The 144,179-nt window shown below is 44.7% G+C and overlaps 1 protein-coding gene across 2 annotated transcripts; it reads right to left on the bottom strand.

Moving 5' to 3' along the window:
* Positions 1-817: 817 nt before the first annotated feature.
* LOC138304020 (protein-glutamine gamma-glutamyltransferase E-like) lies at positions 818-101,731 on the bottom strand. Of its 2 annotated transcripts, none has more exons than XM_069243670.1 (13): positions 101,599-101,731; positions 69,287-69,460; positions 67,580-67,822; positions 63,241-63,353; positions 61,504-61,632; positions 48,843-49,017; positions 39,655-39,787; positions 34,844-34,947; positions 29,591-29,833; positions 26,403-26,726; positions 24,489-24,646; positions 23,065-23,198; positions 818-1,099 (listed from the first exon to the last, which is right to left on the bottom strand). In XM_069243670.1, the coding sequence occupies exons 1-13, from the start codon at positions 101,603-101,605 to the stop codon at positions 949-951; spliced, it is 2,088 nt and encodes a 695-aa protein (XP_069099771.1). In that variant the 5' UTR covers positions 101,606-101,731; the 3' UTR covers positions 818-948. The 2 variants fall into 2 exon arrangements, with proteins under 2 accessions (XP_069099771.1, XP_069099770.1); XM_069243669.1 differs by having other exon boundaries at positions 24,432-24,646.
* Between the last annotated feature and the right edge of the window lie 42,448 nt (positions 101,732-144,179).

Consider the following 144,179-nt stretch of genomic DNA (forward strand, 5'->3'; position numbering starts at 1 on the left):
TTTGACGCAAAAGCGGCGCAAACTTGCAAAATACAATTGTATTTTGTAAGTTTGCACTGTTTTTGCGTCAAGAAGTGGCGCAAATGCGGCGCTAAAAAAGTATAAATATGGGCCTTATTTTTTCCTGAAGCCTGGGGGAGGGCAGTTTTGGCTGTGTGCGTGTTTCGCTGCTGAGCTCTGAGCCAAGGGGTGGGGTAGATGTTATTCCAGTATTCCGTTACCTTACATCCCCAGTCTCTGAGCTGCGCCTTTTTCAATAAGAGGAGATGGGTAGTTGTGGGTGTGGCCCATGTTATCAATGTTGGTTCTTTATTCTGCATATCTAGTCTTGGTAAGAATTGTACAGACTCTATTTCCTGGGATCTAATGTGTTCTAGGTCTGGAATGTTGCAAGGTTAGGATGTTTCTTCAATTTAGAATGTCTTGGGGACCTTTGGGTTTGTATTCTGGGTAAAGCACGATTTGTGTACTACGGTTCTTTGGCTGTTTGGAGGCTGAGTGAGGTGTTTCTTCAGTGTCACCATCAGGTTTTTTGTTCTATTGGTGTGGCAGGTTTTGAGTACCAGGTGCTGGCAGACTTAGAGGAGCAGATTGCTGGATTATATACTATTAAAGTACATAAGTGACCATTTATTCCGCATTCCGCATTCCGCATGGGAATCATGTTTTAATTTCCATCCAGTGCCTATGCAGCAGGATGTGCCTGGAACAAATGAAAAGCCTTCTGGAATTTAAAATGACTGCTGCTATTAGCTATTGATATGGGAAATATATGTCAACCATTGCCCCAAAGGCATAACCATTGCAAAGAGTCGCATTTGAATGTATAAAATGTGTTTTATTATGATACCCTTTCTAACAGAATCAATAGCACTCGCCAGGTATTTACATAAAGGGTAATATTTTACATTCTTAACGTCTAATCAACGCCAAAACAGTGAGAAAAACTTAAGCCTCAGCTACTGTGATGTTCTGTGATCCTTTTACATCATTGAATTTGTCTGAAGAAAAGTCAACCAGCAACTTCTTGGCCCCACTCTTATAGGGAACAATTTCAAACATGACTCGAGATCTTTGATTCTGCTTCAGAGGCTTCAAGCTGCAAAACAAGAAGACAGCATTGTTACTTCGTGTCGTTTGACTTTTACTAAATATCAATATTCTGTTTCAACCTGGAAATGCAGATGATTTCTACCTTTGTAAGAAAGTAAGCAAAAGTATTCTTAATTAAATCTGTGATTATTTGCATGTTGTCCTCAGGATCAGTTAACATGTGAAACAGAGTCCTGGCCTCTGGTTTAGGTGCTGTTTGAAGCACAAATTAATTTGAGTTTGCCCATATTTATTAAATATGTTGTTACAAACGATATATAAAAAATATATTGTTTCATTATTATTTGAGAAGAAATCTTAAATGTTATATTCCTCTACCACACCCAACAAATTATATACAAAGAGGACTATCAAACAGAAACGCTCAATTTAACGAAGAAACACACCGCCATCGGAGACAATATCACTCACACAAGACCCTGTAAAAGTCTGTTTTATTCATCTATGTTGTTTGTCAAAGAAATGGCTGTCATTCTTTTGGTAGAGAGATACAAGGGAACAAAATGTTTGACAGAGGTGTCCCACGGTGAACCATGATTGCTGGGCCCATGCCAGATTTCAAGGATACCCTTATGTTATGATAAATCTATGTACAAAATATGAATGGGATTCTATTTACACATTCAATGTCAAGACTGAAAATTCGACAACATTCCAGCCTTTATGGGCCTTTACTGGACTTCATCATCAAATTCCCCTAATCTATGAGGTCAGCATCCTCCTCTATCTCCTTACAAAAAATCATTTTTCTTTTGTGATTGGCTCGAAGGGATGAAGCCAATGACTAATAAACAAGCAAAGCAACAAGGGAGTAAATAAGCACCATGTCGTGTTCCTCTATTAAACAGAATTCGATCTGTTTGCAAGTTATTCAAGCACCTAAATGCAGTGTTCCCATAAACGATGTTGGGAGATTTCATAGATGCCTTACGCTTCAGAGGTATCTCCCCACCAACAACATTTTTGCATCCACCTGAATCGTGAGATTGCCATGGGTAGATGGGAATTAATTAGCTGAAGCAAACTCAATGTCTGCTACGAAATCCCAATCACCCAGTTGTTGTCTTGTCTTGCCAGAAGACACTGCTGACTGGTGTGTATTAAAGCCAGCAAGATTTTTGAACATATTTTCCCTGTGTGTGTTTAGACGAATTATAGGTCTATATGATTTGCATGAGTGGGGTTTTTCCCGTTTCAAGCAAATACAGCAATTGCTATGTTTTGCCATAAACATGGCTCCTCACGACTTCCATTATTTTCAAACAGGCTTCCTTAAATGGGTTTCACCTCAGTCCCATAAGCGGCAGGTGGTTTTCCATTTTTTGCCCCGTCAATCATATCTGGAACTTCTTCCTTCATTAAGGGTGTGACTAAGTCCTCCTCCTCAAAAGCAGTAAAATTGGAATGAGTGGCAACATTTCAGCACTTTACCGAGGGGCTCTTAATAGAGCAAATAATAGTTTTTCAATGCATTTTTCTACTCTCCTTAAGCTTATATGTGTTCTGTCTTTTTGTAATTAGATACATGTATTAAAGATTTTGCTTACTGCAGGACTGACAAGTAAATTACCTGGTTTCTTAATGAACACAAACATTTCCTCCTGAAGTTTGTAACTCAATTGATTAATATAAGTCATTTCATAAAATTTCATGTAATCCTTTTACCGTCCTTTTTCTGTGTCTTTTCGACATCTCTCTAATTGTGCCTTGTGGTTTTACGTCGGCAGGTGTTCAATATGCAGATCTCTTTATTAGGGTCGAGCCTGCGTTGCATGCGCTCGCGCATGCGTATCGTAGCAAGACTCTTTTGTATTTAGAAAAGGGCTCGGAGCCCTGTCAACTTTGCGTCAGTGTTTTTTATTGGTTCGTGGGCTTCTCTAATAAAATCTGCTTGCTTTCATTAGTCGAAGGCACCCATATGTCATGCCTTTTCCGGTGGCAAGCCCTCCTCGAGCGCAGCGACCAAGTACAGAAAACATGCGAGGCTCGCTGTTTTCCATCGGGCTCGTGGACTTTTTTTCTCTAATTTACAAGCGCGATCTCGCTTGGCAGAAGTCGAGCGCTTTACATACTTGATTTCACTTTTTCGGGTTATGTACATAAATGCACTTTTGCCCGATAGGTGAAAAGTCGGGTTAAGAGTTTACAACGCGATCAGCTCTAACATGAGCAAACGCGAGACCGGTTGCATTGTAAATGCTTGTTTTTATAAGCAGTAGCTATGCTGTCACACAGGTGACAAGTATCTTTAAAAGATTTGCTCAGTTCACGGGGTACAAATTATTGTTTCAAAAACAGAAAACAAATGACTCAGAATCTTCCTGTTCCACCAGAATTTAACAGTTTCTGAGAAAGATCAGTATTACGGATTATTGTACCTCTCAATTCAGACGTCTGTGCTTTTAATTTTAAGGAAAATGGGCAGACATCACGAAATTACTACACCAAAACCATATCTCTCATCGCTTATGGTAACAATGGCCTTCGTTCAGCCCTCCCTGTGTTCTCCTTTACAAAACTTAAATTGAGAATTGATACTCTCTTCTGGCCAAAAAAATATCTACAATTTCAAGGAGCAAACTGATTAGATTGATTGAGGAAGCAAGTCTCTCTTGCTTTTAAATACTACTATTGGGCAGAACGAATGCTTACTATGTAATTTCTACTATCACTAAATAGACGTGTAAATAAATGTTATACCTAGTTGTATGCTTTGTGTTAGAAATGGGGTTTTTGGTTGGCAGTCAGGTTGCCCTCTGTCCAAGCAAGAACCCTCACTCTAGCCAGGGTAAGTCACACACAATCCAAAATCAGCCTGTGCTCACCCTCCGGTAGCTTGGCACGAGCAGTCAGGCTTAACTTAGAAGGCAATGTGTAAAGCATTTGTGCAATAAATCATACAACACCATAGCATAACACCACAAAAATACACCACACAGTGTTTAGAAAAATATAGAATATTTATCTGGGTAATTGTAGGTCAAAACGATCAAAGTTGCAATACGAATTTGTAAAGATATCACTGAAAAGTGATATTAAGTGTCTTTAAGTCTTTAAAAAGCAATAAAGTGTCTTTCAAGCACAGAGTACCTGGTTTCTGGTGGGAAATCTCCTCAGAGGACCACAGGAGAAGAGATGCGTGGAAAAAGGGGTGTGTGCGTCGATTTCCTCTCAGCACACACAGACTTGCGTCGTTCTTTTCCACGCGGGGAAGTCGGGCGTCGTTTTCCGGCGCGCAGACAGTCTCTTTTTGTGGATCGCGGGGATTACCAGATATCCCGGGTCTGTGCGTGGATTCTCCTGCTTATTTTCCGGCTGCGCGTCGTTCTGCGGGGCTGCGCGTCGAAGTTTCGATCTCACGGTAGGCGTCGCGTCGATTTCTCCTTGGAAGTCGGGCGGCGTTGTCCTTGCGAGGCCGTGCGTTGAAATTTTGGTCTCACGGCAGGTGTCGCGTCGATTTCTCCTTGGAAGTCGGGCGGCGTTGTCCTTGCGAGGCCGTGCGTCAAAGTTTCGCACTCACAGTAGGCGTCGCGTCGATTTCTCCTGGAAAGTCAGGCGGCTTTGTCCTTGCGAGGTTGTGCGTCGAAGTCTCGATCGTCCCGAGGGCGTCGCGTCGATCAGCGTCGGTGTGCGGCGTTTTTCTCGCCGCGAAACAAGCTGTGCGTCGAAATTTTCGGCGCACGTAGCGTCCAAGTGAAAGGAAGAAGTCTTTTTGGTCCTGAGACTTCAAGGAACAGGAGGCAAGCTCTATCCAAGCCCTTGGAGAGCACTTTCACAGCCAGACAAGAGTTCAGCAAGGCAGCAGGGCAACAGCAAGACAGCAGTCCTTTGTAGAAAGCAGACAGGTGAGTCCTTTGAGCAGCCAGGCAGTTCTTCTTGGCAGGATGTAGTTTCTGGTTCAGGTTTCTTCTCCAGCAAGTGTCTGATGAGGTAGGGCAGAGGCCCTGTTTTATACTAAGTTGTGCCTTTGAAGTGGGGGTGACTTCAAAGAGTGTCTAAGAAATGCACCAAGCCCCCTTTCAGTTCAATCCTGTCTGCCAGAGTCCCAGTAGGGGGTGTGGCAGTCCTTTGTGTGAGGGCAGGCCCTCCACCCTCCCAGCCCAGGAAGACCCATTCAAAATGCAGATGTATGCAAGTGAGGCTGAGTACCCTGTGTTTGGGGTGTGTCTGAGTGAATGCACAAGGAGCTGTCAACTAAACCTAGCCAGACGTGGATTGAAGGGCACAACAAGTTTTTAGTGCAAAGAAATGCTCACTTTCTAAAAGTGGCATTTCTAGAATAGTAATATTAAATCCGACTTCACCAGTCAGCAGGATTTTATATTACCATTCTGGCCATACTAAATATGACCTTCCTGCTCCTTTCAGATCAGCAGCTGCCACTTCAACAGTGTATGAGGGCAGCCCCAATGTTAGCCTATGAAGGGAGCAGGCCTCACAGTAGTGTAAAAACGAATTTAGGAGTTTTACACTACCAGGACATATAACTACACAGGTACATGTCCTGCCTTTTACCTACACAGCACCCTGCTCTAGGGGTTACCTAGGGCACACATTAGGGATGACTTATATGTAGAAAAAGGGGAGTTCTAGGCTTGGCAAGTACTTTTAAATGCCAAGTCGAAGTGGCAGTGAAACTGCACACACAGGCCTTGCAATGGCAGGCCTGAGACAAGGTTAAGGGGCTACTGAGGTGGGTGGCACAACCAGTGCTGCAGGCCCACTAGTAGCATTTAATCTACATGCCCTAGGCACATGTAGTGCACTCTACTAGGGACTTACAGGTAAATTAAATAGTCAATCATGGATAAACCAATCAATAGTACAATTTACACAGAGAGCATATGCACTTTAGCACTGGTTAGCAGTGGTAAAGTGCTCAGAGGTCAAAAGCCAACAACAACAGGTCAGAAAAAATAGGAGGAAGGAGGCACAAAGTTTGGGGATGTCCCTGTCAAAAAGCCAGGTCCAACATGACCCCCTACCAGCCTAAAGCCAGGGGAGAACAATCACTATCCTGATGTACTTCCCTGTTTGAGGCGACAGAACAAGGACCCAGGCCCACAACAGCAGGGGCATGCTCCAGTTCTTCGCCTTCCTGACTCCAATTGGATCCCTCTGTCCATACTCTCAGGGCCCACTAAGCCAACCCATGGGGAACCTTTCTCCTTACCTGCGGATCCCATCTGTGCAGCACCTAACCTTACTTTGCTCACAGATGTATCCCAGGAGCAGGATAGTACCACCATGACCAACACAGTGGTGTTGCCCACTCTACCCCTGGGGTGTGACACTTGTCCCCTCCCCAGGGATAACTCTGTCCACCCGGACAGCAAGCCACAGTGATTACTGACAGCTGCCAGGGATGAGAGCCAGGCCCCAGGCCTCTCAAAGCTCTCCAACCACTGTGGCTGTGGAGAGTGGGGGCGGTAGCCCCAGGTGCTGGGCACCCTTTAACCACTCTCCCTTCCACCAGGTCAGGGATGACAGCCTGAACCTGGTCCTCCCCTCTGGGGCTTTGTACCCTCCCTCCTGGAGCGGTACCCCCAGAGTCCAACATGGTCAGGGTGCTTACAGAAGTCACCCTGTACCATTCCTCCACCAGTGCAGGGCTGTTAACCTGCAACTGGCCCTCCAACCTGGGGCCTGTACCTTCAGGTTGGACTAGGGCCCGGGGTGAGGCTTCCCTCCCCCTGCCCTCCCTTCTGGGGTCCAGCACCCTCCAACTAGGAGTGGCCTCCTCAGAAGACAACATGGTAGGGGCACTGTTATCAGTAGCCCCTCCCTCCAGGTCCGGGGGGACACCCTGAACCTGGTCTTCCAGCCCAGGGTCTGTACCCTCAGACTGGATCACTGCCTGGCAAACCAGGACTTCCTGGGAGGCCCACCTACCCCCCACCAGGTCAGAGTTTAACCTCTGCACCTGCCCATTCAACTCAGAGTCACCACCCTGAAGTTGAACAATTGCCTGGCACGCCAGGACTTCCTGGAGGGCACACTGACCCTCCACCAGGTCAGAGTTTAACCTCTGCACCTGACCATTCAACTCAGAGTCACCACCCTGAAGTTGAACAATTGCCTGGCACACCAGGACTTCCTGGAGGGCACACTGACCCTCCACCAGGTCAGAGTTTAACCTCTGAACTGGGCCATTCAACTCAGATTCACCACCCTGAAGTTGAACAATTGCCTGGCGCACCAGGACTTTCTGGGAGGCACACCTACCTCCCACCAGGTCAGAGTTTAACCTCTGAGCCTGGTTCCCCAACCCAGGGTCACCACCCTGAGGTTGGGCAATTGCCTGGCACGCCAGGACTTTCTGGGGGGCACACCTACCCCCCACCAGGTCAGAGTTTAACCTCTGAACCTGGTCATCCAACCCAGAGTCAACACCCTAAGGTTGGACAATTGCCTGGCACAGCAGGGCTTCTTGGGAGGCACACCTACCTCCCACCAGGTCAGAGTTTAACCTCTGAACCTGGGTATCCACCCCAGAGTCACCACCCTGAGGTTGAACAAGTGCCTGGCACGCCAGGACTTTCTGGGGGGCACACCTACCCCCCACCAGGTCAGAGTTTAACCTCTGAACCCGGTTATCCAACCCAGAGTCAGCACTCTGAGGTTGAACAATTGCCTGGCACGCCAGGACTTTCTGGAGGGCACACTGACCCTCCACCGGGTCAGAGTTTAACCTCTGAACCTGGTTCTCCAACCTAGGGTCACCATCCTGAGGTTGGACAACTGCCTGGTACACCAGGGCTTTCTGGGGGGCACACCTACCCCCCACCAGGTCAGAGGTTAACCTCTGAACCTGGATATCCAACCCAGAGTCACCACCCTGAGGTTGAACCATTGCCTGGCAGGCCAGGACTTTCAGGGAGGCACACCTACCTCCCACCAGGTCAGAGTTTAACCTCTGAGCCTGGTTCTCCAACCCAGGGTCACCACCCTGAGGTTGAACCATTGCCTGGTATACCAGGACTTTCTGGGGGGCACACCTACCCCCCACCAGGTCAGAGTTTGACCTCTGAACCTGGTTAGGCAACCCAGAGTCACCACCCTGAGGTTGGGCAATTGCCTGGCACCCCAGGACTTTCTGGGAGGCCCCCCTCCTCCCACCAGGTCAGAGTTTAACCTCTGAACCTGGCCATCCAACCCAGAGTCGCCACCCTGAGGTTGAACCATTGCCTGGCATTCCAGGACTTTCTGGGGGGCACATCTACCCCCCACCAGGTCAAAGTTTAACCTCTGAACCCGGTTATCCAACCCAGAGTCACCACCCTGAGGTTGAATCTTTGCCTGGCATGCCAGGACTTCCTGGGGGGCACTCTCACCCCCCACAAGGGACACGCCGTCCCCAAGGGCCACACAAGAGTCTGGTTGGCGCAGGTCTCCCGACCTCTGCCCATCCGGCAGAGTCTGGGTTTCACCCAAACCAGAAACGGTCTCACCTGGGTCATTCCTGGGGGGCTCTGCTCTCAGAGCTGACCCCTGACTTTCAAGATCCTCCACTGGGGTCTGCCACCCCTCTCAACCCTATGTCTGGACTTCTGCACCCCCTCACTAGGAGTGGTACTGCCAGACACCAGAACTGTTGGGATGCTGTCTACAGTCATCCCCCCAAGTTCTTCTGACACTGCGGGGCTTCCCTCAAAAGGTGGCCCTACGGTACAGGTTAGGCTCTGAGACCTACCTGGGACACTACAATCCTCTCCCACCTCACTTGGTCGGGAACCACCTAGACCACTCCCTTCAGGAGCACCCCCAAATGCCTCTTCAGACTCTCTGGTACTCACCCAAAAGTCTGCCTCCACTGTAAGTTCCCTGGGGTCAGAGAACTCACACTCCACCTGGTGTTGGCGTAGCTCTGGAAAATAAGGACCAGACATATGCTCTCCAGCAATTACATCACTCTGCCCTTCACATGTATTAACCACAGTACCCTTCACCCAACCACCCAGTAACTCAGCCTTGGAAAAGCACTCTATGTCACCCTCTTGAGACTGGTGAGACAGTATCTGCCTGTCCCTGACACTCAACCCATACTCTTCTGGGATGTCTCTACACTCTATATCCAGGACGTCCACCAGGGGGGAACCCTTTTCTCTGTCACTCTCTGCTAGAGTCAGTAAAGTGTCCCTCCCCCCAGTAGGAATATGACTCCCTGTGCCAGTTCCCCAATCCTTCTCAGGGACCCTGTGCATAACGGGAACTACCTCATACTCTTGAACCACCTGGGGTGTGTCAACTCCCTTCTTCAAGTTGGGCACCACATCTCTGGGCTTGTGCCCTTCTTCAGCAGTACTGGATGCAAGATTTTTGCTGCCACCATCTGAACTGGACTCAGCCCTTCCGGCCTCCAGTTTCAGCTCTTTACAGCTCAGCTCCTGAGCTGCAATCTTTTCTTCTTCCCGGGCTAAGAGACTTGTTGCCTCAGCCCTTTCAAGAAACTCATCTAGTTCTTCCACCCACCGCTCTCGAGCTCGGAGCCATTCTGCTCTCACTGGATCTCTTTCCTCATCTGAGTCGTCATCCTCCTCATTTGAGTAGTCCCCCTCCTCATCTGAGGGGTATTTAGTCATTTGTTTTTTTTCTGCCTCTCTCTCTGCCCAGACTACGTAGGCATGTAGCATTTCCATCTTAGTAGATTTCCTTGATACAGGAAGGCCCCATTTTCTGCAAAGCCTCCTTAAGTCAGCCTTAGTGAGGTGGTCAGTAGGCACAAAGAGTGAGTAGGTAAGCAATCTCATTGCTGACAAGGTCTTACCGGCAAAAACCAAAATCCAAAGTCCAAAATATCAATAGTATATCCAGGAGGACATCAGAGAACCAAAAGCAAAAAAAAAAGATGAAAGATCAAGTTGACCTTCAACTGTGGGTAGGTAGTGAAATACTTAGCTACTGTATGTCACTGCACAAACACAAGTCCTATCCTCACCGCTGATCACCAATGTTAGAAATGGTTTTTTTGGTTGGCAGTCAGGTTGCCCTCTGTCCAAGCAAGAACCCTCACTCTAGCCAGGGTAAGTCACACACAATCCAAAATCAGCCTGTGCTCACCCTCCGGTAGCTTGGCACGAGCAGTCAGGCTTAACTTAGAAGGCAATGTGTAAAGCATTTGTGCAATAAATCATACAACACCATAGCATAACACCACAAAAATACACCACACAGTGTTTAGAAAAATATAGAATATTTATCTGGGTAATTGTAGGTCAAAACGATCAAAGTTGCAATACGAATTTGTAAAGATATCACTGAAAAGTGATATTAAGTGTCTTTAAGTCTTTAAAAAGCAATAAAGTGTCTTTCAAGCACAGAGTACCTGGTTTCTGGTGGGAAATCTCCTCAGAGGACCACAGGAGAAGAGATGCGTGGAAAAAGGGGTGTGTGCGTCGATTTCCTCTCAGCACACACAGACTTGCGTCGTTCTTTTCCACGCGGGGAAGTCGGGCGTCGTTTTCCGGCGCGCAGACAGTCTCTTTTTGTGGATCGCGGGGATTACCAGATGTCCCGGGTCTGTGCGTGGATTCTCCTGCTTATTTTCCGGCTGCGCGTCGTTCTGCGGGGCTGCGCGTCGAAGTTTCGATCTCACGGTAGGCGTCGCGTCGATTTCTCCTTGGAAGTCGGGCGGCGTTGTCCTTGCGAGGCCGTGCGTCGAAATTTTGGTCTCACAGCAGGCGTCGCGTCGATTTCTCCTTGGAAGTCGGGCGGCGTTGTCCTTGCGAGGCCGTGCGTCAAAGTTTCGCACTCTAGGTAGGCGTCGCGTCGATTTCTCCTGGAAAGTCGGGCGGCTTTGTCCTTGCGAGGTTGTGCGTCGAAGTCTCGATCGTCCCGAGGGCGTCGCGTCGATCAGCGTCGGTGTGCGGCGTTTTTCTCGCCGCGAAACAAGCTGTGCGTCAAAATTTTCGGCGCACGGAGCGTCCAAGTGAAAGGAAGAAGTCTTTTTGGTCCTGAGACTTCAAGGAACAGGAGGCAAGCTCTATCCAAGCCCTTGGAGAGCACTTTCACAGCCAGACAAGAGTTCAGCAAGGCAGCAGGGCAACAGCAAGACAGCAGTCCTTTGTAGAAAGCAGACAGGTGAGTCCTTTGAGCAGCCAGGCAGTTCTTCTTGGCAGGATGTAGTTTCTGGTTCAGGTTTCTTCTCCAGCAAGTGTCTGATGAGGTAGGGCAGAGGCCCTGTTTTATACTAAGTTGTGCCTTTGAAGTGGGGGTGACTTCAAAGAGTGTCTAAGAAATGCACCAAGCCCCCTTTCAGTTCAATCCTGTCTGCCAGAGTCCCAGTAGGGGGTGTGGCAGTCCTTTGTGTGAGGGCAGGCCCTCCACCCTCCCAGCCCAGGAAGACCCATTCAAAATGCAGATGTATGCAAGTGAGGCTGAGTACCCTGTGTTTGGGGTGTGTCTGAGTGAATGCACAAGGAGCTGTCAACTAAACCTAGCCAGACGTGGATTGAAGGGCACAACAAGTTTTTAGTGCAAAGAAATGCTCACTTTCTAAAAGTGGCATTTCTAGAATAGTAATATTAAATCCGACTTCACCAGTCAGCAGGATTTTATATTACCATTCTGGCCATACTAAATATGACCTTCCTGCTCCTTTCAGATCAGCAGCTGCCACTTCAACAGTGTATGAGGGCAGCCCCAATGTTAGCCTATGAAGGGAGCAGGCCTCACAGTAGTGTAAAAACGAATTTAGGAGTTTTACACTACCAGGACATATAACTACACAGGTACATGTCCTGCCTTTTACCTACACAGCACCCTGCTCTAGGGGTTACCTAGGGCACACATTAGGGATGACTTATATGTAGAAAAAGGGGAGTTCTAGGCTTGGCAAGTACTTTTAAATGCCAAGTCGAAGTGGCAGTGAAACTGCACACACAGGCCTTGCAATGGCAGGCCTGAGACAAGGTTAAGGGGCTACTGAGGTGGGTGGCACAACCAGTGCTGCAGGCCCACTAGTAGCATTTAATCTACATGCCCTAGGCACATGTAGTGCACTCTACTAGGGACTTACAGGTAAATTAAATAGTCAATCATGGATAAACCAATCAATAGTACAATTTACACAGAGAGCATATGCACTTTAGCACTGGTTAGCAGTGGTAAAGTGCTCAGAGGTCAAAAGCCAACAACAACAGGTCAGAAAAAATAGGAGGAAGGAGGCAAAAAGTTTGGGGATGTCCCTGTCAAAAAGCCAGGTCCAACACTTTGGTTGCTCCAATAAAGCCCTAATGGATAACTTACTGTAGTGTCGATATATATTTTAAGACACTGCTGATAGATTTTATAGTGAGTTTATTCGAATAACAAAGAGCTCACGTCCTGCACTCTTGTCTCCATGAATTCCAATCTGCAACTGATCCAAGTAATAGTTGGAAACCATGGAGAAAATCACTGAGCTGGAGATCATATTAAATAGCAACAACCCTTGAGGCATTACCTCGAGCATATATTAACTACAATTTATTGAAAGTAAAGGGGGACATAACATTGTTATATTAAACTTACCAAAAACATAAGCCTAAATGCTCTAAAAAGATAGAGCTAAAAATGATTTGGGATACTGCAGTGGTCTGCTGCAGCAATAGATGGCTGCATTATCCATAGCTTACTCTATTCTGTACACTATGGGAGAAGCTAATGTCCTCACAGTTTAAATTGATAAAAATGTCTCTAGATGCTCCTTTATTAGATGTATCAGAGATGGTTCAATTAAATGTGACCGTAGAAACACATATTAGTGTGGCAGAGACATTGTAAGTGCTTGTGAATACCCACAATGTTACGATTTTAATAGGTGTTAACTGTAAAAGCGTTTTCTCCTTAGTTCCCCAAACCTTCGATGTTAATTACTTCTGATAAAAACCTATTCCTCTTGCAGACGCTTGACAATCATGAGTGATAACTGCTGTAAATAAAAAGCTGCACATCCTGACTTTGTGAGCCAGTGTTTAGATTTCAAGTGGCCATTGTCCTGTTGCCATTTTCCATGCCAAATTTTGATGAATGATCCATCTTCGCTCACCCCTGATTATCCATCCACTAAAATGGTTTATGCTCCTTTCTGCCACCATATTTTCTCTCAAAATTATAAGTGCTTTCTTACCCACCCACATTCAATCTTGTCTCTCACGCTCATATGTGTCTTGTAGAACATGCTGGCCATGTCCATCATTTACAAGGGTATGTTCGCACAAGACCTAGGTATGGCCAGCGAGTTTGTTGCAAGGGTATAGACAGAGGGTGGTATTACACTAGTGGTCACAATGCCTCTTTCACTTGAATTGGAAATTTGCCTCTACTACACACCTTGTCCACCTGTGATGGTAATTTTTCTTAACGCTTAACACATCCACTGCCTAAACATCCCAGAAACATTTTATCCAGTATCAGTGAATAGCAGACACCTAAACACTTCTTATGAGACCATCTCTCTAAAAAGTGTGGTGACATAGTCCCTACATTTCTGTCTGTGGTGAAACCAAATAAACATTGACCACACACATTGGTTGCATCCAGATTAAAGCCCACTGCAATGGAAAAGATACATTTGTGGTATGGGCTTTCTCTCACAATAGAGGAAAGTAACAGGACTCCGACACAATATGCTTTTAGTGCCCTCATTAAAAAATTTAAAATGTTAGTGTCCCTGACCACATTCCTAAGACACTGATTGTTGTAGGATGAGGGTGTTGTCCATTCACATTGGGAACTGAGATTGACCAGCAGTCAGCAGAGTGAGGAGACTGAACCATGGTAGTCTCAACAACATAGCATATCTTGCACCAAGCATCCTGTTTTGAACTACTCATCAGTTATTTCAGGGGGAAGGTAGAGCCTGTTTGAGAGAAGTTGCATTATTGGGACTGCTGATCTTCTAAGTATTATGGTCCACTTTAATATTCTTTCAGTTGGTTGCAGTCCCCTTGCCTGGATTTTTTCATGTCTTTTATTTTATATGCTGTTCCGGAGGGCCACAATTAAATGGACTTTTTGAATAAGGGCAGACTGTCTGGAAGGGTCGAGGTGTAGCCACACTCCAGTGAAATCATGTAAGTACCACTCACCTCTCCCAACCCTGCCAACTCTTTTGTAATCATAGGACTCAGCATACAGCACTTCCACAAAAATGGTATCTCCCAGCAAGCCATGCAGAGTAGGTCAGGTAATACTTCTCATCACTATGCTCACCACTCTTCATCATATCAAACCACTTTCTCATCCCCAGGAACTTTTTGGCTTCTGGCTTGGATGTGAGACTATCCCCTTGTCAAAGCAATTTCGTGCTCTCTGCAACAGTCTAACATAAAAGTCATGCCCGCAAGGCCCTCACACATGAAAGGTCATCTCCAGCATCATTCCCCATAGCCTATAGATCAGCAACATTTCTGCAACCTGGTTATTAAGACTGATCACAAAACCCTACCATTCACCCTAGCTGCCCCTTCCCAAGAAACACCAAACAATGAAAAGAACATTCAAAACCTACATCTTCTGCTCATGAAAAAGGCCCCAAACACATTCAGGTCAAGTATAGAAAACAACCTCCCCAATACCAACATGACAGCCCAACCCAAATCTCTCCTCGAGACTCTCACATATGAAATATGTCAGGCAGTGGTTAAACGTACATTCCCACAATAGAGCAAGCAGCATTCATTGTCTGACAAACCCACAGACGACTCAAAAAAGAGTGCTGGCAAAAATTATATGAGTGCTTCAAATGCCCCAACCCTTGAAACATGCTTGTACTGGATCCTTCAAAGCCATCTATGAAGCTAAAAAAGACCTTCACTGAAGTGGTCACACATGCAAGAAATAATGCTGACAGTCCTCTGTGGCTGTAAAAAAACTCATCTTCTCTCTTATGAGCTGAAGTCTTCTCCTCCACCTCACATATCTTTTCTATGCAGAAATGTCTGCCAAAGTGGTGCTGATCCCCACACATGTAAACATACGTTTTTGGAGTAAAAATGTGAGAGAGTGAAGAAGCGTGGGTTGAGAATGGGGAATACTTACTATAAAAAAGGAGGGGTTTAGGGAATGGCCAAGATAGGTTTAGGAAAGAACAAGATAATACACACACCCACCCACAAAAGAGTAAGCTCATTGTAGTTCAGAAAACTACAATTCAGAAGTCACTTCAGCCCAAACAGCCAAAAATGAGTCATACACATAATGCAGCCCAGCCTTGGAGTAAGTTAAGTACCCCACACAGATAGATCTCCACCCCAGTGAGGATCAATGCTTGTGTGTTAAACGTTACTAGTAGTAGTCATCAAATATATCTTCAATGTCTTCACTCCCACTGCAGTGGGTGGAGAAATGTAATTCTGCATAGGCGTAAATCTACACCCAGTAATTGTTAGCAGCACAAAAGTATATATTTAAACCTAAGTGAAAGAACACATTTACATGTCGGCCAATCTACATGTGTAAATTTACCTTTGTGAATAGCATTCCTAAGCACAAGAGTAAATGTACATGCCAGTGACTCTACAAGTGGAAATATACATTTGTTGATAAGGCCACAAATCTATACATCCCACTCGGTCCCACACAATCATAAGAAGAGTCCTTAGGCAACAACATTAACATTAACATTACCCTCCCCCCCCTTCATCTCACCATATATTTAACCACTGTAGCATTTGAAACCAGCCTCTCTGGCCATGCTGTAGTATTGATGTAACGCCTGCGTAGTATGTCACCAGCCTTTCAGGCTAAGTCTTTATCTTCTGTATTTATGCTTTTCTCTGTAACCCTCAGTATGTGCAGATAATGTACTTGAAGTCAAACCCATGTTACTGGTAGAGCTGTAACAACTGTCCATAACTGCTACACAGTTAATCACCGCAAGGCCTGCATGAGTCAGTGCAGCCACAATGCCCTAGGCTCTGCAGGGATCTCGCTCAAGCCCCTCGAAAGAATTAGGTTATTCAGTGTGTGCTATACAAACCAATAAATATAGTCCTAGCTTTATTATTTTTTACAGACCTTTTTATTGAGAACTCATTTTTTCTAGAACTGAAAGCCTATTTTTACAAGAAAACCATGGCAAACAGTTTTGAAAGCATTAGGGTAAGTGACCTGCTAGTAAAAGTAAGTTGAATAAAAGCATCTGGCCCACCTCAACCTCCAATGGACTTAAAACTAAAAAACATTAATGAGGCAGAACAGATAGTGTGGGCAACAGTCTCACGCATAATGTCAGGATGTGAGGTACCCACAACTTGTTTGTAGTCTCACAGCACGTGAGCGTGTTTTTGGGACTCTACATTTATATCGGGACTGGGAGCCCGGACAAATAATCAAGGAGAATTAGAGGAGGAAATCAAGATCAGATGGGAAATCCACAGCAACTGATTTAAAGGGGTGTTGCTAAGAACTGGATAAATAAGAAAGAGAAGAAGGTGGGACAATTTCTAAAGTCAGACAAGATGTGTTTGCCATCGGTATTGGAAAGTATTGTCTACCTGAAGAGTTGTCTCAGCAGAGAAGAGAGGAACAGAAGAGGCACTGTCAAGTCATTGAACAAGCAGGACCCACCCACCTTGGCAAACTCTTCTGGTATAATGCTCCACTGGTTGTGCTTGTGAAGGGTAGCAGGGGCCAGACCCCTTAAAAGGTTGTGCTGGGTAATTGCCCACTCTGACCATGTTTTAAAATAGTTTTGCAGTGGAGCCAAGGCCAAACTAGTGATCTGGCTCATCCCTCAGAACCAAAGTACAAGTAGAATCTTCAAAATATTTTGTATGTAAAATAAACAAACAAAATGCAAGAAAATGGTAAAGATTTTAAAATGTAAGAAGTGTTTCCTTAACATATGGTAGTGGTGTCCCCTTTATATACAGAATGAACTGGAAATCAGTTACCTTGTGATACCCAGGTATCTACCATTCCATCACTGATTTGCAGGATGGAAATCTGGGGAGAGAAACATTGTTTCTCTGATCCTAGTTTGCTATTTGGTCTTCTCTTCCACTTTCAGCAATGGGTTGCGTGGCACTATTGAAGATGTTGATGATACCCCGGTTACTGTATTATTTTAAAAATCTTTCCCTGCTCATCCCTCATTTCTTCTTCAGACATGTCGCACGTCTCATCTGGAGACTGGGGTGCTGCCGGGTCTCTCTGAAGCTACTCGTGACTCTGGGTGGATTAGCCCGTCTGGACTTGGAATGCTATTATTTAGTTGCACAGCTCCAGTGGGTGGCTCGCTGGCTGTCTGAGGCCCCCTTGCATGAGATGTACTTTAACCATAAAGACTTTATGGAGGGCTTACTGCACTACTCATTGTTTCCTACTGACCATTCTAATGAACTTCACCCGGGGGTGTTCCGCACAGCTTTCTCTTGCCTTGCTAGAACCTGTAAACTCACTAACATGAAGAAACCCCTATGCTCCTGCTCTACCCTGCTAGGCCTTCCCATTCGCACAGGATGGCTATGCTCAGGGCAATTTCATCAGTGGCATGCTCAGGCCCTTAAAAATTAGGGGATTGTATTTGTTGACGATGAGCTACTAGATTTCCAAACCCTCATGCCAGACTACAGTCTTTACCCAGGTCAACTCCTTAATTACGAACAACTTAAACAAGCATTCTTTCAAGTCCCCCATCTGGCACGGACCATACATGAGGTGATCTAGATACTCTACACCGTAGGGACTTGCAGCAAAATTTTAAGATGGGTGTACAGAGCTTTCCTCAACATGGAGATCACACCAGGATTTCTCTCCATACTACCTTGGAGACTGACATGGCCAAACATCTGCTGTATAAGGACTGAGTTAAAATAATAGACTATCCCCACAAGGTATACTGTGGCTGCCATTTTAACTATATTCAGTTTAGTATTCTGACTGAGCCTACCTTACAAATGCTAGAAATAAAAAAATACACCTGGGGTTGGCAGCTGCATCTCCTTGCTGTATGCAATTAATGCAATCTGCTTCCTGTGCTTTGGTCGTAACACACACTCCCTTCATACTGTCAGAGTTCTCTCAGTTCGCCACCCCACCACTTTTAGAGTACACCAGCCACCACTAGAATAGAATGTCATAGAGTTGGGGTGGAATAGGGCGGAGTTGATTGGAGTAGTTTGAGGCAGCTGGATTGGACTGGAGCAGAGTATTGTGGATTGGATTAGAGTAGAGCAGGCTGGATTCAGAGGGCTGAGGTGGATTGGAGTGGGGTGGAATTAAATGATGTGGATTGGATTGTATTGAGGTGGATTGGAGTGAGGTGGATTAGATTAGTTTGAGTGGGTGGATGGAATTCGAGTGATAGGAAAAAGATCTCCAGAGTACCAAATTGTGGGGAAAATTCCCCTGTACTTATACTCAATTTTACAGTGTGTTACAACGGAAGGGGAGAGGAGGTTCCAACCAGTTCCAACTGGTTCAGGGAGTTCCCCATCTCCTATAGCACAGGCTCCAAACATCAGTTGGGGGTAAACAACCCTATTGTGTGAATCCAGGGCACAGCCTTTACAAATGCAGGTGTGCCCTGCCTCTCCCTTCTCTCAGCCCAGGAAGACTATTCTGCATGCAGATGCATCTCTGTGACACCTCCACCCTCCCTGTGTACAGGCTGCCTGAAAAGTATGCACAAAGCCCCAACTGTCAGTCTGCCCAGACGTGGATTGGAGTCAAGCTGCAAAACACCAGAGTCATACGCAGAGAGAAATGCTCACTTTCTAGAAGTGGCATTTCTGTAATAGTAATAAAAGATCCACTTACCCCAGTAAACAGCATTTCTTATCACCATTAAAACCATACCAAACAGGCCTACGCTACCCCTCATGCATCAGAAAGTCCCCTCTACATATAAGGCAGGGCATTTCTAATGCAATCCCATGAGAAGGCAGCACTAACAGCAGTGAGACACCAAGTTAGGCTGTTTGTCACTACCAGGACAGGCAACGCAACCTGGCACATTTCCTGCCTTCTACATACATAGGGCTAGCTAGGGCCTACCTTAGGGGTGACATACATGTAGTAAAAGGGGAGTTCTGGGCCTGGCAAGTAAATTTAGATGCCAGGCCCCTGTGGCAGAAAACTGCGCACACAGGCTCATGCTTCATGCAGTTGCAGGGGTCAGGGGCCACATCACCGGGCAAGCCTGAGACAGGTTTGAAAGGCACTTCAGTGGGTGGCGCAGGCCCACTAGTAGCATTTAATTTACAGGCCCTGGGTATAGAGGTACCACTGTACAAGGGACTTACAGGTAAAGTAAATATGTCAAATAGGTATAAGCCAATCATACCAAGTTTAGATGGGAGAGCACCTGCCCTTTAGCACTGATCAGCAGTGATAAAGTGCTCAGAGTCCTAGAGCCAACAGCAAGAGGTCAGAAAAAATAGGAGGAAGGAGGCAAAAAGTCAGGGGATGAACCTGCCACAGGAACCGAGCCCAACAGTTTATCATCAAGTAACTACAAATAAACTAACTCACATCTTAAATTAAAAATAAATTAAAGTTAAACTAATAAGTGGGAAATGCACTATTTATGTAATCAAACTGCTATTGGTCCATGCGATCACTGCAGATATCAGTGTGCATTCAGAGGCAATACAATGGAATCCTGTTTTGTGCAACAGCGAAAGGGACGTATTTTTAGAGCTAGAGGTCCTTGAAAGAACTTTGAAAGTGTAAGCCGTTTTCTTAAAACGTGCATTACACACACTGTAATATAGGCTGCCACAAAATGGGCATATACATTAAATTTTAAAGATAAAAAGTGCTTCTAAAGTATAGATTTCACTCCACAGCTTAGAGTGGAACATCCTTAAATTAGCTCTCAAAAAGAAAGTATCTGTCACAGGAAGCTTTAAGTGACTCCACCAATTACTGCTTATATCCACTCCTAAGTAGGCTTTCCATTCGTAGATTTACAGTTATGCACATTTGTATTTCTTTTCAGAAGCAATCACCAGGGTGAGAAGACATGTTTCTTATTTGTCTGCCCCTCCCTACTGATCACAACACAGGAGATTTATCCCTTCCTGCTGGGGAATCTGAATCGTCCCAATCAGCTTTTGTCCTTTGGCTGAAAGGCTAAAAATACAGACAAATGGCGTCCGTTAAACAATCCATCACAGACAACAGACATCACGTTTAGATTACAGACAGTCCGTGAAAATTACGGACGGTTGGTCATCATTCTGAGACTATTGCTGAGGACCGGAAAAGATGTACCCATCTGAACACATCTCTTCACTTGGGTCCACCGAAACAAGAAATGTATCTAATGTCAGATGAGGAGACGTACTTGTGTCCCTCGTCCCGACAACTTGTCATGGAGAATTAAGTGACTAGTACCATATTCGTGGCTAAATATCTCCCTCTACTGATTATACTCTAAAATTGCACTTGCATTTTGTTGTACGAATGTAAATAAAGTAAGTTAAACTTCGTTCTTCAACACCACTTACAACAAGATACTTAATTCAGGGTCAGTGGTCATAGCCATCTCTATAGTGATGCAGAATATTGAGTGTACTGCCATCTTCAAGTTTTCCTTACATGGATACAAAGGGTACTTGCGTCATGATCATTGCAGCATTAAGCAACCTAGGCCAGATTTACAAAGGTTTTGCGTCAGGTTTTTTAATGCAGACCAGATGGAAAATCCTTTTTAAGATTTACAAACAAATGCATGTTGGTATTTGCGTATGTATTCAAGAAAAAGTAAAGCAAAATAGTGCGAAGCGTTGTTTTCCATTACTCTACGACAAGGGGGCGTTCCATGGGTGGGATATGATTTTTGCCGCAACACCCTATCTACTAATACTATTAGACAGGGTTTTGACCTGAAAAATAACGCCACACGAAAGCAGATGTGAAAAAGTAGAAATGCTGTAATTTGTCCTGACTTTTCCCACTTAACGTGTGTGATGCACTGTACAGCACACAGGCAAAGTGAGAAAAGTTTTTAAGTTAGTCTAAGCAGAGTTTTTTGTACTGGAAAAGTTTTCTCCAAGTACACATCCTATGCTAGAGTCCTAGACGGATGCAGATATCTTTGCATTATGGTGCAAGATGTGTACGTGGAGCTCGACAGTCTGTGCATTGGCAGTAGAGAGAGTGCAGGATAGCACTGTATCTCTGTAGATAAGACAACTTCCTGCTCTCTCCCTGTTACGCAGTGTGGCACAGCAACCTTAGGTGCTTTGATGTGTCGTGCGACAGGTTTAAAAATCTGAGCCCTGGTCTCTTCAGCACGATACAAAGAGACAGATACAGCAAAAATCTGCACTGATACAAAGCAGCGCAAAGCCTTATTATGGTATTCCAATTCTCGTGTAAAATGTTTTTGTGCTGAAAAGTGCCCTCTGTAGCAAAAACAGCGCTCTGAGCTGCTTTGACCTAGTTTGAGACAAGCAGACATTCCAGTATTAGTGGTACTTGGGCGTTCCAGGGAAACAGCCCCTGCTTTTGAATGTGATTCCCGATCTACTAAATTGATAATTCTGGCTTTGCACCAAAAATGCCTCCTCGAGGCAGGCACAAAGTAGGATAATTTTTTTAATTCCTCCTAACATTTCACGAATTGTATGTGTGCTGCACTGTATAGGACCAACCCAATGGGTAAATGTTTTAAGAAACATTCAGGCATAGGATTTTTTACTGGAAGGTTACCTTCCACAGGAAGCACGCACCTTTGCACTATGTTGAAAAAGTGAGTGTGTGGTGCGAGGCAGCCTTAAACAGCACCAGTTCAGTGGAAGAGTAGCAGCACACCATTAAAGCAAACATGGATCTGTGCTGCTCTCTCCTACTAGTGCAATTCAGCAAAGCAACTTTGGCTGCTGCACTGAGTTGCACTATTTTTCTTTGTGAGTCCGATACCAAAATGATCTTCTTCTCTTTCATACCATCTGTAATTTAAAAAAACGCTTCCAGCCAGTGCTTAGTTATCAAATAAATAAATAAGTGTAAGTGTTCGAAAGTGTTCATGGAGGACACCCCTCATTGCCAATGACGTACCAGTACTGCTCACAGCTCACTGCTGGTACTAACCACCTCATCCACTGTGGCCTTCCTCTGTATAATTAAGTACACAGTTCAAATTACATTTATTCAAAGACGAAAATGTGGCACAGTGAGGGTGGCAGTGCAGTTTAGAAATATACTGGCTAAATGTACTAGAGGCACAGCTTGAAATGTGCCATACCACCATAAGTATGGGCAGGATAGAAAACCCTGGGAGTTATCCACAGCCCCATACAAACAGTAAGAAGGCTGATCTGTCAGAAATAGACACTTTTCACACATAAAGTTGGTGAAGCAGGGCAAGTTCACCGACAAAGACCATGGGGCATGATGGTGATATTCTTCTAGCTGACACCTCTAAAATCAGTGTCAGAACAACTGCATTGCCAAACAGCAAGGCATATGATGGGGGTCTTAAAGGCTAATGCATTAGATAGGTAGCAATCCCCACAGTATACAGATGTTCTGGGCTCAGGACTATGACATCAGTGCTTTTCTACTGATTACAAAGGTCTTTCCCAGTAGAACTATCCACATGGGTAAAAAGCTCACATAGACTCATCCGTTAGAAAGCCAACCCAATATGCAGTAGTGAGTGGTGAGAGATTGGGCAAGTGAAAGTTTTGAATGACAAATTAGAAAGTGAGAAAAAATGATTGAGGCCAGAAGGCACTGAGAAATGATTACTACTGTGTAGATACATCTCCAAATACCTGTTTTCCCAGATTGAAGATTAAGCACTGGGGTTAGACAATTTCCTACATTATTTACAATGGATTCGGATATGTGCTTGTCCAAATCAAAAACTTGAGGAATGTCATTTTATAAATGTATTCATTAGGAGACCACTTAATTTATCATCTGCCCCACATCCCTATCATGTCAACAGGTGCCCCGGCACAATAGCCTCAATGATAGACCTCAATTTGTGCAAACAACAACCTTTGTTACCTTATTTTCAGCGGCTTCTCTAGTAAACCACTGCCTTCCACCACCAGCTCGCATTTGCTCACATCCTTAGCAAGAGGATTGGTAAATATGACCTCCACCTGAACAGGCTGGTCCACCTTGGCCTGCCCATTAACCTGGAAAAAACAGAGATTTTATGATATTTATTAGGCATGATATTTGGAATGTCTAAGTCAATGTGAGTTGAAGAGACAAGAGACCTGTGGTGAGTGAAGAAGGAGGCGCAGAGATTGAAGGGGGAAATGGCACATTGGAAAGAAAACTGTCATTAAGAACTGGAACATAAGAAAGAAATGTGAGTACTTCACATGCTTGTTTTAGGAGCCCTCAACATACACATTGACTCCAATCATCGTATCTCCACTATTCAGTCTCAACACCACTCTCATTACACCTGTTCACCCTCTCAGTCTCACGTAGATTGGTGTTCTTCTAATCTTATTTTAGTGTATTGGTGTGTCTGTGTGTATTTATGGGATGGCAGGACATGATGTGGAATGTTGAGTGAGGATGCTGTGAGAATGTAGCCATGCATGAAATGTTGGGGTCTGTGTGCTTGTGCTAGCCTGGCAGTGAATCAGAAATGGAGGGAGAATGGAGCCCCTATTGGTGTCAGTAAGCTGTGGCTGTAATGTAGCTGTAATATAGTGGGCTCACTTGAAATAATTGGCCCCTCCAAATATATTTATCTTTACCAGATGTTTTACTCCCTACCAAGGGCCACAAGACATAATTTATAATCATGTATTCATTTTCTCCTTAAACACATGGTAAATGCCCAAGAGAATGATGGGCACTGGTGACGGGGAAATACAAAGACCCAATTCTCAGTTGTGTGGAAAATAGGTGGTATTTACCTCACCTGGAAAATATCAATACTTCAGAATATGAAGTACCGTCATTATGTTATTCTTTATTTTGAGGGAGGTACTACCAAAGGATTTGTGCATGAAGACAGATTTGCACTGTGGAGCCTCTAAGTACTGGATTGAATTCCAACGTCATATAGTGATGCCATGTGAGTGCTCTGCAGTGTGGCTCTCGTGATTGTTTTCTTCTGTTTTTGTATTCCTGACCAGTCTGTTCCACACTAACCAGCAGGGATCTACTCCTGATTAACTTGGTCCATTCGACCCAGCATGGAGTGTACCATACTTTTTCCACAAGCTGGAGGATTATTGAGGACAGCCTTCTGGGTGATGATGAGGAGTATTGGAGGAGTCCCTGATCCTAATAAACAACACCATTGCTATATTTGGACGTCTGCTTCCAGCAGTAACTACAAGTAAACTCTGTTCCACTGTTGACATACATTGGATATCTGATGTAAGGACACTGTAAAGTCTTACACATGAAAACGGTGTGATGCATAGGTAGTGGCCAAAAGCCCATCTTCTTCTCGTTACCTTCACAATAACTGGCGGGTTCTTCAGGGTAATGTCTGTTTCCACCAGCTGTTTTCCACCCTTGTCGTCATTACACACAGCATTTACTAGGATCAAGTTGTGCTCAGTCAGACGGCCTTCATATTGGGCGTATGTTATAATGAGCGGGATGCGTTTCTCTGAAAAGTTGAACATATTCTGTCAGAAAGTGCTGATGTCTTAAAGCGGACTTACATTCTCCACTAGATGCAGATTTGTCAACCCATGCTTAACCCTGAATGTACACAGGTTATTCCATTGCACTTCTCAGAAACAAGCAGGTACTCTGATAGAGAGTACCTGCACTTCTATTTTTCCATTTAAAGCACTGCTCTTATCCAAACTGAAATTGATTTCTGCTGTATGGGCAGGTGACCCTCGCTAAAGTTTCTGCACCATGGCATCTGCCAACCAGTGTTTAATTTGTAAATAAAAATGTGCTGGTACCAAAAGTCCTCCTCCTAAACACGTGGCTGCTGCAATTAAATGTGCGAACATGGAATACTGAGGCAGGGTAATTCTAAAGTCATCTCGTATCTCTTTAATCCATTTAAAGCCACTCCCAGCCCCTTCAGCTCACCCTTGCAGCTTTCTGCTTCTCCCCTTTGTGACACTTTTTTGTTTTTCTCTTCCTCTGTCTTTCCCATATGTGTCTTTTGCTCACAGTAAATGCTTGAGGCAGAAAAATAAGTGCTGTTCCCTCAAATTATACCTAATAGGATTTAGATTTTGGCGGATGGACTATCCGTTAGCGTTGTGACTGAGTAACCCGTCCACCAATATCTAAATCAGGCCCATAGTGTGCTGCTAAAAGCTGTAAAGCATAACAGTACCTAAATCAATGTGCTAAAATTCTCCATTGTTCACCATTGCTACAAAAGTCTTTCAGGGGAATTCCCAATCACCATGTAAACATTATCTTAAGTAATGGGCTACTGAACAAATGTGATTTCAATAATTTATATGCCATTTATTTTCCATATACTTGACGCCCCACATGTCGCACTGTACAAGAACTGAGAAGGAAGCACCCACATGTAATTTTGAGTCTTGTGGCATCTCCCCCAACATTGTTTGGTCAGACAGAGGAGAAAAAGGATTGGTGAGGCACAGAAACAGAAAAAGAAGCCCCCTTGAACCTTCAAACTGGCTGCATAATATGTGGTAAAGGAAACTCCTGAAGAAGAAGTGGAGGCAGAAAAAATGTTTTACCTAAACATCCAAGATGTAAAAAGCACGTTTGGTAAGAGTTACCAATACTGGATTCAGAGCTACCATGCATATTAAATAAACTGCAGACAAAGTTGATGTTAAACCGTAACTCAACCCCATTTCAAGTCTGGAGGGAAGTGAAAGTTACCTCCTATTCTGAGTCATGCTAATCATTTTTTTAAGTACCAAATTTCAGGTATTTTGTCTTATTACCAGGCTTTTTTCCAGATACTTTTCGTCAGGTTTGGCCTTCTGGATTTTATCAGAAAACCTGTGAGAGTGTAATAATTATCACACCACATGTGATACTGGTAACTTTGCAAACACACATTTAAAAAGGGATTAGAATTCAGCTCTAAACTAAAAGTGAGGTGATAGAGCTTTCTCCAGGACTTAGAGAATTTTCAGTGTCCTCCAAACTATAAATGAGTCCCTCAGTCTTTCAAAATGGCTTTAATAACCCACATTGCCTCCTTGAAAAGCCGGTGATAACGATCATATCCTTGAGGTTTCTGTCCTAATATGCTGAGGAATGTAACATTGATCCCTGCTTTCCATTTTTACTGGACGTTTGTTAATTTATTTCAATCCCAAATATTTGCCTGTCACATTCCTGTAATCTTTGGAACTGAAAATGACCAACAGGTTTAGTGCTCAGATATTGGGAGACTGTAGAGATCGTACCTTCGTTTGGGCCCAGAGTGACAGACTCGGTGGCCGTCATGACCTCCTTCACAGGTTTCCTGGTATAGGTGATGGCGGTGGCGCTGCTCTTCACGTCAACTTTCAGGGTGTCCGAGCTGTCGTTTTTGAGAGACAATGTTAAACTGATATCTTTGCCAACTTCGGGGGTGCCTTCCACCAAAAACTTTCCAGAGAATTCAGGCTTTTGCGGGGGTGCCGCCTCCGCTCTTGCGACACTGAAGGCTGCCATTCTGCTCATGCCTCTGCTTACGCCACGCAACTTGCTTCGGGCCTTGTTGAAAATCTCTCTTTCTTTGGCAGTACCTGAAATATGAAAGGATGCAGCTCAATATAGGGCAAAGTACACTAAGCAACTAATGTATTCACGTCTTACACCAGAAAGCTTATCATTTGTAAAAAGGAGCTTTTACTAGCAATGAGTGCATCTGAACATCCCCATGTGTAATTAAATGGACCACTGGGAGATAACTTTCTTGCTTCGGGTGAAAGTGTGATGATGATGAATAAGTCCGCATCACAAAAATAAGTGTCGGTGGGCCCCACCTACAACGATCTGCATCCATTACTACAGCCTAACACCCTCTATCTTGAACTTGATGGGAGGCATGTGAAGCCCCTCCCATTACTACCTAGTTTTTCGTGTAATCAGACAGTGTGAGGTTGCCAAAGATTTGTCCACTTAATCTAGCAGGTTCCATAATTATAAAGTCTTTTGAAGAAACCGGTGTGAATTGTACATCAACATACCAAGGACTGACAATGGCCATTTATCAATGAGATATACGGAGGGTACTGTACTTACTTGAGTACTGCTTTCTGACCTGTATTCTATATCTTTGTCTCTGGTTCCTATTGTTTAGATAGAGCCTGGTGCATTAAGTTGCCATTGGGCATGAATTGCATTTCAAAAGTCATCAAATGTTAAATAAAATAGATACATGTAACATGTTGTTCAAGTGCACAATAAAGATTTGCTCCTTTGAAGAATACTACATCGCAACCAAGTAACAGCCCACCTCCACTCAGAGCCCAGTTTTCCTCCAATCACTGATTGACTGTAAATTTGCGTTTAATCCTGTACATTGCTCTACTAACTTTTAGCGAGGTTGTCACTCTAGAAATACCAAGTATATAAATACATATAGTGCCATCACAGAATTAAAAAATTTAACTGCAAATAAAAGGTTTAATTGTGGACAAAAACATCACATGATTTTGTAGTTTGAAGGGAATGTGTGCAGGTGAAGTATCAATGCAGGTTTTGGTGTAAGATAATTTAGGGGAGAAGGCGCTAGGACTCCTTGAAAGTGACTATGGGGTTGAGAAACTGCAGGAGCTGAAATAGATGATCCATCGAAGTAAAGGTGGGTGGCTGCAGGATAAGTGGTAATCTCCAGTGGGAACTTCTTTTGTCAATCAAGGTATCTCAATGACGTATACATGTTTCCCCAGGGAATCACACACTGTCCTAAAACTGACATTTTGGGAACCCACACCCAGTCTTGTCTAGGCCACTACTACTCAGCACCCGATCCTGCCCATTCAAAAAGGGGACTAAACACGCTGTCCCAAAGAAGCTCTTTACAGAACTCTCAACTATTGCATTCCTAAAATGGCAGTGGCATTCTGCTCCCTAAAGGATACTTTGAAATACTGAAAAGCAGTGAATGAGGGATTGAGTGTGAGCCCTTTAGTCCCTCGCCCCACCATGTCCATTGGATCATGGTGTACTCTTTAAGGTACAGCATCTGGGCAAATCATTGGACCTTGGTGAAATTGATGAGCATACCTCAGGCTCATAACCCACAAATTGGATTATAGAGAATGGATGGTAGCCTTACAAACACTGACTGCATCTCTAAACTGACTTGACACTTACCTTGAGAATATTGGAGTAAATATTAGATTGTGCAGAAAGAGATCTCATCCCCCGTATGCTGGAGTGTTGTAACTTCACCAATAATTTATGAAAGTCACTGTTGAATGTGTGTAGCCTGCCACAACACATTTGTTCAGAACATGCACTTCCCATCTGCCCATAAAAATGCCTGCTTTTAAAGGGGACTCCGAACACAGAAAATAAGCAACTCCCTTTGCCCAGTTCTGCATCTCTAAAACTCCCTAATATTAGGCATTCTAGAATGTGCTTTGTGTGATGATGACACCTGGGGATTTGAGATCCATTGTGACACTATTCACTTAATGGCCCCTTTAATTACATTCTCTATTTTCCAGTGAATGCATATATGAAGTTCAAACTAAGCTCTTGGCCAATTATAAGTGTTAGGATTGGCCACAGGACAGGCTGAGAGCCTAGCCCAGTGCAGCCTGAAGATCGATGATGTAATAGGAACTCGGGAGCCAGGTACGTTTTTTAAATCTATTTTTGTGTTTGTTTATTTTGCTGTCCCCACCGAAGGCGCACCGCTGCACCCCTTCAGTGGGCTGTGACTGAGTAAGACGTGATAAAGGAATGACAGCTCATAATTCCCCATAAGCTGTTCATGGATGCTAAGAAGCATATTCTCAGCAGAAGGAGTTAAATTCGTAGTGTTAGATAATGTATTATGTCCAGGAATGCCTGCAGGCATATTAAGGCAGCCCTGCCTCAGTGACCTGCTTGCCTAGGTGTACAATGTGAAATGTAGTAAGGTTGTATTTTCATGAGCAGTGGGTAACAGGAAAAGTGATATACGTGCTGTGAGGTAGAATGTTTCACTGGAAGGCGGAGCGTTCAATGTGCCAGCTGGGTGCGTTGTAGATTGTTTCACATGACAGGCACACTAAAAAGTAACACTTTTGGTTGCAGGTTTGTTGGCATAAGCAAGGGGTAGTGTGTTTCGGTTAATATAACAACACCGTCAAAATAGACAACCAACATATGTCCAAGGAAAGCATACATAGGATTGCACAGATTTATTGTTCTTAACTTCACATCTTCTAACCTTGACGATATCTTGGAAGTCAATAATATGGAGCTGACTTAAGTGCAGGTCGACATTCAAAAAGACTCAAAATGATGGTAGAACACGAATGAGATAAGTTGTTGTGAAAGGTTGACTGGAAGGCTTTGTGGCTTATTGTACAGTTTTGCTGGAGAGAATACTATGTTGTGACAGATTTGTTCGTCCACCGTTTTCAAACCTGTGCTCAAATCATGTGCTTACCTTCTGCGTACTTATAGCCGTCGGTGACGTCCACACGCGCATCACTGCCCACAGCCTTCGTGCTGGTTTTCTGACCAATTCCCTTGCTATCAGAATAGATCCTTTCACGGCTGCCATCTTCATGTTCAACCATCTGAACCTTGTCACCATTCACCTCAGCAAACAAAAATCGGCCATCGTAGGGCAGGTCAACATCTCCTTCTTTGATTGCGTTGCGCGAGGTGGGTCCCAGGCGAAATATACCTAAAGTGGAAAAAGAGTCTTGACACAGTGGACATTGCACACAATGCTCTTGCCTGCCACTTATGTCCCTCCTCTTCCTATTCTCTATTGTATATCCACTGTGTGGCTGGAATATTGTGTAATACTCTCAGTCACAAGCAAACTGTGAAGCAATGCGAAGGACATTTCAAACACTTTCACACCACGAGAGACTAGGTGTCCACTGCCTAATAGGTATATAAGAATGCAATTTTTCTATTTTTTATGTTTTATTTAGCAGTATGCCACAATGGTCAGCAAACCTTCACCAGAACACCCTTTGACATTTGACTGTGGGCATGTGGATATATTTACTAAGGTTTGCCACAGCACATGTGTGGCACCAGTTGTCGCAAACTTTGCATCGACCTAATATACAGTACTAAGGCCCTCGAACATCCGTGCAGACGAGATAAATATACCTATAAATTTACCACACCTCCCTGTTTTTCCCTTCACTATCTTCCTGAGTAACTCCCACACTCTTTGTGCTCAGATTGTGTTTTATTGTGGCAATTTATTGTGTTATCACAGTAAAGGAGTGAAACTCCCATAAATCCCATTTGCTGTTTTGCCTTTTTTTTTCCTTTACAGAGATTCAAAACACAATTCAAAATGATTATGTTATCATGTACTCCCAAAGTTTATTTAGATTTAAAAAGTGGAATAACTTTATGACTTTAGCCAGTAATCTTTATGACTTCCTCTCCCAAAAGGTTCAAGGCGGCCAGTAACTGAAGAAAAAAACTGTTGTCTTTATTCAGCCTCGCATCACTAATAATTATCACCAGAAGGCATTTCAGAAAATCCCTTTCTTTGATTATGTTTGTTTAGGTTTTGAGACCTAGTATGACAATTTTCTCTTTATGGCCCTTTTAACTGAACCACTGCCTGTATGCTCCTTGTAGGTTTCATGTCAGATTTATTTAGCATTGGCTGGTAGTTGTTGGCAAAATTTGCATAATTTGCTTTCACACAATTATGCACATTTCAGAAAAATAATATGAAATTATGTGTAATTATGCAAAATGCATAATCTTGCAATTGGTGCCATTTTGTACGTGAGGATACATTTCACACTAAAACTTAGGGCAAAAATTCAAACCGCAGCTGCTTGTATTATGGTTGTTTACATTATTCCTGTGTGCTTGCACTACATTTTTGTTAAGCATGAAATTACACAATGCGAGGTAATAGCATAATTTCTGTAATTTAAAGTACTGCAAAATTAACCAAGCGTAAGCTGGCATCACAGAAATTGTGCCAGGGTCCTCATAGCAGCTGTTATTGCTCTTTGATAACTGACCATGGGAAGAAGAGGATCCTAGTCTGAAAGTGTCTAGTAGGAGGTGCCAGAGGCCCCTTTACACAAATAGTATTACATGCAAATAGTCAACTGACTCCAGCATGAATTTTGCAACATCTCAAAAGTTATCTTCAGTTCTGGACACTTTGCACATTGCAAGATTCATTGAAGGGTGAATTCCCCTGATTATAAAAGCTAAATAGGAAGCTGCCAATTCCCAATGATGAACATTGCTGCATGTGCATATCTAGCTGGAAAGAGTGTATGTGATAGGAGCTTCGGGGAGTCATTGATTAAAAAACAGTAGTGTCCATTTAGGAGCTGGCAGGTAGGAAATGCTTTCAAAGGCCCCATTCCCATAAAAGCTACAAGGATATTTTACCTGTTTTTTCGTGCAGACTATTCACGCTTTTTTTTATTATTGTGCTTTGCGGTATTCTGCTTGTGACTATTTATGGGGACATGCAGGTAAAACTCTTACCCTTGGTTGTTTCCATTTAAATTTAAAGCAACATTACCTGAAAAATGTCACAAGGTTCAACATCTACAAATGGGGGAATTTGAGAGAGGCTAAAACTAGCAGGAGGTGAACAATTCTGCTCCGCCGGCAGAGTTTGCAGAATTTTGGCCACTTCATGTTACACATGCAACGTGGAGTTCAGGCCAACCGCAGCACTTGGCTGCATGGCAGTGTTTTATCTTGCACAGGGCTCACTGATTGTAAGTTGGTGAGTGACAATTGGTGTCGGTAGCGCTATTTTTGGGCGCTATTGGGGCACCAGGCAAGATTTCCCCAATGCGTGCGATTGTGACTGCTAGCGCAGGTGTTTTAATAAATATTATTAGTGAGTGTTCACGTATTCTGAATAATGGATTGTGTAGAAAATATAATAACAGAAAATTAATGCACGCATTTGAAAAAAGTGATTACGATCAGTGGCCGCCAATCTTCACAAAGTGTGCTTATTAATATTCTAATGCTGTGAAATGTTGAATACATGTTTGACTAATGTATTAATATCTCATATTAAGGGTTTTGCATTATGTATTAGCTTTATTAATATTAGGCCTCAACTTAACAGAGGTCTTGGCCTACTTGCCAGGCCTCAAGTGGAGCTGTATTTCTTACTGTTTTAATAAATGGCTGTCCTAGAATGTTACACTGTGAATGTCCATTGTATTGTTTAAATGTGCTCATAGAAAAGAAGTTTTCTCATGTGAACCGACTGCTTGAAGATGCTGTTCTTGCTAATGGAGACACTGACTGGAGTAGACGGTGCAACAATATTGTTACCTGATGAGCTGGATGATGAAGACATTGCAGGAAAACCAATCAGCAACATGTGAACCGAGTAGTGGTAGAATTCATAGATTCTGAGTTTTAGTTTTATTGGACGAAGTGTGAACATGCGATCCCATGATCCATGAGGGATTTGGGAAATAGTTTTAGTGGTTTTGATTTAACAAGACCTCACTGAGAGAAGACAGGTTCATTGCCGAATTTCTTGCTGGCCGAAAGGTCAATGTTTTGTGCATCTTAACAAGAGACGAGTTTAACTTTATTGCTTAAAGACTTTGAACTTTCTGAACTTTGATGCTGACATCTGATGCCTTGCTGAACGACTGATGTCCTCAGGATGAAGACTGACTCTGTTGCTGACCATATTGAGGATACGTATTATGAATTAGAATGTTGGATTATTGTGTATACTTGCTTTTTCTTTCTAGGTACCAACTGCACTGTTTTCATAGAGCCATAGTTAGATGTTTTTCCAAATCTGTGGTACTAAGTTGTTTTGCATGAAGTCCAACATGCTGATGATAATCTGGTGTTAGTTAAGGATCCTCACTAATGACATTTTGCCAATAGGGAATAATGTTTCATGAATTTCTCTGCAGAAGTCAAATGTATGTCATCGTTTTGACACAGTTGACTTTGATATTAATTTGCACCATAACCTTTGAATGTGTTATAGTTCAAGCCTTGATTAGATTATGGGGGTTATTCTAACTTTGGAGGAGTGTTAATCCGTCCCAAAAGTGACGGTAAAGTGACGGATATACCACCAGCCGTATTACGAGTTCCATAGGATATAATGGACTCGTAATACGGCTGGTGGTAAATCCGTCACTTTTCCGTCACTTTTGGGACGGATTAACACCTCCTCCAAAGTTAGAATAACCCCCTATGTTTCTTCCGCCACTTTGGACAGCCAGTATTGTTTTTGTATGTGCTCCATTTGATTTTGAGATTAATCTATATGACTTTAGCATTGTTACTATAGGGAAATATATATTCTAACTTTTACTAAAAGGTGTGGTTATTCATGACTGAAAGGTCATGGTGTGTGACAGTTATTGACTCTATTGACTGTTAATGTTTTTGATTACTGTTGATTGTTTAAATTGTGCATTGGTTATTGATTATTGATCTGCTTGTACTGGTGTTATGGTAGGAACATCTTAATTGCGAGTCAAAAGGTTCATCAACCTATTTGCGTCCCCTTGTAAGTTCACTTATTAAGGTCTGATGTGCTAACACGACTGCGTTGGTAAAGCTGCTGCTTGACTAGAAAATGTACTTGAGGAGAACCAAACTGACTCAAGCAGCAACACCCTCTGGTGGACCGCTTCTTGCCATTTGTGATTTCTCAGCACAGAACAAGCTCCCAGCAGTAAAAATCAGTGCAGGCAGCGTACTGATCACTTGTAGAACTCTGCAGAATGTCGCAGAAGTTTTATGTAAATGTAAGTAATTCCGCTGAGAGATACTTTGTGAGTTATGCCTACCCTTAGCTAAAACCTGCTAAATACATTTACAAGTAGGCAGCTTGACCCACTGCTGCATAGGGACTATTTTTTCCAGAATTAGTTGCTCTTTCTGAGGTTGGGGTCAGGATCATTCATAGCAGCTGGAAAGCAAATTGTTTAAAATGTTATATTAGGAACATTGTAGTATAACATGGGCCTTTTAATGATATACAATGTACTCTTGGTTGGAAGTTGAAATGCATACTTCTGATGTGAAAGAAATGTTTATGATCCACTTGTTGTAGTGTGTAACATTTACCCCCACAGCCCCTGCAGTGTGAGGGACCTCGAGGTCCAGGGGGCCCCCTCTGCTCAGTACACTTTTCAAGAGTGGCAGGCTCCTGGCTGCGTTTGGGGAAAAAGGGGGCCCCCTCAGTGTACTCTGCAGAGAGCCCCCCCTCAAGTTTCATTACACCACTGGTTTTAGTTTTTATTAATGACCATCTTCACAGCAACCTATACTCGAGGGAGTAGAGTCTGATATCTCTGGTACAAGTTAAATTCCTAACATTTAAAATTAAGCATGGCAAAGAGGGCTGAAGGAGAGGAAAAGCATTACTCATGGCATCACTGATATAATCAATGTCTGTTAAAAAAGGTAACATTTTCTGGAAGTTTATGCCTTTACATTGATGGCAGTCATTGTTATTTAATGCCATATATTATAACTGAGATATACTGTTTTGTACCTATAGCAGGCCTTACATCGCTCCGAGGATTTAAATTATGAGGACATTGGGTAATATTTGGGCATTCATCCATCCAGCATCACTTAAGTAGCTGACCGTGGTGTCATGAATACACCACAGGTTCTAATTTGAGCAAGGCAGATACTTAACCCTGCACATCAAGGTCAGCACTTAATCTGTTAGTACCTTCACTTTTCTCTTGTGGAGTTGCATCGAATATCTGCCATCCATTGTATGATGACCCCAGGTCATCTCGGACGAGCCAACCTTCATTCCATACATGAAAATTCCTACAAAGAAAATGAAGCAAAGAAATACGTTATGTGTGGTTGGTTGCACGGAAGACAATGACTGTAAATTCATAGGCAAAGAAATGATAAAGCTATTGAACCTCCAGTCAAACCGGAAATATGTACTTTTAAAGATTTACAGCAAAATACACTAAGAACACAAAAGTCCTCTGAAAGGTGATTCTGAGGTGCTGGTCTTACCCTACGAACTTGCCAGTGTTAGGAGAAGTCTCTACAATGAAACCTGGGAACTTCCCCAACTCTATTTGTAGTACATCCTTTAGGAAAACATTGCAAACATTCCGAGAGCCCTTCATCCAAGATGGCCCTGGCCTTTTTCCCCTGTTGGGTGTGCAGATGAAGGTCTGACATGGCTTTCAAATTAGAGAGTTCAGTTACTGAGACCCCCATTTGTGATCCCTACTTCAAAGGGAGTACTGTTCTGGTAGTCCTTTGTGTTGCTGTTTGTTCCTGTCCCTCACCACTTAACTCATACCTGCTAAGTGGTGACTGTTGACACCACTTTAGCCTGCCTGCTCTCCATTGTCCTCCAGGGGTCTTGTAACTAACACATATTAAGGAATGTCTATTGTAGTCCCTCAGGTTGGGCTAACAGACAAACTGATTTTTATTAATTTTTCTCTGAGATAATGCAGAGTACACTTTTTAAAAGTTATTTTTCCACTACCCTTATAAAAAGTCTAATATCCCCATTGAATTAGGAATTATGAATGCCATGTTAGCAATAGACAATGTAAGTAACCTACAGTGGCAGCACTTGTCCTTGTCAGGTGACACTTCAGTGTTTTTTTACACCAGCTAACTAGTGCATAATGGTTCTCTCTGTAGCCATACACTTGTTTCATATGTGTGAATGGGGGTGAATTTGCATTGCATACTACACAGAACCTTTAGCTCCCATACCACTGGTGTATTTTCCCTTCCAACGTACCATTGTCTTATTGGAAACTAGATAATACAGTCGGATGTAACCAATTTGAAAGTGGATGTTTATGGGGAACACACTCTCTGCCACTGAAAGGCGATTTCCCAGTGCACAGTATCATAAAGGTGAAATGTCAGACAACCCACACACAAAAAAAACAAATTTATACTAAATCCCACTCTGAAACCAACTCTGAACCGGTCTCATTTTAGATTATAAACCAGCTCCCACATCCCCAAATTTTGACCTCAATTTAATAGAGTCAAACTCTTACATAAATGGGGTACTATGCCGATAAGGTGACTGATGGACACAATGATCGCAGGATCATAGGTGAACACCCAGAATCCCAAATAAAGCAGCATGAATAGAAGCCACACTCGTCCTTGTGCTGATGAAGCTCAAGCATGTAGCACTCAATGGGTGTGTATAAACTGTGTAATCCCTGTAAAACTCAGTGTCATTAATGACAAAGAATAGGATTGGTTTGAGTTGACTGTAGTCTCATTTAATTAATAAACTTAGAAAAATGAATTCTGGGAAAGAATCACTTTATATCACAGAGAGTTCCTTTAGTTTGGTTGAAAGGAACTTTGAAAAGAAGATGTTAACCTTCTTAAACAACTGGTTAAATGTGCTATGCTATGGTTATACCATTAGGAAGACTTAAGGCATGATTTAGAGTTTGGGGAAGGGGTTACTCCATCACAAACATGACAGATGTCCGCTGTACTACAATCCCATTATAGCCTACGGTGATTTTAAAATGGCGCAACGGGTATCCCTCACATCTATGACAGTGTAACCTGGCCATCGCCAAACTTTCAGTCAGACCTTTCGACACATCAAAAACCTAATAATGAACTACAAAGGCTGCAACAAATGTCTTTAAAAAGGCTTAGTGAATGGTCTTTCAAATATAAATTCTTAGACTAAACCAAATGCATGTCAACATAAATTCATAATGTGATATTTGAGAAGGGGCACGATTGCCAATCAATATCTCAATATGACAGTGGACTAGACATTTTTGTGGTGTGGGGCTTTCTGGGATGTCTAGACATACTGGTCTACTTTATCTGATTTATTATTACCAAATTGCGAGTTCACACTGGCTGCACAGCTTTATTAGTGTACCAAACCAAGAGTGAGAAGTGATGTACATTGGCTTTGCCAATGCTTCTTTCAAAACAAATTCAACTAACGTGTAAATGAGCAGATCACCCATATAAACATTTATCATAATCATTTCTAATTTAAAGTCAGCAGTCTGTGAAGCCTGGTTGCCCCGCTGGCCAAAGAGCAAGGTCTGAGACTTTTAAGGATTAGTTGGCAGATAGTTATATAGGAAATATCCGCCAGTGCTGTTAGAAAATGGTGAAACCATAAGCTTGATGCAATATAGTGTCACATGCACAACTCAATAGTTAACATGAAACTGACATGAAACAACAATTTTAGAAGGACAAGTTATACCAGAGATAAGAGCCTGTTTGAGGAGGGGAATGCACCGTCTGAAAAGTAGAAATTTCCAGCTGAACCCTTACTTCAGTCCTTGGATGTTCTGATAACTTAAGAAAGCTGTGAAGAGATCCCCTTTTTGATGCAGATTAAGTTAAAAAGCCCCCAGAAACCCCTGGAGGCAACCTATAAGAGTAACCTTCTATAAAGACTGTGTCAATACCTAGCACCCATCAAGTAATAACTCCTAGTTTTAAACTATGTGGCTCATCTTCCTTTAAAGAACCTATTCATATTTTTTATTATTATAGCAGTTTTATATCACAAGCTCCACCAAAGTTAATGGAGTGTTCACATGAGCACCAGTTACATTGCACAAGGTCACCTTCATTTTTTAAGCACAGGAAGATTAATTGATTTTTCTAGAATCACATGATGCTGAGATTTGAACCTGGTTCCCCAGTTCCAAAGTCTGCAGCGCTATAAATATTGATTCCGTATATTATGAGTTTTTCATAGGGCAAATCACATAATGGAAAGCATTTTCAGCATCCGGTATCTAACCCAAACCGGTGTGCTGGTATTTACCGGATGCTGTAGATATCCTCTGTGTACTGCCCCAGTCATAGGAAACTATAATCAAGCCTCAAAATCTCACAATTTTTCTAAGCAAACCTACCCACAGTTATAATTTTCCTTGAACAAAGGAAACAAGCCAAATCCATTTTTTGAACATTTGGAGTGGCAAAATCACGTTAGTACAATAGACTTGGTAGCAAAGCAGAATTGCATTTTAACTAGAAGTTTAACTCGTAAATTAAAATTGTAATATAAATATATCTAGGGTAAAATTACCAGAGCAATGTACATCCGGTCTATCCCATATAAGTGGGAAGGAGATGGCCAGTGCTAAACCACTTATCTAATTATTCTTTTGTGCCTCCACCTGTACGTTCTCTAGGGTAAGCAATAGTAGCTAGCACAAAAAGAGATCCTTTACACTTTAGTGGTAAAAACAGTTAGAATGTGTCCTGAAAGAGGCAAGCCTACACACGAGTATTGTTCCACCTCTACTTCAATTCTCTTTAAATATCAACACTTCTTCTTTTTGAAAGATTCTTATAAATTGTCTTGGGAGTTTTAAGGGGTCCATCTGCCAAATGATGTCACTATGGGGGTGATTCTAATCTGGCGGGCGGCGGAGGCCGCCCGCCAGACTTCCCCCCTCCAGAATACCGCACCGCGGTCGGAAGACCGCTGCGGCTATTCTGTGTTTTACACTGGGCTGGCGGGCGACCGCCAAAAGGCCGCCCGCCAGCCCAGTGTAAAACTACCTTCCCACGAGGACGCCGGCTCAGAATTGAGCCGGCGGAGTGGGAAGGTGCGACGGATGCAGTTGCACCCGTCGCGAATTTCAGTGTCTGCAAAGCAGACACTGAAATTCTTTTTGGGGCCCTCTTACGGGGGCCCCTGCAGTGCCCATGCCATTGGCATGGGCACTGCAGGGGCCCCCAGGGGCCCCGCGACACCCCATACGGCCATCCTGTTCCTGGCGGGAGAACCGCCAGGAACAGGATGGCGGTATGGGGTGTCAGAATCCTCCATGGCGGCGCAGCTTGCTGCGCCGCCATGGAGGATTCATTTGGGCAGCGGAAAACCGGCGGGAGACCGCCGGTTTTCCACTTCTGACCGCGGCCGAACCGCCGCGGTCAGAATGCCCAGCGGGGCACCGCCAGCCTGTTGGCGGTGCCCCCGTTATTTTAGCCCTGGCGGTCTTGGACCGCCAGGGTTAGAATGACCCCCTATATCTCTTAAAACATAATCAGACATTATTAAACAAAGAAACACTCTAAAATGCCTATTGTTGGTGTCTGAGAGAGGTGCAAGACTGGGTAAAAAGAATTGTGGTTATAGTCTATAATGAATGGCTTCTTTCGTGAATGAATGAAATATATCACTGGTGCATCAGATGAGCACCAGATCAATCTTACATATTGTTAGTTACACTTTGGACTTAGCACATTATTTTGCATTCTCCTAAACATAGTTTGTTCATCCCTTAGATCATTAAGAGCCAATCACTTTTTACGCTGCTGACACCTCCATTGGCAGCCGCATGCATTGAAAGAGGACTATTCATTCGTTCAGCTCAATGTATGCTCTCACATACTCTGTGGTTTCTAGTGGACGCTAAATGAGTTTTGTATTTTTTATTTTTTTTAGGAATGCAAAGAGTCTTCCTAAACCTTTTCCCATTCATCTGCTTAAACACATGCAAAGGCAAAGGTAGTCATACTTACCATACGCTGTCGGGAGAGTCAATAGGTTGGCCACTTTCATTGTATATTTCCTCGACTAACAGGTTTTCATTGGTATCGTGGGCAGACTGGAAGTTTGTGATAACACGGCTGGGAATTCCCAAACACCTGAGAACTTGGCACAAAAAGCAATATTGGGTGAGTTATTGAACAAAGCCCCATTAAAATACAACAGTAATCACCAATGAAACATTCACTTTTGATTTTCTACTTCCACTTAACATTTTCTACCAGACACTTTTGAAATGTCCCTCTTGATATCCCCGCTGAGTATCATCCTTTATATACCCGCACATCCATAGATGGTGTGTTTAAGGCTCTCAGCAATCGCGTCAGAAAAACATTTCAGTTGTGCAAAATACGGAAAATCAATTTCACACAATTTTTCTACTTGTGCTATAATGAAGGGAGCAAACAAATTACTACTGAAAGATGTGTGCATCCGGGCAAAAAACAACGAAATTGATTGTTTAATCATGACATAGTCAGCAGAAGCATTGGCAAAGCCAATAGGATCGACTTTCATTTTGAGTCCTGACTAATCCATTCAAGAAAATCCTGCAGTTTCGAACAACAAAGGCAAATAATTGGTTTAAGCATAAAGTCCTTCAAAGAGATAAGGAATTTAGGGGGTCATTACGACCCTGGCGGCCGGCGGTAAGGTGGTGGGAACACCGGCAACAGGCTGGCGGTGTCCCGCCAGCTATTATGACCGTGGCGCAAAAGCCACGGCCATACCGCCGGCCCCTTCACTTAACCGCCAGGTTTCCGCCTGGCGGTCATAATCCCCAGGGCAGCGGTGCAAGCACCGCTGCCCTGGGGATTATGAGTCCCCGACCGCCAGCCTGTCTGTGGCAGTAAACACCGCCATGGAAAGGCTGGCAGTAAGGGGACTTGGGGTGCCACTGGGGGCCCCTGCACTGCCCATGCACTTGGCATGGGCACTGCAGGGGCCCCCAGGCATAGCCCCGTTGCGCATTTCACTGCCCGAATTTCGGGCAGTGAAATGCGCGACGGGTGCTACTGCACCCTCTGCACATCAGCATTGCAGCCGGCTCTATTACGAGCCGGCAGCAATGTTGATGTGGCATTTCCGCTGGGCCAGCGGACAGTAACACTGTTACTGTCCGCTGGCCCAGCGGAAATGTCATAATAGGGAGGCAGCAATACCGCCAGCAATGGCGGTATTCTGTCTCCCGCGGCCTCAGCGGTCTTCTGTGAAGACCGCCGAGGTCGTAATGACCCCCTTCATGTGTGATGGTTCAGTGTACTTTTTAGTTGTAAAATAGTCCGTTGTGGACTGCAATGCAGACACATCATAGAAAGTGGAATGATACACCACACATGGAATAGAGTGGGGCGGTCCCTGTGATTGGAGTATTTACATATTTTAAATTCAATAAGTATGTAGACAGCAACACTGTCAAGACATTTCTAACAAGTATCATGTGTGAACTAATTTTGGTCTAACAAAACAAAGATGAAAAACAAATTAATATTTAAAATAAAGAAAAGCCCAATAAACTCAGTTTGCAATATGGTTGCTACTTGTGTTATAAAAATGGAACTGACAGATCTTTCAACAAACGTATACAGCTTTATAAACATAAAAACATGCTTGTTTGCCAATTATGAGGTATTAATACAGCATAACTAGTGTAAGATCAGTTTGTTCATTTTACCATTGGGGCACAAGATTGCTCTGAAGCTGGTACTATTACCTCTCTTTATTATTCCAAAAGTGTCAAAAGTGGGTCTGCTCTGTTTGTTTTACCCTAGTGCATAGGTTATGCAATATATCTCAAATGTTGCAAAGACACGTTCCATGCCTGTGGTAACTGTGTTGGAGTGTAACTTTCATAATCAGTATTACAAATAATGTATAATGAAGCCGCATAGAAAATGTTTTAAAATAGTACTAATGCACGCGTTTGATATGTGCCCACGGGGAGTGGCCACCAATGTATACGATGATTAATGGATCTGACTAATAATGAGTTAACAATGTATTAATGTGTGACTTTATATTAGCATTAAGAGTTATGTATTAAGGTTTTTGCTAAAATAATCACTAGGCCTTAGTTAGCAAGGGTCTGGGCCTAGATGCCTGGTCTCATATTAACTGTGTTTTTCTAACGTGCAATGTGCCGCTTTTCCCGAAGGACACAAAGCTGTACTTTTCCAGAAGCTAGAGATATGTGAGTAGCTGTAGTAAATTCTTTCTCATGGGACCCGACTTGCTCAAGGAGACATTCCTGCCAAATGCAACAGTGTAATTCGCGACAGGTGCAAGGTCGCCTGGACTAGGGGAAGACAATGGAGGTACTGATTGGAGCGATAAGTGTAACTTTTCTTACCTGACATTCTACGCGATGAAGACGTCAATCACAGGAGCCAATAAGCTGCATGAGAACTGTCTTTAGGTGAAAATTCTAGTAAGGTGTGTGATGGATTATTGGACAGAGATAACGGTGCACCAAATATTGCCCAATGGGAAATTAGAGACTTGTTCGACAACTTTGATATAACGGCATGACACAAGAAGAAATCAGCCATTCTTAGCCATTACCTAGCTTTCCGCCTTTACCCTGCCACTCTTAGCTATTCTGAGAGACTTTGGGGGTCATTCCGACCCTGGCGGTAAAATCCGCCAGGGCCGGGGACCGCGGATGCTCCGCCAACAGGCTGGCGGTGCATCCCTGGGCATTCTGACCGCGGCGGTACAGCCGCGGTCAGAAACGGGAAACCGGCGGTGTACCGCCGGTTTCCCGCTGCCCTGGGGAATCCTCCACGGCGGCGCAGCAAGCTGCGCCGCCATGGGGATTCCGACCCCCTTACCGCCATCCTGTTCCTGGCGGTTTTGGCCGCCGGGAACAGGATGGCGGTAAGGGGTGTCGTGGGGCCCCTGGGGGCCCCTGCAGTGCCCATGCCAATGGCATGGGCACTGCAGGGGCCCCCGTAACAGGGCCCCACCAAGATTTTCAGTGTCTGCCATGCAGACACTGAAAATCGCGAAGGGTGCAACTGCATTCGGAGCCGGCATCCTCGTGGAAGGGGGTTTCCCGCTGGGCGGGCGGGCGGCCTTCTGGCGGTCGCCCGCCCGCCCAGCGGGAAACTCAGAATAACCGCGGCGGTCTTCTGACCGCACAGCAGTATTCTGGCGGCTCCCGCCGGCCCTGCGGTTACCGCGGCCGGCGGGAGTCAGAATGACCCCCTTTGTCTTTAACTGTCTTATACCTTAAAACATCCTCACCTTCTTCTCCTCCTTATGAGGGAAGAGTTCCTTCTTGCTATGCCCTGCTGAGACTTGGCTGTTCTATTCTGGCTGATGGCGAATCGACTGGTGTCCTGAGGACGAAGACTGACACTGTATGCTGACCCATTTGGAGGGGTAACTATATGATGACATATTGTAATTGTCTGTTTGCCCTTTCTTTCTAGGTACCAACTGCTCTTTTGATAGAGGCCATAGTTAGATGTTTTCTAAATTCATGTTGCTAAATTGTTTTGCACGAAGCCCAACATGCTGATGCTAATTCGAGGTTAGTTAAGGAGTTCACTACAATCAGATGCAAATAGACAAGTGACTGAATCCTTGCTTTGTTGAATAACGTGTTAATGACACTCTGCTAAAGTTGATTCATGCTAATGTTGTGCTTTGTGCTAATGTTCATGATCTATGCTCTGATAAAGTCTTACTCAAGTTGCCATATTGTAATTGTTTTGATGTGCTTATTGATATTGAGACTAAAAAATATGCTATTAGAGTGTAATTAATAGGGGATAAATATCCAAACTCTTACTAGATTTGTGTGATTATTCATGGCTGAAAGGTCATGGTATGTTTGATTCTTATTAAATGTTATTGATTAGCTGCTCGATTGAGTAGTTCTTATGAATATTGATGAGGTTATTGACCTATTGATTGCAATGCTAAATGAATATCTTGTTCTGGGAAGTCCCCAAACGTCAAAAGATTCATTGGGCTTAAACGAGTCCGTTTGTAAGTTAAATTATCAAGGTTGGGACGCGTTATCAGCTGCTTGGATGTAAAATGCAATAACACATTCAGTACTGTTAGAAATGGGGCCTTGTCCAAATAGTGACCACAATCCTAGTCAGGGTAAGTTACACACAATCCAAATTATCCTGTGCCCACTCTCTGGTAGCTTGGAACTGAGTATTCATGCTTAACTTAGAAGGCAATGTGTAAAGTATTCGTGCAATAAATTATGCAACAACACAGTGAAACCACCACAAAAATACACCACTCAGGTTTAAACAAATATGATGTTTATCTATTTACATTAAGGGCAAAATTATAAACATTCATTAAGCACAAGTTGAAATATCACTTTTGAAAGATTAAAAAGAGTCTTAAAACTTAAAAATCAACAAGTTGTCTCTTTTTTGCACAAAGTACTTGATTTGCGTCAAAATGATCACACACGGAGACCACAGAGTAGGAGATGTGTGGAAAAATAACGTGTACGTCAGACGTTCCGATGCGCACAGATGAGGCGTTGTTTCTTTTCACACTGCAAGGGGCTTAGCGTCGGCATGCAGTCTTGGTTTCTCACTGTGATGCGGGGATCTTTTGATGCCAGAGACGATGCGTGGAAATCCTGGGCGTGCAGGAGAACGTTGCAGGCATTGTGTCCATCTGGTAGGCAATGCGTTAAATTTTCTGTCACACAGCAGGCGCTGAGTCGATTCTTCACTCAGGAAATTGGGCTGTGTCATTCTGGCTCGGCTATGCATTGGTCCAGTAGGGCTATGCATCGAATTTCTAGTTGCAACGCAGGCACTGTGTTGATCTTCACTCGGGAAGTTGGGCTCCGTCATTCCGGTTCGGCTGTGCAGCGATTTTCTTGTCATAGGGCAGGCTCTGCGTCGTTTCCGGCAGGCTGTGCATTGATTTTCAGCGCACAAGGAATTTTCTTGAAGAGATGAAGCCTTTTTGGTCCTCAGACTTCAGAATACAGGAGGCAAGCTCAATACAAGCCCTGGGAGAACACGTCCCAGCAAAGTAAGAGGCCAGCAAGGCAGCAGGGCAACACCAAGGCAGCAGTACTTTACAGCTTGTCAGTCCAGGTGAGTCCTTTTTGCAGTCAGGCAGTTCCTCTTGACAGGTTGTAGGTTCAGGTCCAGAAGTGTCTGCTTTGGTGGGGTCAGGTACCCAGTTTATATACCCAAAATGCCTTTGAAGTGAGGGAGACTTCAAAGAGTGATTTTGAAGTGCATAAGGTCCCCTTTCAGTACAGGTCTGTCTGCCAGGATGACAGTAGGGGGTTTGGCAGTCCATTGTGTGAGGGCAGGCCACTATCCTTCAGACTATAAGTATCAGGCCCCTCCACCCTTCCAGCCCAGGAAGACCCATTCAGTATGCAGATGAGTGCAGTTGTAACTGAGAATCCTGTTATTGTGGTTGTCTGGGTGAAATGCAGGAGGAAGCTGTCAACCAGCCTAGCCCAGACATTGATTGGAGACAGGCTGTAAGGCACAGGTGGATTTGAGTTCAGAGAAATGCTCACTTTCTAAAAGTGGCATTTCCAAAATAGTAATATGATATCCAACCTCACCAATAAGTACGATGTTCAATTACCATTCTGGCCATACTAAACATGACCGTTTACCCCTTTCTGATCAGAGTCTACCACTCAAACAGTATGTGAGGGCAGACCTAATGCTAGCCTATGAAAGGTGCAGGCCTCACAGTATTGGAAAACGAATTTAGGAGTTTTCCACTACCAGGACATATAAAACACACCTGTATATGTCCTGTCTTTTACCTACATAATACCCTGCACTACGGGTTACCCAGGACCTACCTTAGGGGTGACTTATATGTAGCAAAAGGGAAGTTTAAGGCTTGGCAGCTACTTTCAAATACCAAGTCAATGTGGCAGTGAAAAAGCACACACATACCTTGTAATGGCAGGCCTGAGACATGGTTAAGGGGCTACTTATGTGGGTGGTGCAATCATTGCTGCAGGCCCACTAGTAGCATTTAATTTACAGGCCCTGGGCACATGAAGTGAACTTTATTAGGGGCTTACAAGTAAATCAAATATGCCAATTGGGAATGAACCAATGTTACCATGTTTAATGGAGACAGCACATGCACTTTAGCACTGGTTATCAGTGGTAAAGTGCACAGAGTCCTAAAGCCAACAAAAAATGAGGTCAGAAAAAGTAGAGGAGGAAGGCAAAAGGTTTGGGGGGTGACCCTACAGATAGACCATCTCCAACAAGCACCAATTGAAAAATAATTAAAGCCTCTGCATAATCAATGATGTTCCAGCAGATACTCATGCAAAAAAGTTCCAGGTAGGTATCACACAAGCAAGGGGCAGGTGAAATAAACACATCAAAATACAGCATGCAAGCAGATAGGATTTGAAAACTGATGTGGAACTGTCACGTGTATTACAGTACAATAACATGTATCTTCTTTCTTTTCAGCAACGAGAAATCTATGATTTTTCAAGAACAATATGTTCTATGAACTAAAATAGCATTCTATATTTACTGAATAGATCATAGAGATGATACATTTATGACAACAATTTGTGCAGTTTGTCATGGCACTTCGACTTGAAAAGTTAAAGTCCAGATTAGTGAAAATTGCTCCCTATTCGACCATCTTCTGCTTTGGAGTAAATTAATAATATCCTTTAAGAGCTACTAATTAGTGCTTCAATTTGTTGGGAAGAAGGCACACAGAAAACTATGTGATTTACTCTGGATGATTAAAATTCTAGACATATCAGTTATCAACTTTCAAAACATTTAATTATACTAATGCTGCTCTAATCAAAATATACACTACGTGGTGAAAGTATGTATTCTGCTGTTGGTTTGCATATCTATAGCATTTTCACTTCCAGAAATAACAGGCCAAACTCACAAAGTTGTCTGTGCACATAAATCCATTTAGATGCGCAAATTGCATTATTTCTTATACTATTTTCACATTTGAACTTCATAAAATATGCCTGTAAACAAGTAGGTGATCTAACCCTAGTGTAACCTTGCCCAGAAGCACAGGATCCTGGTACAAGGTCAAAGTTACTCACATCGTTGTCCTAATTTAATTCCTCTCCTAGGCGAGACTGCTGGTTTAGGGATGACAGCACTTTTGTTTGTAGGCGACTAAGTCACTCCTACAACAAGTTGCAGCTGTCAGCCCAACCCACCCATCTCACAAACAGTACCTCACCAAATACCCAAACAGTAAAAGGTGATTTCTGGCACCCTTTATGCATGGAATCTAGAAAGCAACACCATAGGGGAGTTGTGATGGAACAGAGATTACCCTTTTTCTCATGTTAGTAATACGTCTTGGTCACACACAGGCAATAAAGGAGATTCAGGAAACTTTTCAATGGGCTTATTAAAAAGACTGCAATCTGCCGTAAAATTACTAATAAAATAAGCAGAAATGTGAAGATGAGAGTCGTGATTACAAAGACCCCCCCATCGTACAATAAGCACGAAATGTAAAACCCCAAGAATGGAGAACCAAATCTCTGACCTAATGAGAGCTGAGTGTGGTAAACCTAATCTGCCATTACGATGTCCATGAAATGTACTCCCAACCCTCGTTACCTTGGAATGAGGTCTATACATCAGACTTCGAGGGGACATGAAGCCTGGGTCTGCATCAACACGATGTGTAGCATAGATAGCGTCAATGGCATCTGGTAGGAATCCCTCTGACAACCTTGTCTGTGTGAGGTGTATTTATACAAACCATGCAGGACTTCTGACACATGTAGGTTCCAAAACAATAGATAAGGAGGCATATTTATGGTGGCAATTATGTAAACAATCCCCAACAAGTGTATATTATGTTCCTACCACCCATAAGTGAGAAGGGGACATGATGTGCCTACCTACGTACATCGCTTGATTATGACTCCTTCACAGAGTGGCATTGATACCGCAAAATCAAAACATTTCTCTAACTACAAACCTAGCAGCCCTTTTAAAAGAAATAATCAAATAAATGCGATAAAACAGAGCAAGCCAAGCAGGTTAAACATCACTAGGTGACGGGGTCACAGGCCTCCGAGTCAAAAGACTAAACTAACCTCCTGCTTCCAAATTAAACTAACAGGATCCACTACAATGTAATATTATGCCTGCCATTTGGATCAGGAATAGATTTCCTTTTTCAGTATAATTTAGGGCGATTGAATTAATACATTGACAATTGGCAATTGAGCATTTCACGTTTAGACCATGTGGTTGAATTCATGATAAGCATGAGTAATGGTGCAAACATTATTCTCCGCAAAATCAAAGCTTTGGAAACTTCACAAACTTTGCCATGTTTGCAAAGTTTCATTTATAAGAAAGAAATCAATATGACGCATTAGCAAATTTAATAGGTCTGGTGTTTCTTTGCCATTGCTTCTTTTATTTGCCATTGCTTTTGTAAACCATCACTGTTGAGGGCTCTCTGAAATTTTTACAAACCTGCTCCTGCAGATCTGTCTACCTGCGAAGCTCTGCCAAAGCATCTAGACCAGTCAAAGCTCTACACTGGCTATTCATGTAGTATATATTCCACCCTGGACTACTCGGTCTAAGAAAACATCTCCTTCAGCCGATGTAATGGGGAGAGACCTGATAAAACGTATTTTATATTTTAAGCACGCAGAGCAGCAACAAATTAACTTCATCTCTATTTCTGAATGAGTCAACTATCTTGTCTATATACACACTTTCCTGTGAGTCATTTAATACAATTTTTATGTGTGACTAGGGTTCTATCGAAATACTACTCTGAATCTTGGCTGTTTATTGGTTTCATCTAACAACTTCATCACCAGCCCAGGTGCTATCGAGGACTAACAAGCTGACAAGTGCAATCTAGGCCATTTGATTGCATCAAAGACGGCCTTTATCTGACCCCGGAGAGAAAGAATCAGTGACTACATTGACTCTTGGAACTTCTGGGAACTGGATGAACCAAGGAGGTCTTCTTCTGTGAGGTCAATCTGGTGCTTTCCTACTTAGTACTTCCCCAAGCCAGGCAACATCACAAACATTTACTAACTTTTTTTGCAGTACTATATTTTCCCCATTTGTTATTGTCTGGTCCATTGAATTCACACCCCCTAGAATGATACCCCGCTCCATAGTTATTGTTTAATATCTACCTGTGCACAGCACCCCGGCGAAGACCCAGCATTGAGCGTATTTGACTGGTCCAGAGTCAGCCCACTGGCGGAGGATGGGAGTGCTGGAGTTCCACTTTGTGGGCACAACCCCATCTGCATAGCTACCGCTCCATCTTCCCACCAGTACACCATTGTCCTGGTCATTAACGTTGATCTGTGAAGAAAGAGGTAACATGCTTTTCGGATAAGAGCACCATGTGTCATTTCATTGACATACCTTAAAATACGTTGGCCAGCATATGAAGGGTTGTACATTGTAATATCAACTTCATTAATAGACATATACCAAAATATTGACTCCAGAGTATTGAAAATCACTATATTATCGTAGTACTAATGTGTTCTTCAGTATGGATTTACTATGCAGTACCTCAAAATCTAAGTATCTTGAATGTATATAATTATCATTAAAGTATGTTGATTTAAAAATAGTAAATCTATATTTAACTAAATGCACCTACCTAGATAATATAGAGGTATTCTATATTCTGAAGTGAATAGCTTTGTATGTCGATGTGAAAAACTCAATATTCTGGTAGTCAACTGACGATAAATTGCTCTAGCCAAGCATGGCTCCAGCCTGGTTTGAGCTGAATGCCTGTCTCTGGCCAGGCACCTGTTCCAAGGGACTGACAAACTGGTAACTGAGCCAGTCTAAGCATCAAAGACACTGTCTCTCATACTTTGTAAAGCTAAGGCAGCTGTAATTATAATTCACAGCTGCACGCAGAAGCAGTATATGGTAAAATTGGAGTTGGTGGCACATACAGTGAAGCCTTGTTATAACACCAGTTCTATCATGAAAACAATTGGGCCTTTGTGTTAGTGTCACAACTGGTACAAAAAGAACATACGCTTCTTTTTATCACTTACCTCTAGTACCACATGTTAGAAATGGGGTTTTTGGTTGGCAGTCAGGTTACCCCCTGTCCAAGCAAAAGCCCTCACTCTAGTCAGGGTAAGTCACACACAATCCAAGATTATCCTGTGCCCACCCTCTGGTAGCTTGGCACGAGCAGTCAGGCTTAACTTAGAAGGCAATGTGTAAAGTATTTGTGCAATAAATCATACAATACCACCATATAGCACCACAAAAATACACCACACAGTGTTTAGAAAAATATAGAATATTTATCAGGATAATTGTAGGTCAAAAAGAATAAAGTTGCAATGGAAAATTGTAGAAATATCACAGGAAAGTGATATAAAGTGTCTTAAGTCTTTAGAATATAAACAAAGTCTCTTTCAAGCACAAGTACCTGGTTGGGAGTGGAAAAATCTCCTCAGAGGGCCACAAGAGAAGAGGTGCGTGGAAAAAGGGTGTGTGCGTCGATTTCTCCTCAGCACACACGGACTTGCGTCGTTATTTTCCACGCGGAGAAGTCGGGCGTCGTTTTCCGGCGCGGGGACAGTCTCTTTCTGTGGATCGCGGGCATTACCAGATGTCCCGGGTCTGTGCGTGGATTTTCCTGCTTGTTCTCCGGCTGCGCGTCGATCTGCGGGGCTGCGCGTCGAATTTACGATCTCAAGGGCAGGCGTTGCGTAGATTTCTCCTCTAGACTTCGATCTGCGGGGCTGCGCGTTGAAATTACGATCTCTCGGCAGGCGTCGCGTCGATTTCACCTCTAGAGGTCGGGCGGCGTTGTCCTTGCGAGGCCGTGCGTCGGATCTTCGATCGTCCCAAGAGCGTTGCGTCGATCAGCGTCGGTGTGCGGCATTTTTCTCGCCGCGAAACAAGCTGTGCGTCGAAATTTTCGGCGCACGGAGCGTCCAGGTAAAAGAGAGAAGTCTTTTTGGTCCTGAGACTTCAGGGAACAGGAGGCAAGCTCTATCCAAGCCCTTGGAGAGCACTTTCACAGCCAGACAAGAGTTCAGCAAGGCAGCAGGGCAACAGCAAGGCAGCTGTCCTTTGTAGAAAGCAGACAGGTGAGTCCTTTGAGCAGCCAGGCAGTTCTTCTTGGCAGGATGTAGTTTCTGGTTCAGGTTTCTTCTCCAGCAAGTGTCTGATGAGGTAGGGCAGAGGCCCTGTTTTATACCCAAATGTGCCTTTGAAGTGGGGGAGACTTCAAAGAGTGGCTAAGAAGTGCACCAGGTCCCCTTTCAGTTCAATCCTGTCTGCCAGGGTCCCAGTAGGGGGTGTGGCAGTCCTTTGTGTGAGAGCAGGCCCTCCACCCTCCCAGCCCAGGAAGACCCATTCAAAATGCAGATGTATGCAAGTGAGGCTGAGTACCCTGTGTTTGGGGTGTGTCTGAGTGAATGCACAAGGAGCTGTCAACCAAGCCCAGCCAGACGTGGATTGTAAGGCACAGAAGGATTTAAGTGCAAAGAAATGCTCACTTTCTAAAAGTGGCATTTCTAGAATAGTAATATTAAATCCGACTTCACCAGTCAGTAGGACTTTGTATTACCATTCTGGCCATACTAAATATGACCTTCCTGCTCCTTTCAGATCAGCAGCTGCCACTTCAACAGTGTATGAGGGCAGCCCCAATGTTAGCCTATGAAGGGAGCAGGCCTCACAGTAGTGTGAAAACGAATTTAGGAGTTTTACACTACCAGGACATATAACTAGACAGGTACATGTCCTGCCTTTTACCTACACAGCACCCTGCCCTAGGGGTTACCTAGGGCACACATTAAGGGTGACTTATATGTAGAAAAAGGGGAGTTCTAGGCTTGGCAAGTACTTTTAAATGCCAAGTCGAGGTGGCAGTGAAACTGCACACACAGGCCTTGCAATGGCAGGCCTGAGACAAGGAAAAGGGGCTACTTAAGTGGGTGGCACAACCAGTGCTGCAGGCCCACTAGTAGCCTTTAATTTACCAGCCCTATGCACATAAAGTGCACCTTACTAGGGACTTATAAGTAAATTAATAGTCCAATCAGGTATGATTCAAGGTTACCATGTTTTAAGGGAGAGAGCATATGCACTTTAGCACTGGTTAGCAGTGGTAAAGTGCGCAGAGTCTATAAACCAGCAAAAACAGTGTCCAAAAAGTGGAGGGAGGCAGGCAAAAAGTTAGGGGTGACTACCCTAAGGCTGTCAGGTCTAACATGTGTCCCCCCCAGCTGAAAGTGGGGAGAGCTACCCGACCTCCTGGGAGCTCTCATCGCTAAGGCGGAAGTACCTGGAGAGACCATCAGCATTGGCGTGGTCAACCCCTGGGCGATGTTCCACCGTAAAGTCCATCCCCTGTAGGGAAATGGACCACCTCAAGAGTTTTGGATTCTCACCCCTCATCTGCATGAGCCATCTGAGGGGCCTGTGGTCTGTCTGAACCCGGAAGTGAGTCCCAAACAGGTAGGGTCTCAGCTTCTTCAGTGCCCAGACCACAGCGAAAGCTTCTCTCTCAATAGCACTCCACCTCTGTTCCCGTGGTAATAGCCTTCTGCTAATAAAGACTACCGGTTGATCTCTGCCCTCCTCATTTAGCTGTGCTAGGACTGCCCCTATGCCATGCTCTGAAGCGTCTGTCTGCACGATAAATTCCTGGGAGTAGTCAGGGGCCATGAGTACGGGGGCCGTGCACATGGCTTCCTTCAGGGCGTCAAAGGCTTTCTGACAAGCCTCTGTCCAATTCACCAACCTAGGTTGTTTCTTGGAAGTGAGTTCTGTCAAGGGTGTTACAATGGAACCATAGCCCTTGACAAATCGGCGGTAGTATCCTGTGAGGCCTAGAAAGGCTCTCACCTCAGTCTGCGTTCGGGTGGTTGCCAGGCCTTGATAGTTTCAATCTTGGCCTGGAGTGGCTGCACCTTGACCCACTAGGTGTCCCAAGTACACCACGGAACCCTGCCCAATCTGGCACTTACTGGCCTTGATGGTCAGGCCTGCCTGTTGCAGGGCCTGAAGCACCTCCTTGAGGTGAAGCAGGTGTTCCTCCCAGCTGGAACTGTAGACAGCTATGTCATCCAGGTAGGCTGCACAGAAGGCATCCTTGCCAGCTAGGACCCCGTTAACCAACCGTTGGAAGGTAGCGGGGGCATTTTTCAACCCAAACGGCATCACCCGGAACTGGTAATGGCCATCCGGGGTTGAAAATGCGGATCTTTCCTTGGCCCCCTCAGTTAGGGCGATCTGCCAGTACCCTGAAGTAAGATCAAATGTACTCAGGAACTTGGCAGTGCCTAGCCTGTCCACGAGCTCGTCAGCTCGGGGGATGGGGTGAGCATCAGTCCGTGTGACTGAGTTGAGACCCCGGTAGTCCACACAGAACCGGAGTACTGGCTTCGCACCTGGGGCAGTAGCCTTAGGGACCAATACCACTGGGCTGGCCCAGGGACTACTGGATTTCTCAATAACCCCTAGAGTCAACATCTTGGAGACCTCCTCCTTGATGCTGGCCTTCACCTTATCCGACAACCTGTAAATGTTGTTTTTCACAGGGAGACTGTCACCAGTGTCAATATCATGAACACAGAGGTGGGTCAGTCCAGGAGTAAGGGAGAACAGGGGGGAGAACTGCTCCAACAGCTCATAGCAGTCTCCTTTCTGATTTAGAATCAGGGAGTCAGACAGAATGACCCCGCTTACTGACCCATCACCTTCTTGGGCAGAGAGGAGGTCGGGGAGAGGTTCACTCTCCTCTTCCGTTCCTTCATCTGTGGCCAGAAGCATGTTGATCTCTGACCTCTCAAAATGAGCTTTCAGTCGGTTCACATGGAGCACCCTTAGGGGATTCCTAGGGGTTTTGAGGTCCACTAGGTAAGTGGCCTCCCCTTTCCGCTCCTTTATTTCAAATGGGCCAGACCAGCGGTCCTGGAGAGCTCTGGGCTCTACTGGCTCCATTACCCGCACTTTGTCTCCAGGTTGAAACTCTACCAGGGTGGCCTTCTGGTCATACCATTGTTTCATCACCTCTTGACTGGCCTCAAGGTTATCTTGGGCTTCTTTCCAGAAGCGGGTCATCTGGTTGCGGAGGGACAACATGTAGCTGACCACATCCTGAGGGGGTGTCTTTGGAGCTTTCTCCAATCCCTCCTGGACAATGCTTAAGGGTCCCCTGACAGGGTACCCGTAGAGAAGTTCAAAGGGACTGAACCCTACCCCTCTCTGGGGGACCTCTCTGTAAGCAAAGAGAAGGCATGGTAAGAGGACGTCCCACTTACGCCTCATGGCCTCAGGGAGGCCACCAATCATGCCTTTCAGGTTCTTGTTGAATCTCTCCACAAGACCATTCGACTGGGGGTGATAGGGTGTGGTGAACTTGTAAGTTACACCACACACATCCCACAGAGACTTCATGTATGCAGACATGAAGTTAGTGCCTCTGTCAGACACTATTTCCTTGGGGAATCCCACACGGGTAAATATTCCCATCAGGGTTCTGGCCACCACCTGTGCAGTTACTGTCCTCAGAGGGATTGCCTCTGGGTAACGGGTGGCATGGTCCACCAAAACCAGGATGAGCCTGTTGCCTAAGGCAGTTTTGGGGTCCAAGGGACCAACAATGTCGATGCCCACCCTTTCAAAGGGGGTGCCAACGACAGGAAGTGGAATCAGGGGGGTTTTAACCCTTTTTCCTGCTTTACCACTGGCCTGGCAGGTAGGACAGGATCTGCAGAACTTGTCTGAGTGTGTCCTCCTTTTGGGCCAATAAAAGTGGGTGACAAGCCTGTTAAAGGTCTTGCCCTGCCCCAAATGTCCTGCCAGGGGAATGTCGTGAGCCAGGCCCAGTAGGAAGGTTCGGTAACATTGGGGGACCACCTGCATACGTGCTGCCCCAAAGCCCGGAACCTTAGGCTCACTGTAGAGGAGATCATTCTCCCAATATAGGTGGTGATCGCCAGAGGCGTCGCCTGCTGCCTGGTTTGAGGCTTGTTTCCTCAAACCTTCTAGAGTGGGACATTCTTTCTGCGCCTTGCAGAATTCCTCCCTGGTGGGTCCACCCTCAACTTGCCAGCCAGCAAGCTCAGGTAAGTCACCTAGGGCGGCAATGTCTTCCCCAGTTGGCTCGGGAGCCTCCTCCTCAGGAGCCCCGTCAGCCACTGTGGGAACTGCTGGGGCCGGTTTCCCGCACTCCTGGTCCCTCCTCCTGGCAGCTCTCTGGGCCATCGTTCCAGGCTCCAGATGCCCTTGACTTCCCTCTCGGTCAGCCATGGACCGTGTGGTCATGCAGACCCACTCAGGTAACCCTAACATCTCCAGGTGAGACCTGAGCTCCACTTCTTTCCAAGCAGTGTGCTCAAGGTCATTGCCTAACAGACAATCTACAGGCATGGCAGGACTCACAGCTACTTTCAGAGTACCAGAGACCCCCCCCCCACTCAAAGGGAACCAGAGCCACCGGTAGGTGACTCTCGCGATTGTCAGCGACTCTGACCTGGTGGAATGTATTAGGTACTATCTGCTCTGTTGACACCAGCTGACTCTTGATAGTAGTCATACTGGCTCCTGTGTCACGCAGAGCCTCCACCTTCTGCCCATCAATGGTGACCCACTGCCGGTACTTAGAAGTATTTCTGGGCATGTGGGCCTTGGGCGCCATTTCTCCTTCTCCCAGGGACACTAGGGAAATCTCTACCTGCTCCCCAAAGCTAGTTGGGTCCATCTCCCCCCGAGTGCTACACTAGTCTACCCAGGTGCCTGTCCAGTAGTGGACGGTGCCCTCTTGGGGCACTGTGGATCGCCTTTGTAGTGACCATACTGGTAACACTCCATGCATTTGGGGCTAGATTTCCCTGACTTGTCAAATGTCCCTGGCTTTTTCCCAAATTTGGAAAAGGAAGGGTTGCCACCCCCTCCCTGGGAATTCTTTTGGGGGCCTTTAGAGAGTTCCTTATCTGTAAGTTTATCTCCCCCCTCTTTCTTCTGTTGGGAACCCTGACCACCTTTGTGGGAGTCCCCCCCAGGTACCTTTTTGGACACTCTGGTGCTAACCCAGAGGTCCGCCTCCTCAGCAAGCTTCCTGGGATCAGTCAGCTTACTATTCACTAGCTGCTGGCGCAAATCTGTATAAGTAACATTAAGCATATGCTCTCTCAGAATCAAGTCATATAAACCCTTATAATCTGCTACTTTGTTGCCCCGCACCCATCCATTCAGTGCCTTACTAGAGAAATCAAAGAAATCTACCCATGTTTGTGTGGTTTGTTTGGTGCTGTCCCTGAACCTCTGACGGTATCCCTCAGGGGTCAGCCCAAACTTGGCAAGTAAAGTGGCTTTCTGAAGTGGGTATGTGTTTTGATCCGGTGGATCCAATGTGAGAAGTGTGTCCCTCCCCAATGGCGGCACATAACCCCACATAGCTACCCCCCATTGCCCTTCAGGAACCTCATGAGCCCTTAGTGCAACTTCATAAGCAGCTAACCATTTTCTATGTCATCTCCCACCACAAAACTGGGCACCACATTTTTGGGTATACGAACCTTCTTTTCTCCAGCAGGTCCTGTCTGTATGCTGCCACCATTATTGCTGGATTCAGACTGTCTTGCCTTGATCTCCAGCTCCTTGAGACTCAGTTCATGAGCCAACAATAGTTTCTTTTCAGCCAAAGCTCTTTCAGCTTCCACTTGTTTGGCTGCTCTTTCAGCTTCCGCTTGTTTGGCTGTTCTTTCAGCTTCAATCTGTTTGGCTGCTCTTTCAGCCTCAGCTTGTTTGGCTTCTCTCTCTGCCCTCCTTTCCTCCTGTTGAGCCTCAATTTTCAGTTTTGCCATTTGCAATTGGAACTCCCTTTCCTCTCTCCTTTCCTCTGCGGTCAGGCTTTGCATGGAGACACTGCTCCCTGGTCTGGAAGGGTGCACAATTACAGTGGTAACACCATCCACAGATAGTGAAAATCCTTCTGAGGGGCCATTTTCTGGCTCCTCTTCCTCATCATCCTCTAAATGGGCTTCTGCCCAGGCCCTCAGCGCCACTTGAAAGTCCTCCTTTCTGGAGGCCCCTTGGGTGGGTACCCTTAATGCCCTGCAGAATCCTCTTAGCTGTTTGACCGTGTATGTATCCAACTGGACTAGGTCAAAGTCCCCTGTCTGAGACCCAGTCAGAGACATGTTGAGTGAGGATTTAGTTTTAGAAAATTGTCAGGAAAAAACGGATTTTCAAAAAGAGATAAAAACCAAGTTGACCTTCAACTGTGGGTAGGTAGTGAAATACTTAGCTACTGTATGTCACTGCACAAATACAAGTCCTATCCTCACCGCTGATCACCAATGTTAGAAATGGGGTTTTTGGTTGGCAGTCAGGTTACCCCCTGTCCAAGCAAAAGCCCTCACTCTAGTCAGGGTAAGTCACACACAATCCAAGATTATCCTGTGCACACCCTCTGGTAGCTTGGCACGAGCAGTCAGGCTTAACTTAGAAGGCAATGTGTAAAGTATTTGTGCAATAAATCATACAATACCACCATATAGCACCACAAAAATACACCACACAGTGTTTAGAAAAATATAGAATATTTATCAGGATAATTGTAGGTCAAAAAGAATAAAGTTGCAATGGAAAATTGTAGAAATATCACAGGAAAGTGATATAAAGTGTCTTAAGTCTTTAGAATATAAACAAAGTCTCTTTCAAGCACAAGTACCTGGTTGGGAGTGGAAAAATCTCCTCAGAGGGCCACAAGAGAAGAGGTGCGTGGAAAAAGGGTGTGTGCGTCGATTTCTCCTCAGCACACACGGACTTGCGTCGTTATTTTCCACGCGGAGAAGTCGGGCGTCGTTTTCCGGCGCGGGGACAGTCTCTTTCTGTGGATCGCGGGGATTACCAGATGTCCCGGGTCTGTGCGTGGATTTTCCTGCTTGTTCTCCGGCTGCGCGTCGATCTGTGGGGCTGTGCGTCGAATTTACGATCTCACGGCAGGCGTCGTGTCGATTTCTCCTCTAGGCTTCGATCTGCGGGGCTGCGCGTTGAAATTACGATCTCACCGCAGGCGTTGCGTCGATTTCACCTCTAGAGGTCGGGCGGCGTTGTCCTTGCGAGGCCGTGCGTCGGATCTTCGATCGTCCCAAGAGCGTTGCGTCGATCAGCGTCGGTGTGCGGCGTTTTTCTCGCCGCGAAACAAGCTGTGCGTCTAAATTTTCGGCGCACGGAGCGTCCAGGTAAAAGAGAGAAGTCTTTTTGGTCCTGAGACTTCAGGGAACAGGAGGCAAGCTCTATCCAAGCCCTTGGAGAGCACTTTCACAGCCAGACAAGAGTTCAGCAAGGCAGCAGGGCAACAGCAAGGCACCAGTCCTTTGTAGAAAGCAGACAGGTGAGTCCTTTGAGCAGCCAGGCAGTTCTTCTTGGCAGGATGTAGTTTCTGGTTCAGGTTTCTTCTCCAGCAAGTGTCTGATGAGGTAGGGCAGAGGCCCTGTTTTATACCCAAATGTGCCTTTGAAGTGGGGGAGACTTCAAAGAGTGGCTAAGAAGTGCACCAGGTCCCCTTTCAGTTCAATCCTGTCTGCCAGGGTCCAGTAGGGGGTGTGGCAGTCCTTTGTGTGAGAGCAGGCCCTCCACCCTCCCAGCCCAGGAAGACCCATTCAAAATGCAGATGTATGCAAGTGAGGCTGAGTACCCTGTGTTTGGGGTGTGTCTGAGTGAATGCACAAGGAGCTGTCAACCAAGCCCAGCCAGACGTGGATTGTAAGGCACAGAAGGATTTAAGTGCAAAGAAATGCTCACTTTCTAAAAGTGGCATTTCTAGAATAGTAATATTAAATCCGACTTCACCAGTCAGTAGGACTTTGTATTACCATTCTGGCCATACTAAATATGACCTTCCTGCTCCTTTCAGATCAGCAGCTGCCACTTCAACAGTGTATGAGGGCAGCCCCAATGTTAGCCTATGAAGGGAGCAGGCCTCACAGTAGTGTGAAAACGAATTTAGGAGTTTTACACTACCAGGACATATAACTAGACAGGTACATGTCCTGCCTTTTACCTACACAGCACCCTGCCCTAGGGGTTACCTAGGGCACACATTAAGGGTGACTTATATGTAGAAAAAGGGGAGTTCTAGGCTTGGCAAGTACTTTTAAATGCCAAGTCGAGGTGGCAGTGAAACTGCACACACAGGCCTTGCAATGGCAGGCCTGAGACAAGGAAAAGGGGCTACTTAAGTGGGTGGCACAACCAGTGCTGCAGGCCCACTAGTAGCCTTTAATTTACCAGCCCTATGCACATAAAGTGCACCTTACTAGGGACTTATAAGTAAATTAATAGTCCAATCAGGTATGATTCAAGGTTACCATGTTTTAAGGGAGAGAGCATATGCACTTTAGCACTGGTTAGCAGTGGTAAAGTGCGCAGAGTCTATAAACCAGCAAAAACAGTGTCCAAAAAGTGGAGGGAGGCAGGCAAAAAGTTAGGGGTGACTACCCTAAGGCTGTCAGGTCTAACACCACATTATCACATATTGTGCTCTCTCGGATGTTTGCATGGACACTTACCACCAGGTCCTCCCTCATGCTGCTAACACTTGCATGCTTTATTCACTGTTCCCCTCAACTTTACATCAGGCTCAAAATACAAAGAGCACCTCGTGCAACTGTAATTTGTGAAAGGGTATTCTCTCTCCCAGTTTAAATGATGGGGTCTAATGGACTGTGGAAAGTAAGAAAGCCTATAGGTACAGTCCATAAGTTTATGCAGATCTTGAATATACATATACCTTGGATGCCAGGTTGAACAGATGTAATATGCAAATGCAGCCAAGAGTCAAACCCTTTCTTGTGCAATACCAGTCTTGATTCTCTAAATCCAGGTCCTTGTTAGAGTGACCCAGGGATTAAGTTGCGTGAAAAAATGGCAGAAAAAGGATTACAAGTGGCACAGAATCCCTGCATTTATAGGTCTCTCCTGACACATAGAATGGACTGTTTCTTACCAGATGTATGGTTCCCTTAAAGGGGGCTTAGAGGCTGCCCATTGCTTACAATTGGTTGGTTTCAATGTCAATCTTATTTGCTTGCTCTTTATTCATTAGGTTCCCTAGGATTCCCTCTTATTCGTGTATTTCACCTTCCTCTGGAGAATGGATGCATTACTTGTGCCCTTCAACTGCTCATTTTTTAGGCACTACTTTTTTTCTTTTTTGTTTAAGCACTCAATGGGAATGCATGTGCATTTTTAGCTGTCCTTTCATATACTTCTTCCTTCTCCATGTTCCTCCCTCAGTCCCATCCATTGTCTGTGCTTGTCTCAGCCCCAGTAACCCTCTGTTGTCTAAGTGCTGACCTCAGCCCCCTCTGCACACAATCTGTTGTCCGCGTGATTGGTTCGAGCCCTTCCCGGCAACCCTCTGTTGTCAATCTGCTTGACCCTAGCCCCTAAAAATCACCCGGTGTTGCCTATCTCTCCCACCGTCGGTCACCCCAACCCCCTTTTATGACCCTATGTTATCCATCTGTTTGCCAGAGACCCTCCCAACCGCTCTGCATTGTCCTTGTGCTTATCTCTAGTTCCTCCTGTCTACTGCACATTGTCTTTCTACTATCCCCAGCCTCTCCAGCCCACCCTCTATTGTCCATGTAGATGCCACACCCATCTCAATTGTCCATGTGCTTTCCCAGCCCCTCCCACTGACTCTCTGATGTCCATCTGCTTGCCCTAACATCTCCCTCACAACTTCTGTTGTCCTTGTGCTTCCCCCAGCTCATCCTGAATATCCTCTATTGCCTATCTGGTTGAACCCAGCCCATGTCGTCCAAAATCTGTTGCCTTAGGTTGTCCCCACCCCTCACCATTGTCTGTCTTCTTGCTCCCTGCTCCTCGCGACAAACCTCTGTTGTCCATGTGCTTGCCTCCAGCACCTCCTACCTGCCTAATCTTGTCAGTTTCCTTACCCCAATCCCTCCCACTAACCCTCAACTGTCCATCAGCTTTCCAGGTCTCCTTGCCACAGACCCTCCTCTGTCGATGTGGCTGTCCCCAGACCTTTCTGCTGACCCTCCATTGTCCTTGCAGTTGCTCCTTGCCTTTTGCACACCCTCCGTTGTCCATATACTTCTCCCAGCTCCTCCCACCATCTCTCCATTTTCCTGTTCAACCCTTGTTATGCTTCCCTTTACTCACTTTAACCCACTCACCCTTCCTCTGTATTGCTTCAGTAGAGCACATGGCTAAAAATAAAAAAGAAAGCGCTATGATGCACCTAGTGCTAAAACACATGAGCTACGGCCGCGTCACACCCTTGTTTTATTCGTTTTTGCCACTCTGCACAGCATTTGTACTGCTGTATGGCATGTGTACAAACATTTCCAAATCGCCCATCTCTCGTAGGTTAGACGTACTAGCTTTGCCAATGTTTCTGTTTATCACAAAACAAATACTTTAAGTTAATTCAGGGAAACGTTGGCCTCCAAAAAATGCCTACTATTGCCTTATTAAAAGCGAGAATCAGTGCAGAAAAAACAATGTCTACAGATTACTATCTGAACTCGTACGTTCCTAAAAAACAGGAACATGATGACACAAATACCCGCACTATGTATAATACCAAGTGTAGTATTACCACCGCAACATACAGGGCCACGTTTAATGAGGGCATTACACAATAGAACATTTTGTCAATTTAGTCATATCCAAAGCGTTGACAAACTATCAGCAACATAATCCATCAGGTACCATGACATTGTGAAGGTCAACCCTTAGTATAAAAATCTCTCAGGTTGCATAAGTCTTCTCAGCCTGTACTTTATGAATAAACTGCTAATGCCTTACCATTGCACTGAGCAGCCTTCCTATGTATTTTGGGTCGTTCCTCTTGGAAACATGTTCTGCCGCATTTTCTCTGTAATCTGGACTCTGATCGAGAATTTTGAAGCAGATTTCCAGAATACCTATTTCAAACTGCAAAAATATGGTAAAGTCTGTGAGAATTAGGTCATTCCTAGAGTGAAAAGGTTAATATCAATTTATTTACCAGCATTGTGTTGTTAGTATGTGTGATGCTGTAATGGTGTCTATCTCAACACGGATACTCTCCTCTTTAAAAGTCTACACTACCTCCCATTTGGCACACAAGTAGCTTCACAGCCCGATTACACTGCAACACAACGACAATGCAATCAAGTTCAAATATCCCCAAGCCATGTCTCACAATAGCTGCCTGTCTCTTCCCATTGCCTGAAACGAGATTCCAAGATGGATGCTATTTGCCCACGCTCAATTTGCACATGTGGTATTGGCCATGTGCAAATTACGGGTGCATTGCTATTTGCCCACAAGTTTAAAGCAGGTAAAACCTGGTGAGGATCTTGTTAGTAATCAATACGTGCTACTGTTAAAGAAATAACCTTCTGCACCTGCTGCCTTCTTATACATTGTGCCCAGAGGGCAAACGGGCATGTGTGCCCCTTCTCCACAATGGTATTAGAGAAGGGGTGACAGAGGGTAATGCGCCCCCATGGGCAATACTGATAGCACTGGCCCACATGTAGCACCAGCGCTAGCATGAGAGGGTGTGCCCTCACCTGCCTGGGGGGGTGTCCCTATGCAAGTGGGGGAATCTTTTTGCCTCATGCCTGCAGTGTATTATAGAGGTGGGCACAGATGTAAATAGGCCTTTAGGAGGGGTCCTCAGAGGTGTCCCACAAAAAGGTGGTGCAATGCCAGTGCACCTCCACAAGGCTGCCCTCTGGAGGTGCGTAAGGGGCTCCAAAGGACCACTTTGGCATCCTCTTGCAGGAGGGAGAAGTCATTAACTGCACACACCTGCAGGGGGATCGCTTTCTCCTCTTCAAATTGCACGTTACTGCTGCCTATATTGTGAAGGATGGAGCAAATTATTACAGCAGCCAGCTCCATATTTCACTGAATGACCTGCCCCCAGGGCAGCTCGAGTTGCAGCTGGCCTTGTAGCATTGTATTAGGGTGTACTTTCACTGTATACACTCGGCACACCTGTTTAAAGGTGCCCCGTGGCGCAAACAGGTAAAGTGCACATTGTCAGTAATACGGGCCCAGGTCTATCATTCTTGAATTTGCATGTTGCCACAGTGTTTACATTTTACAAACTGAATTGTCGTTGGGTGGGGAGTAGTGTCCTGGGCTCCATATGCCTTCACAGAGAACGGAATATCAGTCTCACTACCATTTTGCTTTAGCCCACCACAGCTTAGAGCATATGGCAATGAGTCCACTTCATCAATTGGCTGTCTTAAACTGTGAGTGAAGGAATTTGGTTGGAAACCAGGTGCAGATACTGCAGAAAAATGAGTGCACTTTACTGACAGGGCTAGACTGCCTGGCTTCTTGGCAATTTCTTTTTACATTTTTTTTGTTTAGTTTTGCCTTTCTTGCATATTGCGTATTTGCTAAAAAATAAAACTTGCACTGTTGAAAAGGTTATACCTATTGGCTTGGCTAATGCTTGTTTAAATTTGTAGTGCAATCTTAACTTAGGACTCCATTAGAGTACTTAACGCAAGAATCTTTAGATGGACGTTTTAATTTTACCTGTCCATAGTCCCAAGGTCTGGAAGATCCACTGATGTGCCAAAAGATAACCCCATTTTCATTCAGTACATACTCCTTCCTCTCTGCATCATTCGACATGTAGACATCGTCCCCTAAAGTAAAGAGAAAAAACAACAATTACAGTTATTGCCATGATTTCAAGAACCTTTCCAATATTCACCATAACTATGCCGTGGTTTCCATTAAACACAGACACACTTTTTCACTTTTTTTAAGACCTTAGAAAAGCTGCATTGTGCACACCTTGTTGCCCTAACACCAGGACCAAAGGAGTTATGCTTCTCTACCCCGTTTTCCACCTAATTAGGGGTCCACCACCCTTGACACACAGAAGATCCCCTGCTGCAGAATTTGAAGCTTGTAACAAAAAGATAAATTATTGCCTAAAAGGTGTCAAATGTGGTGCAGCACAGTGGCAGCTCTGTTGCAGTTGTTTACTTGTTGTCCTTGTGTTGACGATTGCTTAATTCAGGTGTTAAACTAGTAATGTGCACTTTATGCTCAGGCACTATTTAATGTGTTTTACAATGTAAAATAGTCAATGCTGCCACAGAATGTACTGCGTTTTGACACATAATTTACCTTCTCTTGTCTCATAATTTAGTGAAGCCTGCAGCAGAAATTGGTTTATGATTGCCACATAATTCCAGTGACTCTACTTATCACCTATCTGGGCCATGCTAAAGTAGGAGGACCCTCTGTTGGCTGGATGGAATATACTTGACCACAGCAAAGAAGTGATCCTAAAACTCAGGGGATGTGTGTTCTGTATCACTGTAATGATAGCCGGCCCCAACAAGGATGGTCCACAGATATGTAAAGCTTCATAAAACATCAATGCGAGAGTTGTACTGGAAACCTAAATCAGCCTTGGCAGTGATATTCAACCCAGTCCCACACTGAAGGGGTTTGTTACTAATATGGGGTTGATTAGGATTTTGTGGTTGGGTCATGGCAAGCTATTCTGTTCTGAAGCAGGTCCTCTGCCTGCAGCACACTGGGAATGGCAGAGTGGCAAAACATCCAGTCAGGGTCCTACCAAGGATGTCTTATAATTCATCTTAAGTCCCACACAAGGTGAATGCATGCAATATATACTACGGCACAAACCAAGGTAGGGAGGATGAGAAGCCAATTCGAACCATGTAGGTCAGGGGTGTTCAATTTTATTTGAGGAGGGCTGAATCAATACCATACTTTCAGGATATCAGCAAAAATACATTTCCATCCAATTAATTTAATTGGAACTGATTAACATAGCATTTAACCTAATCATCTGGAATGGATCAGCACTTCTAAACCTCTGATGGACATCTTTGATGTCAAGTGTGTGGTGTAGGGCAAAAGCAGATAACACGCCTCAGTGGCTGAGAATCTATGGTCTGCTATCTTATAAATAGAACAGTATGTTTTGCATGGATTTTGTGTACACAGCATGAAAACATAAACACAAAGACAGGAGCTCATCATTTTCATTTGTGTCTGACATAAATGGTTTACATATAGTGCAATTACTTCACTCTACTGTGTTACCTGCAGCTTTTAACTACTTATGTAGTGACAGTTGGAGTCTAGACCTTTTTGTCTATGTAGTCCTGGCACCTTGATATATCTCAGTAAGAAAATTGTTGTCTAGAGATTTTCCTTTTTGATTTGTGTTTTTGCATCAGTAGTGAAGAAATTTAGCTTGGGTAGACATTGCTAATCTGGGCCATTTTTTTCTGGATGACATTTTTTAAAATGATAGATGTGTTGCTGTGATGATGTAAAATTTCTGGAACCAGACAGCACGTTCTGCTGTTCATTAATTGTCTCTAAAAGAGGGCATCATCTCGCCTATTTTATAAAACTCTGAAATGAGTGATATAGCAATACTTAATATGCTAGTCAGAATGATGGCCCTGATGTACAAAATTCGATCTGATGTTTTTGCACAGTGACTGCTAAGTGACCCAGTTCAGTTTTGTGCCGCAACTGATGCACAAACCAGTGGGGTACAAAACAATCATTTGCAAGGTTCCCTGACTTATTAAAATCCACGAGGCAGGGTAACTTCGACGAATGCAGGGATGAAAACCTGCAACGGACAGCAATGCTCCGTCCCAGCATTCAAACTCCCAGAGTACCAACTTGCTTTTGTTTCAATCCCTGTTGCTTAAACGGCGTAATTACTCTGATCTATTCCATGCCATCGTTTTTAGCTCTCTCGAGTTACTTTAGTTTGAAACTAAATATATGCAAGTCTGCCCTGGTCCACTATGAAAAGTATGTCCTTAACTGGAAGGCCACATCCCTCTGAATATGAACACAAATTTCCTTTTCATCCTCGATGAACTTCATCAGTGAGGTGCAGATAGAATCCCTATGGCGCAGCAAGCAAAGTACCCATGCCTAGGCATACCTCTTCACCTAGGATGACTCGCTCAGGTGGCAAACAAGCACTGAGTTAAAATCCTTGGGTTAAGCTGATCCACTAATATTAACTCTGAGCACAATCAATGCCACTGGATTTTAGCTCATCTACAACCTTGTAGAAAGGAGCTAATGATATGCAAATCAGTCTTAGAGGCACCAGGGAAGCACTTAACACATTGAAGCTTGCATTTGCACCAAGCCAAAACGCGCGGAGAGAACTCTACCATAAAAAGTGAGTAGCCTAGGTAAATGTTCTGTAAACCCTGTACTCCTATGCTTTTCATAAAGATTTTCAGTGAAGAGATGTATACCTTTAGTAACGCAGGGATGCACCGGATTCACTAAAATACGGTGCACCCCGCGTTTCCTCCTGCACTGGTGCTAAATTTAGCTGCAAGCTAAAGGCACCCTTGCACCGTAGTGCAAGGGTGTTTGCATTGTGGGGATTGACTGTTCATGTGCAGGAACTTGTCCCTTCTTGCAAATAACCACTCTACAATGGCGATTTGGCATGTAGTTGTGTGCTGCAGAATGCAGCACACATAGAAGTAGCAAATTGTCATTTTTCAATGATTGTTTATGTGCAGGAAGGGATACCTTCCTGCACATAAACAGTCATTCATGGCCTTTTGCCCATTCTATGGCAAAAATGAGGAGGAATAAAAGTATTCCTCCTCATTGTGCCATGCGAACACCACCCCTGGAGTGGCATTATTTTTTGGTGCTGCCACAGATTTACGCCTTCATGAATACCTGGGGCTGCATCAAAAGCAGTGGTTTTTGCAGTCGAGCCCCCACAACAGCGCCCATTGCATGCACCTCTGAAGCAGAAAACTGCCTCAGAGGGGCCATATTTACAAGGTGGCGTTCAGCCACAAAAAGTGACTTAGTGCCACCTTGTAAATGTGGTGCACGGTGCAGCACCACTGAGTTTTCACAAAAAGAGCACTCTGCGGCGGCACTAGGGCTTGTAAATCTGGCCCAGACTGTTATATTCTATTGCTCTTTTTTTATCGCCAAAGGCAACTTTCCTTAATTCACAGGCCTATATTTAAGAAAAAGTGGGCCATCCGACCTGATGTGCCACTTTTTCTGCGTCCCTGTACTGCACATCACTACACCATGGTTGAGCCGTATTTATGATACGGTGCACCATGGCATTCGTTAGCAGAATAGCGTAAAAAATGTTGACAATATTGTGGTGCTTTGCTGCACTAGTGTCAAATGTTTTGACACTAGTGTAGCAACGTACAAGGAGGCCCATTGGTTTCTAGGGGCACATCTATTTAACAACTGCTGTGAGCAGGCGTTAAAAATGACACCAAAAATTATGTAGTGAAATCTGTTAAATTTCACTGTGCCATTTTTGAGGGCCTTCTAGCACCAGAATGCCCCCCCTTTACCGACATTATGCCTGGCGGAGGGTTAATCTGGCATAAGGGTTTACAAATTGGCGCTGTCCATGCAGTGCGCCACTTTGTAAATATGGCACAAGTACAAAGCCACTTTAGCAATAAAAAAATTATGCTATGGCGGTGCTAAGGTGGCACTAGGGGTGCTTAAAGATGCCTCAGATTTTTGTGTTTTGGGAGTAACTACATATAGACTTGTAAACCGAATTATGGTGTAAGGTAACTAATAAATGTCTACATGTGAAAATGTTCTTTGCAAGATGGGCGGAGGAATGCCTCGTTAGTGCCCTAGAGGATTAACTCGTAGTGACTTCTTACTAGGAATCAGAAAACACACCTTTGAGTTAGAAGTAGTGATTATATCAGTGTATGGGGAATTCCAATGCTTCATACGAAAATTTTGCGACCATTTGTGGTGAGAAACAAACTTTGAAGTTAAACAACATAGCGTAAGAAGCCCCCCTCTTAATAATAAACACCGAACTTTGTACCTGAAACCCAGGGATTGAAGAGTAGCATGAAGTCTCCTAGTGGTGCCGACGATGTTCTGCCGCCGGAGGAGATTTGAACGCCTAACTTGTAAGCACCGATGACGGCTATGGCCGGGCTGGTAATGGTGACCCTTAATGAGGTGGAGCTGCTTGAACCTTGAACTGCGCTCCAGGTACCGCTGCTTGCAGATTTTGATAGAGGAAAGACAGCTTTTGTGCTTTTTGAGACTGATGGTGAAGGACCTTCAGAAAAGAAAAGTGAGCAATGACTTTTAGTACCTTATATGGAATGATGAGATTGGCTAAGCCAATCACAGTGCTTATAATGGTGGCAATAACTACTATTGTTTGCTTGATTCTAGGTTTAGTGGCAGGAACATGGAGGAGAAAGATTGACAGAAGTAGTACAGTTGTTTATTTGACTGTCTTGGTTGATACTAGAGGGTCAGTCATTAGGAGCCTCAGAGTCCGCTTGTTGCCAGCTGTGTGCAGCTGGAAAAATCCCACCCACATAATAAGCATCTTCACCCTTGGCTTGCCCTCATAATTGTGTGTCAGGCAAGAACAGGTAGTTAATGGCTACTGGCAATCCCAATCTTTATTTTTTTTTGTGATCACATTAAATTAACACACCTGAAAATAATGATTCATTGGCGAGCAGTGTCTGCATAGACCTGCATTGAGGAGGTCAACCTAGTTTACTAGGTGACGAGACACCTACTCTTAATATATTTTGCTCATTATTTGTCTGTGAGGTGGTTTGTGGTTGGATTGGCTGCAGAATGTGAGCTTGAAAGGACATGCTTTTTTTTTATAAAACGTTCAAATTGTTGAAATGGCTTGTTTGTTGCTGAGGGAATTGAGGAATTACTCAATTGCCTACTGACTATAAACTGTGATTTCTTGTTATAGATGAGCAGATAACAGAATCCGCAAAAGCTTGAGGAGCCACCTAAGATTATTGTGTGAAAGTGGAAATGCTTGCATGTTCACTGACTTCTCCAGGGGCAATATATTCAGTCAGTACAAGCGTAAAGAGTAGGCGTTAATTCACTGAAATGCCTATGATAGCGGAAGTGACATAAAGTAAGGTTTGACATCAAAGGTTGACCACTTGCACCAACCTTAGCCCCTCAGTAGTCTCTTAATTGCTTCAGAGCAGCTAGATGAAGGCTCCTGAGAACTTGTCCCTTCCTTCAAAACTCCAGAAACCAGGTTTGAAATGGCAGTGCTAGGAACATCAAGGGGCATTGCTTGCTACCATTGGTTACCCCTAACTCCATGGATTGCAGAAAGCCAAAAAATGATGGCACCTTTTGGAACCAACCTGCCTGTAAAGCAAGTTCAATACAAAGATTATAGGTTTATCAGAGCAACTCCTGAGTATCATCAGCCTGCAAGTGGAGTGAAAAATGCAGTCTACGTGGTAATGATGCAGGTTATCTTCTACCCATGTGCCCCATAAGCAACAATGATAACTACACCCGCGGACAGAGATTACACAGCCTGTTAACTGAGTGTGTCAAAGTTAGCAAGGCTGAGATGGATTAACAGTAGAGATTGTCTCCTGTCAGATTTTTTTAGAGCGTATTTGCTCGTGAATCAGGCATTTTTCTGTCTGTGTGATGTCTGCAGTATGAGAGGCTGCAGTCTGACTACCAACCATCTAAGATTGTTTTGTGTGATTGCCATATTGCTATTAGTTACCTGTTTCCACTGTAAATCCAATGGTCTCTTGAGATCCGAGAGCTCTGCTTAAATTCAGAGTTATATTGAATCCCTGGCCTCTTCTCAAAATCAGCATCCGGTTGCTAAAGTCTTTGGTGTTATGGGCCGTCCTGTTTGCAGATAGCTGAAAATCCACACCGGTCACCCGTAGCGCTGTAATGGAAGCAAAGCATTTTAATTAAAAGTGCTCTGTTCATCAAGAGTAGAAATGCGTCATCGCAGAGCTTTCAGACCACGTTCTCTAGCTCATTCTGTACTCTTTATTCAGCTGGTACCCTTAAACTTTTTCCAGAGAACACTATCCAGACCTTTTCTTTGTACGATTCTCCATCTCCTATGTTGCCTTAGCACTAGCGTCTTTGGGGAGAGATTTTGAGAAGATAGAAGGGGGCTATGACCAAGCTTTATCTATGACGACCCCACCCTTTATTTGGGCCCCAACATTAAAGATGTTGAATGCAGTGTGGCAAAATAGAAAAAAAACGTACGCAACACACATAATATATCCAAGTACATTTCACAGCAAAATAGCAATTGTTAACGAAATACATAAGCCTACATGTTTGCTTAAATGTTCAAATATAGCTTTCTATTTATGTCCGTACATATGTATTAGTAGCTCAGGAGCTAGAGGTAGCTCGCCAACACACTAGAAGTGAAGCTGAGGGCAGTACATCATTCAGAGGTTTTATGCACTTTACTGCCTTGCTCATCTGCAGTCCTTTAGAGTGCCAGCCAGCCGACCAACAGACACAAACACTCACTGTGTTGGCCTATAGGGGCCTGCAAACTATGGGGGCTACACTGTGTTGGCCCATAGAGCATGTTTCAGCTGCATATCTAGTAAGGTGACAAGGAGATTAGACAGGTCGTAGGCCTCACACTATCAGTCACTCAATGTGTATGAACATTGGACCAGGAAAGAATAGTGCATGCAGTAGCAAGAGTTGGAGTCGGACTGGAGTTACCTAAGTGTGGGCTGACAGGAGCCAGAGAGAAAGTGTGTGAGTTAAGTGCATGATCAGTTCAGCAGCCTTGGTGAGCAGGAGCTGAGAATCACTTGCAAACCTCACTGTGCATGCACCTTTGTGCGCACATTTATGTGTCTGCCTGCATGTGAATTTGGCATTGTGTTTCTTCATTGTGAACAGTGTTGGTTCCTGGAAGCTCTACCTAGTGTCAAGAACCACTAACACTCTGTGCTGCTTCCTGTCATACTTGGTTCATCAGTGGCACAATCAGTGGCGGCTGGTGAAGTTTAAAAGTGGTGGGGTGTAAAATGGAAGTATTGGATATATATATGATCTAACCATTCGTTTTACATATTGCAAAGGGAAAACGCACACATATATATGATCACGGTCCAGCAGATAGAAATTATGAACACAATACTGTGCACATGTGTACCCTCTCTCTCATACTTTCTCAAATTAAGAAATCAAGAAATGAAGAGGAAAAAATATTTCATGATGGTTAGGGCACTGGAGGTGCTTCTAAATCCCCGACACCAGTTACCAACATTACCACTGGCATTCTTTTGATTACCACCAATAGTCAGGTTAACCCAGCAAGTAGTCACCATTACCAAAATAACCGCTTACCGAAAATACTGCCAAAATGCGGAGCCAGTCTGTCATGGGCCCTAGTGCAAGGTAGGAAATGCCCCACCCCTACCCCTCCGCTGTTTGAACCGTGAAATACAGCAGTAATCAGAATTTAGTTGGCCCCTTGGGCCCCTGTGCCACTGCACTTGCTGCAACAAAAGAAGTTACTCCTCTGGTGCTAATGAATACATGAAATACTGCCGAGCAGTAATGCCACTGTTCAAGCAATTATTTCTGCAGAGCTGCATTTTATTGACATTAGTAATTCTTACACAATGAGAGCCACAACCTGCTGCTGATCCCAGACCGAGTGCTGCTCTGGCCTTCTCTACCATAAGGCTCCTACAAACAGAAGCGAAAGGCTACACTACCAGAGAAGAAAAATGTAATGCAATATAACGCCTTAGTCCTAATCCTACATTTGGGGAATCTTACCAATACGGAAAGGAGGAACTCACAGTGTCCTGGTTAATAAAGTTCTGGTGCTACTTTTTACCGGTTAAAGAAGGTTCAATCCTATGTTCTTCTGCCCTGTTTTCCCCACCAGGGAACAAGGACGTCTAAGCCACTGCCTTGCTCGCCCTCTGACTTGCTGAGCCGGTCCCAGGAGGCTTTTCAGCTGCTGGACGTCTTATCGTATAACAAGTTTAATCATAGAGTTTGCTGGTGCCTCGTAGCAGAAAACAGAGGCTGGGAGGTGAAAAACATTCATGTAAACTCCTTTCAAGTGAGTATAAGGCCTGACCCACCCAGCTTTTGTCCTACCTTTAATCTTGCTGCATTTAGCCACTTACTCCTGCCTTGTTCATCGGTCCTAGTAAGATTTTGCCTACATAAAACTTCCATTTATAAGCTACAAGCAGCTTGTTCGGATTTAGCGTCCTCGGGCCATGCACTTTAAAGCCTAGAGGAACAAAGAAGGGGAGTCAACAGAGCTGAATGGAGACATAAAGATTATTCTTTATTATAATAATATTTATTAAGGCTTCATAGCATGGGTACTCACAAACATTTCCACAGGGGCCCACAAAATACTGTTTGTGGCATGCCCGAGGTCTGCACTGATTCCTTGAAGGGCGAGGGTCGGGGTGAGGGACGGTGGGCATAGGGGAGTGCCAAACTGATGCATGGTGTGGACAACACACAGTGAGAGGGAAAGAGATACTCATCTGATGGCTGAACTGCAAAATGTGAAATCAGAAAACCTGGCATCAGTCCTGGCTTCCACATTTTTCAAACTGTGTGATCCTAGGCAACTGGTTATTTTCACTTTGCTTCTTTTTTCCTCATTAACACACATGAGAGCCCCTTGAAATACACAAGTTCAGGATTTGCCCTATACAAAGCATTCTCTTGTGTTTTATTTAATAAAATATGCTGTTCCAAATGTATAATAACCCAGACCACACACTAGGTGTACCTGACAAATTACTTGCCTCTTGGTTCACTTATGCATAGTTTAGAGAATGAGGGTGGCGTGAATGTTTCCAAGATCGTGTTTGAAAACTATCACTTCTAATAAATGCCTCAGGGCTGTGCTATGATCTGATCTAGTAAGGTAAAACGCTCACGTATCTTAATAAAATACACCTTTTGAAGTTTGTAAAGAGTTATCACGTTTTAACACGATTAGTGGAAGATGTCTTTAAGACTAAAGGTGCTCATAAAGATAAATTGTCTAGGTCACTTAGTTAACATGTTAACGATGTATGCCTGTTTCACAGCTTTCTGAATGTTACTGCTGTCAAGTGAACAGCAGCAGAGTGCTGCTGTTCCCCGGGGGCCGCAATTAAAGGTCAGGAGGGCCACATGTGGCTCCCAGCCGTACTTTGAGTATCCCTGCTTTATTGGGAACGCTAGGTGTCTAGTCTTCATGCACAAAGATGTGAGGGTGGGGGGTCAGGCGAGTGGAAGAGCTAGACAGAGTGGAAAAGCAAGCAGGAGAGGATGGGTTCGATTTGTGACAAATTAGTAGAAGAGAGATGAGGGTTGAATAAAAGGCTGGATATAGAGAGAATGGGTAGAGACAGTAGTGGTGAGTCAAAAATCGTACCTGTCAGTCATCTTTTTAATACACCAGAGGGTCGACGGCCCGAAATGCACCTGTCCCTCCCTGCCTGTAATGAAGTGCATGCAGATTCTGTCAGGACCAGAGGCGAGTAGCAGCCAAAGAACAAACCAAAAACACTACAACTCCCATGAGAACTTGGGGGAATGGAGTACAGTCTCAAGCAATAAAAAACAGGCAGTCCATACTGTAGTCCTTCGTCAATATCTTCCCTTCCTCTTTCTTCTCTGATCGCAGCCAAGATGTCACCATTTTTTGTCTCTCATTAAACAATTTTATTGCCTATTCGATATTGCTTTTATTTTGTTCTAACTTAACGACTGTGATTTTCTTTCAATCGCGAGAGCATTTGTAGCTCCTCCGCAAGCGTTTCTGCGTGCACTATTGGGAAGCTTCCTGACAACCGCTAGAGGGCGCTCGTTTGGAAGGTTCCCTTGACAATGAACGCGCTGAGGGAGACGTGTCTTCGTTTTTCCTCAGCGTTGAGCGCGGAGCTCTAATTCTCAGCGCATTCGTTCGTTTTCATTTCAATCTGCCTGGAGAAAGACCCCCTTGCTATTTCAGGGTCGGTAGTACAACAGAAGGCCTGGACGCCCTTTTTTCTTCACCGGGGTCCATATTCTTGATTTAATTAACCCTTTGGGTTTATATTTCTTTATCGACCTCTTTTTGTGGGACACACCCCAGGCAGGCAATAAATATTGCATTTTTACCCCTCAGACTGTACTATGTACCGGGGTGTAGTGTTCCTGGCTCTAGCTTCCTTTTAGTTTGAGTGTATATACACTCTTTAAAATATTAAGCTGGCACCCAGCTTTGTATTCTCCATACCTATTGTTGTGAATTATTTTTTATTTCCATATTTAATCCTCATACGTGAATTATGGATCCTAAGGAAGAGGAGGATTTTTTTGACGTTGTTGACTCGTCCATATACAGGGCTGTTTCAGAAGCAATTGGTCCTCTTGAGGACAAACTATCTCAGCAGATAGTGCTTGAGTGCGCGAAATTATCGGCCTCTAGTGTGACTCCTTCACACCCTCCTGCCTCCAATGATGCTTTCGCAGACGTGCCTCCTGCTAAGCGTCCTCACAAAATAGGTATTGACACAGATCTGTTTGATCGGGTCAAGAGTTCCCTCATTTCCCCCTCTGAACCTTCTTTTTATTTTGATTCCTCAAGACCCATATTCCCCTCCTTCCATAAAAGTGCTTCTTCTTGGGATCAGGATGTTGAAACCAGTCCATCCAGGCCTTGGCTTCCTTCTGGTTCAAAGTCTGCTCCTGCAGCTTCAGGTATGTTGGACTCAGATTACATTATCCATCCTAGGTCATCCGAATGGCACAGTCTGACAAAGTGGCGTCTTATGTGGCAGGACGCATTAGAAAACCACCAGAAAAAGACTCTTGTAACTGTCTAGGTGCAGAGTGCCCCCGACCTTCTTTGGCAGACAAGGTTGCCATAACTCCAGAATTGGACCCCAGGATGTCTACCTTCTTACAAAAATTTACAAAGGATCCTAAAAAAGGAATTGACAGGTCTTGGAGGGCATGTCAAGATAAACATCTTGATGTCTTAGGCCCTTTGACAAAGATTATTGACATGGCTGAAGATGTTAAATCTTCCGGCGTATTAATTTCTCCTCAGGTCCTTTCTGGTTGGGCACAGCATGCTATCATCTTCTTGGGAAACACAAACTGTGCTCTTTCTACTGAACGCCTGTCGTTCATTGTTAATTAAAGTGGATCCCAAACTAGGAGACCTGTCTGATTCTGAAGGACGGTGCTGTAGCTCAAGGAGGCTTATTTGGAGAACCCTTTATAAAGGAGTTAGGGAAGTTTGTGAATACTTTCATTTCCCTGGACAAAGCACAGTCTTCTATGAAAAAAGTTTTTCCTACCTGGATTTTCCATGGGGCTGGTCGAGGCAGGGGCCGCTCGGCCATGCGCAGTCAGTCAACTCTTTCAGAGGACAAGGCTCCAGGCAAGGACAGTTTCAAGTCCAGAACTGCTTTGCCAACTTCTATCCAACCAGATGCAGACGCTTCAGACATCGGGGTGGTAGAGGATCTGCATCAACTTCCTCTTATGGTAAGTGTTATCCCTTCTTCCCTTCTAAGAGCAGGGGGTCGTTTGGCGAATTTTATCCACGCATGGAAACGAATTACACAGGAGGCATGGGTCTTACAGACAATAAAAGGCTTCCACACAGAATTTATAGGGGCCACCAGGCAGGTTTCGCATCCAAATTCCCTGGTGTTTTCCTCACAAGACGCCATTTTAGTGGACACGGAAATTGCAGCCTTGCTGGACAGAGGAGCTATTTTTCCGATGGTACCGCATCCTCGAGTTTTCCTAAGCAATCTCTTCTTGGTAGACAAAACAGATGGCGGTCAACGACCGGTCATCAATCTAAAAGAGTTTAATGAGTGGCGTGTTTACCATCACTTCAAAATGGAGGGGATTCACCTTCTTCAGGATGTTTTGCGTCCTCTGGACTGCCTGGCTTATCTCGACTTAAAAGACACTTATCTCACCGTTCCTATCTTCCCACCTCGCAGGCGTTTTCCTCAATTCTTTTGGGAAGATCAAACATTCGAGCTCACTACCCTTCCGTTCAGACTATCCTCAGCACATTGGTGCTTCACGAAGGTACTCAAACCAGTTATGAAACATCTCAGAGCTCAAGGAATTCGACTAATTGCTTATCTCGACGACATCTTACTGCTAGCCCAATGTCCCAAGCAACTCTCTGCCCAACTACAAGTCACAGTCAACTTGTTGCAGGGCCTAGGGTTTTCATAAATGAGGCCAAATCACCTTAACCCCTCCTCAAAGAGTGCTCTTTTTAAGCTTCACCATCGATTCAGTGTCAGCCACTCTAAGCCTTCCATCTCACAAGATGACGAAAATTTGTCACGAGTTACGTCGGACTCTCGTCAAACTGAAAGCCTCCCTTCATCAAATTGCCTGCTTGATAGGGCTTCTCTCTTCTTCCATTCAGGCAATATTCCTGGTTCCTCTACATTGCTGAGCTCTTCAATGTCTCAAAGCTGCTCATCTTCGCAAAGGTCTAACGTATTCTCAAAAAGTACTCCTTTCGCAGGAGGCGATAGAGGAGATTCGTTGGTGGTTTTCACAAATGGAAGCCTGGAACGGATGAGCTATTTTCGGTTCCGCTCTGGATTTTATAATAGAATCAGATGCCAGCAGGTTAGGTTGGGGTGCTCGGTGTGGAGATTTCTCCACCGGGGGAACCTGGTCCCTGGAGGAATAGAATCTTCACATCAATTGTCTTGAGCTTTTAGCTGGTTCATTTGCAGTCAAGTGCTGGACCAAAGACTCTATCCAGTCAAGCGTACTCTTGAAGATGGACAATATATCTGCAGTCCGATATATCAATCATCTGGGCAGCACTCGGTCCAAGGTACTTTCCAATCTGGGGTCCAGTTTTTGGCAATTTTTCCTGAACCATCAAGTTTTGGTGACAGCACAATACCTTCCGTGAAGTCAAAATCAGGTTGCGGGTTTTCATTCCCGACACCTCAGGGACTCCAGTTTGTGGAAACTTCATCCAGAAGTGTTTTCTCGTCTGTCCTACCTTTGGGGTCCGTTTTTGGTGGATCTTTTTGCATCCAGGCTGGACCACCAACATTCCAGGTTTTTCAGTTGGAGACCACATCGGTTGGCAGCTGCCACGGATCGTTTTCTGCAGGACTGGAGTCAAGAGAAAGCTTACGCTTTCCCTCCCTTTGTGATGATAACTCAAACATCTGCCCAGGTATGTTGTCAGTTGGCGTCCATAGTGCTGAGCACTCCAATTTGGAAGTCTCAAGTTTGGTTTCCAGTTCTTCTGGAACTTTCTTGGGATTCTCTGATCCAACTCCCCTTGTTTCCTTTGCTTCTTCTCAATCCGAAAGGTAATCCTCATCAAATGGTTCTAGAGGGCTCCTTATCCTTGGTGTTGTTGCGGATTTCTGGGGACGATGATTGGTCCTGGGACTTTCACAACAAGCTGAAGAGCTACTATCCAAACATGGACCACCAGGACCTGTAAGAGTTAAAAATCGGCATGGGGTAGATGGAGTCGTTGGTGTTTGCGAAGGAGTTTCAATCCTGTGGAAACAGATATAGTCCATATTCTTAATTTTCTTGCGGACCTTGCTTCAAAGGGCCTCGCGTATCGATCTATTAACTCTTACCGATCTGCTATTTCAGCTGGACATGCTTTGATGGATGGTTTTCCTGTGGGAGAACATAAACTAGTGTGTCGTCTTCTCCGGGGCATAAGACTTTCTTTACCTCCGGAACCCTGCTACTCTTCCCTTTGGGATGTCAATCAAGTTTTGAATCTCTTTTTATCTTGGCAATATAACCAGTATATTTCTATGAAAGAGCTCTCAGTTAAGTTAGCCATGTTGCTTTGTTTAATATCTTGTAGAAGAGTTTCTGACGTCTGTGCTCTAGATATCTCTCACAGATCTTTTCCCCTTCGGGAGTCTCATTTACGGTAAGTAGACGTTCAAAGACAAATACCAGAATAATCTCCTATCTGGCTTTTCCAGATGCCCTAAAACTGTGTGTGGTACGATGTCTCAAAGCATACGAGGAAATGTCCTCAGAGCGCCAACCTCCTGGGAAAAGTCAACTCCTTATCGCAATACATAAACCTCACAAAGCTGTTTCTTCTCCTACCATTGCTCGCTGGGTTTGTTGGAGCATGCAAGAAGCAGGCATTACCTTTCCCTTTTTGGTGCTCATTCTACTCGTGGGGCTATGGCCTCCAAGGCATTCAGCTTAGGTGCTCATTTGGAAGATATCATGAATGCTGCAGACTGGTCTTCAGATTCTACTTTTAAGAGGTTTTATTTCAAACCAGTTTTGAATGTTGCTCATTTAGTTATGAACAAGCTTTAAACTAGCATAATCCTCACCTCCGGTACTGACAGAGAATTACAAATTTCCTAGCTATTGTAACGAAAAGCTTCAATTCTATTAAGGACTCGGAGGCGAGGATTATCCCACCCTGATCACCCTGTAATACTGCAATTTTAAGGGATCCCTCCTCATATTTAGTAAGTAATTTTGGTTATGTTTTTTCACTTGTCACTTTTTAAAATGTGCTTGTTTTATTAAAAAAATATGAAAAGGAGAAAGAGGGAGGTTTGCTAATTGTGCAAGCAATTTTTTCTCTCAGACGTTTTACACAAAAAAAGAAGGCTATTTTCTCTTTTAAACTGTTTCATTCTTTCTAGGATCTGACACAGTAAAGCAAGATGCTTGATGATGATTCTTGACTGGCTCGCGCTTCGAAAGAGGAAGAGGAGATACCAACAAAGGACTACAATATGGACTGCCTGTTCCGGATTGGTCCAAATACCTGTTTTTTATTGCTTGAGACTGTACTCCATTCTCCCAAGATCTCATGGGAGTTGTAGTTTTTGTTGGTTTGTTCTTTGGCTGCTATTCATTAAAGTGGAGAAAGATAAGCATGATCATCAACTCTGAGTCCTTAATAGAATTGAAACTTTCAGTTACGATAGCAGGACATTTTTCATTCATAACTCATGAAGACTGAGGGGCTGATTTAAGACCCACTAGTGCCTCTTTGTACCACATTAGCATCATTTTTTTAATGCTAATATGGCCAAACGAGGCCAAAATATCAGCGCCAAATTTATAAAGTGGCGCAATGCATGCATTGTTCTACATAATGCCTGCGCCATTCCTCCCTTACGGGGCCGAAAAAGTGGCACAAAGAAATCTAAAGGATTTCTTTGTGCTATTTATTTTGTCACTTTTGTCCTGAGCAGGCATTAAAAAGCGGCATGTCATTGTTTTCAATGGCCATTAATAAGTTTTGCAGGATTAGCATCAATATTTTTTACGCTAATCCTCTAAAGCTTCAAAATAGTGGCAAAAAGTTTGACTCTACGTCCCCTAACTACCACTATGGTGCGCCGTATTATAGATAAGGCTCACACATGGGGGCGTTAGGGGAGAGCTACAGGGCGCCAGAAAAGTGGCAATGCACTGGGTGCAGCACCACTTTTCTTAAGTCAGGGCCTAAGTGCCATGCTTCCAGCCCCCACCCAGTCCATCTGAGCACTGTGCTTATGCTGTCTATAGCAGTAAACAACATAAGAGCAGTGGCAGTATTGGCTGGGATAGGCAAGCACAGCACTTCATCCTAGACTGATGGAACTGTGTCTGTGCTACCCCGGCTCCATGACAGTGCTGAATGTAGAAGCCTGAACTGCACATGCCAGGCTGGGCACAGCAAATTGCCGGCCAATCTCACAGGCCCAGTCCAAGCAGTTACAGAACCTCAGCTGGTTGCCACGTCATGTCTCTGCTGTGAGAAACAGCTCTGACATAGTAGCAGTGTCGCCCCAATGTAGTGAAAGTAATGATGACTGGCTTGGATGTCTGGTACTGTACAGCTAAAGTATTTTGGATTCTTTTTCCAATAAAGTCAGGAGTGGAATGTGGCACCAGGGGGAGCAGGGGATCACCACCCCTACAATCTTATGGAGGAACCACCCCAGGGCACAATGAGGTTCTTTTTTTGTCTTATTATTTTCCCTGGCATTATAACTGTCATCAGTGACATATTTTAGGCATTCTTGGTCTCATTGTGCATACTGGCAGCTATCACTGACAAATTGTAAGCATGACAGATCTAATTTTGTCCATCTCTAACATAATGGTGGGCATCAATGACATACTCTGAGCATTCTGAACATTAAGATGTCCAGCAGTGGCACAGCAGCGCCTCTGACGTAAGGGTGAATATTACTGGCATTTTATTGGTATTCTGGGCATCATGGGGAGCATCCATGGCATGTGATAGTAAAGCCTGGACATTTAAACAATATTCTGTCTATGTGCAGCATCTGTGTTTGTGAATACTTGATGAAATTCATAAGATAATGTTTGGGGACCTTATGTTTACTAAAAGTGAGAACTGGCATTGAGGTGGCAAAAATGAATTTTTTTTGCTCAAAGTGGAAGAGATGTTTGGTAGAAAAATGTTTATTTTCTGATACTGATATGCTGAAGAAAAGAAAATGGCTGCATATCCAAAACATAATTTAAGCTTGGAGTTGAATGGCAAATCATGTTGTTTTGGGAAGACTTCTTACTGGGGTTTTGTCTTTTGTTCCAGAGGGCATGTGCTACTTTTGCTGTTATTTCATTAGCAACATGGAGACATTGCATACTGATAATGCTTTTCCAGATGTTTCTGCTGGAAACCCCACTTGAAATGTTTGGAAAGTGACGTGTATTGTTAAAATATATGCAGACATATTTATACTCTGTGCCACATTTACGTCATTTTTTAATGCAAATTCGGCGCAAACTTAACTCCATATTTATATTTTGATGCTAGACACGTCTAGTGACAAAATATTGGAGTTAGCACCATTTTTGGCTGCGCCAACCCACCTTGCATCACTGAGATGCAAGGTAAGGGTTCCCATCCATAAGCATCAAATTTATCCCCTGTGCTAAAATGACGCACGGGTGGGAGGCGGACCCAAATAAATGCACTAAGCTTGCTTAGCACCATTATTTAAAGCCAGGGTCAGACTAGGCGTTAGAGGATCTCTGGAACCATTTCCATGGACAAACACCATGGAATAGGCCCACAGGTGCCCACCCCAAGCCTCAGGAACACCCACACCAGAGGATGGGGGACCCCATCCTAGGTAAGTAGGGTAAGTATGGGTATTATAGAATTTTTTTATTAAGTGCCAATGGGTGCCCTAACCTGGGGACCCCTGCATTTCACTGAGTGCAATGGCCATGGCCAGGGGACACTAGTTCTCTGTGCTGGTTATTGGGGTGGTGGGTATGATTCCTGTCTTTGCTAAGACAGGAGTCCAGTTTTTGGATGATTGTGCATCTGGAGATAACGCAAGGCTGGTTTGCGGCATTGTTTTGCCTCTAACTAGCCTAGCATTATTTTTTGTCGCAAAACCCTCTTTACCCCTACTGCCACTCCCACCCGGCTAGAAGTTTTTTGTTTTTGTTTTACTCTTGCCCAAGCTTAGCACCGGCTCGTGGCATTCCATAAATTTGGCTCTCGGCTGGCACTTCAGAAAGACTCAAGCCGACAGTAAACCTTTTGAAGAACAACTGCGTTGGCGCAGTTTTGCCCAAAAAGTATAAATATGGGCCATGGTTACTATTGTGAAGGTATAACATTTGTTAGTGGCTCAGGGTAATTTTCCTTGGCCAAAAGTAGCTCTCGTTATAGGAAACCCTTGGGGACCTAATTTACACGTGCATGCATGCTCCCTGCTATACGTGGGCTCAACCAGTTTTATGTGGGGACTATTATGTGCTCCATCTAAAAGGCCTTCTAGAGATCCCACTCAGCAGTAGCTGGGTTTTTAGGTTGAGCACACAAGCGCTGTCATGTGTTGTACTCTCTGTGGGCTTTTAACCATGCCCACCACACCCTAATCACTATCACTCGTTCCTAGGCTTGCCTTTAAAAAAATCCTTGGTTATCATTGGTAAAATGCTTTAAGTTTCTCCCTCCTTGGTATAGTTTTGTTAACACCTTGGCCATCGACCCTGTTACATGGATAATTGCACGTTTGCTGATACGTTTGACTACGAGTACACTTCTTTTTCCTTTTGTATCTCTCCCTTGCGCTCATGCTCCTGGCGGCTGTGCGCTTTGAATCGGCTTGCATATTTCAACTGTTTTACTTTTCATTTTTCAATTTATGTGGCAAGAAAAGTCCAGTTAGGAATTTACAATGCTAATTGCTCTAACTCGAGCAAATGCAAGTCCCGTTGTATTGCAAATGCTTGTTTCTCATAGCGGACATACGTCCGTGGACAATTAACTCCAGCAGGCCTATTACACGTTGGCCAGATTGTAAGAAGCATTCTCCATGCTACTAATGTCAATATTTAAAGGTAGCTTGGAATCAAATCATTTAAACCATGCACTAACTGCTAAACAAAGCAGGATTTTGCAATATGCCACGCTTGCAATGTGCCACCCTGTAAATGCGCGTGCGGATTTTGGCCTTGTTGGGCCGCATTAATGTAAAAATAAATGATGTTATTGTGGCGCAAAGAGGTGCTAGGGGCCTACAAATATGCCCCTAAGGGTGTTAAGAGTTGGGATATTGGTCCCTTCTTTTTGTGAGTAGTAAGTTAGAATGCTGATTTACAAATATTAGGCAGCACGTGTTAACAGCTTATATAAGCAGATGAGATTATTTTGAGTCCTGAACCCTTGGGATAAATGTGAACTATTCAGAAACAAACAATAGAAATGTGATTACCTCTTACGTCAAGTTGACTTGTCCTCGCCTTCGATGACACTGGAAATTTATTACATACACGTGTGAGATGGTTGATCCTGGCTTGTGTCTTGCAACCACATAAAATGTGTCTGCTGACGCTTTGTAAAATAGTTTCCTCTCTTGGCTAAGCGTGTCTAAAATGTCACACATGTTATTTTATTTACTCTCATTATTATACATGGTTGAATTTTTTCAAAATTGAATATTTAGGAAATGATTCATTGCACGTGGCGGCTTCAAACTATTGTGTTCCAGCCAGATATCTTCCATGAACTGTAATTCTATGGATTCTGAAGCCAACATGAAAAGACTGCTATTTGCAGCCTATACATAGCCTGTTTATTACTTAGGCGTGCTACAAAGTTCCTTAAATTGCTACCATGAATGAAAGTTGGTAATTTGAAAGTGGTGAGGTGTAAAAGTTAGGGATGAATTTTAAGTAGTGAGCACTACAATTTCTTCTACTTTCACCTTGTCCTTATTTTGAAAAAAAGTGTACCTCTATCGCACCATTTGCACAGAACCACAATTACAAACGGAGTACATATCTACTGCCCTGTGCATTCAGCAGAGAGGACAAGTATTGGACCGCCATCATGATTTCTGAACACCGTTTTCATTCACCAACAGGCACAGTGAGAAACTCACAGTGCCTTTAGCCTCAGCTCCGGAGGTCCCAATCGTGGCCCGTTATAAACACGTGGGGGCATATTTATACTCCGGTTGCGCCGAATTTGCATAGTTTTTTTTTAACGCAAATTCGACGCAAAACTATCTCCATATTTATACTTTGGCGTTAGACGCGTCTAGCGCCAAAGTTCATGGAGTTTGCGTCATTTTTTAGCGTGGACACCTACCTTGCGTTAATGAGATGCAAGGTAGGCGTTCCCGTCTAAAAAATTACTCCCAGGCCTGTGTGCCGTATTTACACTCCCGTGCAAAAACGGCGCACTGGAGTGGGCGGGTCAAAAAAAATGACGTCTACCCGCGTTAGCATCATTTTTTAACGCCTGCTCAGGGCAGGCGTTAAGGGACCTGTGGGCTCGGAATGAGCCCACAGGTGCCCTCCCATGCCCCCAGGGACACCCCCTGCCACCCTTGCCCACCCCAGGAGGACACCCAAGGATGGAGGGACCCACCCCAGGGACATTAAGGTAAGTTCAGGTAAGTATTTTTTTATTTTTTTTTGTAGCATAGGGGGGCCTGATTTGTGCCCCCCTACATGCCACTATGCCCAATGACCATGCCCAGGGGACATAAGTCCCCTGGGCATGGCCATTGGGCAAGGGGGCATGACTCCTGTCTTTGCTAAGACAGGAGTCATATAAATGGCGTCTGGGCGCCAAAAATAAATGGCGCAAATCGGGTTGAGGTGATAATTTTGCCTCAGCCTGACTTGCCCCATTTTTTGACTCCCAAACTCCATTTTCCCCTACGCCGGCGCTGCCTGGTGTGTGTCGTTTTTTTGGCGCACACCACTCTGCAGCGCCGGCTAACGCCGGCTAACGTCATTGAATAAATACGGCGCCCGCATTGCGCTTCAGAATGGCGTTAGCCTGCGTTAACTTTTTTGACGCACAACTGCGTTGGCGCAGTTGTGCATCGAAAAGTATAAATATGGCCCGTGGTGCGTCTCAAAGTATGTGCTGTACAAGAGTATACAAAAATATACAGAAACAATATCCTCAAAACAGCTAACACGTTTAGGGAATGCAACTCTACAAGATTAACACGTGAGCTATAAACAGGAAATAAATTGTTGACCTTATAGTTTTCAAGTTATAGTTAAATGTTAAATTTTTTTAAATTTACTTACCTCGATGTTGCTGAATGCAGTGCACCCTTGGTTTGCCATTTCTTTCTGTACAGCCCTCACTCAGTGGCATAACAAAGGTCACTGCAGCCCCTGCAGTGCCAGGGGGCCCTTAGTTCCAGGGGGCCCCCTCAGCACAGTACCCTGGCCCGAGAGCTTCTGAGTGAGTGCAAAGGGGGGCTCTTCCAAGTACTGGGCAGGAGGACCGCCTCAAGTTTCGTTACGACACTGCCCTAACTTCTGTGCTAACTACCCTCTCTGTCCATTTGATTTTTTTGCACAATGTGGATTGAGCTATACAGATCACTTCAGTTCCCAACAGCCCACTGCATCTCTTTTCTGTTACATGCTGGTGTGTGCATCATGTTCTGTAGGATGGTTCCGGGGTCCATGCACAAAAACGCTTCAGATGTTGCTGGCTTTATTTGCTTAAGACTCCCCAGCTGGAGTTCATACCTGCCCATGCTAAAGCCATGTTTACAGTGTACTTCCACAAACTCCTTTTCTGTAATAAACAGGCCTGTACATTTTATCTCATCACATTTGCTGGGCTTTCAAAGACCAAGGTCAAATGTCAAGCTGTGTCTTCTAGGGAGCCTGATGATTATTTTGCTTTTGTCTGACTTCAATGTGAGAGTGTTTACAGGAAAAGGGAATGTAGTGTACTTTCTCCATGGAACCTATGTGTACCTTTTTTTAATGCTATTTCACTTATTGCCATCTCACAAGGTATCTTGCTCTACAGCTGCATAAAACATCTACCTTTTATTCGTGGGATGAGAAGTACACTATTGGAATTGTCGGGGTGAGTGAAAACATTAACATTTCTAAAATCATGTTTGAAAACTATTGGGCAATTTACACTGTTTACAGCCCATTCATTATCAAGAACAGGAAAGATATTTTCACAGGAAAGAGCCAGCCACATTGTAACATAATTTAACATACTTGTTTTTCACTTTGATTTGTAAAGCATATGATTTATTTATGACATTTGTTGCAACTGGCTTTGTAGACTTGAATAAGTTAAAGTACATTTTTATGAAAGCCTTTGTGTTAATGTAAAGCTACAAAATAATTATGTATTCCGTCTGCAACTGTGCCTATATTTTACTACTACTAGACATGCAGTCACAAGTGCAGTTTAATTGCGGGCACTAGGGCCATGATTTGAAGAGTGCAGCTGGTGCAGTGGCACAGGAACCAAAAGCTCTAGGTAACCCACTGAATACTGATTATTGCTATCTTTTACTGCTAAACAAGCAGTCAAAAGTGCAGTTACCTTGCAGGCACTAAGGCAATGAATTGAATGGTACAGCAGATCCAGTGGCAGAGGGGCCAAAAGCTCTAGGAAACCCACTGAACACTGATTATTGCTATATTGTTCTAGTAAACAAGCAACCACAAGTACAGTTACCTTAAAGGCACTAGGGCTATGATTTGAATGGTGCAGAAGGTGCAGTGCCACAGGGTCCAGACGCTCTAGGAAACCCAATTAACTTCGATTATTGCTATATTTTACTACTTAAAAACAGTTACATGGAAGGCACTAGGGTCTTGATTTGAGTGGTGCAGTAGGCATAGTGGCAGATGGACGAAAAGCTCTAGGAAACCCACTAAACAATGAATATTCAAATATTTTATTAGTAAACAAGCAGTCTCAAGTGCATTTACCTAGCAGGCACTACAGTCATAATTTGAATGGTGCAGCAGGTGCAGAGACATAGGGACCAACAGCTCTAGGAAACCCAGTGAGCACCAATTATTGCTACATTTCACTAGTAAACAAGCAAAGTGCAGTTTACTTGCAGGCATTAGAGATATCATTTGACATCATGACATCAGACAACAAATGGACAACGGCGAAACCTCAGCCCTCATCCTCCTCGACCTATCAGCAGCTTTCGACACAGTCTGCCACCGCACCCTACTAACCCGTCTCCACGAAGCCGGCATCCAAGACAAAGCCCTCAACTGGATCTCATCCTTCCTCTCCGACAGAACCCAGAGAGTCCGACTATCACCTTTCCGCTCCAAAGCCACCAACCTCATCTGCGGCGTCCCCCAAGGCTCCTCTCTTAGCCCAACATTGTTCAACATCTACATGGTCCCCCTCGCACAACTGGCCCGTCAACACAACCTCAGCATCATCTCCTACGCCTACGACACCCAGCTCGTCCTCTCCCTGACCAAAGATCCGCTCACCGCCAAAACCAACCTCCACGAGGGACTGAAATCCATCGCCGAGTGGATGAACAACAGCCGCCTGAAGCTCAACTCCGACAAGACGGAAGTCCTCATCCTCGGACGCACCCCCTCGGCCTGGAACGACTCCTGGTGGCCCACAGCCCTCGGACCCCCACCCACCCCAGCCAGCCACGCAAGAAACCTCGGCTTCATCCTCGACTCCGCTCTCACCATGTCCAAACAGGTCAACGCCGTCTCCTCTTCTTGTTTCAACACCCTCCGCATGCTCCGCAGAATCTTCAAGTGGATTCCAACAAGAACCAGAAAGACGGTGACCCAAGCCCTCGTCAGTAGCAGACTTGACTACGGCAACGCACTCTACACAGGCATCCCAACGAAAGACACCAAACGACTCCAGCGCATCCAGAACGCATCCGCCCACCTGATCCTCGACATACCCCACCGATGTCACATCTCCCCCCACCTGAAGGACCTCCACTGGCTCCCAGTGGAAAAAAGGATCACCTTCAAACTCCTCTCCCACGCTCACAAGGCTCTACACAACACCGGACCCACCTACCTCAACACCAGACTCAACTTCTACGTCCCCACACGTCAACTCCGCTCTGCCAACCTCGCCCTCGCCATCGTCCCCCGAATCCAGCGCAAGACCTCTGGCGGCAGATCCTTCTCCTTACTCGCCGCCAAGACCTGGAACTCCCTCCCCACCTCACTACGCCAGACCCAGGACCTCCTCACCTTCAGGAGACTCCTCAAGACATGGCTCTTCGAACGCTAGCAGCACCCAACCCCCCCCCCCAGCGCCTCGAAACCCTGACGGGTACATAGTGCGCTTTATAAATTCATTGATTGATTGATTGATTGAAAAAGCAAAAATGGATCTACAAGAATGGATTGCCAACCTCCCAGCCTTGGTTGGTCGCCCTGCCATTGTCACGAGCACCAAATCACTCAGAATCACCCTGGACAATCGTCTTAATCTCCAGAGCCACATAGGATCCATGGCCAAATGTGCACAACATCAACTTAGGAAGCTTTGGGGCATCAGGCAAATGATTCCGATACAAAACCTCAAAACAGTGTACACAAGCAGCAAAAACTAGCATCAAATCACTTTGCGTTATTTTTGGGGTTGCTTGTCAATTTCTTTCTTAAAATCTCCATTAAGTTATCATTAAGCAATAATCGTCTTGCACATGTCTTTACAATTAGTTTTCTCAAAGTTTACCCTGGTGCAAAAACCTGTCATATAAACTAGAGCAAAATCTATTTGACATCTTAGGATCATGTTTGCACTATATATAACACATAAATAAATAAATAAATTAATGAAGTTAAATAAAACAAAATAAAATACGTAAGAAGCAAAAATGCAGAGCCTAGATTTCTCTACTTTTCATTTACACCAGTGCACCCTTAGTATCATTGGTTTGTTTCACTTTATCAATACACATTTGATATTATAAATCATAACAGTGTTAGCTATAGATGCCCTAACAACAGCGGACCTGAACAGGTAACTGGCTGCTTAAACACCATTGGGCCGGTTCTTGGATAAAAATGTGAATCTCTCAAGAAGAAACACCGGAAGAGTGGGAGCAATTGATGTGTCACCCAACTCTGTAAGTTGCAACACAAGAAGCAACTATTTTACAAGAAGGTATTTCGTGCAGCTTGGGTGCGGACTACAGGGAATGTGCCAATGCTGGAAGGTCAACTGGAACTTGTTTCCTTCCTTGCAGGTAATGTTGAGCAATCATACATAATTACTACATAGATGATTAGGGCGCAAGTCTAGCCAGTGGCATGGAGGAGGACAAATAATTGCTGTTCATGGGAAAAATTTAATATTTTGTTTTAAATCAATATCAGGGTAAAACAAATTGTACTGCCAAAAGCACAATATCGAACAGCACTACATATTGTGAATATATTAAATATAGAAGTGAGTATAGATTTCTACTTCTTAACATCATATCTATGTACCTTGAAAATACGTGTAGAAATTGTATGCTGATGTAGAGTTAAGAATAGTAAATCTATAGCCACCTACATTTAGGTACCTTCATGATAATGTATTAGTCTTGTTTTTGGCCATTATAGTTTGGTCGTTGTGCAGCTCTGTGATCCTTGTTTCTCTTCTGGTTTTGGTGGATTGGCGCTCTGTGTCACCCCACCAATGCATACTCTTCTTCACAAAAGACCTTCTTATTTACCAATACTCCACTGGCAATCTTACAGATAAACCCTGGTTTCATAAACAAATGTGTACAGGAAATTTCTTCAAGACACCTGACAAGCCAATCTCTGTGTATATACCTATACTTACTTTAGCTTACATAAACTTTTTACAACTGCTGAATCCCACACTTAGGGTTATATTTATAGAAAAGTGGCCTTGCTGCACTGTGTCACAGGAAAAGGGAAGGAATGTGTTGTATTTAAAAGAATATTGCACATTCCTGCCTTTTCTTTCGTGATGGCACCCGTTTGGTAGCCTAACACCAAGGCAGGCACCCTTGCACCATGGTGCAAGTTGCCTGTGTTGCATGGGGGATTATTTGTGTGCAGGAAGGTACACCTTCCTGCAAAAAACCAATCCTGAGAGGCATATTCCTCTTTCTATGTGTGCTGCAGAATCCAGCACACATAGAAAGAGGAAGTAACGAGAAGAATAAAGATGTTTCTCCGCGTTCCGCCTCGGGAAGGCGGAGCATTTTGGCACATTACCAGGTTTACAACTTCTTGAATATCTGGGAATGCATCACAATCCATGGGAGTTGCATGGGAACACCCATGTAATGTCTATAGTACACCTTCCAGGGCAGAGTAATGTAATGCAGTGAAGTTTTGCTGTGCTGCGTTACTCCAGATTTATTAAGCCAAGCAAGGCCACGTTAAAGTGGCCTTGTGTGGCTTCATAAATCAGCCTTAGGAGTTGCGTCACTCTTGCTCCACGTCACACTGCGCTAGAGTAATGCAACCAGGGTTGTAAATATGTCCCTTAGTTTTACAGAAAATAATTGCAATAATACCAGCTGCTCATCGGGTGACCTTGATGTGGCAGTGCATTTACCTTATTATAAAAAATAACTTGGGACACAGCATTTTTGCTTGTTTCCCAAAACATTCTGGGGATGCTAGCAGGTACACCTCTCCCATGGACATCAATAGAAATAGCGAAAGAGTGTGAATGCAGAGTGATCCACTGATGGCACATGTAATGCTGCTGTGGTGCAAATCCAACTTTGTCTGAATGAGGTGCTGAGCGTTCATCCAAAATCAGCTATTGGGAGCAGGCTTACCCAAACACATCTTTTGGGGAAACCCACTGAAGTAATCCACTGATACAGATCTAGGTTTTTATAACATCACTTGTCAAATCACTCTTAAAAGTCGTACTGCCATCACAACATGAGATTTTCAAACCACTTTTGTAATTGAGATCAATTCTGCCCAAGACCTCCTGACACTAGTTATCATGTCCGAAGCCTAAAACGCTTTACTTTTATTTTCCTATGATTTAAAAGCTCCAATTTAAGCTGGCACTAGAATTTCAGTGACTGAGTACGGCATGAAATAACAAAAAGATTATTTCCAAAGCACACATTAAAAACTTTATCCTGAAATTTACCGCAGAGCAGTGGTTCTGCTCTGCAGTAAATTGTAGGATGGAAGTTAATCTAGCACCACAAATGTTTGAGCAATGCTTCTCAAACTCTTGTGTTTCTCATATCTGTACGAAAATGCCTCATCTAGTCCAGGTTTTTGCTTTTCATGTGGCACCACACATGTTTTTTGGCACTGAAATCCCTGTCCCTTTAAGAGACAGGTTTTACAACATGACTACACTGCAAGCACAGCTCCTCCCCTAGGGCAGAGGAGAGTCTCTCCCCCCCCCACACCAGCAGCAGCAGATGCAAACCTTTTACTACAAAACAGTAATAAACTGTGTTTATTATTGTTTTATAGTAAAAAGGGTGGGACCCAGGCTGTGACAAGCTCTGAGGGGAGTGCACTGTGCTCACCCCTCAATGTGCATGGATGTTTGGCTGGCCGTCTCGGGCTGGCCAAACACACATGCGCAGTAGGATCTCTCCAGCCTGGCACTGTGTTGCTGGGCTGGAGACAGCAGGCCCAGCCAAGCAGTCTGCCTGGGAGCGCCCTAGCTGGGCGCTCCCTGCCAATACTAATGCTGCTCTGAGCAGTGGCATGTATGGCCGCAGGGCAGGCTGGGAGCCTGTGCCTGCAGCAGAGGAGCGGTGCGGTTGTGGCGGGGCGGCAACAATCAGGGTAAGGTTTTATTTTTGGTTTATTAACTTCCCCTCTCCCCCCTGCGAGCTTTGGCCTGCCCCACCCCTGGAAAGCACTGCGAGCCACTCCTGTTACACTGTAAATATGAATGTAGAAATGGGTGCTGTCTCATGTTGGACTCCAACTATGCATTCTAATTCATTTGCAGAGATTCTTGGAGGGAATATTCTCCCATTAATATTAAAAATGCAGGATTTCCTCAATTTCTTGTCAAAGGTTACCTTTTGCTGTTACACCCCCTACTACTCCTGCACCTCCATGTTCTCGTTGACTTTTGCCAACAACTGGGACAAGATACCTTTAAGCTTCAATTGGCCAAATAACTATGGGGAAACAAAGCCCAGACCACTAATGTCATTGTCAGGTATCAGTGGAGAACTTACTGAAAGGAAAATGATAGATGACAAGAAATGTTACAATTCAGTAAGAAGAATATATCACAGAAGGAAGATGAAGAAGTGAAGGAAGTGGTCCGTAATTTCCAAGTTGACTTTGTTTAAAAACTATTTACAGCTTTTATACAGTGCAAACTTGGCCCAAGGACATTATTATAAATAGAATTTAAATACTGTTCAAGGTCATTAGTAAAACCAGCGGAGACATACCAAGTGAGGACATTAAGGGCCTGATTCTAATGTTGGCGGGCGGCGGGAGCCGCCCGCCAAGCTACCGCCGCTGAATGACCGCACTGCGGTCAAAAGACACAGCGGCCATTTAGACATTTCCTCTGGGCCGGCGGGCGCTCTCCAAAAGAGCGCCCGCCGGCCCAGAGGAAATGCCCCTGCAACGAGGACGCCGGCTCAGAATTGAGCCGGCGTAGTTGCAGGGGTGCGACGGGTGCAGTTTGCACCCGTCGCGTATTTCAGTGTCTGCTTAGCAGACACTGAAATACTTTGCGGGGCCCTCTTACCGGGGCCCCTGCCGTGCCCATGCCATTGGCACTTCTACCCGAGGATGCCTTGGTGCTGACTTCGACTGAGTACGAGAGAGCCTAATTGTTACAAAAACATGTTTTGAGCTCCTTTCTAAATTAGATTAGTATAGGTAGAGCTCTAATGAGTCAGGGAAGTTATGCCAGAGCTTAGTGGTTCCTGTGATAAAACTTCTGCCTCCCCAGTTTATTTTGTGGACTCTGGGAACCTATAATAATTTGGCCCCTGAAGAACGCAGCTGTCTGCTGCAGCCATACCACTCGAAAGAGTGCTTCAGGAACTCAGGGCTAACATTATGTAAGGCTTTAAAGACAGTGCAGAGAGCCTCACATTTGATATGCCTTCTCACAGGGAGCCAGTGCAATTGCTTTATTTCCTTGGAGACTGATTTGGATTTTGGAATGCCTAAGAAAGACCCTAGCTGCTGCCCTCTGCACTATTTGCAGGCTGTTCAGGAGCTTTTCCTCAATGTTAACGTAAAGACCATTACGATAATGTAATTTAGGTCAAACTAAAGCAGTGATCACTGTATTTTTGGTATGTGCTAGGATGAAAGGTAGTATTTTCTTAATCACCGTGAGCAGATAGAAGCTCACTTGCTGGCCAAAGTTGAACTTTTCGTCTATTAGAAGACCTAGATTTTTAGCCTTGTTCACTGGGACAGCGGGAAGACCCACTCCTTCTGGCCACCATGTATATAACAAGGCAGGAGAGAGGTTCCCGAACAGAACAACCTCGGTTGCAGCCGATGACACATGGCACACAAAAGCACCCATGTGATGATCTATAATGTGTAACGAAGGGAAAACGTGTGCTTAGAAGGCTAATTCCATTAAAGATAAACGTGAGTTCAACTTAAATGTGAACATTAAAAGGAGCTGATCATTGGTAATTAAAATCAATAAGTTCAAGAGAGACGTGGCTAAGTTAATAAGGCTCTGCAAAGGGTTTCGAATACAAAGGCGAAAATACTTCTTTGACAAGTGTCATGGATTTGCCCAAATGCGGCAAGAGTATGTGATTAACAGATGACTCTATGTCACCACGGGTGCCGTCAGTGCTCCACTCCTGGTCTTCAGTTGAACAGCCTCTTGAATTCGACGACTTGTAGTTCTGCCTCTGACCAGTCGATCGAATGGAAAGAAATCATATTAAATCTTTGGTTTGTAAAGCAGAAGCCAAGAGGCCTTACTAACATGGAACAATCTGATAGCTTTAATTACGTGATAGAGTTTTATATAAAAAATGCACTTCATTCCAGCCATGTCTATGTTTCATGTATGTAATGGAGTAAATCTAATGAAAACCAAAGTGATGTTAATTGATTTAAATTTTGCTAAAATAATTTTGTTATCCAACTAGATTGTGTGGCGTCTTCCAAACGTAAGCAACTGTAAAATGTTATGAAAATGATAATGTCCCTGTAATGTTACAATATCGAGTAGGATTACAATGAAGACATGAGGACCCAAAAGGACCTCCTTCTGTTCTTGAGTCATATTGTTTCTCTCCCGCAGCCTCCCACTGGAGGTTTGAGTGTCTGCATGAGCTTGTGGAAACCCTCAGTGGTCATCCTTTCACAATGAATTGCATTACCAATGCTCATAGGACATTTTCTATTTGTCGTCTTGGAGGTAGCAGTTCAATGGAGTTTTGAGATATGATCTCACACTGGGAATGTAATAGGCTGTTGTAATGTGGTAAATGAGGATATGTACTATTGTTAAAGAGTTTCTTTCTAGAATACATTTATTGAGAATTGTTTTTTTGTTTTCGATGTTGTAAAGTGTACCTCAACCGAGGAGAGTTGGTGTGCTGAAGAACAGAACAAGGAGGGGGAACAGCAGGGAGAATGCCACAGGGACGTGAGAGACGAGGAGGGGAATGAAGAATAAGGTTTAGGTGCTTAGGAAAAAGGGGCTACAAATAACAAGTTTCGGAAATTAGGAATAAGTGACACCTTGAGGTGTGGGACAAAAGGAACCAATAGTTTAAGTGATGAGGCAAGGCGTGGGTAAAGTAGGATCCAAAGATAGTGAAAGATGAAAGGCTGAGAGTGGGTTCAAGGAATTCGAGGCAGGGAAAAGGAGAAAAACCAAGGTAGGGAGATAATAATCAGTAGGTCAGAGAATGAAAAGCTCTGAGTCAGATGTTCCAAGGGGATAAGGGATTTTGTAAAGGGAAAGGGCAGGCGTAGAGTAGTAGTGAGGACAGGCAGAGATGATGAGGGTGGACTAAAAAGGTGGACCAGGAAGCAAAAAAGAAGTAAGGGGTCAGAAAATAAAATTAACTCAGGCAGATATTAAACAAGTGTATTTTTGAGGTAACTGTGCTGAAGTCCCATCAGATCTTTATAGTAGTGTACTGGTACCATTTGAGTGAAGCAGTTCTTTCTACACAGTAAGGATCTGATTTAGAGTTTGGTGGCTTGTCGGTTAGTATGCCGGAGTAGTTTACTCTTGCCATGCCAAGGGTACCCCTTCCACCAAATTTAGAGTGATACAGAAAGAAATGGCCTCAATAACCGTTTTAAGATCCATGTAAGATACTGAGTTTTAAACAACAAAGGCTTCCTAATGCACTGTTAGCAGGGGTGTGTAGATCTTTTATTATGTAAGTAATGGCCTACCTGTACTTCACAGTGCTTTCTATGTCTTGGTTACATTTTTTCCCCTCATACTGGCAATATTGCTTCACACATGATAGTTGGCTTTGAGAATAGATGTGCCATTTTATTTGTGAATTAACTTTGAAACCGGTTTTTCTCTCAACTTTGAAACTGGATGGATAATGCAACTTTATTTGTTTAAAACATTTTGACGTGCCCAAAAGTCCAGATTTTAAGATTAAAACACACATGAAGGAAAACTAACAAACTTTGGAATTAATAGAATCGCCAAAATATAGGAAGTTTTCAACAGAATAATTGTTCATTTGAGGGAAGACGTTATTCTCCCTGCCTTTTTTTCCCAGTCGTTCCTCGAAGCAGGAAGTGGTGTGACACACCACTGATGCGTATCACTCTCTAGAAATGTATCAGGAAGAGACTTGGTGCTTGTGATTTTTGAAATCCATAATTGCCAAAGCGTGGCAGAAAACCCAAGACTAACTCTCAGCCCCAGAAGCATCTGGGAGCAATCATAAAACCATAGGAGCCAGGGGAGTTCAGGCACCTGCGAAGAAGTCGGAGAATAGCAGCATTTTAAGTGGAACACAAGACGCTTTCCTTGTGAGAGGTTTGTCTCGCGACCCCCGAGGCCTCTTCTAATACATCGATTCAGCATTATCAATTGGTGCTACAATAAACTCATGGTGTTTTTTGTTACACTGATACAACAGGACTCGGCCAAGGCTTTCCAGAGCTCCTGTTAAACTAGATAATTGCTGGTAGACCAACATGTAATGCACATTTGTAGTCTTTTTTTCGTAATAGTGCACCTCCACTAGGGGGCGTGCTATAGCAGCTGCCTTTATTTGTCCTATGGAAGCCCTGACAAGCAAAACAGAAGCAGTTATAGTCACCCAGTTATTCACCAATAATATCCCTTTCTATCAATCCTAGTGTCCCTCCTCGCATTCCTACTTCTGAGCACCTCATAGAAAAGTTCCTTAAAAATACAGAGGGGGTCAAAGCAACGTTATAATGTAATCAAGGATTTGTTTTTTAAGGTAAAAGTAGCAAAACATAAAAATAACAGATACATTTGTCACAGGTCTCAAGTGAGAACGTTTTTTTCCAAGGATACAGAACTGTCCCTGGCTCTTGCGAGACTGGACTTTGATGACAAAGACTAGGACGCAGAATAAATTAAGATCACAGGTGAGTAATCAGGTCATTTATGAACATTGGTTATTTAGCAAGTGACTAAACCATCCCTGAAAAACAGAAGCTGCTGTTGCAGTACCAAAGCCTTCAGTTCACATAGGGCCATTCAAATTTGAAAAACTATTTCCGAGTTCGCTGGTAATGTTTATTGGGTCTGAAGCAATAACTAATTACGTACTAGAAAAGTATTTCTTAAACGCCCAAGGCACGATTCTCATTAAAACAGGCAGCTGTATTAGTTGCGAAATCAAGCCTTATCGGGTAATAGGCAAGGCGTAGCTGTCATTCTCTACAGCAAGTGCAACGTCTTCAGGACTTAGATGTGCTAGGGAAACAGAGCATTACAAGTGGAGCTGTCTTATACTACGCAGTTGGGGGTAAAATGCACATTATCCTTTTATTCGGATCTATAGCACCTTTGCTGTGCCAGTGGCAACAGAAACATCTTTGAGCACAACTCTTGGTACACTTACATTTCAAGTAGATCTCTTGGCGAAAGCATTTTTCCAAAATATGGAAATAAGTAGCATTTACAATGCAAGCCATGCCTTGAGTAAATCCTCATGATTGCCAACTCATGAGTCGTAGAGTTTTTTGCCTTTTCTATGTTTATGCCCCAATTGAGTTTTTCATGGCAGCGATTCCCCAGGACTGTCATCTGGTATTGGAAATGGATGACTCGGTATCTCATGAGTTAACTTTAAAACATGTTTCTTTGTGACTTTAAAACAAGATGGATGTGGATGATCTTTTCTTCTCAAAACAACTTACAATGGGTAAGTTATGATTTTAATTTGAAAACCTACATGAAGATCATGTTGCTAACTCCAAAACTGTAATCACAATATTTGTGATAGTAGTGATAGTACTGGCAATAATTACTGGAATTGTGCAATAAAAGACCTTCACAACTTGGCCTACACCTGTTGCACAACTGAGGGAGTCTCTGCTTTCACCAGGGGCTTTCAGCAGAGCAGGATCATATCAAAATTATAAACGGTAGTTGTCGTTGTTCAATTACTTTGGCATCTGGTATTCACACATGGAATCATCTTCTTACAGGTCTGCCTTATATTTTAACAGTGCCAGTCACACCAAAGGGCATTCATTCATTGACTGATATTTGGTGGGAACATTTTCTTGCTTATAATAACATTTTAAAATACACTATAAAATAATTTATTCTCACAATGTGTATGATCCAGTGTGGAATCTAAGTAACAGGAAATCTTCGTAAGCATGTTTAAAACACTTCAAAAAGAAGAAGACCACTAAGGGAAAGATTTTGTGAGTGACCATAATAAAGTTGCGTGTTCCCTGGAGACCCTAAGACTGAGAGACATCATCAAGCACTACCAGGAATGCTGATCACACATCTATGAACAGGAGTGTGTTTTCAGCTTAGGGTTGCAGTACACTCTTGTGATGTTTAAAACATTGATTTACAAAAGCAGTGATGACCACTACCTTGATCCCTAGGTAAGTTGGTGTGCCTGTAAGACAACCTCTATTACTTACCAGTAATCTTCATTACTCTGGTTCCTGTTGTCCTCATCTCACTCCTCTCTCCACGATAGAAAAAAAGAACACAGGGAATGCTGCATCCCCTACCCACCCCTCTTCCTTAGGTAGTACTGAAGCATTATCCCTGGGTGCCTCTAGTCCTCGTCCCATTTCTTAGAATGTAGAGCATAGCCAGGCAGCCCAAAAGCCTGCCTTCTGAACCACTGAGGCAGTTGTTATGAAGAAAAGAAACAAGGAGCGCACACCAAATATGCAGTACCCCAGAAAGTGATTTAATAATCATAGAAAACACCAGAAAAAGGCAAAACCAATTCAAGAACAGGCTGCCCTCAGAAGCCCCAAACCAAAATTCAGCTCAGCATTCAAGAAATGTTGCAACCTATAATGTCAGACAAAAATATTGACAATAGCCAAGGTAGCCACTGTGCAAATCTCCTGAACTGATACCCCACGCAGCTCAGCCCTAGAAGTCCCAACACCCCTAGTAAACAGTCCCTGGACCCTCACTGGAGGAGGCTCCGACTTATGAAGAGACTCAGTATGTAACTGATACAGCTGCAAGGCCTCTTTGACATCCAAAGAAGACCAGTCTAAATCAGAGTCCTCCCCCTCCACTAAAGCCGGAAGAAGGAGTTCCTGAGAACAATTAAACTGAGAAAGAACCATAGGCACAAAGGAAGAGTCCAAGCGCAAGACAACCCCATCCTCAGTAAAGGACAGAAAATGCTCCCGGGCCAACTAGGCACTCAATTTCTCCTAAACGCTTAGCAGAGGTCACAGCCACCAAAAGCACAACCTTGAAGGTGACAAACATGATATCAGCAGTGTCCAATGGCTCAGAAGGGGGAAGAACCAAAGCCCTCAAGACCAACCGCAAGTCCCATAACGGAAAGTCAGGCTTCGGAACAGGCCGATGCAAAGAAAAACTACGCAGCAACCTAACAACTAACCCATCCACATCCTGCAGGTTACCCAAGAATGGAAAGCCTCAATTGCCGCCCACTGGGTTTGCAAGGTAGACACAGCAAGACCTTTCTCAAACCATTACCACAAAAACTGGAGAACCATGGGAAAAGAACATTCCAGTGGCGAAACCCCAGGTGGCTCACACCATATCTGGAAATTACTCCAATGGGGATTGTTCGATTGAAGAGTAGCTGACCTCCTAGACTCTTGCACAGCCACTGCTCAATGCCTGGGGAGCCCCTTCCACTGCCATCCCCTCCTGTCAACTTCCGCACCGACAGGGGGGATAGGCCAGAGATCCAGAAAGGGAAAAGTTCTGAGAGGAAATGGAGATGACAGGATCAATCAAGGACCCCCCCATCGCCATCCCCTGAAGAGTGGGAAACTGAGACCTCAGGGGCCAAGAGGGAACCGCCACAATCACCACGAGCCTCCCCCCACAGTTGAAAGAGAAACTGGGAAATCAAAGCTACAGGAGGAAATGCATACAGCAGACGCTTGCGCTTAGGCCAGGGGATCGTCAAGGCATCCATCCCCCCCAAGCTCCCAACTGAGGAAATCGTGCACAAAACTCAGGAAGCTGGGCATTTTGGGGGGAAGTAAAGAGATCCAGGAAGGGAACACCAAACCTCCTGCACACCTGACAAACATATCGACTGAGATTGACAGCTCCTGAAAGGGAGGAAAACAATGATTGAGAGAATCCGCCACCTTGTTTTCCACACCTCTCACATAAACTGCCTTCAGAGATAGCAGATGTAACTCCACCTACTGAAACAACTGCATAGCTACCATATTAAGAGATTTGGAGAGAATCCTCCCCGTTGTTGTTCAGAAATGCCACCATCACCTGATTGTCTGACCTCACCACCAGCTGATGACCCACCAGAAGATGACGGAATCTCTGGATTACCCAACAGATAGCCATCAATTCCCTCCAATTGGAGGACCTGGTGTTGTCCTGAAATGACCGCTTGGCCTGGAAAGAATGGTTCCCCTTAGTAGCTCCCCACCCCAGGGAACTGGCATCCATGGTGAGAACCAATGGAGGGGCAGGTTGCAAATGCAACCCCTGGAGGAGATTGTCCCAAACTGTCCACCATCTCAGGTCTCTCCGACTGCAGGAGACAATGGAACAAGAAGGTCCAAAACCTCTGATTGAGGATTCCAGAAGGCCAAGAGATGATCCACAGGGTCTGAGGTGTAACCGAGCCCAGGGCACTGGGATATTGCAGCTGCCATGAAGCTCAAAAGGCAAAGCCAGAGGCGAACCCAGATAGCAGACATGTCCAACACTGCCAGGGCCAAGGAACGCAAAGTCTCTGCATGATCGCAGAAGCACCCTGTTGATGTCCATACGGGACCAGGCCCCTATGATAACCAAGTCCTTTGAAAGAAGAAACTGACACTTGTCCCAACTAGTTAAAAACCTATGGGACTGAAGGGTATAACATACCATTTGTAAATCCCCCAAAGTCCCTCCCTCGAGGGAGCATGCAGGAGCCAGTTGTCCAGATAGGGATAAAGAAGACATCCCTGAAGATTAAGGAAGGCAAACAGGGGTCCCATATTCACATTTTAGATGATGAACAAGTCCCGGTACTTGGTCCTTAGCAATGTAATTGCCAGTCATCTCCCCGGATCAGGGCCCTCTTCCTCAGAACTAGATGAGCGAGACACAGCCACATGTGGAACCCTTCTCTTGCCACCAGCCCCCATCTCGAATAAAGTTTCCTTAATTGCACGTTTAAAGCAAGTCTCCTCCATGCTATGTCTAGACACCTGAGAAGGTGGGCGAGAACAGCGAGGGGAGGATGAAGAAGGAGAAGCAGAGGACACCTCCAAGTGCCACTGATTATGGGAGTGCTTCCCCATGGTACACAGCATGTTCCCTACATCCAGCAAACAAACCTGCATGAAAAATGGAGCACTCGCAACGAAACATGATCCAAATAGAAAGCTGCCACCAAGCGGTACTCACTTCCAGGTCCCCATCCCAGAAATATCCTACTGCAAGCCCTCCCAAACGGGCTGCCCTGAGAATCAGGCAGCGCACCCCACATGCCTGCCCAGAACTTACAGGGGCCACAGGAAGTGAGCCAAGCCTCAGTCTTCTTCCAGGCAAATACGTTCCACCCATTGAGGAACCTGGAATGGGAGCGATGCATCCCAACAACACTGGGCACTCCCAACTGCATCAAAAAGCAGCCCCCACAGGCCAAGCCAGCCGAGTGTTGTGCCCGGAACCCTCTACCTGCCCCGCAGGTCGAAGGGCTGACAGGCAGCCCTCTGCAAGTCCAGCAGGCTGAGGGACCCCACAAAAAAGAAAGACAGCTCCAGTCAAGAACACTGGCAGCCGCCCCCTCCCCCAAAAAGAAGCAGCGTCCTGAAACCTCGGTCCTATTCTGTCAGAAGGAAGAAAAAAAGAACAGGAGGAATGCTGGGTAAGTACACTTAAGAAATACCTGGGTAGGGGGTAGGGGATCCAGCGTTCCTCCTGTTCTTTAGGCTAAGGGGTCAGGAAGGGGATCCAGCATTGTTCCTGTTCTTTATTTCTGTCATGAAGATAGATTATCTCCACTTTGTGAGTAATGGGACTAGGACTAAAGGGACCTGGGAGTAATATATTCCTACCCTGTAATATAGTGGTAGGTAATAAAGAGGATGTGATATTTTTCCAGGTTGATATTTTTGACCTCAATGAGCTGAAATACAACACTATGACTATAGTCTTCAAAGTGAACAAAAATGTACATGATCTGCAAAAACCTACAAAGGTTAACACATGGACTCTTGGAGTATTAAAACGCTTCGCCATATGTTAAGTAAAACTGTTAAGACATAAAAAGTTTAAACATTAAAAAGGAGCTCAACGTGGGCACACAGCCATCAACATAGTAAACTTTCAAGTTTTAATTGTTTAGAAAGACCGTACTAATGATCTATTTACCATTAATTACGTTTTACACACTTGCCTTGCACAGCGACAAGTGACTTATTTTTTCACAGAGAAAACAGCTTTCTTTCTGGCATAAAGACAACAAACTAACCAAACACTGTGGTAGCTAAACCAGTGTAACCAGCAGCTGCGCACTAGCCACACAACATGCCTTCAAATTCAAACAAACCCACAGATGGCTCTGTCCTCCTACATACAGACGCACTGTAGATGTAGGCTTCCTTGATCTAAATGACACTACAAACTGTAGCATACATTTTGTTTTAATTTGTTAAACACCAAAGTTGCCTAGTCATTAATCCATCTCATGCCTCTTTCTTCTACCACTTGTACTTCTTTACCTCACTATTGAAGGTTCTTTTCCAACACTACTTTCAGCTCCCGTCACAATCTTCATATCTGTCTCCCTTTTTTGCCTTTCACTCTCATGCTCTTGGAACAATGTTTGACAAGACAAAATCAGACGATATCTCCAAAAAGGAGTGCCTGTGCTTAAAGCCTGCAACCATCACAAACTAAGCAATGTTATTAAGATACTCAATACGTTTGATTATGTGTGTGCAAGCTGCCACACAGGGTCACCTTCCGTATAAAAATATGAGGCCTCCTAAAATGAGTACAGTGTCCATCCACCACTTGCTCAAATTAAGCAATGGAAGATCAGTTTCATGCTCATAGACACATAACTACCACCCTTTTCTTTTTCAGACCCTCAGATGCATTCTGAAAGCTTCAATTTTGCTCACCTGTCATAATTGCTGTCCCTGTCTGACACTTTCCTTCTTCCACAGTCTCGTCCTCACTTGCAGACAGGATTGTGCACAGTCTGATCACAAAAGGGATGAAGTTAATATTTATAGACCAAATCCGAGGTCTCTCCTCCTATGCTACTTAACATGCAAACAAGCACGAGAGGGGTGTTGTCGAATTGTTTCCCACAGCTTGTGATGATTTATCAGTTTCATGACATTTCAGTTGCACAAGTTTTGGGTGAGGCTGAGCCACTCCTATCAGGCAGCATTGCTGTAGAGTTTGGGATTTTGCTTAAACAGCAATTACCATGATGCTATATACGAGATGAGGAATACTTCATTAAGGTTCCCTCCCCTGGGATAGTTGTCCCTGTATGAGGAAGATACTTTGAATATCTGGAGAAAATGCCTAGTAAATATTTCCTTCACCTAATTCAACATCCAGTCACCTGTACTGTGGGCCCCTCCCTTTCTTGGAAATTTTGAGTGTCGTAATGTCTCATTGTCAGAGAGTATTAGAAATACCATAAAACGGCAAGCAAAATAGCATTCGTGTCTGAAATTTCTTCGGTTTTTGTTTCCAATTATATTTTTTGAACCATACAAAGAAAATAAGTACGAAATCAGCATTTGGGACAATTTTAGTGAGGCTGTTATCTTCCATCGCAATAGTTTCTATAACGAAAATATCGTCTAGATAGGACCTGGAGGACATTTCGATGCAAAAACCCCGGGGTTCAGTGCTGTTTGCAGGAAACATGTGGACTAAGGGCTTGATTACAACTTTGGTGGATGGGATACTCCGTCACAAACGTGAAGGATATCCTGCCCACCATTTTACAAGCTCCATAGGATATAACAGAACTTGAAATATGCTGGATGGGATATCCGTAACTTTTGTGGCAAGTATCCCATCCGCCAAGGTCGTAATCATTCCCTAAGTGTGAATCCATTTTGCTACAGAATTTACGCATGTAACTCGAAAATATAGACTTTAGTGGCCCATTCCAATCAAGCTTTACTCCAGAGAGTAGCCACAAATGTATGTTGACTGGATAAGTTTATTTTCAAAGTTTTTCCAATTTTTGTCTCTTTAAGATTTTACTCATAACCAACTGACAAACAATCAATATTTTAGATGTACCCTTTGTTTGGGTATTCAAGGCCTACTTTAAAAATATTTAAATTACATGTTTACAGCTGCACGTGTACATAGAATTTGACTGATTGGCTTATCTGTTAACTTTCCAACCAACGCATGCAGCAATTTATGAATGGGGTACACTGGGATTTCCATTAAAAGTATTACCCCATTACAGCAAATCTGGGCCCCGAGTATTTGGGTAACACCTACTGCAGAGTTTCCCTTCCGCAGGCAGATTTCACCTGGGAAAAAAAAACTATTTAAATGTGCAGGATTAAAATGCCCTAAAACATACTTTTCATAGTCACCTATTTCTAGTATACATTACCTCACAAAATAAGTAGTTCCTATTTGCAGGATTACCAGTGCAACGTGCTTACGCACCTCTCGTAATGAGTAGCAAAGTGTACAGTATTCACAAGCACCACTGGATTGCTTTTCCGAACTCTAAGGCCCATATTTACAAGGAGCTTGCGCCACCGCTGTGTCACTTTTTTTTGATGCAGTGGCGGCACTTTCTTTGCTACTTATTGGTGAAGTGACACATTTGGTGAAATGCATCACTTTTCTCTCCTGTGCGTCCTTTTTTACCAGTGCTACAACTGACTCTGTCAGGTGAAATTAATCTTATGCAAAGTAGACGTTCCCTCTTAAAATCCTATGCAGCACTGACACATCCAAGTTTTAAAGACAAGGGATGCATTGTTGGCAAATATCCAAAATGTGTCATAATTCCTACACCTGCTTAACCCAGTACTACAAATTATGCACTGGCTTTCTAATAGTGATCTGACCAGCTGAAGTCACTCTACACACTGGAATATATTTGTATTTCACTTCCCCTCTACTAGTAGTGGATCCACACATGTGCCACTCTTGGTGTATGGCCCCTTCACCAAGCTGGGACCATGGCACATATGATTCCATCATCCCTTGCAGCAAGGCTATGTGATGTGTATTGTTTGCAAGAGACAGGACACGTCTCTGTGGAGGAAGGGATCCCCAAGTCCAGGTCTGCAGTCTGCATACTCCGAAAGGACAACAGGTAAGTAGACATATAACATATGTAATACATATATTTCCATTCCACATTCCAACATATACGTGCATTCACTTACATTACACTTTCACTCACTGTCACACATGCTCAGGTCTCTACATACACATATGTAGCCTATGCACACTGTAATGTGACACATAGACATATGGCATGCATACCCTCTTACATCCAGAATCAGTGTAACAAAGTGTAGATGCTGATATTCCACCATTTTACAGTTTTTTTCAATGGTCCTGAAACAGTAGGCTATTTGCGTCATTTAAAACTAACAAAACAACTCTACATTTTGATGCATCACTGAAGTTGCATCAGTTCTGAGGCCAACTTCAGTGATGCGTCACTTTTTTAGTTCCCACAGATGCATCAGAATTTCTGATGCACCTTGGGACCTTGCGCCATGGTGCCCTATATTTGAATATGGCGCATCCATGGTTTTGTAATGGATTCCTGCTCATTGCGACTGTTTTTTAAGCATTGCTGCCACAATTCAGCAATGCATCATTTCTAGTAAATATAGCCCTATGTGTGTATAGTAAACACTTGTTTTACCTAGAACATCTTTCCATTCAACAGATATAATCAGAAAACTCAGATAAACGATGTGCTTCCCCACACTTTTGGTGATGAAGTAAATCACAATTTATATTTTTTCCTACTAGGCTTTACTTCCCTCAGCTTGTGATCCATATTTTAATTGCCAGTTGCAATGTGGTGGAATGTGCTGACCCCAGCTTGTGGATTTATAAGGTTTCTGCCTTACTTAGCCTTACAGATGTGGTAGGCTTCCAAACAAAAGTTGAAATATAAATCTTTTCATAATATTCACATGAGTTGTGTACATTACCCAGACACACACTACAGTGCCTTATATTTCACATGTAATTTTAAATAAGTGAGTCAAACTGTACAGAAAACGATTAAGAAATTACAGGTGTGTTTTTTTCAACTGTTCAGCAATGTGCGTGTTTTATCCTATTTCCAAGCGTCTCTCAGGCAAGTAATTTACAAGCTGCTGGCTAAGGTGCTGGCAGCTTGTTTGTGTGTGTGTGTGTGTGTGTGTGTGTACATATGTGTGTGTGTGTGTGTGTGTGTGTGTGTGTTTGTCAATATTTAGATATATATAGACATGTATATGTGTGTGTGTGTGTGTATATAGATATAGACATGCATAGATATAAACAATTAATGAATTGCAGGCCTGTTTTTTATTTTTAACTGTTAATCAATGTGCGTGTTTTATCCTTTTTTCAAGCATGTCTCGCGCATGTCATTTACAAGCTGATGACCAAGGTGCCAGCATATATATATATATACACATATATATAAATATACATATATTTACATATATATATATATATATATATATATATACACATATATATATATATGTGGGTGTGTGTGTGTGTATATATCTAAATATACACACACACACAAATATATTTGTATATATATATATACACATACATACATCAAAAACGAAGCTGTCCTCATGTGAAAGCGCACTCCCAACAGGTTATATAAACGGGAAGAAAAAGCAAAGCCAGCAACTCACAGTGAATTCTTTAAGCAGTTTCATTATTCCAGGCCTTAAGTTATAAAATCATCTCTGGACACGTGTTTCAAGGTCAATCCTTTCTTCAGCTGAGAAAATATATATATACACATATATATTCACTTAAAAAACAAAGGTTACAGGGACGTTATTGTTATGCTCCCAGTTTAAATGTACCAAACCATAGAAATTCACCTGTTACAGTTAGAGTTATCTCAAGTAATAATAACTCGTGTCCTCAGGCAACTATAACTCGTGCACACGCCATGCACTGCTAATTACCCCACAAATTACGGCACTGATGGCATCTTTGATAATATCATTGATAATATCAATGTAATATTTGCAGTAACATTTTTGACCCAAAAACTTTTAATGGCGTGAGTTATAGTTACCTTAGGGCATGAGATTGGAAGGTGTTGTGAGCCCTTTTTGACCCTACACGTACAAATTTAGGATTTTCTATAATGTCTCAGAAACTACTGAATGGATTTATACCAAAAAACAGGAAGGGCTCTTTCTGTACCAAGAGCTACCTTTCTGCCAAATTTAGTGTAATTCCAACCAGTGGTTTGGGTGATTTCGCTGTTCAAAAGGCACATTGGAATTAACATTTGAAACACTCCTTTTTTGATCCCCTGTTTTTCTCAGCCCCTGCTTGACGGATCATCGCAAATCTTTCCATACAGCAGCTGATGTGACTGTCAATTTTTTGGGGAAAAATTTGGGACATCAAGTGGCGCCAAAGATATAGGCATGTAAAAAATGCTTTTTCTTTAGAAACTAGGTCCTTACTATAACTACCTAGGTTTTATATATATATATATATATATATATATATATATATATATATACATGTACTTCACATTTGTCGGCATTCCCAGCTGCTTCCACTCTGACAGGGTCGGTTCGATGAGTGGAAACCGGCCACCGCTCAATGAAATAGAAAAAGCATTCCAGGTACCAGGATGATCTCGAAACATTGGCATGTGGTAAAATTAGATAGTGTAATTGGTGGTAAGTTCCCGCCTTCCCCCTTGATCACTTATCGTAAGGCAAGATCAGTGAGAGACTTTCTGGTCTATAGTGACATGAAGAAGGGTCTCAAACAGGGTAGTTGGCTGACTGAACAGATGGGCTTTTATAAGTGTGGCAATTGTAAAGCCTGTAAGAACAGTGTCAATGTTAAGACATATTCAATGCCAAATGGACAGGAGAGAAAGATTAACAAGGTAATAACATTTAATAGTAATTTCTTTGTATTTGTTTTGGAATGCCCGTGTGGCTTGCAATACATTGGAAGTACTTGTTTTCCTGTCTGGGATTATTTGAGAGCGATTAGGAATTATGAATATAATTATCCAGTGGCAAGACATTGGGAACAAGAACATGTCAACAATTCTGATTCTATTTCCTATTTTGGTATTGGCAGGGTGGAGGTATCGACAAAAGGGGGCAACAGAAAGAGAAAACTGTGGATTTTGGAGTCTGAATATATTGTGCAACTTAACAGTAAGGCTCGATGAGTCTGAATCTTGATGAGGAGCTTTGGGTCCATATAGGTTGATAGTATTCATAATTTGGGACAATCGGTATAAGCTTTCTCATTGTTTGCATTATGTTTATGATTGGCTTCATGGGAGAGAGGAGTTAGGGATATCTCCAAATGTAATGCATTTTTGTTTTTTATTTTGCTATGGAGGGATAAAAGTAGAAGTCTTTTCAATAGTTTACATATTTACGTATGTATTTATGGGGGTGCACAGGGTTGTTTTTTGTAGAAGATTGACATGAGAAAATAAAATAAAATGGAATGATATTGGGTTAGTAAGATTAGCATATAATCTTCACAATGAGATTCAGGAGGGGCTATGAGTGTATGGTCAGACAAATTATGTGTTAGAGATTATGATATACTGTATGGCTACTTGGGCAGAATATAGGGTATAGACATTTGGAACGATAAAAACATGATTGTATTCTATAATTTTACAATTGAGTTAATGCAATATAAAATTAGTTGTTTGATGTGCAATATTGCCAACTGGGCAAAATATAAGTTTGTGTATTTACACAATGGAAAGGGAATCTCATAAAAATATGATAGTTATATCATGAATATGATTAGTGATTGATTAATTGAATATATACTGATCTGTCTTTCTTCTTGCAATTTGTCAATAGCTCATAGTCTTTTTACTATGTTTAAGGCATTTCAATTGTTTTTAAGGGAGGTGGTGCACATTATTTTTATTGGCTGTGAGGAAGATCTCTGGGAGATCAAAATGCAATGTCTTTATCACATAGCAACAAGCACGTCTTTTAGGTACTGGTGACAGTGGTACCTGGAATCCTTTATATATATATATATATATATATATATATATATATATATATATATATATATACAACAAAGGTTACAGGGACGTTCTAATTAGGTTCTGAATTTATTCATACAAAACATAGAAATTCAGCAGTTATAGTTATAGTGCTTGCAAGTAACTAAAACCCGCAAGCTAAGGTAACTATGATCCACACCTGAGGCCAACCACCTGTAAGCACCCAACCATTGCACCGTGCACTACCTTCTCCCGTGCTCGGTATGGGTTGCTCACAAGGGCTGGCTTTCAATTGCTTTCGTTGCTGCGGCCAAACCCCCTAACCACCCAGCACAATGTTGTGCACCGCCCTTTGATCATGCACAGCCACGGCCACTGTGGGTGTGAAAATAGGTTGTATCTGGGGGTAAGAGTGTCTGTCAGAGAGTCTGTCTTGGTGTGAGTGTGCGTACATCAATGGTTTAGTGAGTGGGAGAGAGATTTACTTTTCTAGGCTTTGATGTCTGGTACACTTTGAATTAGTTTTTTGTCTTCAATTTAAAATATAAAACTGAATTTTTTTTCAAAAATGTCATATTTTTCTTATATAAAACAAAATATATGGAAATGTGTCCAGCTGGACTCACACCCTTATTGCTCAGTGTATGTGATCTTCACACTGAACTGTGGTTTTTTATTTAAGTTTTTAGACCTCTATGGGCTTTCATATAATTTATTTAAAATAATTTTAACAAATTATCAAAATCCCTTTACGGGCTATCTGGCACTGTGGGGGAAGCCTTAAGGCTTTCCCCCGCAGCCTGTAAAGGGATTTTGATAATTGTTTTTACCCCCGCAGTGTAAATTCTTCAGCAAGCATGGAGCTGCTTTCACAGCAGCTCTGTGCTTGTTGAAGCATTTCATCTCTGTCCTCTGCATGCATGCAGGGGACAGAGATGAAACTTCAGATTTTGACAGCGAGACCTGCTTTAAAGGTTCTGCTGTCAAATCCCAAAGTGTTTAATGTGGCTGGGCTGCAGTCAAGCCTAGCAAACAGCTATGTCCTGGGGTTGGGCACCCCCGGGACAGAGCAGGAGCCGGCCCTGGGGGACTGGTGGTCCACAGGGCCATCAGTGGCCCCCCTCCAACAGGACATAGCCCCGTGGGTGGTGGTCCTCAGGGTGCATGAGGCCCATTGGGATGCCCTTTCTTTTTTTACACTTTGCTCCGGGGGGTCATGGTCCCCAGGGTGCAGGGGGCCAATGCCCCACTACATATTTTTAAATGGGTGCCCCAGGTAGGTGGTAGTCCCTGGGGTGTGGGGGAGCAACAGCCTCCCCCTTATATATTAAATTGAAAGCCCTGGAGAGGAGATAAACTGTAGGCAGCATGGGGCCGCGGGTCCCTCGCACATAAAAAAAGAAAAGCTCTGGGGAGGTGCGAATTTGGTGTAATTCCATCCAGTGGTTCGGCCTGTTGTTGTGGCTAAAGAATCGTATGGAAATTAACAGGGGAAGCGCAACGTTTTTCGAGCTCTGTTTTCTCGGTCTCTGCATGACAGATTACCTAGAACCTTTCCATACACAACAAGAATCACCATGACAAAATGAGGGCAAAATTTAGTCAAGATTTGGCAAACTGTGCCAAAGATATAGGCAAGTCAAAAAATGTTTTTCCTATGGAAACATGGTCCTAACTATAACAACCTACTGACGGTCACAAGTAGGTAGTTATATTTAGGACTTAGTTTACATAGGAATAGCTTTTTTTTGGCAATAATTTTTGTACCGTGTGACGAATCTTCAACAACTTTTCAAAATTACTATGTCACTTACTTCAACTGCTGTCTTGAAAGTTTCAGGGTGATCCATCAAGCAGGGGCCAAGAGAAAGGGGGAGTCCCGACACACATTTTATCCATGCATTTTCCCATAGGGTCCTTAGGCACAACTACAGCTTGAACCGCTGGACGCAATTACACTAAATTCAGCAGGAAGCTAGATTTTGGTGCACAGATTGTGCTTTTTGGTATTTGATGAAAATCAGTTCAGTAGATTTTGAGTTAATAAAGGAAAACAATATATAGATATCTGGACAATTGGTGTTCAGAGATGCTTTGATTGGCCAATTTAGAGAAGATTGGTCAATCCTGATTGGCTGGTGACAACCTGGACAATATGTTTTGGCAGCCATTACAAAACTTAAGGACTTGGTCCTTGTGTCCTGAAAATGAATTAAAAATATGCAAGTGGGCAGGGTGAGCAGACCCAGACCACACAGGCTATATATGGAGGTCTCAAATGGACACCCACTTCATTGTCTGGCCCTAACAGAACAAAGGGCCAGATGTATCAAAAGTTTTTGCATTCGCAAACGGTGCGAATCGCAAAATTTGGCTGTTTGCTAAAACGTGGTCTGCGATGCATGAAAGGCATTCGCAGACCAAAAATAAGAAATCGCAAAATTTTTGATTTTTTGCGTTGCGATTTGGTGTTTGCGAGTCACATTTTGCATCTCACAAGTTGCAACATGAAATACCGAATTGCAATTAGCGATTCTGTATTTCAAGTAGTTAATTGCGAGACGCAAAATGCAACTCGCAAAAACAAGTCGCAATTCGATGAACCAAAATTCGCAAATTGAGATTTTTCGCAGAATGGCATTTTCCACGTGCAAAATACCACTAAGTGAAAGCAGGTGGTAACCAGGTGCAACCTATATAAAGAGGCCCAGAATGCCTCTGACTCTTTTCCACAATGGCTGCACTCTACATCATGGCATGGAGAATGAGGATCTTGGCAGGTTTGAGGAGAGGGAGGAGGAGACAGGAGTGCCTTTTCAGAGTGCGCATTACACTTTTTGACCAGACTGAGGAGGAAATATTTGAGAGGTACAGGTTGAGCTCAGCCATGACACTCGACCTGATAGCTGAGCTACAACCCATATTGCAGCGCAAAACACATAGAACTCATAGCATCTCCACCCATGTGTGGGTATTATGCTCCGTTCACCTACTCGCCTCAGGGAGCCATCAAGGGGTCATAGCAGCAGCTGGAGGGGTCTCACAGAGTACCCTCTCTAGATTTTTCAATGCATTTATCAACGCCATGCTGAGAAGAATACACCAGTACATCAGATTCCCCCACACCCCACAGGAAATACAGCAGACCAAAATAGATTTCTACCAGATAGCACAGTTCCCCCATGTCCTAGGTGCCATAGATGGGACACATGTAGCAATATGTCCACCATCAGCCACAGAATATGTGTACCGCAACCGAAAATACCAACATTACATGAATATTCAGGTGATATGCAATGCCTCCTATATCATAACTGATCTCGTGGCCAGGTACCCAGGGGGCACACATGATTCATGCATCTTTCGGCACAGCGGCATTCACACAAGACTGCTAGCTGGGGAGTTGGGTGAAGGATATCTACTACGTATAGTCCCACTGTACACTGGTGCAATGATGGCGTTGTGACATCAGATGGCTCAGTTACTCATTATACCCTCTGTTCATTCCAGGAGAAGGTGCCTACGCAGTGCGCACCTACATGATGACACCCTACCTAAATCCTACTACACCTGCTGAACGGAGATACAATAAAGCACACAGGGCAACCCGCAACGTGGTGGAGCGCACCTTTGGGCTGCTGAAGAGTCGCTTCCGGTGCCTCCACAAAAGTGGAGGGGCACTACAGCACAGCCCAGAGACAACATGTAGAATAGTGGCTACTTGTGCAATCTTGCACAATATAGCTACCACCAGGGGCAGACCTGTGGAAATATGTGATTCTGAATCAGATGAGGATGATGATCCCATACCACCCCTACAGCCAGCAGACTGGACCAGTGCAGCAGAGGGCAGGCAAAGGCGTGCTGACATCACGCACAACCATTTCAGATGTAAGTATGAACAACACAAATCCACTGATAATTGTACTTGTAGCAAGTCAATTTATTACCTTAATGTCAGGTAATATCAGTTCCACTAGTAGCAACAAAAGCAATTGTGACAATAAACAAAAGCAGTTAACAGAAATTCACTATTCCTTCATAGTGTCCTTATGGCACAAAAATTCACAGTCCCCTGTGGCCAATGCACTCATTTCATCCGGCCACGCAAGCCACTCGAGTGTGCAGTTGCATCACTGGCACCTCTATTTTCTGCCTCAGTGACAGTGCTGTGCCTGGCACTGCAACGTCTGGCATCCGTTGTGGGCACAGCTAAGCTGCTGAGGCTCAAGGTGTTCTCCGTTTCCCCCAGTCCCAGTTCACTTGGTGTGGCTGACCGGTTACCCATAATATTGTCTATCACATTTGTGATCTGTACCGGACCTTGGGCCACATCCCTACTGCTGTGCGCTGCCTCTACCTGTGGGGCCACAGTACGATGCGATATTAGGGCTGTAGAATTTGCCAGCCTAGTGACAGAGCGACAGAAACCGCCAAACATACCCATGAAGCGTCTCTCCTGCCTGCGGTTGGTTACCCTGTTGTGGCCAGCTCCTGACACAGCATCCCTCACAGCACTAGTCAGCTCCCTCGCATCCTCCGATGCTTGGATCTGTCCCTCATGCAGCTGTTTGATGTTGGCATTGAGACACTCCAGCTAGCGATGCAGCCCCCCCATGTTTGTATTATGTGCCTGCATCTGCCTTTGTAACACAGAGATTTTTTTGTTTTGCAGGCGCTGCTGCTTTAACATAGCCGATTCCAGGCAACCAAACAATGATGGTCCCTCACCAGCCTCAAAAGCCTGTGCGCCTGCATATGTAGGCATCCTGCGGGGTGTTGTGCTCTGCTGTGGACGGGGCTCCTGCATCTGAGTGCATTTGCCACTTGGGGAAGGTGTGTGTGAGTCATCCTGCTGCTCATCAGAATCCTGGCTCAGTTCTGATAGTGGCAGTGCCCTAGGCCTGCGTCGGATGGGCACTATGTACTGTGATTCGCTGGTATTAGAGTCAGAAGCAGGATGGGTGTCTGTTTCCCCTGCAATGGCACATGCTGTAGCTGCTGGGCCCGGGCCACCTGCTACGACAATATGCAGCATGTCAGTTATGTATGTATCAATAAAGGTCACACAATGGTAATAAACGTACAGTTACTTCTCATCACTATGTTGTGGGTGTTGTGTTCTTCTGTGTGTCGCTCTGCCTATTACATTGTATGTGCTACTTTCAGCTCTGGGTTGTGGACTACCACTCCCATAAGGCATTGTTCTGCTGCTTCTAAGATGTGGAATGGACTACTTCTCACAATGATTTAAACTACTTGCTAATTCCTAAGGTTGTTTTGTGCATACACATATGGGGTTACATTTCAATATTGCACTTACCTTTACATGTACTTGGTGTGCCGGATGTGTCAATGTCAGTGACCCCACTGACTGCTTCTGGGAGGAGTGTGGACTCCACTAGGTCTTCTATCGGGGTGGAGGGTGTCTCTGTGGGTGGTCCGTCTCCTGTGCTCCTGGCCTCCTGCAGTCGTCTTGCCACCCTCTCCTTGGCACGGGACTGCAGGTCGTACCACCTCTCCTTTATTTCCTCGACAGAACGCTGCGCTACTCCAACAGTGCAGATTTTGGTCTGGACATCTGCCCAGAGTCTGCGCTTTTCACTCTCAGGCACCTGAAGTGAGCTTTTTGCCGAACAAACGGTCATGGCTCCTGACCACCTCCTCTGTCAGCACCTCCAGCTCTTGCTCACTAAACTTCAGTTTGCGCTTCCTTTCTCCCTTCTCCTTTCCCTGGGCTGAGGTGTCCATGTTGGTTCTGCTGTGCTGCCTTCTTCAGAGACTTGCTCAGTGTGGCTGGGCTGACTCTCTCTGAGTGCTAGTTTGGGTGTGCCACCTACAAACTGCCTAGGATGACTACCTTCCTGCTTGTGATGTCATCAGGCTCCTCCAGGTGTGCGTTCTCGCAATTTGCGATTTTCAATGACCGAATCGCAAATTGCGATTCGGTATTTGGGCCTCGCAAACCACAAATAGAAAATTTTAAGAAATCGCTATTTCCGATTCGCAATAGTGATACATGGCCTATTGCGACTCGGAAATAGCGATTTCTTAAAAATCGCTATTTGCGATTCACAAGGCCATTTCATGATACATCTGGCCCAAAATGTTGTGGCAGCACTTACAAGAGTCTGAGGCATGGATCCCATTGAAATGCAATGGAGTGAATGGCAGGTTTTGAGGATCACAAAAAGGAGAAGTTATAAAGGGTAATAACATATTTTAGTTACATTATAAATTATTGGTTGACAGTACAATACTACTTTTAGGAATCTTGTTGTGTTCTAATGTGATTTTACCCTGTGAAAAAGTCTTCTGCTGGGACTGCATGAATCATGCTTGAGAGAAAACTGTTTTTTCATGATTTGCCCATAGAGGTTATGAAAGGTGCCCCAGTAGCTCAAAGAAGGGCATATTTTCTATGAAATTCACACTATCTTTATCAGGCATACGAGAATGAAGTGTGACATTCTCAGTAATATGTACTCCCACAGGAGCAGCCTGTCTGTTGATTCCCCTGTGTTCTACTGCAGCCTCCCAGAGGGTTTTTGAAGAACAACTAGAGGTCAAACAGTCTGACGTATGACAAAATTGTGGCACACCTGAAGCCATATTCATTGAAACGAACTGGTGAAAATGTAAATATTTAATTTAGAAAGAAACAAAATGAGGGTGTTCCTTTTGTCATAGAAATTATGGTTAGGGCTGTAGAAAGAAAAATTAGGACACGGTTTAAGTGAGTTCTCAAATATCTTCATTTTCTATGTCATTAAAACATTCTGACACACAGGCTAAAACATGCACTTTCAACACCAGCAGCAGATTGTCAAATTACTCCCTGGTGATTAGAATTAGCAGCTTTACAACAGTGTTCTAATGAGCAGCTAGTGTGCTAACATTCTGAATTTATGCCGAGAGTGTGGCACATCTGAACGTAATCTTGATGGAATCAAAGTGGAAAACTGAAAGCGTTAAATACTGAGGATACCGCAGTAAATGAGTAAATTAGGAAGCTCCATAACAAATAAATCTCCCAAGATGGCCACCAGAGCTCAAATGTAGCCCAAGTATAGCCCAATGACAGGTATGCAGAAACACTAAGGGGCTGATTTAGGAAAAGTGGCGCTGCATTGAGTGCAGCACCACTTTCTTTGCACCCCTTAGCAACTCCGACCGCCACTATGTGTGCACCATATTTAAAATACAGCACACTGTGGTGCTCAGTAGGGGGAAATTGCGTCAGCATTCCCGAGATAGGGGCCCATTGCAGTCAATGGCATGTCCCCATTTAACGTCTGCTCTTAAAAATGCAGTTAAAAATGGCACAAAGAAATCTCTTAGATTTCTTTGTGCCATTTGATCGCCCCCCCCTAGTGCCGGAACACCCCCTTGCATACATTATGCATGGTGCAGGCATAATGTGGCACAAGTGTTAGAAAGTGCAGCAATGCAAGCATTGCACCAATTTGTGAATATGGCGCAGTGTTTTTGTCTTCCAACACCACATTAGCTTAAAAAAATCGCACTATTGTGGTGTTGGAATGGCGCTAGGCCTTCTTAACTCTGGGCCTTAATTATTTTGTTTATTTGCAGTGTTATATAGCACAGACTTGATCCGAAGGTGGAGTGCTTTACATGAGCATCAGTAATATTACACTAGGACACATTCATTTTGGGTTCAAGCATCGGGATATTGAGTGATTTGCCCAAAATCACAGGATGATGCCAAAACTCGAACCTGGTTCCCCAGTTGCAAAGTCTGCAGTTCTGGCCATAACACCACATCCTCTTCCCTAAGTGTAACATATATTCAAGTGATCAATTGCATAAAAAAGCATAAATATATCAAGTAATTTAAAAGTGCCTTTTCCCTATTTGAGAACTCAGAAAATATGTCCTCATTTTAGTTTTTTAGAGCACTAGCCATAACTTATAATGAAATAAGACCCTCTATTGTTTATAATGTCAAAAGGAAATGCTTTAGGTAATGCAATTTTGAATAGATGACGCCCCAAGTTTGTAATAAATATAGAATGTTAGCAATCTAGTTGTTCATTAGAATACTGTGGGCAGGCAGATGTCAAGGGCACGGACACGGATAACTGAGGGCCGGGAGAAGAGTCCAGAGGGAACAAGTTCAACATACTGGGCAAGCGGGAGGGGCAGTGGCAGCACAATGGACAGTAGAGGGCAAAGGAAATGTGGCAGGGGCAACAAACCAACCATACAGGACAGGGAAGGGCGATTGTGGCAATATAACAGACGCTTGAGGGCACACGGAAGAGGCAGTGGTAGTACAACCATACATGCCTAGAGACCTGTTTCCGACAGGAGATTCCCAATGTTTTTAAGCCCAAAAGGGCTTTATTTTGTCTTTCCCCTTCCTAAAATCTCCTCTTTATCAATGTAAGTTAAAGGGGAAAATCAATTCCCCAGATTTATTTTTTCAAAATCTCCCACTCACTAAGTTTAAAATGTTGTTAAGTATGGTGTATATATATATATATATGTATATATATATATATATATATATAATTGACTAAAACTCCAAAGGGTACAGGGTCGTTATAGTTAGGTGCAGATTTTGATTGTGTGGCGTGGACACTCTCAAAAACTAACTTGAACTATCCATAGGACTTTTTGTACAGAAGAGACTTCCTTTTTATATATATTTTAATAGTGACATTCATTTCTAAAGCATCAGGAGGGGTTATTAGGTTATTATGAACTATAAAACTTGAATTTGTCTTGTCACAAAAGGTACATGGGTTTTTTTGGCTCCAGGGAACCATCTGCATTGTGTTTATTCTGAATTATGTTTTGTGACTGCTGGCAAATGAATTATGGAAGTGAGGGATTTTATTTCTGTCATAAGTTATTTTTCTTTGTTGCTTTGCTCAAAAGATTTCAAATATTTGTTTTGATTTGCTGGCAGTGATGAGGTGGGATAGTATTTTTACTATGTTGTTTACACATGTAGTGTTTTTTTAAGTGAATGGAGCTTGTTGTGCACCATTTGTTGCTCTGAGGAAGACCTTTAGGTCGATAGACGAGAGCTTCAATAAATGAAGGTGAAAGCAATGTCCTGATATACACACACACACACATAACCTAGTGGCGGTCACCCCGGGGCAGATATAGATAGGTTAATGTGTTTCAGAGGAGGCACCTTTATGTATGTTGCTAATAACCATTCAATGACTTTCCACAAAATTCCAAAAACGTATTACTTTGTGACTAGTTTGCATACTGAAAAGTTCCGAGTGATCTGTCAAACAGGAGCTGAGAAGAAGGGGGGGGGTCCTAAAATGCCTTTCCCCATCCATTTTCCAATAAGAATGTTAGACACAGACCAAGTCAAAACCACTGAACGGATTTACACCAGAAAGAGTGCTTTTTGTGTTTGGTGTAAATCTGTTCAATAGTGCTGAAGCAGATGTCTTAAGTAGAACTTATTAAAGAGTGTTTATGTATTTTGAATAATGACATGTAGAAAATGAATAACGTAGAGAACAATATGTGCACTTTTAAAATTGTGACTTCGAAGAATGGCCACCAGTGTTCACAAAATGTACTAAATAATTATTAATACTTACAAAATATTGAAAATGTATTAGATTAATGAAGTAATACGTCATATTAAGGGTTATGAAGTATGTTCTAGCTTATTAATTGTAGGCCTTAACTTAGCGAGTGTCTTGGCCTAGTTTTGCCAGGCCTCATGCAGAAGCTGTATTTCTTAGCATTTAATCAAAATGCTGACAGAGTGAACTAACTGTGAAATTCTCATTGTCTTATTAAAATGCTTAGCAGAAGCTTTCCATGAGAACCGCCTAACAGGAGGTAGTGTCCTTAAAATGTATTGAGATGTGTATAATGTGTGCAAGAGGTTCTTTCCCAGGACGCCAACAATGATGACACTGACTGGTGAAGAAGATGCAACAAATTTGATACCTGACTAGCCGGATGACGAGAACATCGTAAAGCAGACCAATCAACGACATGTGAAGTGTGAAATATTAGAATTCATAGATTTAGTATAGAGATTTTACTGGCTAGAGTAATAACGTACAATTAATTGACCAATTGGGAATTAGGGGACAGTTTGGGTGACTTTGATTTAACAACGTGACAGAGGGAAAAGACCTCAGATCTTATTCTGATTTGTGATGCGAAGTGGGAAGAAAATGCATTTGAGATTCTGGTGGTCATTCTGACCTCGGCGGTAAAAGGCGCCTACCGCCGGCCAGAAATCCTCCATAATCCCGCCGCGGTCGCGGAAACCCGCCACGGTCATTCTGACCCGCAGAAGGCAAACCTCCGAAAATCCGACCGCCACAACAGACCGCCAGACCAGCGGTCGGCGGAAAGGTGGAGGTGACCAAACCTCCACCGCCACGCCAACAGAAATACGCCCATCCCATTACGACCCACGAATCCACGCGGCGGTCATTCAAACGCGGTATTCCATTGGCGGGACACACCGCCGCGGTCAGAATACACACAAACGAACAAAACTCAGCCACATTGGACGATTTGAATCCCACACACCTGATACACATACACACACCACTCCCACACACACAATACAATATAAAACACACACCCACATCACCCACAAACCCCTACGCTAAAAAATTCGGAAAGAAGGCAAGAGCGAGACACCAGCATCCAAAAAATAACAGCCACAGCCACTCAACACCATCACCCACACACTATCCACACACAAAACAACACACACCACCACACTCAACTCACTTAAATACACATACTCCACCCCACACATCATACACACCACCCCATGGCACCCCAAAGACAACCCCGCTTCACAGACGAAGAACTCAGGGTCATGGTGGAGGAAATCGTTCGGGTAGAGCCCCAGCTGTTCGGCACACAGATACAATACACCAGCATTGCCCGGAGGACGGAGCTATGGCAGAGGATTGTCGACAGGGTGAACGCAGTGGGACAGCACCCCAGAAATCGGGAAGACATCAGGAAGCGATGGAACGACCTACGGGGGAAGGTGCGTTCCATGGTATCCAGGCACAACATCGCCGTGCAGAAGACTGGCGGAGGACCCCCACCTCAACCCCCACAATTCACATCATGGGAGGAGGAAGTCTTGAACATCCTGCATCCTGACGGCCTCGCAGGAGTCGGCGGAGGAATGGATACTGGTAAGTTGAAGCTTCAATACTGCTTCCCCCCCACCTGCATGCCAAATCAGACCCCAACCCTCACCCCCATCCTCGAACCCCACCCTCACCCCCACCCCCATCCTCACCCCCACCCTCACCCCCACCACCATCCTCACCCCCACCACCATCCTCACCCCCACCCCCAGCACACCTATTCCCCGCCAATGTCTCACCATCACAACCCACACATCCCAAAACCTAGGCCTGCATGCGTCCACTAAGCATGGACACCCATCACCAAAGCATGCCCAATGCATATACACATCCCCCCCACAAGCCACCCTCACCAAAGCCCCCACACACGAATGCCAGCACTTGGGGACACGAGAACCCACAGATACACCCATATGCCACACATTGAAACTATAACCATACCTCTATACCCCTGCAGGACCCGACCGTCAACACACCGCGGCGGAGGGGCCAGAATTCTCCACACCCCCCACCCAAGAGGCCGTCAGCGATGACAGCAGCTCTGTCGACCTGGACACCGATGACCAGCCCGGACCATCGGGGACCTCTGGACAGTCGGTTCCCCTCACACAGGCCCAGGCCACTACAGACCCAAACCCCTCTGGGAACACCAGCACAGCTCCCACCCAGCGGGCCCATGCCTCTGTCTCCAGGGCGCGTCAATCTGCGGTGTGTCTACCACTACAGGGCACCCAGGATAACCCACCACCCCAACAACAACAGGGACCTGGGGGCAGTGGTAGTGGGCACACCGGCCAGGGGGCAGAGGCCCAGGGAAACAGGGGAACTCGGCGGGCAGCTGTGCGACAGGGGGGGGAGGAGAGGCCCAGGGAACCCACTCTCCACGAGGTCCTCACCACCATCATGGGAGCATACAACCGCTCCCAGGAGACAATGGCGACGGTACTGGCCCGGTTCCAGGAGATCCAGGTGCTGCAGGAGGAACACTATCGGGGGTACAGGGAGGACATCAGAGCCATCAACACCACCCTGGTTACCATGGTAGGGCTGCTGCAGGACCTCGTAAACAGCAGGGCGGACACTGAACAACACCCAAGGGCCCCTGCCACTAGCCTGGACCAAGAACAGCCATCCACCTCCGCCGGCGCTAGTGGACAGGAGGCCCCCGCACAGCAGCAGCCCACCAGACCCCCACCTCCTGCAGGAGAAGAACCACCCCGCAAGAGGGCCCTGAGATCTCGCAAGAAGACAGAGTAGGATGTCAAGACCCCCGCCAGCAAAGGATACCACCTGATGTCATCTCACTGTCCCACATTGTCACCCTGTCCATCCTTGAACTGCCCATGCTCCATCTCTCCACAGGCCTCTGGACAATGCACCTGTGTGACTGTTACTCTGGACTCTGCCATGGACATTCCTTCACCATAGCCCCCACCCACTTGAAACCACCCATCCCATTTTGAGCACTTCAATAAACACCTATTTTGCACCAAAATATCAGGAGTCTGGCTGTGATTTCAATAGATTGTAATTGACATGACAGTGCAAATATGTCCTTGTACATGGTGAAGTCAACAAACAGCTGCCACAAAGCTGTAGTCCATGGGGAAACGAAGCACAGGACTCGTAGTGGGGACCCCAGATCTGAAATAGGGAGGGAAAAGCCAAAACTCAGTCATCATACACTGGGGCAAATAGACAGGCAGCAGAGATGCTGGAGAGTAGTTAACATTTACTAAATTATCTTTGAAATGTTACCTGTGTCCTATTGGAAGTACTGTTCAATGATTCTGTCCCTGTTGTCTGTTTCAGCCCCGTCGTCTTCCTCCTCGTCACTCTCCTCAGGTTCCACCGCTGCCACAACACCACTGTCTCGACCATCCTCCTGCAGGAAAGGCACCTGGCGGCGCAAAGCCAGGTTGTGAAGCATGCAGCAGGCCACGATGATGTGACACACCTTCTTAGGTGAGTACATTAGGGATCCACCTGTCATATGCAGGCAGCGAAACCTGGCCTTTAGGAGGCCAAAGGTGCGTTCGATCACCCTCCTAGTACGCCCATGGGCCTCATTGTACCGTTCCTCTGCCCTGGTCCGGGGATTCCTTACTGGGGTCAGTAGCCACGACAGGTTGGGGTACCCAGAGTCCCCCACTAGCCATACACGGTGTCTCTCTAGCTGTTCCATCACGTAAGGGATGCTGCTATTCCTCAGGATGTAGGCGTCATGCACTGACCCTGGGAATTTGGCATTTACATGCGAGATGTACTGGTCAGCCAAACACACCACCTGGATGTTCATTGAATGGTAATTTTTTCTGTTCCTGTACACCTGCTCCCTGTCTCTTGGGGGAACCAAAGCCACATGGGTCCCATCAATGGCACCAATTACGCTGGGAATATGTCCAAGGGCGTAGAAATCACCCTTCACTGTAGCCAATTCGCCCACCTCAGGGAAAATGATGTAGTTCCTCACGGATTTCATCAGGGCAGACAACACTCTGGATAACACCTTCGAAAACATGGGCTGAGACATCCCGGAAGCAATTCCCACGGTTGTCTGAAATGACCCACTTGCCAAGAAATGTAGTACTGACATGACCTGCACCAGAGGGGGAATCCCTGTGGGTTGGCGGATGGGGGACATCAGGTCGGGCTCCAGCTGGGCACACAGTTCATGGATAGTGGCACGGTTAAGACGGTAGGTCAGGATAATGTGGCGTTCTTCCATTGTCGACAGGTCCACCAGCGGTCGGTACACGGGAGGATTCATCCGTCTCCTCGCCCAACCCAGCGGACGGTGCCTAGGAAGGACAACATGGAGCACACAGTCAAGCAACCCACAGGTACGTACTCACAGCTAGCACAGTATACGATTCTCTATGCAGTGAATGGCGTGTCTGAGTGGCTATGCAAGGCCTAGGCCTGTGTGACGCAGTTGAAATTGAGCCATGTGGGCCCTGGAAATGGCGGCTGCCTGACCTGTGAAGTGTGACAATGGGATGTGAGGTCAATGCGCTGGCGTGGCACACCGCGGCGGGCGGCGGGCGAAGACCGCGGCGCGAAGCCGCATTGGTTAACATTGAAGCCTATGGGTTTCAGGAGCCAATGGCGAAGGGCGCCGGCGGTGGCGGGACGCACCGCCGCGGTACGCACCGCCGCGGACGTGACCGCCATTTTCTATCTACTTATCCACTTGCGACTTGAACTTTCACAGGAGAGGACCTATACTGCAAGTGTTGCTGTGACCTCGGTCTGGAAGGGACAATGGCTGCTGCGACTGGGGAAAGGGCCCCTGCCTTCACTGGAGAGGAGTTGGAGAAACTTGTGGATGGGGTCCTCCCCCAGTATGCGCTACTCTACGGTCCTCCAGACCAACAAGTGAGTTTAATTCAATATGGATTTGGGGCCACTGGCTGGTTTGGGGGCCTGGCGGGGGGCCTGGCGGGGATGGGGGGCATGTTGGGGCTGGCGGGGGGCCTGGCGGGGGGCCTGGCGGGGATGGGGGGCATGTTGGGCATGGCGGGGGGGCCTGGCGGGGGGCCTGGCGGGGATGGGGGGCATGTTGGGCATGGCGGGGGGCATGGCGGGGGGCCTGGCAGGGATGGGGGGCATGTTGGGCATGGCGGGGGGCCTGGCGGGGATGGGGGGCATGTTGGGCATGGCGGGGGGCATGGCGGGGGGCCTGGCAGGGATGGGGGGCATGTTGGGCATGGCGGGGGCATGGCGGGGGGCCTGGCGGGGATGGGGGGCGTTGGGCCACTGGAAAGGAAAATGCTGAGAAACTTGAACGTGGTATTTCTCCCTCCCTGTACGTGTCACATAGGTCCGCGCCCATGAGAAGATCGGGATTTGGCGTGCCATCGCCAAGGAAGTCCGGGCCCTGGGGGTCCACCATCGACGGGGCACCCACTGCCGCAAGAGGTGGGAGGACATCCGCCGCGGGACCAAGAAGACCGCCGAGTCTCTGCTGGGGATGGCCTCCCAACGTAGGCGGGGTGCCTGCCGTCAACTGAGCCCCCTGATGTCCCGGATCCTGGCGGTGGCCTACCCTGAATTGGATGGGCGCGTGAGGGCAGCACAGCAGACACAAGGGGGTGAGTACAAGCATTATCTACTCTGTTGTCGCGCAGTGGAGGTGTCTGGGTGGGGGAGGAGGGCTGGGGGTCCCCCTAGGCCAGGGCGATGTCTGTAGGCTGGGCACCCCCGTAAGCCCCTGTGTCCCCAGCCACCACCCTCAGTAGTTTGTCAGTACAGCCATCCCTGGGCCGTGTCATCCATGGGTGCAGTTGTCAACTCTAGGCGTGTAGGGCATGTTCCACGGAATGCGTAGCGTACCCCAAGTGCGCAAGTTAGTGCAGGGGGCATCTGTGTCTGTCATGTCCGCTAACTGTACCGGAGATCCAGGCACTCAATATCCCTTTATTTCTCTCTCCCCCCCCCTTTTTGTTTGTCTTTCTGTGCTTGTGTGCATCAGCATCATCAGGCGGAGGAGAAGTGGCATCGGGGCAGGAGGGAGCTGCATCTCACATGGCCCAGGAGGGCCATGCCACAGAGTCAGACTGGACCAGTGAGACGGAGGGCGAGGGGAGCTCCACGACGGGGACGACTGGACCCTGCAGCGACACGGACACGTCCTCGGAAGGGGGCTCCCTTGCGGGGGTGGCACCATCCGTGCCCCCCGCCATTACAGGTACAGCCGCCACCCAGCGCACCATCTCCGCCCTCCCAGCAGCCCCTCAGCGTTCGCCCCGTGCCCGCTCTGCCAGGAAGCCGGACATCTCCTTCGCCCCAGGCACCTCAGGCCCTGCCCCTGTTACCCCCGCTGCCCTCAGTGAGGAGGTCATTGACCTCCTCCGAACGCTCATTGTTGGGCAGACTACCCTTTTGAATGCCATCCAGGGGGTGGAGAGGGAGGTTCATCGCAGCAATGCGTACCTGGAGGGCATTCATTCGGGTCAGGCTGCCCATCAGCGATCATTCCAGGCTCTGGCCTCAGCACTTACGGCAGCCATTGTCCCTGTCTCCTGCCTGCCTCTACTAACTCCCTCCTCCCAGTCTCCTGTTCCTCTGCCTGTCCCACCCACACCATCAGACCAGCCTGCACACACCTCAACACCCAAGAGAAGCTCATCCAAACATAAGCACCACAGATCACGCAGACATTCACACACGCAACATTCCGATGCAGACATGCCAACAGTCACTACCACCTCTGTGACCCCCACCTCCTCGTCTCCCTCCTCCCTCCCTGTGACGTCTACACTCACACCTCCATTCACCTCACCATCAGCCAATGTTTCCATCACCAGCACACCCTCCACTCCAGTCCGCACACGTGCAGTCACCACCCCCACTGCCATTTACACGTCCCCTGTGTCCTCTCCCACTGTGTCTGTCACCCGCTCTTCCACACCACACAAACGCAGCCACCCACCCACCCAACAGCCATCCACCTCACGACAGCCTATCCCTCCTGCACCTGCACCCAAAGACAGCAAACGTGACTCACCTACAACCACATCCTCTCCCTCCACTCCCATTCCCACTGTACCTACCACTCTCCATTGTCCCAAGAAGCCCTTCCTCGCCACTACTAACTTCTTTCCTGACCCTGAGCCCCCCCCTCCTTCTCGTCGGGGTAAGAAGAGCACCTCAGCCACCACCAGCCCTGCAGCCCCCTTGACAAGGGTGCAGGGGTATTGGAGCCCGCCAGCCCGCATGTCTGGATCTTCGCCCAGCAGCAAGGGGACAGCCAGCCCACCCCCTGGGAAGAGGAGCAGAAGGCGGAAGGGTCGCCGCAGGAGCCCGCCTTCTACATCCCCCCCGGACACCACCCAGAGACAGTCACCAGCCACAGCTCCAAAGGGAGGAAAGGGCCACAGGCCCACGACTAAGGAGGGCAAGGGCAGCAAGTCGGAGAGGTCAGGCAGCAGGCCTGCTGCCCAGGAGGAGCCCACAACCCCCATAGCCGCTGCCCCGGGAGGAACCGGCACAGCTGCCCCGGGAGAGCCCACCACCCCCATAGCCGCTGCCCAGGGAGGACCCAGCCCAGCTGGCCAGGAGGGCCCCACCACCCACAGCCCAGGTGGGCAGTGAAGGAGCACCATCCCCGCTGCCCAGGAGGGCACCACCAGGCAATTAGCAGTTGGCCATAGACCGGCCGCCGTCTCCAGAACCGCTGAACTGGGCCCCGCCGTCTCCAGAACCGCTGAACTGGGCCCCGCCGTCTCAAGAACCGCTGAACTGGGCCCTTCAGGGCAAGGAGCGCTGAACTGGGCCCTTCAGGGCAAGAACCGCTGAACTGGGCCCCGCCGTCTCAAGAACCGCTGAACTGGGCCCGCCGTCTCAAGAACCGCTGAACTGGGCCCTTCAGGGCAAGGAGCGCTGAACTGGGCCCTTCAGGGCAAGAACCGCTGAACTGGGCCCCGCCGTCTCAAGAACCGCTGAACTGGGCCCCGCCGTCTCAAGAACCGCTGAACTGGGCCCTTCAGGGCAAGGAGCGCTGAACTGGGCCCCGCCGTCTCAAGAACCGCTGAACTGGGCCCCGCCGTCTCAAGAACCGCTGAACTGGGCCCTTCAAGGCAAGGAGCGCTGAACTGGGCCCCGCCGTCTCAAGAACCGCTGAACTGGGCCCCGCCGTCTCAAGAACCGCTGAACTGGGCCCTTCAGGGCAAGGAGCGCTGAACTGGGCCCCGCTGTCTCAAGAACCGCTGAACTGGGCCCCGCCGTCTCAAGAACCGCTGAACTGGGCCCTTCAGGGCAAGGAGCGCTGAACTGGGCCCCGCCGTCTCAAGAACCGCTGAACTGGGCCCCGCCGTCTCAAGAACCGCTGAACTGGGCCCCGCCGTCTCAAGAACCGCTGAACTGGGCCCTTCAGGGCAAGGAGCGCTGAACTGGGCCCCGCCGTCTCAAGAACCGCTGAACTGGGCCCTTCAAGGCAAGGAGCGCTGAACTGGGCCCCGCCGTCTCAAGAACCGCTGAACTGGGCCCTTCAGGGCAAGAACCGCTGAACTGGGCCCCGCCGTCTCAAGAACCGCTGAACTGGGCCCTTCAGGGCAAGGAGCGCTGAACTGGGCCCCGCCGTCTCAAGAACCGCTGAACTGGGCCCCGCCGTCTCAAGAACCGCTGAACTGGGCCCCGCCGTCTCCAGAACCGCTGAACTGGGCCCCGCCTTCTCCAGAACCGCTGAACTGGGCCCCGCCGTCTCAAGAACCACTGAACTGTGCCCTTCAGGGCAAGGAGCGCTGAACTGGGCCCCGCCGTCTCAAGAACCGCTGAACTGGGCCCCGCCGTCTCAAGAACCGCTGAACTGGGCCCCGCCGTCTCAAGAACCGCTGAACTGGGCCCTTCAGGGCAAGAACCGCTGGCCCTTTGGCAGACGTGGCAGGGCAGGATCTATCTCGGGCAGGGCTGCAGGATGTCCTCTGGCCAACTTGCCTCCTCCAGTGGCAGTGGGGTCTGTTATGGACTGTATGGACTGTGGCTTTGCTCTCCCCAGGATGGCCCAGTGGGCAGCCCACCCACTGTATGGACTGTATGGACTGTGGCTTTGCTCTCCCCAGGATGGCCCAGTGGGCAGGCCACCCACTGTATGGACTGTATGGACTGTGGCTTTGCTCTCCCCAGGATGGCCCAGTGGGCAGGCCACCCACTGTATGGACTGTATGGACTGTGGCTTTGCTCTCCCCAGGATGGCCCAGTGGGCAGGCCACCCACTGTATGGACTGTATGGACTGTGGCTTTGCTCTCCCCAGGATGGCCCAGTGGGCAGGCCACCCACTGTATGGACTGTATGGACTGTGGCTTTGCTCTCCCCAGGATGGCCCAGTGGGCAGGCCACCCACTGTATGGACTGTATGGACTGTGGCTTTGCTCTCCCCAGGATGGCCCAGTGGGCAGGCCACCCACTGTATGGCCAGTGGTCATGGAGTCCCCTCGTGGATCTGGCGTCGTGTACTCAAGTGGCTGAGGTGCCCCCCCTTCCCTTCCCCCTGAGGTGCCTGTCCTATTTTCTTTCTGATGCCCCTGCAGTGTTCTCTCCGTGGAGTTCTTGTCGTGGGACTGGGCCTTGCCCCTTTGCACAGGACCCCTGTGATCCACGGACAGTGGTTGGACTACATTTAGTAGCTGTATATATTTTGTACATAGTTTATTTATTTATTGGGATTACTGGTGTACATATTTCAATATATCTGCCCGTTTATGATCTCTTCTTTTGGTCTTTGCATTATTTCGGAGGGGGGTGGTTTGTGGGTTGTGACAGTGATCTGTGGGAATGCATTGATGTGTGTGTTGTAGTGGGTGTGGGTGGGTGGGTGTGTGCCGGTAATCTTTTCCCTCCCCTGTGTCGTAGGTGCCGTACTCACCGATGTCTTCCGCGCCGCCGGGCGTGCTCCTGGTATATGAGCAGGAATAGGAGTGCGGGGATGACCTGCAACTCTGGCTCCATACTGCCGGAATCTCGCGTGGAGTGCGTAGAGGTGAGCGTTTTCCCGTTCGTAGTCTGTTTCCGCCGTGTTCTTATCGGCGGTGCTCCCGCCCCGGAAAAGGTGGCAGATTGGTGGGTCGTAATAGGGTGGGCGGTACTTTGTCTGCCGCCGGGCTGTTGGCGGGAACCGCCGCGCTGTTTGTTTGTACCGCTGTGGCGGTCGGAGTGTTAAGTTGGCGGGCTGTGTTGGCGGTTCCCGCCAGGGTCAGAATTGCATATTTTAGACCGCCGGCCTGTTGGCGGCTTGGCCGCCGCTTTATCACCGACCGCCAGGGTCAGAATGAGGGCCTCTGTCTTTAGCAGTGCTTAGTTTGTGCTTGTTGTTTCCGGTGCTGAGCACTTATTTTTGAGGGCCGGGCGTATTCTTCTGCCTCAAGCATTTGCTGCGAGCAAAAGACATATATGGGAACAATGGAGGAAAGGAAAAATTAAAAAGTGTCACAAAGGGAGAAATTAGAAAGCTGCAAGAGTGAGCTGAAGGGGCAGGGAGTGGCTTTATATGGATTGAAGAGGCCCGAGATGGCTTCAGGATTACGTCTTCTCAGTATTCCGTGTTCACCCATTTAATTGCAGCAGCCGTGTGTTTAAGAGGAGGGCTTTGGGCACGGGCAACGGCACCTTTTTATTCACAAATTAGGCATTGGTCATTGGGCTCTTACTCTCTGACTGAGAGCCTGATGTTTTGCTGATCTATTGATGACCTGAGGACGAACATTGAATTCGGTTTCCTGATGCATACCATGGATAGGTAGATATGACAACATGACTGAATTTTATTCGCATGCCTTTTCTTTCTAGGTACTAACTGCGCTGTCTTAATAGTCTTCCTATGTAGATGTTTCCCTAATTTGTATTCTAAATTGTTTTGCGTGAAGCCTCACATGCTGATACTAATCTGGGTTAGTTGAGGCTATTCACATGACAACTGACAAATTGCAGGGACGAATGTTTGACAAGCTATCTTGCTGAATTTGATGTATGTGATTATTTCTTCGCAACTGACTTTCCTAATGATCTGTACCATTGCTGTAGAATGTATTGTGATTCAAGGCTTGATTAGATTGCATTTCTTTTGTCACTTTGGTCAGCCAGTAATGTTTTTATATGTGATTCATTTGATCTTGAGATTAATCTACATGGCTTTAGCATTGTTAATATAAAGGAAATACACTTACTAAACCTGCTGTAGGTGTGGTTATTCATGGCTGAAAGGTCATGGTGTGTCTCAATTATTGACTCTACTGATTATTGATTTGACTGATTATTGATTATTGCGTATTGATGATTGTTTCTGTTCTGGAGCTATGGTAAGAACATCCTGAATGAGTCAAAAGATTCATCGACCTATACGCGTCCCCTTGTAAGTTTATTTATTAAGGTCCAACGCGCTAGCAATAGTTTTTGAGACATTAAGGTTAAAGGAATCTGTATATATCATGCTACTGAGGATCTGCTGATTGGCTGCCACCACATCAACTAGGAGGCAGTAGCAGCCTTTTTCAGACTTGGGACTCAGCCCTGAGAACTAATAAAAGCAAAACAAAAAAGTCATTGGAATCAAGGTAAAGATACCCTGACCACCTGAGTTGGATGGTGGGCTCCCAGTGGAACCACTTCTGATGCCAAAAACATTTTTTGTTAAAGTAAATTGCCGCAAATTTGCAGAGGATACAGCAACTGAGGGTTTTACGCCACATGGGTTTGGCTGCCTGCAGGGGAGATGGCCATAAGAAAAGGCCATAGTGGCTCTATATATGGTAACAAATTATTATCTTGTTTAAAAACCCTACAAATTCTCTGTAAAAATCAAAGGTAAAGTAACGTAATAGTTAGGTGAAATGTTAAGTAACAACGTGACATTGCAAACTCTAAATAAAAAAAAACACAGAAATTAATTTATAAAACACAGAAACTCAGATGTTATAGTTATAGTTATCACAAGTTACTATAGCTCATGCCTTGAGATAACTATAGCTGGTGAATTTGAAATATTCGTTGTTACTGAACATTTCACCTAACTATAACGATTCTTTAACCTTTGATTTTTTTTTTGTGAATATACTGTATATATATATATATATATATATATATACATGGACCAGCCGCTCGTAAAGTAACATGGGCCCTTGAGGGGTGGAGCACAAACACCAGACAAGCTCACCAGCTAAAAAAAAAATACCCAAATTATGACGACCAACTCTTTGAACGAAGGAAAGGACACTCACTCAAAGTACACATAAGTCATCATTTTACTTCCAGCAACATCCAGAAAGACACGTTTTGGCCATTGCAGTGGCCTTGCTCACATGTGCATGCTCTGCAAATCACAGTGTATAAGAAAAAGTGTAATGAAAATAAACAATGGACTACAACAGTGAAACAAAATAAACATGGAAAACATACTCCGCTTTGTTCTGCAAAATGTCACCATAAGAAATGGTCCGTTATGCTTCAAAATGTCATACACAGAAATTACATGTTCTTTAGAGGAAAAGAAAAATAAAGCACATGTTTTCCTAGTAGAAGGCATTCAAAATGTCATAAATCAACCGCAGCGTAATCATGTTATTCCCCGTTTCGCACGTTGTAAGTGTCATATGGCGAATCACTATATATCCAAAACAGCCTATACGTACACAGCATTGACACAGTATTTATAAATCATGAATAAGACACAGATTACTCATGAAAGTATCCACACTTTTGAATATACATATTTACGGTTCATGGGAAATAATTCAATGGATCCGTTGCCTCCTCCAAAATCATTATAGTTTGCAATACTTAAAAGAATGTGCACTAGATCAGGAAGCCCAAATTGAAAGGACATTTGCAAAGCATATTTCTACCTGTAGTTCCCTCGGAGAAAAACTGATTGTGTAGACATTTCAAAATCATGATATTAGGGACTAGTGAAACAAACCAATGGCAGCCACGCACAGGGTCTAGTGAAGTCTTCAACATTCAAAGTCTACCATAAATACAATATGTAATCTAGCCCCTGATCAGACGTGTAGTGCGGTGGCAAATTGCCTTGATATGCCACTGATGGGCCTGGACCATAGTCTACCATGAATCTAATGTATAATATATGATATAGCCCTCAATCAACCAGACCAGAGTGGGGGCACAAATGCCTCAGTGTGCCAATGTTGGGCTTGGACCGTAGTCCAGCTCAGTGTGCCTAAAAAGTGTCAGCATGGAAGGCTGCTCAGAAATATATTTGTTTAAGTAAATCAGATAGTTGTCTCCAGTCTCTGATCATATCATCCACAGAGGTGGCTCCTTTACAATGGCGAAGGAGCATCGCCCCCCTGGCTAAGCCAGCAGCTGGAAAAAAAACAATAGTTTGCTAGTGTTTCATTTTTCAGCTGCTGGCTCAGCCAGGAGCATGTGCAGGGGGGCTGGGCTGTGGGAGGTGGGAGAGGAGAGGGGGAAGGGAGTGCACTTAAGGGCACATGTGTGTTCAGCTGGCTGGCCGTTTGAGCAACTCCCATGCAGTGTCCGAGTGGCAGACCAAGCCACTCAGACCAAATCCTGGCACTTCTCACATGCTAAGTTTAGCATGAGAGCAGTGCCAGGATTGCATGGGAAGCCTGTGCTGATGATCCAGGGACTGCTGGGACACTAGAAGAGCAGAGGAGCGAAGCAGCAGGCATTGGTGTTGGGAATGGTACGATTAAAAAATATATATTATTATTTTTATTTCACCCCTGCCGTCCCCCCAGCCCATCCCTCCCCTTGAGATTGCTGATCATGCAACAATATCTTGCCGTGCTATGAACATGATCACAAGATTAAAGCAGAACAAAATCTACTCATCTAACCCAGGTGGCAAAAAGAAATTAATAGTGAATGTGAAACCCAATCTTATCTGCTGCGTGAGTGAACACCATGATAATGGTATGGAACACAGTTGGTACAGTTGTGAGCTGTGTCATTGAGGTAAGTAGATTGCGATCCCCGCAAGGTGTCCCCTCAAAGTGTCATGCACAGCATATTTAGGGTCATTGTGCTCAATTGCCTCAGATGTTCTAGTACCCCTATTAGATCATATGGTTGGTGCCATTTGACAAATCTCCACAAAACATTCTAAAAAAGAGTGCTACTTTTTTACTTGTTTGCACATGGAATGATTTTAAGGAGCTTTGAGGGGGTCCGTCAAGAGGGGGCAGACAAAAAAGAGGTCCCACAATACATTTTCCCCATCTATATTTCTAAACCGCTGAAAGGATTTACACCAAATTTGGAGGAAAGCTACATTTTGGTTTAGAAAATCTACTTTTTGTAATTTGGTGTAAATCTGTTAAGTAGTTTTGAGGAATTAATGCTCAAAACTTTGACTATATCAGGCGGTAGAGAATCTGGGGATCCACTAGATCTCCTCTACAAGGAGGTGGAAGCACCCATCCTAAGACTCTGGACAAAGTCCTAAAAAGTTGAAAAAAAAACATAAGGAGCAAGGAAGGAATACCCTGACCCCATAGGCCTGGTGGTGGGGGCCCAGAGGGACCATACCATAATTGTATTTTGTAAGTTTGTGCCGCGTTTGCGTCAAAAAATGATGCAAATGTGGCGCAAAAAAAGTATAAATATGATCCTATGTTTGCAATGACCAGGCCATGCACCACTGCACATCAAACCTAAAAAGGTATCTTTTAAATGTATTACTGTAGTCTTCCTTTCTTTATTTTGAAAGTTCATGGAAGAATGTTTCCTATGTGGACACAACATGCCATTTTCTAATCTCCATTTTGAATCAATTTATCATATTCCATGTTTCAGCCCACTTGCCCTGCAATTCATAATTGAATTGTTCCAAAAATTAGGGTAGTGGATAATGACAGTGACACTTGTATCAATGGTATTTTCAAAAAGATAAAAATCAGACGGTTAAGTTTTCAAATTGGAAACAAATGAACTAAGGAACTGAAGTAAAACAATATGCTGGGCATGTAATGTTCTTATAGTTATATTAGGCTGATTTCTTGTAAACTCTAAGGAGCTTTTTCTTTTATATTTTATTTGTAATGTGACTTTAAATGTTTGAAGTTGCGATTAACATTATTTTACTTTCCATCTGATAGAGGCTGACTTGAAAGTTATTCTCTTGTCTACTCTTTTTTGTTGTTTTAAAAAAATATATATTAAGATGATAAAAATCCCTACTACTACCATTAGTTTATAAGATCCACCCAATAACTTGATTTTTTTTTTGTTGCAAAACACTTTATGGTTTTGTTTTTATTTCAGAAAAACAAATATCATAGACCAGACATAAACATGGTAATGCATGTAAGCTTAACCTCTATTTTCATCATGATTAACACATACATAACTATTGTAGACCACACATAAACATGGTAATGCATGTAAGCTTAACCTCTATATTCATCATGATTAACAAATACATAACATAGTTACTGACTACTTACTTCTTCTCCCTCAAATCTAGAATATATGTGTAAATCCTTGTTTCTCCACTCAGACCTACCCAGCCAGGTTCCCAGTTGTACTAATTTTACATCAATTGTCTACATTCCATCCATCCTCCCCATATTTTGGAGTGTTTATGTGTGCAGTCCCCCATTTGGTACATCAGTTACTCCATTGTCATTCAATGGTCTACTCCTCATGCCCAAGTCTTTAAAACCACTGGTTATCTTGCTTCCAGTGACTAGCAATACTGCCACACCAGATCTAAGTGTAGCAATGCAAATGTGTATCTGTTGTAGTCAGTGCCAACTGGAAGGTGAATCATGGTTGGTCTGGGATCACTCAATGGTCAATCATTTTTCTTTGAAGTCACAGGACATCTCCTCAAAAGGTTCTGATTGTGGGTCTTTCTCAAGCTATTTGAGAACAACCTCCCTGTGGGAGACATGACTCCAGAATAAATTCTGGTTATTCCACCATGCCTACCTGCCACAGCCTAACCTGTGTTATGCGTGTGAGGTGAAGATCCATGAGTTGTCAGTCTGAATCATGCAGCAGTTAGGCCCCTCCCATTGAAAATGTAATTACACTAGCTTAATTCAAGTAATTTTTGTCATTTAGCATTAGGCTTATTACTCAAAATTCCCAAAATTACACCATTACTCTACGTTGTGTAATTATGCTGCCATCAACAACCGGACCTGAGTAGCAGTTGTTCATGGCAGTTGTGATTTTTTAGCTTCTCTTCAGAGCATAATTCATCCTAACGTCAAATATTCACACATAAAAGCGTTTTGAGATGAAAATATATCACTAAAGGGTGGATTTGTATTTAGCACATTTATTTGCGATTTCAAGTAAATGTCCCAAACTTTCACTTAAATATGTGAAAGAAAACAATGCTGATTTTACACATACTTCAGTGGCAATGGCCTCGTCATGGGATCCATTTTGTCCCCCTTCCAATCCTTCTCTTCTGTGGGCACCAATATATTTTCCTCAGGCATGTCTCAGCATCTGTACAATATCTGGCATGTTAATCACAATGAAGCTATACATACATGATATATTTCTTTTCCCAACGTCCACTGTTGGACCTGGCCCTTTCTCAAGGGTTATCCCCAAATGTTTTGCCTTTCTCCTCCTAATTTTCTGACACCCTTTTTGTTGGCTTTACGGCTGTGGGCACTTTAACACTGCTAATCAGTGCTAAAGTGACAGCGCTCTCACTTAAAACTTGGTATAATTGGCTTACACCTGTTTGATTTATTTAATTTACCCGTAAGTCCCTTGTAAAGTGGTGTACCATAGACCCAGGGCCTGTAAATTAAATGCTACCAGTGGGTCTGCAGCGCTTATTGCACCACCCACAGAAATACCCTTTCAAGCTTGTCTCAGACCTGCCACTTCAGTGCCTGAATGTGCAGTTGACTGCACCTTTGACCTGCAATTCAAACTCATTGCCAAGGCCTAAACTCGTTTTGTACTTCACCTAAGTCACCCCTAAGGTAGGCCCTGTATAGCCCTGTGTGTTGAGTGCTGTGTGTATAAAAAGTAGGACACATACATTTGTGGTTTATACATCCTAGTAGTGATAAACAACCTATTTTATTTTTCACTACTGTGAGTGCTGCTTCTCTCATAGGTTTGCATTGGGAATTCCCTTATATATGTCTAAGTGGTAATTTCTGATCTGTGAGGAGGAGCGTGGGCATGTTTGGTATGTTTGGAATGGTATTTAAAAAATCATACTTACTGGTGTAAGTGGATTTTTCATTACTATTTTAGAAATGCCACTTTTAGAAACTGGGCATTTCTCTGTGCTTGTAACTCTAGTGCTTTGTGGTAGTACTCCAATCCACATCTGTGGCAGAGTGACAGCTCCACTTTGTGCATACTTTCCAGACAGCAATCACACAGGAGGTGCTGGGTGCATCTGTCAACTGGTAGTCTTCCTGCACTGCGAGAGGGGGAGGTGGGGCATGCTTTTCAATTTAATAGTTTGTGTTCTGCACTCACACAAAGGGCTGATTTATCTCTTGCCGATGTCTGGGATTGAAAAGGGTTGTGTTACACTTGAAAGGGGTTTCTTTGAACTTGCTCCTTGAAAAAAGTGGTAGTGCTGCAACATGTATTTCCCCATGAAAGATCAGGCGCCTTCAGGGCTTCGGTGAGGCTGAATGAGCTCCACAAATTCGGGGACAACTGCTTCTTATAGCTGTACATGTGGGGGACCCAGCGAGGTCTTTCCGCAGAATTCGGCTATGTGTGTCCCCTCACCTTTTTGGCACATACCTCGGGGGTACTTGCCTTCAATGAAGGCAATTCAGGGAAGAGTCCTCGAAGGAGGACCCCCTCTGATTAGTTGAGGTTATGATGACTATTAAAGTTACTGGATTAGCTGTAGTAGGCATGCAGGGGCTCCAGCGCCCCTGCAGTTTGCCTGAATTACCGTACTGTATGTCTTTGACACACAGGGGTTTCTGTGCATGATGTGTTTATAATACACATGATGAGCCATGCCTGTTCATTTATGGGAGTTACTGCTTTATTTCATGCCCTGATATATTTCTGCATATTTTGCTTTGCCTTGTCAGGATAGCGCGTAACCGTTGAGTAAATGATGATACATGTATTCTCTATTTTTACAACCTGTTGCATTTCCTACCCTGAGGTCTCATGTATGTCATTTTGATTCTTGCCTTACCAAGACAAAGCTTACTGATCCAGTACTTGTGCATTCATTTTATTTTTGGTCTATGTTATGTACAGTGTATTTTATATTTTTATGTAGCCCTGTGTCAAGTCTTTTTTATGGTGTTTTAAGTGTGTTACTGGTGTGTATGTGTGTTGCGTAAACGCTTTACACATTGCCTTTGGGATAAGCCTGACTGCTCTTGCCAAGCTACCAAGGAGGTGAGCACAGGTTATCTTTGGTGTGTAACGTACTTGCCCTGAGTAGAGTAGTGGGTTCTGCCTGCCTTTGGTGTACACCGCAGCCAACCAGAAACCCCATTTCTAGCATCCACCATTAGAAGTTTAGCGTCCAGAGGGCTGAAATTGGGAAGTGTGTGCAGGACCATAATGTATGGATGTCGCTTTTACAGGGATTTCTATATATGATGTTCATGCCTGTTGTAGGTGATTTGCAAGTCAGTAACTGATTATATATGTGTGCCTTCCATTATGTCTTTAACCTCGAGATTTCAATGGCATCCCATTCTGTGAAACCCAGAAATGAAATGATTAACAGTTTCCTGATATATTTATGAAGGGTAAAGGCTTTCTGTCTGGTGGCCTGTAACAGTTTTGTGTCAGTTCTGACTAAATTATGCAGCAACAAAATGCACATTTTGCGGCACTTTTTTTTTTTACAGTGTCACTGCATTTTGTCTGTTTTTACATGTTAACACTGGAGAAAAGCTCCTTCGAGTTAGTAGCAGCTTAACACTCAAATGCAGCGAAAGGCAATTGAAAGTTGATCGGTCTACTTTTGCGACCTATCACTATGACGCCAACACTTGCTGCTACGTTATTAATAAATGTAGATCCTTTTGAGCGAGAAACAAACATTTTGGGTAAAATCGCAAACTCTGCAGCAGATGATGGACTACATGGCAAATGCGGCAAATTCATAATTATGGGGGAAACGCCGACAATCGCAGAACGCAAGCGAACCTGCCTATGGCTTAATGCCACAATTTTCTCACTCTTGCTACCTCTGTCCTTCAATAAGTATTAATACTTTTTTAAGGGCACGGTGCATTTCCTTAGATGAACAATATTTCACGAGCAGTGTTTAAAAATTGTTCGATCAGGGCACACTGTTAGCGATTTCTGTTCCTGTAATTTTAGATTGTTACATTGGACATTTATCTTGCCCCATCCTCTTCTAAACTCTTGAATTCCTAAGCATTCGGAGGTGTTTATTTTTAGGGACAGCCCGCACTATCAATTATGATCAGGAAGTTTATAAGCTGATTGTAACTCGCATTTCAGTCATGTTCTTTTGAAAGAAATGTCCGATTAAAAAAAATATATATTTTGCACCACCCATTCTGAACTCCCGCACACTCCCCATGAATCACAGCTCTTCCCTGGGTGGGTCAGAGGGTGCACGCAGTCTGAACCTGCAACATACTGATCACTAAAGTGAGTCAAACCGACAGCTTTCACAAAAGTAAGTCTCAACTGACTGTTCACAAAAGTCATGCTCGGCTAATTGTCATTGCGTGGGGTGATGACGCTGTTAAAAGCCCGGATATTTCACTGTAAACCTTCCCACCTGTAAAGTTACGGAAAGCATGGGTAACTGTGCTAAAATATGCACATTTATGCAATCCCCACACCTATAAAGAGAATAGGTGGATGATAAACGCTTCTGTGCATGATTATCTAGGCAATGTGCCCAGAGGGCTTTGTAAGGTGAAGAAGGGTGAGGGCCGATCACACATCCTGCTGTGCCCTGCGGAGTTGTCACCTGAAAATCTCAAGCACACACCGACCTGGGAAGACAAAATAACCCTAACATAGATATTGCAACAGACATAACAACAACGCCCACAGGATTTATCAGGTCAAAAGATTATGGTTAATAATTTGATTTTGAATAAAACCACCAATCAATAGCAATTGACATAAAGAGAAAGATACAATGAATAATAGTAATGAAAACAAAACAAGCTGAAACATCTTTATATGCTTTCATATAAAAATGAGGTGCATAGAAACAAAACATTAAAATAACTTCCAGGCCGTTATTACGATTGTAGTTCCTATTATAGTGCACCATGTGTGCCCAGGGCCTGTAAATCACATGCTTCTAGTGAGCCTGTAGCACTGATTGTGCCACACACATGGGTAGCCTATAAACATGTCTCAGACCTGTTATTGCAGTGTCGGGGTGTGCAGTTTCAAACTGCCATGTCGACCAGGCAAGGGCACCCACTTGTCAGCCCCAACCTTCATTTTTAGTACATCTAAAAGACCCCTAAGGTAGGCCCAAGACAGCCCCACGGGCAGGGTGCAGCACATTTGAAAAGGTAGGACATGTACTAGTGTGTATTTTACATGTCCTGAAATACTGCTAAATTCGTTTTTCACTAATGCAAGGCCTATTTCTCCCATAGGTTACTATGGGGATTGCCTTGAAATATCTCTTATGTGTAATTTCCCATTGGGAGCATATAGAGATTTGGACTGAGGGGTCTCTGAACTCACAATTTAAAAATACATCTTTTAGTGGAGATGGTTTTTAAATTGCATGTTTGAAAATGCCACTTTTAGAAAGTGAGCATTTTCTTGCTTAACCATTCTGTGCCTCTTCCTGGCTGTGGAATCATGTCTGGATCATGATTAGGGGTGAGCGGTGAGGTCCGCTCCACTTGTTGAGCTAACAGAGTTTTTGTCACTCTGGGCTCCGCTTGTAGTGCGGAGTTGGACTAAAATCTCTGCTAGCCCCGCCAGCAGAGCGGAGCTCACTGCTGCCCAATTTGGGGGCCTACAGCACAAGTGCTGATAGTCTGCTCTTGCGCTGTGTGGCCCATAACTGGGCTACAGTGCACACTCTTCGGCCAGCATCGAGCTGCTTCCGGTGACGGATCCAGGCCTGAGAAAAGTGGGCAGAGGAAGGCAGCGTGAAAGGCCACTGGGAACGTTGAGGACCGCCTGGAGGACCCAGGTAGGTTATTGTTTTTTTTCTTTTGTACATACTGGTGCCTGAATTGGCAACTTTCGCTTTCTATGGCTGTTTCAGGCCTCTTATGCACCGGCCTGCCCAGGCCTCTTGTGCACCAGGCTGCTCCATGTGCAGTGTACCTGGGACAGGCCGGTACACAAGAGGCCTGAAACAGCAGTTTTAGGCTGCCTATGGCCCTGTCCTAAATGCGCCTAAGCACTTCAGAGATTGGGCGCATTCAGGACTGGGAGCCAATAGCCCTGGGCAGGTGGCAGTGGCACTCTGCCACTCATGGAACTCTGTGGAATTCCACAAAGTTTTAAGTCAGCTCTGCAGAATTCTGAGGGGTGGAACTCTGTGAGCTCCACCAAGGCCTAGTCGGGTGTGCTCTGCATATCCTGATGGGTCTCCCTGTGCTAGAGTGGTGGGAGGAGCTGACACTTGTACCTGAATAGGATTGTCACAGTCTGTACACAATACAGTCTCCATCCTCCTAGATTGTGTCTGGGACCAGGGCAGGAAAGGCAGGGTCTTGTGCACTACAAAGACTTTCCTTTGAAGTTTGCCTAATTCAAATGCAGAAATGAGTATAAGTATTGGACCCAAAACCCTGAGCTTATAGAACACTTCTGGTCAAGAAAAGACTCTGCCAAGGAGAAGAGCTGAAGAGCTGTGAGGAGTACTGCCCTTTTGCTAGGTGTGTTTTGATGGGTTGGCCTGCATTTGCTGCTTCTGCTTTGACAGGACAAAGACTGTAATTTGCTGTGTATCCTGCTTATGAAGTGTCTGCAAGGGCTTGGACTGAGCTTGAATCCAGTTAGGAAGTCTTGGGGACATCAAAGACTTCACCTGCCATGAGTCACTTGCTGACGACCCTGAATGCCAATAGGTGCTCACTCCAGTTATTGGGCCCTTGGAAGTGAAGTGTGCCGGACGACTCAAGAACCGACGCGGCTGCCCAACTCCGTCCCGCTTCCTGCACCCAAAGCTGTGGTCCCTGCTGAAGTGCAACGACCGTGACTGACAGAGCAGGCCCAATGCTGCTGCAGCACCTCTGATGTCCAGCAACATTGTGACTCCTGAGTGCAATGTCACTGACGTCCATGACACCTAACTCGGCAGCTGTGCCTGTGGCCCCATGGTGTGACCACATCACTCGAGGTCACTGCATCGTGTCTTGACACACTGGACTCATTGACCCTGCCGGGCCCACACCTCACTGCCAACTCTGCCTCTGTAAGGAACAGACTCCTCACTTCCCTGCATAGCAGTAAGGAACAGACGCCTCACATCCAGCATAGTTGTACGAAACCGATGCCACACCAGCTTCATTGACGCCTCACTTCCCTGGCTGTGTGCCATGTCTGTGTCTCTGCCTTGTTTCTAAGGTACTGTATCTGGGGTCTGTGTGACTCTGTGACCGGCACCGCACTTTCTCGCGAGTGGCGTCAGACTGTTGAGAACGACTCCATCACAACACTGTGATACCACCGTTTGCGCTATTGTGTTCCTATTGCTTTATTGAGATTTAACCTTTAAAAATTCATATCTTTGCATGTGCATGTTGGATGTTTCTCGTTTTGGTCTTGTTTTACTGAGATCAATATTGGTTATTTTTCTAAACTGGTGTGGTGTTCATTTGTAGTGTTCTCTCTTAGTTGCTGTGTGTGAGTACAAATACTTAACACATTGCCTCTGCGATAAGCCTGACTGTTCATGCCAATCTACCAATGGGGTGAGCAGGGGTTATCCTAGGAGCGTGACTTACCATGATTAGAATGAGGGTCCCTATTGGAACTGGGTGTAAACCGACTGTGAACTAGAAACCCCATTTCTAACACCTTCCTTGTCAGACAGACTGTGAGTCACATTTGATTCCTGGTTATCTTACCAAGTGACTCAATTGACTCTGACAACAGATAAGCCCCCGGCCTGGCCCAGTGAAATCCCTCTTATTAAATGGGACTCACTTTGCTAAGACTAGTTACAACTTAGAGCTTACACATGCACACAGCATTTTCTTTTCTGCTACTAGCAAGAAGTACATGATGTGTTTCTTGATCAGTCCAGCAAGACAACAAGCAAATGTTTTAAAAGGGGAAAACAAAATTGTGATTGCTTTTAGTAGACCCTTATTTTCAACCCTTTTGTTGGAACAAATGAGCCCTCAGTACCAAATAATGCATTCTGAAATTAACTTAGATTTTGGCCCACACAATTTACCTCAACCTATGTATATAGCGCAAGTTTGAATAAAACCCTTCCTAAAACCCCTTGACTACTGAGAAAAAGGAGATGCCCACCCAACCTTAGAAACATACTGGATTTTATAACTATAAAGAAGAAAAGCAGCAATAAATGATTTGCAGCCAGCAATACCCTTTCTCTCTTTCCTTTGGTCATGGGAAGTATTTGTTTAGAGATCCTTTGGGTTCCTTTGAAGGGCTGTAGACCTGTAATCCGTGACACTTTAATGGGAATTTGATGATTTACTTCAGGAAGTAACAGACTGGGAAGCCCAAGAATAGATGCCAATCAAGGAACTATTTCTATGGGTTACATGTGTTCTTCCTGAGCTGAGATAATAACGTACAAACTAAACAATAGACATCATTGCTCAATGTCGTATTTTCATGTTGCAAAATATTTGTTCCTGTTCGAGTATTACTTTTTGCCAAACTGCACATGTTGTGTTTTTTCATGTATTTTTTTGTATAGAAACTGGTGACCAGGAGCGAGCCAATCATGGGTGCAGAAAATGAAGAAAGATACTTCTGGAGTGCAAATCAAAATTTATGGGATGCACACTAAAACACTCCATAGTCTGACCAATAGAAACTTAGCTAGTTGCTTTCCAAGATTTTAGTATAGCAAAGTTTAGATGATGTAAGTTCAGTTCCTTTCAGTTCTTAGCAGTCTACAGATTCTTTCTTTTTGAGCTAGTGAAATGATGTGTTATGTCTCTTAGCTTTTTCCTCTATCAGTTCAGAAACAATAAGGCCGAAGTTTACGGAACTATTCCCTATTATGCCATTGCCCAAAAAAGAAGACCAGAAGATGCTTCACTGACATTGCTGCTTGCTGATCCATTTAGGAGAGGTATAACTAAATGTGCATTTGTTTTCTTGCAGGTTTTCATGTTTTCTCTCTTTTGAAACTACAACCACCATTTTTGGTTAGCACCATAGGTAGATGTTTTCCAAATTCATTTTTGTGTTCTTTTTCTTTTGTACGAAGCCCAAACATGCTTTTCGAATCAGAGTAATAGTTAGGGATGCCAAATTCTAAAGTCAACTGTTATATATAATTTGATTATAAATAATTAATCTGCAATAACTAAGGGCCATATGTACTAACACTTTTTCCCATAGACACAGAATGGGTAAAAACCTTTGCTACATCTGGCCCTAAATGTATTCTGTTTGCATCTTATATTTTGTATTGTGGGTTACTTTGCATTGTGGTTCTTGAATGTTTAATGACAAATAGTTTATGCAGATTGAGATTTTTCAGGCACTTTGGACAGCCTGTATTGTTTTTGTACTGATACATTTGACCTTGCGCATGTTTTACGTGATCTTAGCATTGTTAAGCTAAAGGGCAATAAACGTTTGAATTTTACTAAACTGGTTTGGCGATTCATGGCCACATTGGTCTTGGTGAGTATAAATTACTGACTCAAAATTTGACTGATGTTTATTGATTTGGATTTGTTTAATGTTGGATCTTAGGACATTATCATACTCCTGTCTGAGCCCAAAGGTTCAAGTTGACCTCCAAGGGTAATAGATGATTACTCTACACGTGTCACCTTACAAATAATAATAAAAAAGAAATATAGGGCTGCACACGCCTACACAAATTGGTAGCAGATGATGGTTTCATCTCAGTAGGAGGGAAACATCCTATTTTTAATAGTTGTATGTCATTTAGAAAGAATTGAGAGATTTGGTTATACCAGTTGTTAGACTTTTCATCTTTGGCGTGGCTGCCCTTAACTTTTTTCCTCTCTTTCCCAGGCTGTTGATGTGTACTGGATTCTGTTTTTGCTGTTTTTGTTACTCAGGGCTCTTTACCACTGCTAACCAGTGCTAAAGCGCAAGTGTTCCTATACAAAATGTGTATATAATTGTTTCATCCATGATTGACATATTTGATTTATTAGTAAGCCCCTAGTACATTGCACTAGAGGTGCCCAGGGCCTGTAAATCAAATGCTACTAGTGGGCCTTCAGCACTGGTTGTCCCACCCACCTAAGTAGCTCTGTAATCATGTCTCAGATCTGCCACTGCAGTGCCTGTGTGTGCAGTTTTTAACTGTAAATTCGGCCTAAACCTTCCCTTCTCTTACATATAAAGCACCCCTAACGTAGGCCTTAGGTAGCCCCAAGGGCAGGGTCCAGTGTATGGTTAAGGTAGGACACATAGTAATGTGTTTTATATGTCCTGACAGCGAAATATTGCCAAATTCATTTTTCAGTGTTGTAAGGCCTGCCCCTCTCATAGGTGAACATGGGGGCTACCTTTAAATGTGATTAAAATGTAGATTCCCTTTGGGAGCAGATAGACATGTGGAGTCTGGGGTCTCTGAGCTCAAAATTTAAAAATACATCTTCTTAGTAAAGTTGATTTTAAGATTGTGTGTTTGAAAATGCTACTTTTAGAAAGTGAGCATTTTCTTGCTTATACCATTTCTGTGACTCTGCCTGTTTGTGGATTCCCTGTCTGGGTCAGTTTGACAGTTGGGCTGGTTGCACCTCTCACTAGACAGTGACACAAAGGGAGCTGGGATGAAGTCTGCATATCCTGATGAGCCATCTGTGCTAGGAGGGAGGGGAGGAGTGGTCACTTTCACCTGAAAGGGCTGTGCCTGCCCTCACACAATGCAGCCTCCAACCCCCTGGTGAGTGTCTGGGGCCTGGCCTGGACAAGGCAGGACTTCACAATCAAGAGAGACTTTGCTTTGAAGTAGGCCTACTTCAAAGGAGAAAATTGGTATAAGAAGGGCACCCATAACCACAGACCTTAGAACACTTCTGGAAGCCAAAAGGAACCTCTGCCTGGAGAAGAGCTGAAGAGCTGAGGAAGAAGAGCTACCCTGCCTGTGACTGTGCTTTGTGGAGCTATCCTGCAGTTGCTGTTCTTCCTGTGCTAGAGGATAAATACTGGGCTTTGTGTTGCCTTCCTTCTTGTGAAGATCTCCAAGGGCTTGATTTAGAGCTTTCCTCCTGTTGTTTGAAGTCCCAGGGACAGCAAAGACTTCTCTCTGCCAGCACCTGGAGTTTCGAGAGAGATTCCTCCTCTGCCAAGTGGTGCCCATCCAGTTCCTGGGACCCTGAAAGGAGAAGCTGGCAGCCCAAGAGTGAGAAATCCACGCACAGAACACCGTGCGGGGAAAAGATTGACGCGACTCCGATCCGCAGCTGAAAAATCGATGCACCCCGGCTGCGGTGCTGAGCATTGACACTCACCTGCAACGCAACCGGAAGATCGACGCCCAGATCTGGGGAAATGACGCGCAGCATAGCTGACAGAGGCTGGTGAGATAGCAACCCGCGCTGGGTGGTTTTCGGATCATTGTACGGCTGAAATTCTGATGCAAACACCGCTGGGCGTGTAAAAATTATGCAAGGCCTGCTCGGACCCGAGGATGCTGACCGGATCCACACATTGCTCTCCTGCGGTGATAAGAAACGACGCACACCACCCCGACTAAAGGAGAAACATCGCAAGGTCTTGCCTGTG

The sequence above is a fragment of the Pleurodeles waltl genome, chromosome 7 (genome assembly GCF_031143425.1).
Source record: "Pleurodeles waltl isolate 20211129_DDA chromosome 7, aPleWal1.hap1.20221129, whole genome shotgun sequence".
In the NCBI taxonomy this organism is placed as follows: Eukaryota; Metazoa; Chordata; class Amphibia; order Caudata; family Salamandridae; genus Pleurodeles; species Pleurodeles waltl.

Excerpts from the sequence above, each read along its gene's own strand:
- LOC138304020 (XM_069243669.1), bottom strand. Across the intron at positions 63,354-67,579 it reads CTTCAATCCCTGGGTTTCAG|GGGACGATGTCTACATGTCG; the intron begins GTACAAAGTTCG and ends TCTTTACTTTAG. Across the intron at positions 1,100-23,064 it reads GAGAAGCCGCTGAAAATAAG|CTTGAAGCCTCTGAAGCAGA; the intron begins GTAACAAAGGTT and ends CTTGTTTTGCAG.